The sequence below is a fragment of the Heloderma suspectum genome, chromosome 2 (assembly GCF_057233095.1).
Source record: "Heloderma suspectum isolate Gila_16-S chromosome 2, 16-S_ref, whole genome shotgun sequence".
NCBI lineage: Eukaryota > Metazoa > Chordata > Lepidosauria > Squamata > Helodermatidae > Heloderma > Heloderma suspectum.
The window spans coordinates 102,521,253-102,657,761 of record NC_139459.1 but is presented as its reverse complement, the minus strand read 5'-3'; the positions used below and the strand labels follow the sequence as shown (position 1 = coordinate 102,657,761).

General features: G+C 42.7%; 2 protein-coding genes across 3 annotated transcripts; one reads left to right on the top strand and one right to left on the bottom strand.

Moving 5' to 3' along the window:
• The first annotated feature begins 18,351 nt into the window (after window positions 1-18,351).
• On the top strand, window positions 18,352-92,659 carry PGM5 (phosphoglucomutase 5). 2 transcript variants are annotated; one of them, XR_014787767.1, is made up of 12 exons: window positions 18,359-18,714; window positions 29,535-29,697; window positions 31,799-31,945; window positions 33,364-33,489; window positions 35,249-35,439; window positions 37,259-37,413; window positions 55,837-55,952; window positions 64,838-64,973; window positions 68,110-68,293; window positions 69,279-69,413; window positions 89,249-91,241; window positions 91,890-92,659. XR_014787767.1 is itself a non-coding variant. In XM_084834378.1 (11 exons), exons 1-11 carry the CDS (start codon window positions 18,454-18,456, stop codon window positions 89,336-89,338), a joined length of 1,704 nt encoding a protein of 567 aa, XP_084690504.1. In that variant the 5' UTR covers window positions 18,352-18,453; the 3' UTR covers window positions 89,339-92,659. The 2 variants fall into 2 exon arrangements, 1 of the variants encoding a protein (XP_084690504.1); XM_084834378.1 differs by having other exon boundaries at window positions 18,352-18,714; window positions 89,249-92,659.
• An 814-nt stretch (window positions 92,660-93,473) lies between these two features.
• Window positions 93,474-98,669, bottom strand: TMEM252 (transmembrane protein 252). The gene is made up of 2 exons (XM_084832123.1): window positions 98,349-98,669; window positions 93,474-95,623 (listed from the first exon to the last, which is right to left on the bottom strand). Exons 1-2 carry the CDS (start codon window positions 98,624-98,626, stop codon window positions 95,353-95,355), a joined length of 549 nt encoding a protein of 182 aa, XP_084688249.1. The 5' UTR covers window positions 98,627-98,669; the 3' UTR covers window positions 93,474-95,352.
• Between the last annotated feature and the right edge of the window lie 37,840 nt (window positions 98,670-136,509).

The following is a 136,509-nucleotide window of genomic DNA, read 5'->3' as shown; positions in this document are numbered from 1 at the left end:
CTTTGTTTTCCCGAAGCCCAGGGATGACTCATATATTACTTTCCCAGGAATAGTTTCCATAAATGGCTAATATGAGAAGGGAGGTGGATGTTTGTTATGTTAAACTTAAGAAACTGATTCACATATGGGTTCTGTGCCTCTCCAGAGCAATGTTTGGAATCCTCTAGAGCTAGGCAGTGACCCAGTTTGCACATAACAGCAAATCATGGGTTAATTAACCCACAAATTGTCCAGCATGAGTAGGAACAAGTGTGCTGCTTCTGGTGCGCTCCTCACTTCAGCTTTCATTTTACAACCTACAATAATCATAGGTTAATTTTGGGCTGTTTAACCCCTAAACAAACGAGTGTGCCTGGGCACGGATATCACAAGAGCAAGCAACCTACAATAAGGGCAATCATAGGTTAAAAAATTAAAGCAAAAGTGAGGAGCACACCGGAGGCAGCGTGCTTGCTTGCTCAATCCTGCTCATGCCCAGGAAATCGTTAATGGTTAATTAATCCATGATTTGCCATTAGATGCAAAGCCCAATTAAACCATTTTGATGGGGAGCCCATCCCCAGCCCTACTGGGGATACTCAAATGGATGAGGCCCTCACCTTCCTCCTCGGTTACTTCTTGACTGCTACAGCGGTTGCATCTTCAAAACATTAGGCAACATAATAGGAGCAGGCACTCTTGACTGCAGACCCTGAGGCTCCAGACCCTGAGCTACATGAGCACTAGCTACACAACTGTGCTCAGTCTCAACTCCATCACTTTCATTGCTGTTGACTAAGTCTGCTTATTACAGACCCCTCTGCTGAAGCAAACACAAGTGGTCATCTGGTTACCGCCTACCTTGAGCACCAGCCCACCTGCTCAACAACTGCTTAATCTGGTGTGGCCTTATCCACCTTGGTGTCAACACTGGCTTTTGTACCAGATTTCATCATGGAGGCAGCTCCTTCAACTTGGAGGCAGTGCCCAAACTCTACTTGGCAGAAAGACAATGGGGATAGACCCGTGGCTCAAGAGCCTCCAGATCTAGAAATGGAGATGGCACCTATCCAGCCTGCTGCTCCTGCCACCTAAGCCATGATCTCCCCACAACATTTATTTATTTTATTGATTTAATATATCAGTTACCTTTTAAGTCTTTTCAATGCAACTTGCAATATAAAAACAGTACAGTTCCGTATCAATTTATAAAAGCATCTTATATATGGTAGTGCAAGGCTTATTATTCGAGATCTACTAGACCAATTTTGCTCATTTTTATTTTAAACTGAAGCTTGAGCAGTGTAGACCTGCAGAAAATTTCAAAACTTTGAAAAAGTTCAAAGTTTGAGCTTTGGGCAGCTCAAGAAAGGAGAAGAGAGAGGGATGAGACAAAGAGGAGGTGAATGCATATGCCCCACACTGTGCATGTAATGTAATGTAATGTAATGTAATGTAATGTAATGTGACACAGTGTGTGTATGCACATGTAATAATGCTTACTCCTGTGAGCTCTTAGAGTGCTGGGCCAATGAAAGGACAGACACAGAATGTTGGGAAAGGGGCTGAAGAAAAGTCAGTTGGTGAGAGAGTAGTAGGAAGAGAAGGTGAGGAGAAAGGGCTGAAAGGACACCGGAAGAAGAAGAGAGAGAAAAATCTTACATCACATGTTTATCACCATCAAACTTCAAGAAATGATAAACAATCTTTTTAAAAAGAACATTGTTTTGTTTTGTTTTCACCTTTGTCGGTTTATTTATTTCCTATTTGGAACTCCTTCAAACTTTTGATCAAATTCCAACCAAGTACTGTTGCCCGTTTTTTTCTTTCTAATACACACATACTGTCAGGAGTGCCCTAGTGGCCTCTTTCAGTACACTCCAATAGCCAACTCAAGACACAGACAAAAGGATTCTTTTCAAGGCTTTAATCCTTTTACAACTTAATGACTCTTTCAGATGCTAATCACCAGTGACTAAGCAAGGAACAGCAGAGTGGCCTATGCTCCGAGTAGGCAGTTGATCCCCGTTTGAAGGAGAGTCACTTGCAGACGCTGAACTTATGGGCTAGGGAGAGATCCTCCCTCTTTCCCTTGGGTCCACGGGAGGCGTCCGTTGCTTGCGCGCCAAACGGGCACTACGCCTCCTTTCTGCGCCCTCCATCTCTCGTCGCTCCTTGCGTCTGTGTCGAGCATCTAGCAAGTCCCCCTCCTGCACTTTCTCACTGCCAGGGTCACTATCTATCTCAGGAATGCTGGCAGGATGAATCTCTGCCAGCTGCTGTGCCTGTGAGGGATGAACTGGCTCCTCTCCCACGGATTGCTGATCCTCCTCAGAATCCGAACTAGTTGTCGGAGAAAGATTGGATAAAAAGATGTTCGCCCATTTCCCTTGCAACTGGAACAACTTTACTCTTTTAAAATAAATGTACTACAAATAAACCAACAAAGGTGGGAAAAAAGATGTTCTTTTTAAAAAGAACATTTACCATTTCTTGATGTTTGAGGTTGAAAACACATGATGTCAGATGAAGTGCTGTTTGGGGCAGAGCAAATAAACCAGCTCATTGCTGCTGGCCAGCATGGACAGTTCAGCATAGCTCTGAACTGTTGAGGAAAAGGTTCCATCTTTGGCACAGAGCCAAGAAACATACTGTTTTGCTATTAAAGCTCAAGCTTTGAACTTTTCCAAAGTTTCAAAATCTGAATTTTTTTTTTAATAATAACAATTAACCTCCCCCCCCGCCCCCCCATGTTTCTTCCAGTCTATTGATTCTATTGCTTCATGCCAACTTTTTTTTTCTTCTTTCTGGTATCTTGTCTATCTGTTTTCATCTCTTGTTTTTCTCTTTCTTCTCCCTCTGGTGTCCTTTCAGCTCTTTCTCCTCATCTTCTCTTCCTTCTCCTCTAACTAACACTGACTTTTCTTCAGCCCCTTTCCCAACATTCTGTGCCTGTCCTTTCATTGGCCCAGCACTCTAAGAGCTCACAGGAATAAGCATTATTACATGTGCATACACACACTGTGTCACATGTTACATTACAAGCACAGTGTGAGGCATATGAATTCACCTACACGTTGCCTCATCCCTCTCCCTTCTCCTTCCCCGGATTGCCCAGAGCTTGAGCTTTGAACTTTCTCACTGCTGCTGTTGCTGCTGTTAACACCATTGTGTCAAGGGCTCCTTGGAGGGCTCTCTCAGTCTAATCCAGTAGCCAAGTCCAAACACAGACAAAGGGATTCTTTTCAAAGCTTTATTCTTCTTTTATAACTTAACAACTTTATAGGTAGCAACTAGATCTGAGCAGCAGCATCCCTATGCCCTAAGTTGGAACAGTTGGTCCCTGTTTGAAAGGCAATTACTGGCAGACCCCTGAATATAAGGACTAGGGAGAATCCCTCCCCTTTTCCCTTGGATCCTCTGGGCGCAACCGTTCTTTGAGCGCCAACCGGGCGCTACGCCTCCTTTCTGCGCCCTCCATTTGGCGCCGCTCTCTGCATCTGCACCGCGCATCTACCCAGTTTGCTATCTGTGCTGGGTCACTCCCTGGACTGCTTTCTAAACTAGGAATGTGGGTGGGAGAAATCTCCATCAGCTGTTGGTCCTGGGAAAGAGGAGCGCACTCCTCTCCCAGGAGCGACTGCTCTTCCTCAGCATCAGAACTACTCTGGGATTCTATGGGCTCAGTGTCCACCCTGACACATTGTTGGTTTTATTGTTGTTTCTATTGTTGGCTTTTATTGTTTTTATGTTTTTAGCATTTTTAATATTTTAACTGTTTTCATGTATTTATTGTTGTAAGCCGCCTTGGGAAGGCTTCTGCCCTGAAAGGCAGCCAAGAAATATTATAAATAAACAAACAAACAAATAAATATTTCTGCATGTCTACACTGCTCAAGCTTCAGTTTAAAACAATAATGAGCAAAATCAGTCTGGTAGATCTCAAGTAATAAGCCTTACACTACCATATTTTTATATAAGATTCTGGGCACCATATTTTAAGAAGCACATTGACAAACTGGAGTATGTCCAGAGAAGAGTGATCAGGATGGGGAGGGGTGCTGAAAACCAAGTCCTAAGAAAAACTGTTGAAATTGCTGGTTATGTTTAGCCTGGAGAAGAGGAGATTAAGGGAAGGCATGATAGTGGACTTCAAATATCTGAAAGGGTGTTATGCAAAAGATGGAGCAGAGTTGTTCTCTGTTGCTCCAGAGGGCAGAACTAGAACCAATTGGTGAAAGTTGAAGGAAATTTCTGCTAAATGTTAGGAGAAATTTTCGAACAGTGTGGGCTCTTCAGTAATGGCATAAATTGCTTTGAGAGGTGGTGAGTTCTCTTTAATTTGGAGGTATTTAAGCAGAGAGGCTGGATCACCATCTGTTAGGGATGCTATAGCTGCATTCTGTATTACAGAGTCTGCATTGAGCAGGGAGCTGGACTAGGTGATCTCCAAGGTTTCTTCCAGTTCTATGATTCAGATAACCTCAGCCCAAACCATTTATGGTTTTAAAGTTAATAATCAGTGCTTTTGAGTTATGTTCATAAATAGAGTAGAATCTGCCAGTCAAGCAGCCTGGATTGTGGGAAATTGATCAAGTTATTCCCACTGTGCTGTTTATTAGGGGTAGAGGGTGAGGATATTGTATTCTAGCATTTTAACTGATGAATTCTCATATCTTCAATTGTTAGAAGTAAATCCTACTATGTTAAGTGGACATAAAAGATGTCTCACAAAAACAAGAAGGAAAAAATGCACCTGAATTTAGGTCAGCAGTTATTAACACATTTTAGGCAGGTTTATCACAAGTCAAAGTATGAGATCATACCACTCTGTTCCAGTGTGCCCTGTTCATAGTGTAGCTTGGGCCTTACAGCAGAATGGAATAGCGTGAAGCATTCTCACTCTAGGTGGTGCTATTCAACCACTTTCAGGAATGTAAATAGAATTAATTTTTTAAAAACACTTTTAAGAACAGACCTCAAGGATTAGACTGCCCTGAATTTTTATTATCACATGAGACACTTTTAAAAATATTATTTTCCAAAAGTGCTCCACTGGTGTAAGTGGCCATGATGAGATGCTTATAAAGGAGAGAGGATGATGCAATGCCAAGGTTGTGAGATTGAGCCTCACCTAGAACATTTGCTTTAATTTTTGCAGGCTTCCTTAGAAAAGAAACAGCATAGGTTGTTTGATGGGTATGGGTATGAAACAAATAGAAGCAAGGAATACCAACTGCAGAAAAGCAGACCATTCCCCAGGTCAGAAGTTCTCAAACTGGATCACTACTGTTCTGCAAGCTCCATTTAGGGGGGCTGTGGGAAAAGTTGCAGAAACAATCAAGGTGGTGGTGGTGGTGGTGGTGGGGAATCAGTCAACTCCAGGGCCAAGGACAGATATTCTTGGCTGTTCCTGGCCCTGGAGCTGACTTGTTTTTTCCCCTGATAATGGAGATCAACTTCACAGAACTTTGGTGGCAAAAACAGACACATCTGTTGCATTAGAAAGGCAAGACTACAGTTATCAAAATACCATTTGTGCATGTACTTTGATTTGTAGAACAAACTTTAAAAATTATTATTAAAATTGCTGTCAAGATGCCAGTCATTTTCGAGTGATCCTAGGTGATTGTACAGTATTGTTTCTGAAGATGCTCCAGTAGTGCAATCAGCCAGTGTGTGGTACTTCTAAACAGTATGAGAGGATTAAATGCCAAGTTCAAGTTTCACCTGGAGCATTTCCTTTAATTCTCACAGATTTCATCAAACAATATGCCATGCAAGTAATTTATGTCCGCCTTTTGGTAGCTGAGAAATTTTCCCATCAAGACAGCCCCTCATATAAATTAGGAGTTCTTTCTCACTTAAAAAGGGAAGCATACTAAACTGGGAGTAGCATCCACAGGTCTTAAAGCAGGTGCTCCAAAACACATGTTCTAGATGGACATTAATTGGCAATAACTTTGTTTTGCAGTTGAGGAAATCATGTAATGTCTCTGTCATGACCAATGCCATATTGGCTGGGAGGTACCTGTGAGGTGAAGTAAGGGAGAGTTTAAAAACAGATGAGCATGCCTTGTGTGGCTATACAGCAGCGGTGGGGACCTTCAGGCCCAGGGGTAAAATCGAGCCTTCCCGAGGTTCCAGTCTGGGCCTCCAGGGTTCCCCAGATGTCTATGGGCCTCCAGGGTTCCCCAGATGTCTATGGGCCTCCAGGGTTCCCCAGATGTCTATGGGCCTCCAGGGTTCCCCAGATGTCTATGGGCCTCCAGGGTTCCCCAGATGTCTATGGGCCTCCAGGGTTCCCCAGATGTCTATGGGCCTCCAGGGTTCCCCAGATGTCTATGGGCCTCCAGGGTTCCCCAGATGTCTATGGGCCTCCAGGGTTCCCCAGATGTCTATGGGCCTCCAGGGTTCCCCAGATGTCTATGGGCCTCCAGGGTTCCCCAGATGTCTATGGGCCTCCAGGGTTCCCCAGATGTCTATGGGCCTCCAGGGTTCCCCAGATGTCTATGGGCCTCCAGGGTTCCCCAGATGTCTATGGGCCTCCAGGGTTCCCCAGATGTCTATGGGCCTCCAGGGTTCCCCAGATGTCTATGGGCCTCCAGGGTTCCCCAGATGTCTATGGGCCTCCAGGGTTCCCCAGATGTCTATGGGCCTCCAGGGTTCCCCAGATGTCTATGGGCCTCCAGGGTTCCCCAGATGTCTATGGGCCTCCAGGGTTCCCCAGATGTCTATGGGCCTCCAGGGTTCCCCAGATGTCTATGCCCCTTTCGCCCCGCTCCAGTCCTTTCCCCCAACAATCAATCGTCCAGTGGTTTCCTTGCTTTTGCACTGTTTTTTCCTCTATTCTAAAAGGCTGAAATGCTTCTCCTAAGGCTTAGTTACTGGCAGAAAAAGTGTAAAGACACAATATGCTGGAATTTTTTTTTGTATTTTTGGCTCCACCCTCTTTGCCTGGAATGCAACCCTTGAGAGCTTCTCCAAAATTTAATTGGGCCGTTAGGCTGAAAGAGATTCCCCAGCCCTGTTGTACACTACAAGCAATGGTATGCTACAAGCAATACAGCAGGCAAGTTGTGTTTTATTCCATTCAAATAACATTTCAGTAAACAGTACTTTCCTGCTGAGAGAATGTAAACTGAGAATCTAATTAAGATGATTCTATGACCTTTGTTTAAAGTAAATGCCCTTCTTTGCTAGAACAGCAACCTCTCTGACGAGATCAATGACTAAGCTGGGGCAGAGCCTTTCTTTGGTATGCATTCATTAGTGTTCCCCTTCATGGATCACTGCCTTGTTGTGGCGAAGGGGCTTGTGTAACTCAGTGAAGCCATAAGCTACGCCGTGCAGGGCCACCCAAGACGGACAGGTCATGGCAGAGAGTTCTGACAAAATGTGGTCCGCTGGAGAAGGAAATGGCAACCCACTCCAGTATTCTTGCCAAGAAAACCCCATGGAACGTATCACAAGGCTAAAAGATATGACGCCGGAAGATGAGCCCCTCAGGTCGGAAGGTGTCCAATATACTACTGGGGAAGAGCAGAGGGTATTTCCAAGTAGCGCCAGAAAGAGTGAAGCGGCTGGGCCAAACCCGAAAGGACACTCAGCTGTGGATGTGTGTGGTGGTGAAAAGAAAATCCGATGCTGTAAAGAACAATATTGTTTAGGAACCTGGAATGTTAGATCAATGAATCAAGGTAAGCTGGAGGTGGTCAAACATGAGATGGCAAGATTGAACATCGACATCTTGGGAATCAGCGAACTAAACTGGACAAGCATGGGCAAATTTAATTCAGGTGACCATCATATCTACTATTGTGGCCAAGAATCCCTTAGAAGAAATGGAGTAGCACTCATAGTCAACAAAAGGGTGGGAAAAGCAGTACTGGGGTACAATCTTAAAAATGATAGAATGATCTCAGTACGAATCCAAGGCAAACCATTCAACATCACAGTAATTCAAGTCTATGCCCCAACCACTGATGCTGAAGAAGCTGAGGTTGATCGGTTCTATGAAGACCTCCAACACCTTCTAGAACTAACACCAAAAAAAGATGTCCTCTTCATCATAGGGGACTGGAATGCTAAAGTAGGAAGTCAAGAAATCACCGGGATAACAGGCAGGCATGGCCTTGGTGTACAAAATGAAGCAGGGCAAAAGCTAATAGAGTTTTGCCAAGACAACACGCTGATCATAGCAAACACTCTTTTCCAACAGCACAAGAGACGACTCTACACATGGACATCACCAGATGGTCAATATCGAAATCAGATTGATTATGTCCTTTGCAGCCAAAGATGGAGAAGCTCCATACAGTCAGTAAAAACAAGACCTGGAGCTGACTGTGGCTCAGATCATAAGCTGCTTCTTGCAAAATTTCGGCTGAAATTGAAGAACGTAGGGAAAACCACTAAACCATTCAGGTATGACCTAAATCATATCCCTGATGAATATACAGTGGAGGTGAGGAATACATTTCAGGGATTAGACCTGATAGACAGAGTGCCTGAGGAACTATGGACGGAGGTCCGTAACATTGTTCAGGAGGCAGCAACGAAATCCATCCCAAAGAAAAAGAAATGCAAGAAAGCCAAGTGGCTGTCTGATGAGGCTTTACAAGTAGCTGAGGAAAGAAGGGAAGCGAAAAGCAAGGGAGAAAGGGGAAGATATATCCAACTGAATGGAGAGTTCCAGAGAATAGCAAGGAGAGACAAGAAGGCCTTCTTAAATGAACAATGCAAGGAAATCGAGGAAAACAACAGAATGGGAAAGACTAGAGATCTCTTCAAGAAAATCAGAGATCTCAAGGGAACGTTTTGTGCAAAGACGGGCATGATAAAGGACAAAGAAGGCAGGGACCTCACAGAAGCAGATGAGATTAAGAAGAGGTGGAAAGAATACACAGAAGAACTATACAGGAAAGATCTGAATGTCCTTGATAGCCATGATAGTAATGTCCTTGATAGCCATGATAGTGCAGTCACTGAACTTGAGCCAGACATCCTCGAGAGTGAAGTCAAGTGGGCCTTAGGAAGCATTAGTAACAACAAAGCTAGCGGAGATGACAGTCTTCCAGCTGAGCTATTTAAAATCCTAAAAGATGATGCTGTTAAAGTGCTGCATTCAATATGCCAACACATTTGGAACACTCAGCAATGGCCGCAAGACTGGAAAAGGTCAGTTTACATTCCAATTCCAAAGAAGGGCAACGCCAAAGAGTGTTCAAACTACTGCACAATTGCGCTCATTTCACATGCCAGCAAGGTGATGCTCAAAATGCTACAAGCTAGGCTTCAGCAGTATGCGAACCGAGAACTACCGGAAGTACAAGCTGGGTTTCGAAGAGGCAGAGGAACTAGAGATCAAATCGCCAACGTTCGCTGGATCATGGAAAAAGCAAGAGAATTCCAGAAAAACATCTATTTCTGCTTCATTGACTACGCTAAAGCCTTTGATTGTGTGGATCACAACAAACTGTGGCAAATTCTTAAAGTGATGGGAGTACCAGACCACCTTACCTGTCTCCTGAGAAACCTGTATGAGGGTCAAGAAGCAACAGTAAGAACCGGACATGGAACAACCGAGTGGTTCAAAATTGGGAAAGGAGGACGACAAGGCTGCATATTGTCACCCTGCTTATTTAACTTATATGCAGAGGACATCATGAGAAATGCCAGGTTGGATGAATCAGAGGTCGGAATTAAGATTGCTGGGAGAATTATCAACAACCTCCGATATGCAGACGATACCACCCTAATGGCAGAAAGTGAAGAGGATCTAAAGAGCCCCTTGTTGAGGGTGAAAGAGGAGAGTGCAAAAGCTGGTTTGAAACTCAACATTAAAAAAACGAAGATCATGGCATCTGGCCCTATCACTTCTTGCCATATAGAAGGGGAAGAAATGGAAGCAGTGACAGATTTTACTTTCTTGGGCTCCAAGATCACCGCAGACGGTGACTGTAGCCATGAAATTAAAAGACGCTTGCTCCTTGGGAGGAAAGCTATGGCAAACCTAGACAGCATAGTAAGAAGCAGAGACGTCACCTTGCCAACAAAGGTCCGTCTAATCAAAGCTATGGTTTTCCCAGTAGTAATGTATGGCTGTGAGAGCTGGACTATAAGGAAGGCCAAAGAATTGATGCTTTCGAACTGTGGTGCTGGAGAAGACTCTTACGAGTCCCCTGGACTGCAAGGAGGTCAAATCAGTCCATCCTAAAGGAAATCAACCCTGAGTGCTCATTGGAAGGACAGATACTTAAGCTGAAGCTCAAATATTTTGGCCACCTAATGCGAAGAGAAAACTCTCTGGAAAAGACCCTGATGCTGGGAAAGACTGAAGGCAAAAGGAGAAGGGGACGGCAGAGGATGAGATGGCTAGATAGCATCACCGATGCAATGAATATGAACCTGAGCACACTCCGGGAGAGTGCGCAGGACAGGAAGGCCTGGCGTGCTATGGTCCATGGGGTCACGAAGAGTCAGACATGACTGAACGACTGAACAACAACAAATTTCTTGACTGGTCGAATTGCTGCTACCTCGACTGCACCCATGCTGCCTTCTTGGATAAGGCATATATAATCTTTTCTATGCCTGAAATGCTGAATTAGTTCACTATGGATTTGTACGTTTACAGAGTAATCCTACATTTATTCAGAAATATATCACAGTGAGTTCAATGAGATTTACACTGTGGTAAACATTTGGATCCTTAAAACATGATAATTTAACCCACGTGCCTCAAACGTTATTGGAGGAGTCTGTGTTGGTTTTGTACAGTTCCTTTAAAAATGTTTTAACAGTCAGTGAGTGGCTATATTTAAATACAGAACAAGCAAAGGTTACAAAATTCATTTTATACACCACCAAAAGCAGCTGTAGCTTTACAAACTCTGTTGTCAAGTCTAGCTATTAGGATATGAAAATGTATTGCTGCCCAGCCTGTAGTCTGAATCCCAATTTGGATGCATGTGCACCTGAAAGAATTAGTGCACATGGCTGTGTTTCAAGTAATTAGAAGCATACAGCTGCAGTGGAAAAAATATTTTTTTGGTGATCAACGAATAACTTATAGAAAACAATTTTACACAACTGCAATTCCCAGCAGATTATGTCACTTTTCACAAAGAACTGTTGGCAGTAATTCAGCCCTAACCTTTTTATCCATGAAGTTCATCTAGCTGAATATTACAGCCATCCAATGCAGCATGAAACAGGAGGGGCTATAGCTCCATGGCAGAGCACATGCTTTGCATGCAGAAGATCCCAGGTTTCACCTCTGGCCATCTCCAGGTAGGACTAGGAAAAATGGTCTGACTTGGTGTAAGGCAGCTTCCTATGTTCCAGAAAATGTCCATGTGCAGTGTAACATAATCAAATCAATCATTATTGTCAATATTGTATTTTTATGGCACTTTTCTATGATAAACAATCCTCAAAGCTCCTTACAACAATATTGTAGAAGTTTATAATATGTTTATTTGTTTTTATTTATTATACTTTTAAATCACCCAATAACCCAAGTTCTCTGGGTAGTGTACAATGAATTATAAAATACAAACAATAAAATATAGCAACATAATTGGTGAAAAATTCCCCTTGGAATGAAAAGCTTGCACTTTATGCTTTTGATACCCTGAAAAATAAACTCTGAGATGTCTCCTGATGTTGCCTTACTGTAGTGGATAACATATAGCCCCAAGCCCCTGTCAGCCCTGCTACAGCCTCCTCTGCCCTGAAAATGTACCTTAATTTGATTTTTTTGTTTGCATTTTTTGCCTCTATTAGCACTTTGTAGCTGCTATGGTTGCCATTTTTAATTTTTAATTTTATTTATTGTCACCTGTAGTGAGGGATGTGTGTGCACCCCGCAAGGGAACCATTGGAGGGGAGAATGCCCTTCAGACCTCCCAAGGTTGCCCACCCCTGCCTTACTAACAACAAATTTATTCTTATCCTCTGCATTTTTCAGTATCATTTTGAGTCTTCCCTCTTTGCTCTTTTCCACATTTGCATTACACTATAGCTACAGTGTGGAACACTATAGCTAAGCTGCTCCAGATCCCAACTCCTACTTGCAGCATCTTTTGAACACTTCAATATTCAGCGGGTAGGGCTTTTTTTTTTTTTTTTAACCTGTTAGGCTTACACTTGCAAGGAAGCTAAACAACCTATCAAGAATATCTTTTTTGGTTTTCACCTGCTCTCCAACAAACTCTGGGGCCTTCCAGAAACAGGTGTATTTAATCTGAGATCACGTGACATTTGAATTGCACACAGGTGGACTCCATTCAACTAATTATGTGACTTCTGAAGGCATTTGGTTGCACCAAAGCTTATTTAGTGGTGTCACAGCAAGGGTGTGAATACTTATGCAATCCAGACTTTTCAGTTTTTTATATAGAAATCATTTTGTAAAATATGTAGATGTATTTTTCCCCACTTTGACATTATGGACTATTTTGTGTAGATCAGTGACAAGAAATACTAATTAAATCCATTTTAATTCCAGGCTGTAACACAACAAAATGTGCAAAACTCAAAGGGGTGCGTGTGTATACTTATGCAAGGCATTTTTGAAACACATTTTTGATGTACTATGATCAGTCCAGAGCTCCACCCGAACTGACTGTACATCCTAGAACTTGCCTCAGAATTTTAAAATTTTAAAATATGCAGGGAGTTCCTTGGTAGGGAAGTCAATGTGGAAGAGATCCCTTGAAGGTAGAGAGTCTGAAAACCATTGCTTTAGGACTGTATGACTAGTGCAGCTTATCTTTTCCCAAAATACTTTAAGCAGTCAAAGACCTGAAAACATTTCAACAGGGCAGAACTGGACATTTTATCAAGATGTTAATTCAGCTTTTTCTACATTTATGAAATTCTAATGAGTGCATGTAATATAAGCAGCACATAAGGGGATATTAATAGCTCCTGTGTACTGAGGCATGGAATGTACATTTAAGTACGTTATCTCTGCCAAACTATTATGCCCAGCCCAGAAAAGACCAAACAGTTCTGAATTTTAAAAAGTAAACATTTTCTCAAATGGGTTCTCAAGTGCCTATCAGTTTGGAAGCGAAACATGGCCATCCAAAAAAAGGCTTTTAACTACTCTGGGGACTCCCTATCCAAGAATATGTTAGTTTGAAAATTAAAATAAAAAACCGCACCCCAAGATAAGGAAACAAGGACCTGGGAATTTCCAGGACTGATGAAATGCTGAGACCAGTTGAACCGTGGAATACTGACAGCTTTTCTATCAGCTGTTATTCCACTGTATCTACTTTTGGCTTTGTGGCAGAACTGAGATCCAAGCACTACACAAAAGCATTTCCTTCCCTGCTTTTCTGCTACATAACTTCTAGATGATACTGAGGTATAGCAGAATAGTGCAAATAAATACATAAAGAGGAATTGCTTTCTTTTGTATTCACAATTAAATGCCGCATTTTCGCTCTAAAAAAAGCTCACCGAAAGTGCTGGTTAGACACAGAAGCAAAACTGGAGGGTCACAACATTGTCTAAAGAATCTGTTAATAACCATGAGTAGAGAATGATGAGCACAAGATAAATGTCTATTGTAGAAAAGCCCCAGGTATTTCAGTTGTGGGAGGTGGTGAGGAAAATAGAGGAGAGGAGACGGGGAATTGGCCTGTTCAAGTCCCTATAATCAGAATCCTGGAGATGAGTTTAGTGTTGGGGTGGCTATATGCATAAGAAAAGAGGTACAAACTCTTTCTACACATACTGCTATAAATAGGAAGAAGACTAAAGAAACACCATCCTTAAATGTGGACAACTATTAAATAAAACAATTGAACCATAACTGGAAATATTAGACTGGGCAATAATTTATTATTTATTTATTTATTACATTTATATCCCACCTTTTTTTCCTCTTGCAAGGAACCCAAGGTGGCTTACATTCTCCTCCTCTCCATTTCATCCTCACAACAACAACCCTGTGAGGTAGGTTGGGCTGAGAGTCAGTGACTGGCCCAAAGTCACCCAGTGAGCTTCCATGGCCAAGTGGGGACTAGAACCCGGATCTCCTGGCTCCCAGTCCAACACTCTAGCCACTACACCACACTGGCTCTCAATAACAGTTTTCCTCATTGGTTGTGTGTAGCCTGCCTCTCTCTCTCTCTCTCCTTCTCTCTCACGCACAGAGGTAAATAGGAAAAGACCCATGTGGCTGTCTCATTCACATTCAGCCCCATAGAATCAGGTCAAAGGAAAGCAATTCCCACATAGCTGTGTGACTGTCTGAAGAGCACCTGTATGAAGCCACAAAGAAAGACAACATGAGATGGGTGATTAGGAGTGATATTTCCCTAAGCTGCTTGAGGCAAACTGAAGGGGGAAAATGGTGGACTTATTTCATTTTCCATAAAGAGCATGTGCTACTGAAGCTAAATGGCACACACAAACTCCCCTGGGGAAATTTCAGAAGTGAGAAAAGGAAAATGGCCAATGTTTCTTCTTGCTATCCAGATGCTTCTCCATATATCACAATCCTGAACTGGGATTATAGTTGGGGAGATATGTACCAAATATTCAGGTTAATACATACTCCCCATGCTATTTGGGAAGGTTTCAGGAAGGAGGGGAGGGGGAAAGGAAGGTATTCCTTTTTTCCATTCTCAGTTCCCCTATCCCCGACACACAATCTATCACACACAGACACAGACACACACACGCTCAAATTTGGAGGTGGTAGCCAGTACTGAATGTGGATTTCAGGAGGGAAAGAAAAGGAGATACCCAGCTCTCTTTTCACCTCCTGAAACCTGCCTACCCTTTGCAAGCCGAAAGCAACACTACAAGGCTTCTGTTCCAAGCTGGGTAGAGCCCTGAACAATAACACTACTCTTAGGAGCTGTGGATACACCACAACATCTTATTGTGGGTCCCCATTTGTTGTTTTGTTTATTCTAAAATTTGCAAGCCTCTTCCTAAATTCTTCACAGGATTATCATGTATTGATAGAGAAAAAGGATACCATTGGCACTTTCTATAACACACTTAAATTGAAGCACAGTCCTATTAAGGCAGAGGTCCTGTTGGGTGGTTTATCTGTACAGGTTAATGATGTTCAACCTGCTCTAGATAGGGCTGCACATACTCTCCCTCAAGAAACAAGCTTACATTTTCGTAGTGGTCCTAGTTCAAAGTCTGCCACTGGAGGAGCAAATGGCTTCCATCATGGCATGGAGCATCTTTTACCTTCAGCTGGTGCACCTATTGTCACCCTTCCTGGACAAAGACAGACTAGCCTGTCTACCATACCAGTTATCCATACCAGGTAACCTCATGCTGGACTATGGTAATATGTTATACTTGGGGTTGCCTTTGAAAGTTCAGAATTTGCAGTTAGTGCAAAATACAGCTGTGAGAGTGTTAACTGGGACATGGAGCTAGGAACACTTCTAGATAGACAGACAGACAGACAGACATCTCTCCATCCTGCCTTTGTGAACAACTCCTTACAAGCAATGGCTAACTATCTTTAAAGGCTTTCCTGGCTTGGTACTGGGGTGTTTGATGAACAATTTTATGTGTCAGCACTAAAGATATTGATTCAAATCTGTGCATATTTAGACAGAAAAAGGTCCTATAACATCCAGCATTTCCCAGCCAGCATGGGATATGGGCTGCCCGTAAATGGTTAATCAAGTTTGGTTCCAGGATAGTTCTATGTCTGGAACTGATTCTAAGTCCCAACTTTAAGAACATATTCTAAGTGCTAAGAGGTCCATAGTTACCCAGATTCCTGGATCCAATGGTCCAGCAAAGATTAGAAGCAAAGACCTGCAGGCAAAGCTGAAGATACAAGACAGGAAAGGTAGCTGTCAGGTCACGTGTCTGTCAGCCTTGCTGCATGGACTTTTATACCCTTGTTCTGGTCAGACTAAATAAATGGGATCAAATTAACAAAGGCTGGCTGCAGGGTTTTGTGGGCACTTAGAAACCACATTGTCATTAGCATCCCTTCTCCTACTTTTAATGGACCCCTTCCTACAACCCCCTCATTGTGGCTTCATTAGGAGTGAGTCTGATGAACTCCCCCTTCCCTCGTCATGTCTACAGTCAGCAGGTGCCTGATAATTCTGGCCATCCATGCTTGGCCTGCTAGACCTCATTCAGAATATGCCTGTCCCATTTAATCATGTATGAAGAACACATTGTGATGATGGTGGTCAACCAGTCTAGCACCAGCCTTCCAGGGTAGCTCACTGGACTCTGCTTCTCATTCTCTCTCTTCTCTGTGACCACCGCTCCTAGTTAACCTAAACTGAGGTGAGGAGGTTTCCTCTGACTCTCGGCATATTTACAGTTTGGGACACCCAGCTACTGTCCCTTCCTCTGCTGGCAACCATCCTGTCTTCCCTCCTTCCATGACTTGCTAAAGCACCATAACCCAATTGATATAGGGAGTGTGGTCCATGGGGGAAGCAAACCGGCACATGAAGGTGTAAATAAGAATCTAATCTAGCCCAAAAGTCCAATTAAGTAAAGTTTATTAAAGTAAAGATTAAATTCAGGATAATGAAGGAAAGCAGTGAGTATGCACAATAAAAAGGAGAAAACAGAATATAAATACTAAAGTACTGGCCTACCTTCATTCATATACTGTATAATCAAGGAGAGCACCTGATTTATATAAGGGTCTTTGTGGCAATCAACAGAATGTCTCGTATTGGTCAAAGATGGAAAACTAAAAAATGGGCATTGTGCTATGTTTTATGCTGTTTGATCAGGGTGATCTTCATTGATAGCAGTAACTCCACCAACCAATGAAGAAAGGTTTCACATATGCATGATGGGCCCAAGGAAAAGGGTAATCAGTGCCAGTGATTATCTTTGGAAAGTGAGAATGGGCAAGGAAGGGGCTAACCCTTTCCTGTCAGATTGCTTTGTGTATGGAGGACTGTAGGATGGAACATGACTGCAAGGATGACTCCATATGGGGGCTGCTATTCCAACCACTATCTGGAAAGTTAAAAAGTCATAATGGGAGGCTCAGGCTTCTTGACACACATATCCTCAAACTGAAACAAGGGTTTATTTCTCCCATTTTTCTTCCTCAGCAGGAATACAACAGGAGTAGGAATAACATTGTTCTTATGTCACCCTGATCTTATTGTCATGCACTCATACTTCCATTTCCTCTTCTGTTCTGTCATGATGATAATTCCAGGGTACCCTTATCCTTAGCCACCCCTGGTATCATCAGCTAGGAAGGGAACCCCCCCCTCTTGTCGGCTCCCCACAATGGCACAACAGGGAGGGTGGTTTTAGGAGGGTAGAAAGGTGTGTGAGTATGTGTGGGGCAGGGATGTCTCCTTTTTAATGTTCTTTCTCCTGGGAAGGGCTCTATTGTCCTGGGAAGATTTCTGTTTTGAAACTTATTTTAAAACACGCACCCTACCAAACCTCTACAGATGATTTTCAATTCAAAAATAAATCCATATGTTTTTAAATAGCGAATTGGGAGCCAAGCTGTCAGCCAAGGCTAAATGGAGGTAGCCAGCCAAGATGAACTGAACAAGTGCTCAAATGTGGAATACAACTGCACCACTGGTGTGGCATGTGTACTGCTTTTGGAAACATATAGTCCCTTTTTCTTCCTTTGTTTTCCCCTGGTGCTGTAAACAGAAGCAGAGGTCGTGCGAGTTAAGGTTTTCAGCCCCAGAATAGCTGGGTGGTGGCGATACTTCTTATGTGCGGCTGTGATTCCAGCATGGAGCCCTCTTTTAGCTTGTCCAAAGGGCAATTCCAGCGACCAAGACGAAGCTGTTCTATAAAGGGTTGGGCAGCTTTAGAAAGCTGGAGGGCTGACTGACAGTCAGTATGTGATTCCCTGGAACAAATGTGTTTCACACACAGAGAGACACCCCAGCCTCTAGTTACATCTCTGGCAGCGGACAACAATTCTCCGCTTCTTTTTCCAGGGTTATTATTGGCCGAGGCTGCTGCGGCCGCTGTTGCTGCTTGCAAAGAAGGCTTTGGCAGCCCCCCTTGCGTCCTTGTTCCAAAAGGGCAGTTGGTTTGTTCAGCAGGACATTGTCGAGAGAGGAGAAAGAGCGGGGAGAGCAGCTGCGAGGTTCCCAAGCACAAGAAACCCGCCTTCTTCTCCCCTTGGCTTCGTGAGGCGAAATTTCATCTGCGAGTGATAAAAAACACACCCCACGCCAGTTATAGGACGCCTGTCGGATTAGGCGGGAAAGAGGCGCTGTGGGGCTAGAACTCCCGAGCATCCGGCGCTGCGGTTTCTGTGAGGAGGAGGAGGAGGAGGGCGGGGCGGGGCTGGGCTGGGCTGGGCTGGGCTGGGCTCGGGTCTCGCCCCCTTTCCCATGTGAGACGCCCAGAACAGAAAGTTCACAGCGAGGGGAAGGGAAGGTGAAGCCGGGGGCTGCAGGCGGCAGAGAGCCCTGGCCCGGGAGAGGTCGCCGCAGCCGCAGCGCCATGGAGGGGAGCCCCATCCCGGTGCTCACCGTGCAGACGGTCCCGTACGAGGACCAGAAGCCGACCGGCGGCGGGGGGCTGAGGAGACCCACGGCCGTCTTCGAGAGCCAGCGCAACTACCTGCCCAACTTTGTGCAGAGCGTGCTCTCGTCCATTGACCTGCGCGACCGCCAGGGCTGCACCATGGTGGTGGGCAGCGACGGCAGGTACTTCAGTCGGACGGCCATCGAGGTGGTGGTGCAGATGGCGGCGGCGAACGGGGTAAGGGCGGCACCTCCCTGCGCGCCTCTCCGCTCGCGCGCCCTTAACTGCGCCCTGGTGGCTTCCTCACAGGCTGGGTGGGTCGGCGGGTCATTTGGCCACCCTCCTAATGCGTGTTTATGGAGGAGGAAGAGGAGTACTTTAGGAATCGCGAGTACGGAACCCGAGGAAAGTAGTTACCGTGGATTAAGGCACACAGAAGTCATGTGAGCTCGTGTGTACACGTATGTGGCTCTTGTTGCTTCCAGGCTGACTTTGTGCAGCTCTGTGCACCTCACGCTTGTTCCTTACGCACTCCTTAAGCACCATGTACTACACATCCTGCACGGCTGTTATCTATTGCTCCCCTTCACTAGACTCCTATATTCCCCCACCGCCCTGCCATCCATTATCTACTGTGATTTTTCACCAGGTGGATCAAACGCTTTGATATCCTGTCTACTCACCTTCAGTTGAATGAAGTGAATATTTCATTCAAGTGAATAAGGTGGGATATAAATGCAATAAATAAATAAATAAACAAACAAATATTTGTCCGATGACCCGGTTGTTGGGGAGGATGCTGCTGCACTCATTTCCTACTTGTAGGTTTCCCATAGGCAGCTGGTTAGCCACGGTGTGAACAGAATGCTGGCTGAGATAGACCTTTATTTGATCCAGCATGGCTCTTCTTACATTCTTATGAAAGTAGTGGCACTTATTTTATGTAAATGTCAGAGAGCAGCTCCTAGTAGTGGGATAGAGAGCAAACAGTGTGAACTAATTGATTCCACAGTGTCTGCTGGTTGGCATGTTCCACTGACTTTTGTTTTGGGGGGAAGCTCTAATTTCAAAATGTAGTTTTTCCCTGCCACCTAAACACCATGTTAAAATAACATTTAGATACCATAAATTTGTATATATTTCACTGAGTCATGCTTACCCAATTTGCAAGGGAAGTTGCCAGTTCCAGAATTGAAGCACAGAAGCTGGAGTTCTTCTTGCAGAATATAGATGCAGCTGAATGTTATTTTCCAATATTAGGTACAAAACCAGTGCACTGCAAAAGTGTACATTTTACATACGGGGAGGAGGCAGTTAATACTTATTCCCAAATATTTATCCCATGCTGTACTATTGTTTTCCTCACGTCCACCCTTCCTTTGGCCACTAAATCCCTGTACCATTTATTGCTGTTATCTTACCCATCCATCTACTGTATAATCCTTTACCTTCACATGCTGAACCCTTTATATCCTATCCACTGCACCCATGCAGGGTATACCCACCCCCATTTTTCCACCCATTTGGCCACTATAATCCAGCTCACTAATTTTCTCTGTATGTCACATCACCATGTCTTGATCCCCCTGGATAGTTTATACAAACATACACCTACCTTATGTAAAAGGTGCAGTACCTATTTCCTCATTTTGCTTCTGTGTTTCACCCTGCCATCTACTGCATCTTCCATACATACCTATCTACCCAAGGTGTTGATCCACTTTGCCCACTTTATCCTACTGTACCACCTTATTCATTACACCCAGTAACCAAATCCCACCGTTCTGTCACACAGATCGCACAATTGCCTGCCTTGAGCCCTGATGACTCTTACTCGCACTGACTGCCCATGTATCCTACCTGTTAACTTTCTGGATATCTTTATGCCCCTGATTTCTTAGAGGAAAAGGGCATTTGTGGGATGTTTCCTAGGTGAAAGGTTGCAGGTTCCCAAAACACAGTTACTTTTGCTTTTCTCCAAGCTGTCTAATGGTACCTGCCTCCATGACAGAAAGTCTATTCAGAATGAAAATGTAGTCAGTGAAATATATTCACAAATGTGTGGGCTGTTATTACTGAAGATTGTCAGTAATGAAGTATGAAGTATTAAGGCAAGTATGATGTATTAAAGCAAGATTACAGGTTTAAGTGGCATAGCAAGTTTCATATGCCGTGGACGTATTTATCATAATTATTTTTAATGCCCAAGACTAGAGTCCTCATCTCATCTTTTTTTGTTTTTTTTAGAGAATCATATTTGTGTTTAAAGGTGCAATCCTATACACATTTAGACAGGAAAAGTCCTACAACACCCAGCATCTCCCAACCAGCACGGTTGCCTTGGGCACGCTGGGAGTTGTAGGACTTTTTTTCTGTCTAAATGTACATAAGATTGCACCCTAAAACTATCAAATCTGCCTGATCCTGTGCTTGGCTTCCGAAGATCAATAAAACTGAAGAGAGGACAGTAGAATTACTATGAGAGGGTGACAGAGATAGACCTGCCTTGGAATGGAAATATTGCACTGGGCCAAATATTGTTCCATTCACATGGTGTCTTACAACTTTTACGTGCAGTCTAGTAGTTTGCCTGGTTCTTTATAATGCTGTGGACAGAGAAAGAATAGAGAACCTAAAGGGGAGTGCCCAACATATGTACTTGCTACTGATAATGAGAAACTGGATTTGGTGGTACATATTTGAGGAATGGGAAGCTTAAGGGAAGAGCGAGATCCTCTTTTTATGACAGTGTGTTCCGTGGTTTTTGTTTGGCACACACTATTTTAGGACTTTTATATTGGCTAGCTTCTCAAAATAAAGCTTGATGGTTGTTTGTTGCTGTAAAAGAATGTAAGATTGCTATAAAGCCAGCCCCATCTACAGTGCAGTTAGGCCTGGTTTGAGGCACTTTGACATCCACAGCAAAATATTACAATTTTCCCTTTTGCCCTGAATGGTGTTCTGAATGATTGGGCACCATTTGTTGACCTTCTGCCAAAGTCTCCTCCCCTCTCCCAATGATCTCAGCTGATTGCTCACTGCCAGAGTTCCAAGTCCCCCTTCTCCTTTGTGCTTCTGTCAGAAAGTAGCCACCTGGACTAGACATTGGCAGCTCTGTCTGATTCATAAGATCCCAAGTTGGACTACCTTTATTAAGTGGGCATAAGCTGTTAGTATCGGAGGTGGTCCATTGCAGAGGGCAAGGTGCAGGTAGGGCACAGGATAAACAAGATCAAACAGGCACAGATAGCTAGCAGAATGTCCAGGACTGGGCTGACCTACCCCAGGAAGTGTTTTTAATAGAACTCTCAGCTTATCAGAAGAGTTGGGAACTAACTGCATTTTGAGAGGTCTTTGGAGAAACAGGGAAAGGTGGGAAATTTATACTGCTTCCCGAGCCTTCTGTTTGGAACAGTACCTGACTTTCCACTAGGATATGATGCTTGCCCACACCATGTACTTCACCTAACAGATTCCTTCTCTGCCCCTTTCTGTAGCTTAAACTTGCCTTGTTCTTTACAACATCATATTCGTGGCCTTTTCTTTGTTACGACATTTTTGACCACCAGACATAAGTGCTACAAGTTGGTAACTGGAACAGAACTCCCTCTGATCTGGTACTACAACTGCTGCTCCTCTATCTGCTCAGGGCTGCATAAATAGTAAAGCCACTCTGCCTATAGATTAACTTTTGTGGTATCTCATGGCTAATAATAATGACTCCTGGATACTAGTTCCTCACACCTAGAAGTTACTATGCCATAATAATTTTATTAACATTATAGTGACTTAACTTGGCAAGCACTTGCTTGCCTGATGCCATCATAATTTTAGAGTTGATTTGTTTCAGCAATTAAATGCTCATTGTATATATGTGCCTATCTTGTCGTGTACCAAAAGCTTTCTTCCTCCAGTCTGATCTTGTAGCTGATCTTCCTTCAGTCTGATCTTGTTATTCTTAACTGATATAACCGAACACCCGCTAGTGTGACGGGTCTTTTTCCCTCTCTCCTCCCTCCTGCAGTCCTCTGTGCCACTTGAAAATCTGCTCCAGAGGGTTTTGGAGGGCTGCAGGGGGGGAGAGGGGGAATCACCCCCTCCTACTTCTGCTGAAGGAACTGCTTCCATCAGCAGAATTACATTGTTGGATACAACCCATTATGTGCAATGAAAAATAAACCCTGCCCTGCCCATCTCTAGCATATTCTTATATGGGGAAGGGCTGAAGCTCACTGGTTGAATACATGTTTTGCATGCAAAAGGTTCCAGGCTCAATCCCAGATGGGGCTGGGAAATAGCCACTGCTAGTCATTGTAGACAGTTCTGAGCTAGATGGACAATTATCTGACTTGGTATAAGGCAGCTGCCTAACTATTACTCATTATTCAGTGCACTATACCACTCAGTTATAATGAGGAAAACTTATGAAGGCCATAGTAAAGGATAAGAAAGCAAAGACTCGGCAGTGTCCAAGATGTAATCTGCTTGTCTACATGTGTTATCAAGTTTAATTGATTCAAACATGTGAGAGATTACCAAGCAGAATTTCTTTTAAATGACTCTAGATAATCATTTGAAACTGCACAGCTGCCTATACTTGAAAGCGTCCTAGCAAAATATTTATTGGAGGTAGCTGTTTTTTGAGCTTTGCTCAAAGTCATGGACTTTGTCTAAGAGAGATGTGAAATACAACATGACTTGTGGGAGGTAATAAAGCAGGCAATCTTAAGTGATTGCAATGTGTTATAATTTTGAGTTCTTCACAATAATTGATAATCAGAAATGTGATGTTAGAAATCTGTTTGTGGTGCTTTAATTGTGAACTGATAGTAAGTGGGAGGTAATTTTATTTTCTAATGAAGATTTAATAAATGTTGAGAATTTTAGGAGTCAGTTATATTTCTAGGAAACATAGGTCAGTTTGTTTTTAAGACAAAATATGCCGCATCTAAAACAACAAGTGATCTGTATTTGTGTGGGTTGTGACTTTAAAAGTCCTCAACGGTGTGGCCTGGCATGCCTGAGAGACTGGCTCTACTCCTATGTCCATTGCGATATCTACAAGCCAGTTTATATGTTCATAATGTTCAGAATACAGCTCTCCTGGGAGTCTTCTGCTCCAGAATGCAATGTAGGATTACATCAGCCTTTCCCAAACTGGTGCTTTTCAGAGGTTTTGGGATGCAACTCCCATCAGCCACAGCCAGCACGGTTGATCAGGGATGATGGGGGTTGTAGTCTAAACATCTGGAGGGCATGAGGATGGGGAAAGCTGGATTACATCATTAAATACTCCTCCATGTGAAGGCAACTCATAGCAATAGACGCCACTTAACCAAAAACTAGTGACACTTAACATACATGTTTTAGTTATGGCTTAAGATAATCATGTGTAGCAAAAAGTGTTGGAGGCAACATTTAATGGCAGGCTGGATGTGCCCCATAACACTCTTTGGGTCAAATCCAACATCCTGCTAGTGGGTGACTGTTAGTGCAATGGAACTTTCTACTTCTCTCCTCCTCCCTGCAGCCATCTGTGTCACCTGAAAATCTGCTCCAGACGGGTTTCCTAGCCTGAAACCCTGGAGAACTGCTGCCAGTCGGTGTCAACAATACTGGGCTAGCTGGACCAATGGTCTGACTCAGTATAAGGCAGCTTCCTATGTTTGTATGTTGATCCTGCTTCTCTCAGTGGCCAGCCAGATGCTTCCAAGGAATCCCACCAGCAGGGTGTGAAGGCAACAGCCACCTTGAGTCCTGCACAGCTGCCCCCCAGAAACTGGTATTTTGTTATTTATTATAGACTTTACCTTGCCCTTCTACCAAGATCCCAGGGCAACATACTCCCTCTGAACCTGGAGGTTCCATGTTGTTGGTTGTTTATTTAAAACATTTTTATGCTGCTCTTTAGTTTAACAAAAACTGGCAGCTCACGAAAGTCAAAAAAAAAATTAAATAAAAGCATATAAATTAACATAGCAGAACACCTAAAGAGAATAATAGAAAATCAGCACCATCGATCAAGTTAAAACCTTAGATGGCATACTGTAAGCCCTGGGAAATAAAAACTTATTCACCTGACACCAGCAACACATCAAATTCAGTGCCAAGTAAGCGTCATCCCCCACGCCATTATTATGCCCATCTCATTTTCTCTTGAGCTTGACTACCGTATCTTGCTCAGTGTCCTTGCTGTTGTCTTTATGCACAAATACTTCGTTGCTCAACAACAGAACCTTCTTCACTCATCCTTCTCCAAACATTTCTCATTGTTTTTGCTACGCTGAAACACATCCAGGCACATGGACCAACAACAGGAATACAAGGATACAATCTTGTTGTTTTCATTAACTTTATTTGTTTTCATTTTATTCAAAATATTTCTTAGCCGCCTTTCAGGGCAGAAGCCCTCCCAACGCGGCTTACAGCAAAACTTGATAAAGCATGGCTGGCTTGGGAATGCTGGGAGCTGTAGGATTTTTTTCAGTCTAAACATACATGGGATTGCATCTTTACTTGCCCGTTTGTTGCTTAAATGCTGTTCCACAGATGGGATCAAAACTTGAGTTGTTGCTGTGGATGGTAGCCTTATTCATGCTTTTCTCTTGTTTTTATGGGAAAGATAGATAGACGCTGTAAATATGTGATTCTGCTAAAAGAAATGCACTGTGTGCACAAATGCAAACAATTGGCAAAACTAACAGAGAGCTTGTGGCAATATGTCAAAAAATTCAGTATATTTCCTCCACCCTTTTAGTACAATTTGGCAGAAAGGATTGAGTGAAGACAACACTATAATAATCTAGAGGCAAGTGGCATGCTTTCAAAAGCAGCTTCACAGACAGAAAAGAAGCCATAAAAGGATAAAAACTACTCCAAAACAATTCAAGGTATAATTTTAATTTTTAAAAAATCAGATGTAGGTTCTTGGAAAAAAAATTAGAGATGCCTGCAAAGTTCTCCAAGCTTGGGCTTAGTACAAACTTCTGGTACAAACTCATAAAAACCTGTCTCAAAGGAGAGGTGAGCTTTACAAGCCCCTAAATTCTTTTCTGGCTCAGATTAAAATCTGAGCCTGAAAAGAATTCCCAGTTTACTCAGCCAGCCATTCCAAACCCCTTCCCTTTAAATTACCTGGCAGCAAAGCTGGAGCAGCAGCAGTGATGATGGCACTCCAGCCACAAAAAGAGAAGGAAAGAGATCAGATATCTTCCTCCTTTTCATCTCATACATTGCTTTCTTAGCTGGTACAAAGGCCCCAATGGTCCTTGGGACTTGTAGTTTTTCCAATTGCTCCTGCTACCCCCTTGGGAAAAACAAGAGCTCCCAAGAGCCATTGGGATCTCCCCCTTCCCTCCCTGCCATGTTAGGAGCATGTCAGAGAGGGATGAATGGGGTGAGTTGATCTCCTTCCCTTATTCATGGCCACTTAGAGATAGATATCTTTTGATATGGTAAGCTGTATATAAACTGATTAAACAAATGAAATCAAATAAATAAATAAAATAAAATAAATAAATGGCTGAAGTGCTGCCACTGCTGCTCTTTCCATTGCACCACCTGCTAAGTTTAATTTAAAGGGAGGGGTTTGGAGGATCAGGGTGACTGACTGGGAGGGCAATTTCTGAAGTCAGATTGGCTTGGAAACAAGCTGAGCTCTTTCCCCCAAAAGTCAGAAATAGTTCAGCAATTGTGCTAGGATGAGCTCATCTGTCACTAAAAATAATAGAGTCATTACTATAGCACTTAAAACCCTTTTTAAAATGGAAAGTGATTCTTTGAAACTGCTCTGAACATATCTAATTCCCAGATAGAAGGATGGCTGGTTTTTGTTTTACCTATGTCCATTTAACAAGGGATGGGAATTAACTTATCAACTGTCACGTTTCAGTAACTGGAATCTGGAATTGGACTTGCTCCATATTATATTTCAAAGCTTGCTTACATAGTCTCTCATCCTGTTATGACACCTCATCTCACTCCAGCTTTGGATTTGTTTATACAATTAAGGGTAAGTTGATGGTCAGATTTAATCAAAAGCAAATATTTTCTCATACTTCCTATTTCTCTGCCTGGTAAGTTAGGTTTTTGTTGTTTAGGGAAGAAAGTCAGCTTGATAGGTCTTTTTCCTGAATGAGCTCTGAAGTCAGAGTATCAATTAGATTTGTGCATGGGCACCAAAACAAAAAAGAGGAGTAAGACAGACTGGTTCACACAATCACGCTGTGGCTTATTTCCCCTCCCAGTGTGTGCCATTATAATCCCCTCCCTGTTCTTGGAGGATTAGCATAAGTAGCCCCTGCTGCACAGCTTGTGTCGTGCTAATGCGGACAGGGTGGCTTGTTGCCGTGGGTAACAAGCCACCCAAAACTGTACATCAGACCATGAGTTCTGGGTGGCTTGTTACCCACTGTAACAAGCCACCCGGCCTGGGTTTGTACAGCATGACAAGTCGTTCTGCCAAATGTAATTTTGCTAATCCCCCTGGCACGCGACCAGCATGTGCAGGGAGGGGAAATAAGCCACCATGGTTTATTTCCCCTCCATGATCATGCGAATCTGGCTACCTTTTAGGAGCTTCAGTCTATTGACCACCTTGCTGTTCCTCCTATCTTCCCTCTTGTCTTCCTAACTTTATTTATTTTAATCCTCATCTTCATCCAAGAATATCAGGGTGGCATACATGGTTCTTTCCTTGCCTGATTTTGAACATCACAGCAACCCTGTCAGGTAGGTTAGGCTTAGAGTAAATGGCCCAAGATTACCCAGTGTACTTTGTGGCTGAGTGAGGATTTGAACCCTGGTCTCTATGGTTCTGTCACAGTTCATGGATATGTTGGCCATGGTTAATGATAACGAGGGTTTCCATTTAACCAGCATTTGAAACCAACATTAAAACTGTAAATCTCACACTCCTCAAATTCGATTGACTACTAAACACTATTGCTTCTTCCTGTATAACACTGATAAAATTGGTTCCATTCAAACCATACCCACTGCTAAGTCCTTGGTCTGTGCTCTATTTATTTCCTGCCTGGGTTACTGCAGCCTTCTTCTCACGGAGGCTGAATCTACACATAGCAGTTATACCATTATCATATCGTATCATAACTATTGGTACACATGGCACCAATAGTTATGATAACAGTATGATAATGATATAAGTGCTATGTGTAGATTCAGCCAGGCTGTCCTTGTTCCTTCTGTTGGCCTCATGTTCCATTGTTTGTCTTTACTTTTAAACTTCTCATGGTCTTGCCCCTGCTTTCTGCTTTCCCAAATTTTCTAGTATGCTCCTTCTGCGACTTTTGGTCCTCTTCTTTGCTTTATGCTTTTGTATGGTCAGGAGTTGTTGAAAATAGTTGGGAGAAAGTTTCAGGCTCATCTTACTCACCAGAGCCTGGCTAACCCCTCACCATGGCTCTCCATGGGACAAGTAAGATTATCAAACCATAATGTATGATGAAGTTGTTGGCTTATCTACCAGTACAAAGACTGGGATTATAACAGAATTGTTGTTGTCTCTGAAGGCCTCATTGCATACCAGCTACTGATAAGAGGAATCCCCTGGGGTGACTGCATACTTCAGAAGAGAGAGGGAGTTAAAAATGGAATTCTTATGATCCCTTGACATTCAACACCATCGTTTACTTTTAAGTGACACTGGCATTTTACATGGGGGGGGAATCAACTTTACAGAGACTGTTTTAATGGACTCTGTACGTATGTCCCATTCTTCAATATTTCCTCCAGCAATTTTTAAATGCCTCCCTTAAATTTAAGATTTAATAATAAATAAACTAATAGTGCAGTTGACTCTGAAGTTATTTCTATATTAAGCAAAAATGATAGTTGAGCAAAGCTGTGAAATTATAGTACTCTTCGTGGCGTTCTCCTTAATGCCAAACACATTGAGTCAATGGTTAGGAACAGTACCCTGAAATTTTGTCATGTTGTAAGAATGGGGTGGGACTTCCTGTGTTTGAACAGTCTTGATTCACACTACTTTTGGCAAGTGCAACCTAGCAGGCCAACGTGTTCTGAAATGCACTGTACTCCTGGCCTTTATTTTTAACACAGAAATTTGACTCGAGGAAAGCTACAGGTCCTAGCAATCCGTCATCTCTTTGATCCAGCTGAAAGGCCACTGTGAAAGGCAGTTGCTGTCTGTTCTCTCTCATGCCAGTTAAAGATCTAAGCTTACAGTTGAATTCACATGTTTCAGATTCTTGCATCTTCATGGGGACTGGCTGATTTCCACTCAGTACTACCTATGCATCTGAAATAGTTACAGGGCCTAACCATGGCTCTTAACTGGTGACAGGTTGTTAGTATGGCCACACCAAGTATGATTGCACATGGATTTCTGTGTATGCAAAGGTTCTTTCTCACTTTACTTGACTGACCTGCTTAGCTGACATATTTCTTAATAAGTTCAGGTTCTTAGTCATATATCTGCATTTTAGAGCACTACATAAAGTTAAATAGTTTCTCTGAAATGCCTACTTTAAATAACGACTTGATGGAGTTTATGTTGAAATTTCTTTTTCTCTTAGTTTTTTAGTTGTATTCTACTAGACTTTCATTTAAGAAACCATTTACGATTCATAGCCCATTTGATGACACACATAGTTTCATACCATAGGCCATGATCCAACTCTAGTTTTGCGCAACAAGTCGTGGTTTGGGGGTTGCAGGTGAGCAATGTGATGTGAATACAAATGTACATCTACATGCATATTTGCACACATCAGCTATGTATTCGTAAAACCCACTTTTGCGTGTTTTATGCAAAATCCCTTGCCAAATCAGACTGATTGACTTTAAACCATTGTCCCCTTAACTATATCATGCCTAATGGGTTGATTTTCTAAAATTTTGAATTATACTTTAAATATTGGCTGTATATCAAGCAATATAGTCACGTTTGGAACCAAGCTGTCTTTTTGTAAAAAAATAAAAAATAAAATTAGTATGATTGAGCAAATTTACATCACTGAGTAAATCAGCCCCATATAAACCAAATGTGGTTTTCTTTTTTTGCCTTGCTTGTGTAGATTGGAAGACTGGTTATTGGTCAGAATGGCATCTTATCCACCCCTGCTGTGTCATGCATTATCAGAAAGGTCAAAGCAGCTGGAGGGATTATTCTGACAGCTAGTCACTGTCCTGGAGGACCTGGAGGAGAATTTGGAGTTAAGTTTAATGTTGCCAATGGAGGTTAGTATTTTTATTATATGTCTTATCACAAACTCAGAATTGTGTTTTTTAAAGATAAATTGAAAGGACAAGGAGCTTGCCTGTAAGCATAGACTTTCTATAGTTGCCTAAAATTTCAATATGATGTTTCAACATTTTCCTAAGAATTCTAAGATTTTAATCAATAGTAGGCAGTATCTAAGCCTGCCTGTGTGCCACCAGAACCCATCACTCACACAATGGGGAACTAGTGGTTCTAAAATCAACCTGAAATGAGCTGAAATGCTCATTTCTGGAAGGGGGCAGGTCAGCAGAGCTTGCAGAAGGTAGCTCCACTATCTGTCCTGATCTGGAAACAAGCATTTCCGCTTGCTTCTGGGGTTGAATTTTAGAACTACTAGCTCTTTGTTGCATGAGCAGTGGGTCCCACTTGCTCAACAGATCAAGCGGGAGCACAGTGGCAGTATGAGATAGTGGTTACAGTATTTTATAGTCAGGTTCTCATTGTTCAAAAGGCCTGGAGTCTTTACCAGCATCTTCTCAGGTATTTATAAAACATATAAATATGTATATTTATTTAGGGCGCAAATAAATAAATATGTATATTTATTTAGGGATAGGCGGTCTCCTCCAAACTCAGGGGCCAATTGCCTATCCAACGCAGAGCAGGAGAAGCACGGAGGCGGAGCGAGGGAGGAGGCTGCCAGACAACACATAGGGTGTGCCGTACTGGCATTTCTGCCTTCCCCTCCCTGGAATGCCCCCTGGAACACCCCATTTTGGCCGCTCCCTGCTCCTCTTTGGAGCGCAGGGCTGTTCCGTGCTGCCTGCAAGGCAGCGCGGAAGGTGGGGAGGGTCGGTTCTCCGGGAACCAACCTCGGAGCGCGGTACCCGGAAAACCACATATCCTATGGCTGTCTAGCTGCTGACTAACGGCCATAGGATTGCTCCCTTAATGATTTTTGTACATATTATGGAACTTATTATTATGAGGCCCCATTTTCACCCATATGGAGGCCCTATGGACAGCCACACAGAGGATTGCTTTGCCATATAGGATATTGTGGAAGCCTGATACAAAATTTTGGAAACCTAAGTTTCAGCTGTAGTTTATGTATTTAATTAACTTATATTCTGCCTTCTGTAGCAGCTCAATTTCATTCAGGTCATTTCATGCATAACAGCTGATGATCCCAGATATGGATGCCTATTCTTATTCACAGCAATAGGCACATCCAGCTAGCTCAGTAGGGTTCAGATAAACATTGTGATGCCAGTGGAGACGTGCATCCATGTCACAGTAAAGTGTGTATGTGGCTTTGTCTTGCTGGATCATGTATTACTTTTTCAATTACAGTTTCTTTGAATAGATGTGTTTTCTTCTCTCTTAGTTCCATGCACTGGACTAGGAAAGCCAACTGTTATTTGCTGAGACGTTAAAACCAGAAGGCTTAATTTGTCTTCTCAGGAGATTGAAGTTCAGAGCAATGCCAAAACAGACATTACTTTAAAGACATAGGTAGCAGCTACGTCTTCCTTTGTTTTCATTTTTACTCTAGGGTCGGCACAGGACCCCCAATCCAGATCAGGACCCTAACATGGTAGTAGGGTTTTTTAGCCTTCCCCCCACCAATGTTATGGGCCCAGTCCAGATGGGGGGCCCACACCTATAATTTATATTGCAAAATTGTTATCCATTACTATTTTGCAATAGAAACTGCTGGTGTGCCCCCCACCCCATTCAGACTGGGTCCATATTAAGGGGAAAGGGTTGAAGTCCGGGGTCTTGCACCTACTCTAGAGTAAAAATGAAAAAAGATGTAGCTGCTAGCTATGTCTATAAGGTAATGTTGGTTTTGGCCTTCAGGATGTTTACCCAGTAGAATTCAGGACCATTCAAATTGGAAGCATTCCAGAGGCCACAAATTTCTATGATAGAACTTTCATGTACTGCTGATGTGTTTATGTTACTTTAAGTCCACACTGTGTTCCACTGTAGTAAATATACCAAATCTATACGCTTCTCAGGAGAAAAGCCCTCATATTTACTCTAGCAGTTTTTCTGGGCTTGTTCAAGTTAACATTACTTCAATTATTTATATGTATATATGTATATCTTCAGGACCAGCTCCAGATGCTGTTTCTGATAAAATCTACCAGATCAGCAAAACTCTTGAAGAATATGCCATTTGTTCTGACCTGAGAATTGACTTATCTCGACTAGGAAGACAAGAATTTGATCTGGAGAACAAATTCAAGCCTTTTCGGGGTATTGTATTATTTTTCATAGTGTGGGTCTCAAAGCTATTATAACAAAAATTATTAAGGCTTCAATCCTATACGCACTTACCTAGGAGTAAGCCCTGTAGAACTTTATGGGTCTTACTCCTGAGTCAACATGTATAGGATTGTACTGCAAAAACAATTACTGGCTGGATTTGTAGTGTTTTGGAGTTGAAATTGGAAATTGTCAGTGGAAATTGTGATCTTTCCACATTGTGAATTGCTGTCTCCCAGCTGTTTGGGTCTTGCATTAACAGAGTTAGAATCTAGGCCCTCCATATCCTTAAGAATATTTTTCTCCCATGATAAGTTGAGAGATTCAGGGAATGTTTAATACAACCTGAACCATTTTGGAGCTGACCTTACACTGTGACTTACACCCAGGCCAGCCTTCGAATTGGTTATGTTACCCAGCCTGGTGCTTTCCAGATGTGTAGGCTTACAAGTCCCATCATTATCAGGTGATGATGGGTTTTGTAGTCCAACACATCTGGACAGTACCAGGTTGGAGAATGCTGCCCTATATTGTTTTGTTAGTTCATGTTAGCCTTGCACTCCAGTGCAATAACTTTTTCTCCAGGCATTTTAGTTTTTAGCTTTAGCTTGTTGAGCTTTAAGCTTTAGTTTTACAGGCTGCAACCTTTGTTTTACTCTACTGAATTTTGTTGATGGTGGGTTCTTTTGTTGTTGTGTTACTGTAGGCAGCTGACTACATTGTCTGGGTTTTTTACTGCTGCCATTTTGATTTACTGTTGCTATTATAGTAGGCATTTCCATATTCTTGTTTTATTTGTTTGTTGTGTACCAACTTGGGCAACATACTTTGAAAGGCATTGAAAGTAATTTTTAAAAGATATAAATATGATCCAGCCAAAATTAAGCACTATGTCTAATTGAATATGATGGAAGAGATGTAAGCATGTGCTTAACTTTTCCACAGAAATCAACAGGACTTTGTTAGTAATGTTGGCTGGCTTGTGCCTCTTATAAATTCTGCCTGGAACCCAAATGCCATTTCAGCTCTCTTGACTATCTTGGAAGCTCTTTTTCTGTTTAACACTATCCTGCATTACCCTGCTGCTCCAAGCTACTTTTGTCTGTGTCCCTATCTCTCTTACATATGATCTTCCTTGATTATGAAACCTTCCATGGCCTTAGGTTCTCATATATGACATTCACTTACTCCCAGAATATCTGGAAAGTTGACAATAGCAGAGATCTAACAGTACCTGACAGTATTAGGAATGTATTTGTGGGCATTTGGCTGCTCGGTTTGATGGGTGATCCTTGCCTGAGGCACTGTGTAGTCCTTAGTTCCCATAGTGTCTGTGAAATAGATTTTCATTTATTCAAAGACAAAATATATTGACTGATGAGACATTTCTTTGACCTTTATATGCACAGTTGAAATAATAGACTCTGTGGAAGTCTACCTCAATCTTCTGCGGACTGTCTTTGACTTCAGCTCCATCAGAGGCTTGCTAACAGGGCCAAATCAACTTAAGATCAGAATTGATGCTATGAATGGAGGTAAGAAGAGCCATTTTTGATGCAACGTGTAAAATACAAATATAATTAGAATAAAATGTTACCTTAAAACAAGAGTATAATGATTAGGTAGTTACTACACAATAATAATTTAGACTGCAATCCTAAATGCACTTACTAGAGAGTAAGCCCCACTAAGTGTAGTTGGACTTAGTTCCAAGTAAACATGCATATGTTTGCACTGTTAGTGTTTATAAGTAAAATGTTCAAACTGTTTTACATATATTTTTCAAGTAATCTTTCTAACAACCTCTTAAAGAGATGCAGTGTTATTATCCACATGGTGAGGGTGGAGTCAGAGACTGAGAGGTAGTGGTGTGTCTAATATCTTCTAGTGAGCTCATGGCAGTGGCATAATTTGTGGGACTTGAACTTTACTCAACAATCGTATATTTCTTCAGTTGAAAATTAAAGCATTGTATTTATTTATTGCATTTCTATACCACTCAATAGCCAAAGCTCTCTGGGCGGTTCACAAAAGTTAAAATCATAAAATACAGCAACATGATACAATACAATATAAAACTTTTAAAAGCTTACAACTACAATATAAAACCAAAGTAAAAGCCAGCAGCTGTATAAACATATAAAAATGCAACAACACATTTAAAACAACAAAAACTAAAGTAATAAAATACCTGGGAGAATAAAAAGGTCTTCACTTGCCACCAAAAACACTACAGTGTAAGTGCCAGGTGAGCCTTTCTGGGGAGGGCATTCCACAGCTGGGGTGCCATGAATGAAAGACCCTCTCCTTAGTAACCAACCACCTTACTTCATTTGGCATGTCCCCACCAAAGGAGGGCCTCTGCAGATGATCTTCTGTTCCAGGCACTATATATGGCAGAAGACAATCCTTCAGATAACCTGGCTGAAAATAGACTGTAAGCCAATGCATATCACAAAGTACTGATGTAATATATTCATGTCGATCAATCCCTGTTAACATTTTCACTGGCCTGTTTTGAACTAATTGAAGTTTCTGGACCATTTTCAAAGGCAACCCCATGTATAACGCATTGCAGTAATCCAGATGAGAGATTACCAGAGCATGGATAACTGTAGCTCGGCTATTTCTGTCCTGATAGGATCATACTTGGTATACCAGCCTAAGTTGATAAAAGTTGTCCCATTCAGGCCACTTGTGCTTCCGGTCACAATGCTGGGTCCAAAAGCACCTCCAAACTACAAACCTGCTCCTTTAGGAGGCCTATAACCCTCTCCAGAACACATTGAACTGCACTTAGCTGAGCTAATTTATATTGAGTTGGCCCTGATAAAGAGCAGTCCTCAAAATGCACAGGGCACTTACTGTTTGAATAAACTCTTTAAGAGTATCCATAGCTTTGTTCTCAGTATATAATAAGTATTTATGGGACTCTAACATTCTGGAGTAAGGGCAGTCCTGAAAATAAGGAGTTTCTGGCAAGCCTAGATAGATGCAGGCCTGTAATCCCCCTTCAATGAGTGTAGAGTCATTAGGTGGAATCTACTAGAAAAATTCAGCACAGTTGTGGATTCCTGTGCTTTCTGGTATATTCTCAGTCTGAAAGGGCCACTACATCATTCACTAGAGACCTGCCCTCTTTGTTTTGAATCCTCTTTGATAAATTGTAGTGGTGGGCATGATATCCTATTTAATATAAGTTGATTCCATTTCTCTTATATAAATGGAGAGTGTTTATTATGGACATGAATTCAAAGATACTTTCTAAACTGGAAGGTAAAATCCATTTTGCAGTGATGGGTCCCTATGTCCGGAGAATCCTGTGTGATGAATTAGGGTCACCTGCTAATTCTGCAGTTGACTGTGTTCCTCTGGAGGATTTTGGTGGCCAGTATCCTGATCCGAATCTGACATATGCAACTTCTTTGCTGGAAGCGATGAAAGGCGGAGAGTATGGATTTGGAGCTGCTTTTGATGCTGACGGAGTAAGTATTTGGGGAAGACTAGATTTGGTGGCTAAAGACTTGTCTTAATTGGTTCAGCTACATTCAGGGAGGGGCTTTCAAATGAATACCCAACTTTCATTTAAGCTCAGAAGAAATTTAAAGTTTAGCTTCCCATTGTGTCCTTCAAAATCTCTCTGGATTTTGACTCAATCTGTCAGACATTATTCAATGCTGAAATATTTAAAGTTTCAAATGGTGCCATTTGGCTACCTATACAGGGCCAGCCTTAGAACTCCCAGTTTACAGATGAAAGCTGTGAACTAGACTTCTTGCTGTTATAAGTGAAAAACGATAATTCACAAAATGGTATTTTCTACACAGTGGTTGATTTCAGTGTGGCTTACACATGGAATCCCACATGTAATTCATCAGGTGTGACACATGCATCTGTTTTGTTAACATCCAAATACGAGCTTGAGGGATGGAATCATGAGTTAGGAATAGGAGATGGGCCTGTTCTCACAAAATGGTGGCAAATTGTGGGTTAATTACGAATGCCTGGTATGTGCCACCACCATATGCCGTTCCAATTGGCCCAATCAGATGTTGCTCTGTAATATCTGAACCTGGACACTACGGGTTAATCATGGGTTAAACAACCCAAAGTTAACCTAACCAGTAATTGTATGTTAACTTTGGGTGGTTTATCAGTGGCACAGGTACGGTACATGCCATTACATGAGACCCGGGTCATAGCATCAGATTGATAAGCAAACAGTTTGGGCATACAAACCTAGCTGTAGAAGTCTCAACCAAAACCTACTTTGGTTTCCTTTTCATCTTACATTCTTCATAGTCATTGCCTATACCATTTCAAACATTTTCTGCAACCTTGAGGACTAGAAGCCTTTTTAAACAAAACTAACCAAAGAAAGCAGGAAGAAATAAAGAAAGACTAAAAGCTGTATAAATGTTACTTTTTTCCTTTTTAAGAAAAGCATATGTGGAAATTTTACTTTTGTGGGGACATTTTAAACTTTTTTGCAGTAGATGCAGATCTTTTCACTTGAGGTTTCACCTCCATTTCAGAGAACCCAGTACTGAATTTGGTATTGTTAATTAAATGCAGTTCTTACCCTTTCCCTACCCGAACTAGCTTCTGTTCCTTTCCTTCCTGAATAGATCTTCAGGGCAACAATTATTGCCTAGTGCATGGAAGATTTCCGGGGCATGATCTGACAGGCCCAAAGTTCTCTTTTACTAAAGGACCCAAAATGGAGAGAAAAGGAGCAGTTGATAACCTCACTCATTGCTAGCAGGTCTAAATGAGGGTCTCTGCAGTTCAAAATTTATCTCTCAGACCTTAATAAAAACACTGATAAAAGGTATTTATTTACTGGCGTGAAGGCTCTTTTTTTCCAGTCTAGCATGGTACTACCACTCTGTTAACCAAGCTCCATGTAAAGGCTAGATCACTATCCTTCAAAAAAGGATATGTCTTGGAGAGGGATATGGAGGTGGCATAAGGCTAGGAATGCAAAATCTATTATAAATAATATTTGCTCTGATTTAAGTCCTTCCCAAATCTATTCAAGCCAGTTATAATTCTCCTTGAGCCTAATTACTGAAAAGATTGTGCAGGAAATACACACATGCATCTCAGTGCCACGAGACAGACTGGAGCCATGGAAGAATTCTGGGCCTCCCTCTTGCTGGATTGAACAGGGGGTGTGGGGAGGAAGAGAGAGCTCAACTGGAAGATGACATATTTTGCAGGAGTGTTGAAGGTGAGCTCTTCTACTTAATTTTTCTCTCTCCCACCCCCTTCCTCTCCAATGTACTTCCTTTTCTCTTCCAGGACCGCTACATGATCCTAGGTCAAAATGGATTTTTTGTGAACCCTTCTGATTCGCTGGCCATTATTGCTGCCAATCTCTCCTGCATTCCATATTTCCATCAGATGGCTGTGCGAGGGTTTGGTAGGAGTATGCCTACCAGCACTGCATTGGACAGGTAAGGGGACAAGATTCACTAGTATGATAACACATCAAAACCCATGAGTGAAGTTTGGTCATTTATCACCAGAGTGTCAACAACAGCACAAGGAGCAAATTAGAGGAATAGCTCCCAGAACAGGGACTGAAATAGTCAGATGGGGTCCTGAACAAGAGTTGGCATGCCCCCTTATTTAAAACCTGAAACTGTGGTTTCATTGGATTAAGTATTGAGACTTGCCATGGATGTTTTCTGCCTGCAATTTATGGGCAGGACTAGTAATTCTTGATCGAAACATTTGGCCAGCATCTTTCAGGTGAACTGAGCTAACTAACTGGGAATCTGGCAGGATTAAAAAGGAAGCTAAAAATAACTTTAATACCTTCCATTTTGCAGCTGTACCCAAATCAGTCTCTTATTCACTGCTTTGGATTTATTACATATATGTGTGTATGCAGAGTTTTAACCTCTGCAAGGTTATTATTATTAACCTCAGCAAGATTTCTATTCACATTGCCTTCTTCCTTCTGCTAAAAAATGTTGGGAATGATGCAAGGACAGTATGTCTCATAATATTTCAGAAAACTGCTTTTGAACAATATTTTAATCAACATTTCCCCTATGGTATTTTGGTGGCTTCATTTTAAAAAAAAAAGAGGAACCAAACCAAAGGCCTAGATAGACAAAATGATGTTTTTATGTTCAAAACCCGGACTGTATTCAGTGGTGTCATTCCACTGATGGCAGCAGCTCTGTCAGCAGAACTGAGAGGGGAGTGATTTCTCCTCCCCGCTGCAACCCGCCATGCTGAAAAACCCTCTAGAGCAGATTTTCAGGCAGTGCTGAATGCTGCAGCGGGGAGGAGAGAGGGAGAAAGTCCTGTCATGCTAGTGGACACCTGCTAGTGCAGAGTGGGGAACCTCAGGTCCTGGAGCCAAATCATGCCCTCTTGGGGTCCCAATCCAGCCCTCTGAGGTTCCTCAGATGGCTCCCCTCCCTTCCTCTGGCCTCAACCCCTGTGCCACAACCACCGATCAGTTGGTGATTCTTGCCTTTTGTGCAGTTTTTCCCATTCTAAAAGGTTGAATGCCTCTCCTAAGGCTTAGTTACTGGCAGTAAGAACGTTAAGCCGCAATATTCTGGTATTTTTGGTATGTTTGGTCCTGCCCCTTTTGTCTTTGGTCCTTCCCCTTTGCCCCCACCCACCACTGGGATGTGGACCCTGAGAGCTTTTCTGAAATTGAATTTGGCCCTGAAAGAGGTTCCCCACCCCTGTGCTAGGGTGACATTGGAGTTAACCCCCTAGGTTTTAATTGCTTCTTATCTTAGGTTGAAAGTGGATTATATCAACCAGTTTGTCCACCCCAAGTTAATTTAGCATACTATACCTACATGAAGAACTTTCCATTGTGGATTGTACTGTTCCTTATTAGGGAATGGTAATATCATCCCAGGAGTAATGGTGGATTGATGGTAGCCTTTTTCAAAGTTAATAAGCATTTACTCTTAATTCTGGCCATAAATATTTCAGCCCTTTTTATAACTGATAAGGATTCTTAATGGCATTATTTTCATTCCAACAGTGGTGGCTGTTTTCAAAGAATTTTTTAGAACTTTTTAATGAATACATTGACACAATAAAACCTGCATACAAATTTTGTATACATCAGTCTCTGAGAATATTCTGTGGCTAAAACAGAATTTCTCTATTGTGTAAGATAATATGACTTCAGTTGTGGTTAGGATATAAAAAGAGAAATCTTCATATGTGATGCGAATGTGCAAGGCAGTGCTTGTCTATCCCAAACAAGGTTTATGGGATAATAGACTTTAAAATGTTCCAATTTTTTATTTAATATGGTGGCTCTTCCAAATGAACTACTGCAGTTAGTTTAATAATCTTGCTTCTCATCAGAGTGAAGCACCAGACACAACGGTGTGCATGTGATTGAACAAGTGTGTTAGTCAACATCTTGTCATATTCATTTTAAAAAGGAAAGATAAGCCTTTGTCCCTCTTAGGGTTTTTTTAATCCAAGGTGGCGTTGCTACAAATTCTGAAGGTATCATTCTCCAGTTAGTTCATTGTGTGAACAATTCCTCTCATGGAAATGTTGCAACCAGTACTTTAGTTCACCAAAGGGACAACCTGGAAGCACTTCAGTACATTTCAACACCTTCAGTTAATATTGTCTAGTCATAAAAGCTCAGTGTTTGTGTGTGCCAGTTTTAGCTACAGCATTGCCATCCTGCTTTCTGTTCAAGTGTTCAGTGGAGCTGAATGAAAAATGGCTAGTTAAGGAAAATGTTCTGTATAAACCAATTCTAGATTCTGCCTTATCAGTCCTTTTGTTTTGTTACAAAACCTGTTTATCCAAGGTGATTTGAAGAAGGAAATTATCTACCTTTCATTTGATTTGAAGAGTATTTCTCCTTTATACATTCCGGATACGCTGGAAGAGCTAACTTGCATTTCAGTGTTATGCACTGTAATGCTTACAATTTCCTCACTTGTTAAGCTTTCATTGGTGCATGTATTCTGGACGTTAAGCTAGCGTGCTAATGACTGCTTTCTGCTGCCTTTGGTTCTGGATATTGGTGACTTGGTGTTTCCTGTAACATTTACTTAGATGTTTCACTGGATAAGCCAACTGTGCTTTTGGCGGCCTGTCTACAGTCTCATTATCACAGCTTGTGATGACGAGTGCATTCCTTCATGCCACGGTCACAACAGTCCATATTTCTTATGTGTACAGGATTTTCTTCTCTTCTTTAGGAGATTAGTTTTCTGCCAAGCATATTAATGGCTGTACTATTTCAGCCAAGAACTCTCTGTAGATAGCAGCTGCGAATGAATAACCTGTCAGAATGAAGGGATAATATTTGGAGGTTGGAGCTACTCTTGAATAGTGGAACAGGCACTGTTTTGTAGATTTCTTCTCAATGTTGGTTCTCATATTAATTGATAACAGCCAAAAATTATCTGTAGAGTACATCGTCTCCCCAGATTTTTTCAGAGGTGGCTAGACTGTGGCAGGCTAGATTCTTTTAAGTCATCTTTTTTTCTTAACTTATCATGAATTTGCTGTAAAAACCACTGAACTGATTGCCCCAAAGTGGTTCATTTTCAATGGTATTGTCCCAGATAAATGACATAATAGAAAATGTTAAGGGTGAGGACAGTCCCTTTTTTGGTTAATACACATATGGTAATAGAATAGCACTTAAAGGTATTTCTTCAGTTGAGTTATTAGAACTCTGCCTAATATGTTAAATTAAAGCTACAGCCATTACCAGCATTTATCAGATGCACTACTTATATAATATAATTTTTCACAGGAGTTAATACTAGTAATGAAATCACATCAATGATAATTTAAAACTCCTGATTGTGAGCGTGATGCGATTTTCATTATGGGTGTATATGAACACCTTTGATCTTGCAAACATTCATTACATGCCACTATACTGCTAATATCGACTGCAGTGCTTACTGATGGAAACAATCCTGGCAGGAATAAAATACCTGGTATATCAGTAGTATTATAATTATTGTGGGTAGGAAGCCATCCATATGCTCAGTAAGGAGATGTTTTCTCATTTGGTTTGGTCAAACATCATATCATCTCCTCCTCTTCTTTTGTAATGTGTGATGAGTTCCTCTTCCAGTTCATGCTTCTATTGATGCACCAACTCTCCCTCCCAAAAGTTTTTTCAAGAGAAGGAGGGGAAACTCTCACCTTCTTGTTCTTGTACACTCCTTTGCTGATCTTCATAAGTCTTCAATCTACACATTCAAAAAGCATTATAGGAGTTAAAACACAACCCTACCTACTGTTTAAAGCACAGACCATTTCTTACAAGCCACAGCCCTGTGGTCTAGTCTCTTTCAGTCTGAAGGAAAATAACTTTGGAGTGAAGTTGACGGCACCTGAAGCTGCTTGCAAGTTCTTGAGAAGATCCACTGATAGGGATAGCGTCACATAGCTTGCTGCTCAAACCAGCAGGTTTAGGCACCTAGTGTGACACCGATCCATATTTTACAAAGGAAGTTGCACAGAAGTGACTATTTTTAAAATTAGGTATTCATTTATTCCACTTCTCCTAGCAACAAATCTTGGAAACAGAGCTCTCATCAACACAAGTATTTTGACACTGTAGACCTTGGACTTGGTAGACTGGGAATGGTTAGGTCATGACAGAAAATAATTGTTCACTTGCAGTATGTATTTACATTATTCATCTTGCTGTGCATATTTATTTATCACCAGACTACAAGTCGAAAGTAGGACTTGCCCATGCTGATCTGGATCTTGTGTTTACTTATGTTTTGGACAGTAATGCAACACCTGTAGTGCTATCTCTTGCATTGCCTCATCATTTGGGCTTACATTGTTAAAATTATTTTTCTTCTTTCTGAACTCGGTATAGGAAGTGACTATATCATGTGTCTAACCAAGCGGACTCTGCCCCATGAAGCTTATGCCACAATATAATTGTCAGTCTTTAAGGTGCAGCAAGACTCTTCAATATTTTCGTGACATGGTTCAGAAAAAATAGCTGGTGCAGATATACCTTAACCAGCCCATAAACAAAAAATGTATATATTGCTGACAAATAAGAGAAGGTGCAACAGGATATGTGTTTGACAGTAGGCAGTGATGGAATGCCAAACTCCACATGTTTCAGCTGCTCAGAAGAGGATCAAATACCTCTTAGCACAGGGTGTAACAGCCTCTGTGCTGCAGATCATAAGGGACTTGTCAACACTATATTGTCTTGGACCAGGCCCAGTATATTTCATGGGTTTGCTTTACAATGAGTGATTGTGAAATACATCAGAAATGGTGGAATTGATGAGTCATAACCACCACTTCAATGTTGTTCCTGGCACTGATGGGTTAAAAATATTATGTTTTCAGTTAAGTGCTGAGAAAATGAATATGTTCCAAATCAATTGACCTGGAAGGAACAGGATAACCTTTAAAAAAGGTTAACTTATGTAGTGCACAGTCCTCTTCCTCACTTTCCACAGGAACCCTGCAAAGTCAGGCACCAGAACTATTGTTGATGTGCAGTGCATGTGTGTGCAGTTCCACACAATAGGAAGTAGGAGCTATGAGCCAAGTGCTTTTGTTTTGGGGAAGCTGCTGCCAGTCACAAACCTTTGTTGAAAATGCTTGAATTTTCTAGCTGTTTTCCCCACACCAACATTCTCTTTCTGTCTGTCCTTGATTTGAGGAACCCATGTGCATGATGTTTCAAAGGCTGACAACTGCTTACGCTGGTTTTATTAAAGGCTTTTGATATGGTTTTTTGGGAGTGGGGATAACATAGGGGCAGAAGCTCTGTAGAAAGATCTCTTTTGAAGGATTTAGTAGAGCATTTTTTGAGGGAAAAGTTACACACCCTGGTACTGAAATTCACACCAGGAGATAGAAGGGAATAATCTTCATCTATGCTTTCTTGAGCTTCTTAGAGCATCTCTACACCAGCCTAAAATCCTGCATTTAAAATGAGGCTTTCTACTTCGGTTTTAAATGCAGGATCAGAATGGACTCCCTTTACACAGGCTTTCTTTTCCACCTCCTTCTCCCCCTTATCCGAGTCTTCCATATGTTTCATTGATCTAGCTCTTCTTGGGGCTTTTCCTTTTTCATGGAAGGAACTCAAGTGGAACACAAGCAGGGTAATTTGATACCTCATTATTGGCGATCTATTTAAAAACAGAATAAAGGTCATTTAGTGCAGGAGATGCCCTGGAGGTTAACAACGTCATTTAAAGGGCCCGCTAACTTCTGTGAGTGAGCAATCTCAATAGCCAGATAAAAGCTCCGTGTGAAGAAGCTGTTAGAAGGGAGGCTAAGATATAAATGGGATAGATAACAAATACAATCATAATAGTAGCAATCATAATGGTAGCAGTGGATCAGAGGTGATCCTGCATATGTGAAATTATAGACAGCCTATTGCTCTTGTAGCAACAAAACTTTAAGACTGCTGTCACACAGCGTATGTATGTATTTAGCACTTCAATCCAACTTTTCCTCAGGAGAGTGCAAAGCGGTTGACAACAAGAATAAAAACACAAATTAACAAATTTTAAAATATCAATTAAAATCTAACACTTGAACACCAAAATACTAAACAAACAGCAGGAAATAACACAATACAGCAGTAATGAAAAATATTTAAAATCCAGAGAGAGTTCAAACCAGTTCAATAAAACAGCCATTTACAACCCAAACATCTTCTTAGGAAGGATTTCCTGTTTAGCAGAGTTAGAAGAATGGCTGGAACCACTTGAAGAGGAAAAGTCTGACAGCCTTCCTAGAACCTTGTTGTTTTAAAACTGAGCACAGGTTAGATGTGCAGAGAAGCAGCAGTATTCTGCTTGCTGTCCAGACCCTACCATTTAAGAGGGAGGCTCTGGCCGTAGGTTTCTGGCAGGTTTAAGTTTAGAAACTACTATAATCTGAGTGGGTGCAGTTGTTATATCCAGTCTGACCAGGTATGAAAGCGGTCTGTCCTGAGAAGTTGCTTTCTGGGATAACAACTTCCATTGACCCAGCTCTTAAAAAAAAACAGCCTAGCTTAGCTGTGATGCATGTGCACACGTGCCTACACGCACAAACACACACATGCACACACCCACACCTCTGCTCTACTGTCATGATTTGGTGTCAGAGATTAATTCTGAAGGGTCCTCTGCTCCCTGTGGCCTGTCTTCTAGCTTTCATGCAACGCCAAACTCATGTCCGACTCTAGGGGATGGTGCTCATCTCCATTTCTAAGCCAAAGAGCCAGTGCTGTCCGAAGACACTTCCGTGGGCATGTAGTCGGCATGACTGAACACTGAGGTGCACGGAACGCTGTCACCTTTCCCGCCGAAGCGGTACCTATTTATCTACTTGCAATTTCTTGCTTTCGAACTGCTGGGTTGGCAGGAGCTGGAACTGAAGACAGGAGCTCACTCCGTCACGCAGCACTCGGGTCTCGAACTGCTGTCCTGCCGACCTTCCGGTTTGCAGTTCAGCGTCTTAACCACTAAGCCACCGCGGTCCCCTTTATGTACTTACTACTTCACAAATGTTCTGCAGATATGAATAGGTATTATAGCCATCACATAAAACCTACTGGCTGTTTGCGCGTAACAGTGGCATTTGGCAACAAATTGTGGGTTAATTAACTCATGATTTGCTGGGGACACGCAGAGTGCTTAAGCCGCTTCTGGGTTGCAAAACAACCTACAAATACCCCATTCGTAGGTTGTTAGTGTGACGTCTGAACCAGGACAATTTGGAATATTTGTTAAACAACCCAAAGTTAATCTAAGAACAAATTGCAGGTTAACTTATGGTTGTTTACCCCACAAGCAACCCAAAGTGTCCAGGTTGGACATCACACTAATAACCTAAGAATGAGTCTATTAAAAGTGGAAGTGGAAGTGGTGGGTGTGTGGGAGGCAGACTGAGAACCTGGTCCTAGTGTATCTGTTCCTGTTCTCATGGTTATATGGTAAATATTTAAAAATAATGTAACTGAGAATTCTGTTGAATCAGACTTGGAAGGCTCTCAGTAGATTTAGATAACTCACAGCTATTGTATTTTTTTAAAATTTTCTTCTGTGCCGTTTCTTTTCAGTAAAGCCTCTGTCCTCTTATCAAAATGAAACTTTCCAAGTTATCTTTATTTACACAGACCTGCATAACTTGGCACTAATCTTTATCTTCCTCCAGTATGTGAGACTGTTTCTGTTTAGATATGATGAAGCACTGCAGTGAAACAAATTATTTTTCCTCATTTATTTTTCTTAATTAAAAAAAAAGGATAGGAAGATCCTGTGTATGGCAAAACATAGGATTGGGCTCTGAGATATTAGAGCTTTGAGTCTGGAGATGTTTGTACTGATTGCACTTTTATAGCATTTTGCAGGGTATCGGTGATTCATTCACACAATGGCTGTATGTAGCAACAATTAATGTATACATTTCCAACCCAAATTTAGATGTAGTTAGGGATCGTGTTGTTGCCAAGGAGTTTTAAAGTGATCTGCCTAAGGTGAGGCTTTTTAGCTTTGTCATTAAAAGAGAAAGAAGGGAGAGTGGGGTACACTAAAAAAAAGATCCAAGGAGGTAAACATTTAATTTTGTTCAGGTATGTGTGAGGGGTAGCCCCAGAGGCAAGGTTGGGGTGGGTGGGGAGGATGCTAGCCAAGTTGTCAGGCAACAGAAATATGTTTCCTTGTCCTGTGAGAGATAGCAGTCATAACAGAGTTGGGGAGGAAACAGGAAATGGATGTTAACTGGGAGGCAGCATTTAAGGTCTAGAGGCCAGCTGGCCAGTAAGGGAAATTGGAGCTTGGCTGAAAATTAAGCCATTGAAGGGGGGGAAATGAAAACTGGGTTCTATTCAATCTCCTTCCCCCTGATTGGGCCTGGCTAGGGAGCTCTGGTCCAAATATCTCACATTCTCTGCTGAAGACCCCTTACAACATGGGCGAGAATACAAATGCTTGCTGACTAATTTTCTCAACTAGAGATGCTGCAAGAACATGTTCCCAACTGAAAGCTGTACTGAGAATGAATGCTGTGTACCTTGTATTTCTTTAAATAATTGAGCTAGAATCCAGAGAGGCACATCCCAAAATAAAAGGCAGGTTATTTATTTATTTGAAATATTTCTATTTCGCCATATCCTGTTCAGTTCAATGCAGCTAGGTGTAGGTGTGAGAGCTTTTCAAAGTGGAAATCAGGGGAAATGACAGTCATATAAATTGACTCAGTGGAGTATAAGAGTTAAAGAGCCTCTTGCCAGTTCAGAAAATGCCTTTTGTAAAGATAGATGTGGGAAAAAAATGTATGCTGATACACACCTTTGGATCCTAGCTGTGGTTTCCTTCTGTTAGGTGTAGAGTATGTTGTTTCTTTCTCCTACTCTTTTTTAATAAGGAAGGTGGAACATTTTTATATGGTTTTGCTTAATTCCTTGGGAGTGCTTTGATTTTATTTTGATTTTATTTTTTTGCTATTTGAATCTTTAATATACAAGAACAGCCTGTTTTGAAACTGGGAGGGAGGAGACACTGTTTGAATGCTCTTCTGGCACAGTGGTCATTTTCCATGACTTCAGGGGTTCCACTGAAGGAAAGTAAGTTTTAAAGTATTCCAGGAACTAATCTAACAAAATGACATAGTTTTAAAGTACATTATTAGCAAGCAGTGAATATTTCATGACATCCCAGGGCTCAGCTAGATGCAACGGTAGCTGTGTATGTACACATGAACTATCCCAATTCTGTAGGGAAAAACGAGATGACAAATCCAATTTTAAAAGCAAAGTGGTGGTGCAGATGAAGGGAGCTGAATCCGTCCATGGATTGCTTCCCTGCAACCTCTTTTCCCCAACTACGTTTCTTTCAGCCTGGTCACTTCCAGCACCTGAGCCACAGCAGGGAAAAAAGTACCTGGAGAAGAACGACTGAGGGGCAATTAGTTGCAGTCAGGGGGTCAATTCTACATCCCTAACCTGCGTGCCTCTTTTCCCTCCAGGCTTGCCCATTGTTTAACATGGTTTGGGCAGTTCAGTGTTTAAATATGCAGAACTGTTGTCATCTTATCTAGTTTGGCCCTTAATCTCTCTACTGATCCAGGCTCTAACCAGAGTTGATTCCATCTTCTTGGCTATTAGAAGGCCAGCTTTCAATTAAAGCCAAGATGTGTGAAGCAGGTGGTTGGCTTCCTGTGAAATACATCTACACTGGAGAGAAACCAAGGACAAAGCTTACTCAGTTGCCTAGAGGCAGACTTGACTTTAAGGTGACGATCCTGAACACATTCACTAGGAAGTAAGCTCCATTGAACATAATGAAAATTATGTCCGAGTAAACTTGCATAGAATTTTGCTATAAGTCAAGGTTTCTTTCGGAATATTTTAACTTAATGAATGGAATGGTTCATACCAGCCTTCCCCAAACTGATGCCCTCCAGATGTGTTGGACTACACATCCAGAGGGCACCAGGTTGGAGAAGGCTGGTTTATATAATGCCATCAATGCATAGGCATTTTTCAGTTTATAAACCAATGCATTTGGAATCCAAGGGTTGGCATCTGCATTAAGGGAATACACCAGGACAAGGGTATGCTTTAGCAGGCAAAGAGTTCCACATGCTGTAGGATTGGGTTCTCATTCCCAGCGCTGGTCACCTCCTCCTCATAATTTTCCACTGTTGCTGCTAGTCCGCATGGTCCTGTACAACATGATCTTCCAGAAGTCCTTAGTCATCTTTGTCTATGCTGTCAATTATTTTCTGATATCCTTTGTCTGAGCTAAGTCGCACCTCTTGGGCTTAGAGCTCCTGTTGGATGTTTTAGTCAAAATCCAATTTTTCGTAAGTTTGACTGCAGAGTTTCTCCAAGTGGAGTTTCTATGGAAATGTAGGTAATGGACACACAATATCATGCCGAGATTCCACAAGTTAGCATGTGGCTTGGCTTGTTTGCTTGAGCCATTTGCTCTATAGTCACCTGTGATGTGGCAAGAGGGCGGGATTAGGTGACCTTGGCTCCATCCAGTTCTTTGATATTTTCTACATTCTCGTGTTTCAACGATTTGGCACTTGTGTTTCTTATGTCTCTGAAATGCCCTGGTTATCTGTTCTTTGTGTTAAGGTCTGCTATCCCAGTGCTTTTTCAGTTCATAAATTAAAGATGATGGGAGTAACAACTGTAACACTTGACCATATATGGGGGATTGGCAGTTGCTTGGTTCTACTCCTGGTATATACACTTGATGCCTTTTAAGGGAATGCAGTACATGCAAAGTGAAACTATCCAGAAGCCAAGCATCCATTTCACAGACCTGCCACTGTTATAGTGTTAACAGGGTCAGATGAAAAGTACAGGCACCAGAGTTCAGCATTTAAAGAAGAAAAATAAATCAGCATGTTATCTTTTTAATTCACAAATCTCAACAAAGATCTGAGGAAGCGCAGAGGAGAATGTTGCCTGAACGTTTGCATATATTATGGTATTCTCATGTGGTTCATCTTTAAATTGCTCACAAATTCCTGATGCTTCAAGACACTGTAAAGGAGTCTTGGGATGGAGAGAGGAAAATGCTTATGATGATTGTCTCTCCTGAAGGATTCTACTCAGACTAGGACTGCTATCCTGTGCACATACATTCGAGAGTAAGCCCCATTGCATTTGGGAGTAGCCCCTGCTAAATTTTGGACTTATTCACATGAAAACACGTCTAGCCTCCAAAAATTGCCTGATACCTTATGGTCAACCACATATTATTGTCCGATGCTGCTACCACATACATTTTTGGTTACATTATGAATATAAACAGATAATATAACACATGGATATTCCATGTTGTAGAGCCCTTCTGACCAAGGCTGAAGCTCTCATATCTGTGGCCTAAGTAGATTTGTACATAGAGAGAAGCTTCCTTCCTCAAGATATCATTGTCAAAAGAGCTCAGATGTGAAGAATATTGGGTAGAATAATGAACCTTTTAATATTTAAAAAAAAGTCTGCTTTTCTTTTAAGTATCTTTTTCTTTTAGTTTGTATCATGTACTGGAAGCTGGCAGGTGGCGCATTCCCAGAGAGAAGTTGGGAAAGACTGGGACTGATAAAGCCCCATGGGGATTTAAAGAGGAAGAGTAGAGCAGGAGGAGAAGGCAGACAGAAGGAGAACGAGGAAGCTCATGAGAAAGACACTGTCCTGCAGAGGAGACAGTAGAAACAACGGAGGTTTAAAGATGGAGGAAGTTCATGAGAGCAGTAAGGAGAGAATCTCATTTGCTGAAAAAGAAGAGGAGAGGCAGACTGGGAGGAGGAGCAGCAGCAGCAGAGCTGTCTAGTGAAACATGCAAGCAGTTCCTATCACTTCCCCTCAAACCCAAGAAACAGCAGTTTTACAATCAACCAGGACTCTCCTGCCGAAGAGATCTCAGGTCTGTATGGTCAGGGCTTGGGAGAGGCTATTCTACTCCAAACTAGAGGCAAGGGGTATCTCTATATAAGTGATTTATTGCATGCTCATGATTGATCACTCACGGAAGTTTGCCGGTCCTATACACAGCGGCATCAACCTCCAGGACATCTCCCACACATTTCCTCCTTTATCCTGCTTTCAAAACGATCAGACGTAAGCTAGTAATAAAAGTTAATGGTGCCATATCGGCAGTGTGTACTGCCGGTGTAGCGCTATGAACTTGCTGAGAATTGACTTTCCTCAGTTCAAACGACGTGTCTGCCATGTAAGTGTTTGGGCACATTTTTCATTTGCAGGCCAAACAGAGGGAGAAGAGGGTAAAATGCCTCCCTGCAATGAAGGGAGACAGATCTGATCTCCCACCCCACCAAGCTCAGAATCAATGTCCTCTGTTGATTCAGAGCACCCCATTAAGTTCAGTGGGGCTTACTTCCAAGTAAGTGTGCCTAAGATTGCAGACTTACAGCACAATCTTATGTCTGCTAAGAAGTAAGTCATAGCTTTCCTGGGGGCTGTGAGGAAACAGTACAGCACAAGTTAAGCGACAAAAAGAAGACCACCACCCCCGCTCCTTTGCATACTTTGCCAGGGAGGGAGGGAGGCACTCCCTTGATTCAAACCATGTGTCTGTCGTGTAAAGGAGCACCTCCTAATCCCGCAAAGAAGCAGAAAGCCCTGATAAGGATGTGGGGGGTTATGCTTAATGTAGAGCTACCCAAGAAGAGCAACAGGGATTGTATCTCATCCTGGGCCTGCTTGATAGCATCTGTTAGTGAAAACATCATGTGGTGAAAGTTTTATCTGTTGGATGCTTACCTGTTGGGAAGAGATCTTCCTTACCCTAGTGAAGGTGTACAATTTAAGGGCAAAGATCCGCAAAAATTATTCCTTATGTCTATAAATAACAAGGGTACTTACCTTGTTGTGGAAATGGGTGAGTGTGCTTTGTCATGAAGGAGATGGGCCTGGGTGTCTTGAGGTGCCCTTTTCCCCAGAACAGGTCACAGTTCCACAGAACGTAAGAGAGGGTGCATTCTTATACAACAATTCAGCTTGTTTTTCCTGCTGTAAGAAGTGATAACATTGATGTCTAGCTGTTGTTATTGTCAGTTTTTTAATCTCACAGCCTATTTATTAGGATGTATTGGAATACTGAAATTTCATATATTGCTACTATTCAAATAACAATACATGTGTTTGGACTCCCATTCAAAGGGATAATAGGCTGTGGCTAGGATCCAAAGATAATGCTGGAGGGCAATACTTCAGTTTGCAGTCAACCTCCTACTTTAAAAAAATAATTTAAACAAATCTTAAGAAATAAAATAAAAATCAGGAGGGGGCAGGGAGCCTGGCAGGTGCCAAGAGAGGTGTCTGCAGGTACATTGGTACCCATGGGCATCACATTGGAGACTCCAGGTCTATTCTGTGGGCTTCTACAGTGTGGGAACATTTTTCATCATCTGTTGCAAAGCTATGGAGACACTGCGGGCATCTGTACACCTGCAATTTATCGCACATTCATGATTGGCCACTCACGGAAGTTTGTGGGTCCATTACACTGCGTCGTAATCCTCCAGCGATTTTCCCGCCATTTTCCCCTGCCTATCCCCTGTTATCCCCAAACATTAAAAAATGCAGTATTTTTTCAGCCCGCGCAACAGAAGCACCATGACCTTCCCCTGTATTTCTCCCATAGAGCAAAGAAACCACTGTGTGTGCAGCTGTGGGCAGTTGTTCTGGTTTGTTGGGGACACAGTCATGATGACAATATCAGAGATATTGATGTGGATTTTTCCGCCCATGTGATGGTTAGCCCTGACCAGTAAATCAAACCCTGAGAGTAAATCAAACAATTTGTTCTATTCAGCATAGAAAGGTTAGAACATACCCTGCTGAAAACTCTTGAGTGAATCTTTGTATACATAAGTAATATAAACTTTTGAAGTCACTTCAAAGTAGGACATCCTGGTTTCCTCTCTTATACAAAAATATGTACCAAAATTAATTAGTTATGTTGTGCCTGAAATAAATGGCAGTGTTTTTATTTATTTCAAACATTTGTACACATTCTGTTTAGAATTCCTGGTCAGTGTACAGTCCATGTTAAGTGTTGGAAATTTTTGTGGATATGTTTTATATAGTACCTTGGTGTACATAGAGTAATTATTTAGATTTTTCTCTTGTATGTAACAGGAAAAGACATGGGGCTAGTTAACAAATCAGTTAGCCCAGACTTGCAAAGAAAGAGTATGAGTTCAATTTAATTGTGCTTAACTTACTCTTGTGGGAAGGTTACTAACTCCTGCCCTACATAATCACCTTGAAATACCATGTGTTTGTGGCTTCAAGAGCATACTACTGGAATTTTTGCATTTGGGATAGACTTCTTAGCTTTGCTTCCAGGATCTTTTTGACTATCCATGAAGGTTACTAGCTTTAAAAAATTAAAACTGGAAATTCTAAGGATATTGGATTAACTCATTCTAAATATTTTGTTCTTCTTACTATAACAGTATTCTCACAGTGCAGGTGAACAGCTTGCATAACTGTATTTGAGGTTGATGCCTCTTACATGTCCCATTTTGCTTTGGATGTTTGCTGGGGAACATAGGTGGGTGGGTGCTGTTGTGCTTGTGTCCTGCTTGTGGGTTCCTGGTCAACAGCTGGTTGGCCACTGTGTGAACAGAATGCTGGACTAGATGGACCCCTGGCCTGATCCAAGATGGCCCCTTTTATGTTCTTATGTCCTTAATTTTTAGGAGTTTTAGAATTAGATCTGTTCTGAGTAAACTGTGTTATGTTCAGGGAGAACAGTGCTGATGCTTGCTTACATCGCTTCAAGTCCAAGGTACTCTGCATCCTGTAGCATCAAGTCCATAGCTGTCTACAAACCACATAACCAATTGTGGAGTGCCTTCCATCCCCAAGGGCCCCAGGCGTGAAATATGTATCATTGAAGTGCTGGCGTAGATTGTGCAAAAGTTTCTGGCTGTTCTCTCCCATGTTGACATCAGTATTGTTTAAAATGTGCAGCTGACACCTGGAAGATGGGAAAGCCAAGGGAAACAGAGATGTGCTGTCAATACCTTCCTAGTTATTATTTTTTTAAAACCTCTCTTGTTATATCTTAGTCCAGAAAAGATCAACATCAAATTTATTTTGATCCATTCTGAAAATAAAACTTCTGATTTATCAGATTTGGAGAAAATTTTTTCAGGAAGCATATTTCTGCATATATCTTGTGTTGCAGGGGTAGGTGGGGAAATAGATATTTAGACTTTCATAACTCCTGGCTAACTCTTGAGAACTTCCCCCATCCAAGGGTGTATAGCTTTTTATGTAAAACTCTGAAAATTGTGTCTAATGGGAAGGAAAAAAATGTAGGAAAAGTGAGAAGAAAATGGAGAGGGAACATGATCCAACCAAAGCTTATTTCAATGGGAGACTTAAGGAGCAGTATGTGATTAACTCTTTTTTGGGTGAAAATCATTGGGATTTAAAAGTGTTCAACTTTGGCTGGATCATTCCTGGGATATATTCAACTCTTATAAAGAAACTGTGTAACCTTTTTTCCCCCTTAGGCCATCTTTCAACCTCTTTTAAATAATCATTCTAACCTCCAGTGGATGTAGACTGATATAATTCGAAGGTTAATCTGGTCTTTAGACTCCGTCTTCGCTTGGAAATCTCTGGATTTATTTGTCCATTTATATTCAGTATCATATGCTTCAGAAATATATGAATCTAAATGGACACAAAATACCTTGGGCTATTCACATGTTCAGTTCAGTACACCAAGCTTAAAGAATAGTTGCTGGCCATGATCCAACAATCATCCAAGGTCCTGGACAAGCACCATGTCCGCATATGCTCCATTCCCCCACACTGTGCACTGCTTTGGTGTGGCAATCAGTGGTGTAATGGGAAATTTTGAAGTGCAGGTGGTCATCATGACAGTCCCCATAGCCATGCCCCCAAGAAGAGTCCAAAAATTCAGGCAGCTGTGTTGATCCATATCAAGAAACCAGTTCTAGCAGTTTTCATCTCCACCAGAAGCAGGTCTTTCGTAAAGCTAATGAGTTTTAATCGCCCATTCAAGAGCAGGCCAAAATACTTTGCGTTAAAACAGGGATAGCTCACAACAATATATTGATGCTGGGAAAATCCATGTGAGACTTGCAGTAAAGCTCAGAGAGAACAGGGAAGTCTGAGGAGTAGTGGTGGCAGATGACTTCAGTGTCCCTGCTAATAAAAAAAAAAAAATGCTGGCGCTGCATCCCTGTGTACCCTGGCTCTGCTACAGCATTGGTGACAATCCTGGCTTGCATTAAGCCAGAGTTCTCTCTTATATCTGTCTGAACCAGGGAACTCTGGCTTAATGCAAGCCAGGATTTTCACAATGAAGCCGGGACACAACAGGAGGAGAGGAGGGGCACGACACAAGCATGCAGTCACAGCAAGTTGCTGCAGCTTCATAAACTGATTTGTGTAGCCTTGGATGATCCTCAGAACGTGGCCAGTTTACCATGCCCCTGCAAGTATAGTTTGAACAGATTTCCTTGTGCCCATCTTGGTTACCGTTACTTGTACCAATAGTTAATAAAACAACCAAAGTTGTTAATAAGATTATAACTAGAGCTATGTTGGATTTAAGCCAATATTCTGCCCCATTCAACATTACCCATTCAACATTAGTTTCTTGGATAAAGGCTGGTCAGTTGTTCTCGGTACTGCCATTCTTAACTTAAATTCACAGTTGTGCAATACCTTCATCATTACCAGCCAGAATGCCACAAAAGGGTGTGCAAGCTTTTGAGTTCTCCAGAATTCTTCATCAGGCTAGGTCAGTTGAGGAGAACTTCTGGCCCTCCAGGTATTTTGGCCTGCTGTTCTTGTCATCCCTCGCCATTGGCTATGCTGGCTAGGGCTGATGGTAGTTGTAGGCCAAAACATCTGGAGGGCCACAAGTTGCCCACCCCTGGGCTAAGTGGTATGAAAAGTATTGGATGGCGGAAGAAACATAAAAGTTGAGATGTTGTGGCCATGAGGTCTGCAATTCTGACTCAGACTCAAGATGGAGGTTGCAGACTGGGCTCCTTCACACAGCTTTTATCCTGCCATTGAGATTGCTCTTTCAAGGAAGTTTGCAGGCTCATTACATGACCCCGTGACCCTCCAGGGTGTCTCCTGCACTAAATGCCCTTTGTTCCATTTTTAAATAGGCCACAGATAATGAGCTATCAAATTACCCCATTGCTTTCCACTTCAGTTTCCTCCATGAAAAGCTAAAAGCAGCAAGAAGAGGAGCGAGATCAATGAAAGATAATGGAAGACTCAGATACAGGGGGAAGGAGGGGGGAGGGGGAAAGTGGTTGGGGGAAAGGAAGCACGTGAAAAAGGGTTGTGATCCTGCATTTAAAACGGAAGTAGAAAGCCCCGTTTTAAATGCAGGATTTTAAGGCTGGTGTAGAGATGCTCACTGAATGAATTAGTCACTGATAGTTGTTGCAGGTTTCAGATTACACTTAGCATTTCTGAAGGCTGGCTGTCACACTCTTTTGTGGTGTTTTAGTTGATTCTAATAAAAGTATTTGTCCGAGTGTGAATTTTGGAATTTTTTCCCCTCATGGGCCAGCATGGCTATCTTTGTTTTGTATATTCTTAACTTAGATTTCCGTTTCTGCTAATGTGAGATGACCAAAGGAAATGAGAGAATTTATAATGAGGGATTTGAGGCTACACATTGGATCCTGAAGGTGTGTAATGTATTTCTGTGGTCAACAGCTGAAAAAGAATTTCAAAGGCAAAATTCTGTGATTCTATATAGCTATTTATGGTCACCATACAACCAAGCAGCTGTTGGCCCAGGTGTTGTGAACAGCTTCATCTGTGTGTCACTAACAAAACTGTAATCCATAGTAAGGGATGGTATTCATGAGTAGACCAAAACACTCACCTTATTTATTTATTTATTTAGAACATTTTTACCCCATTCCTCATCCAAAAAAGGGCTTGCGGAGCAGCTCACAAAGATTAAGACAGTCCCTGCTCTCAGGCTTACAATCAAAAAGACACAACACAAAAGGAAAAGGGATTGGGAGGGAGGAGGAAAAAAGCAAAACTCAGGCACCGGTTCTTAGTTTCAAAGTTCTTATCGGTGTTCCTTTTGGCAGGAAGGCTGAAACATGATCCTTGCAGCTGTTCCTTCTCTGGCCAAAGTATGGGCCAGGTTGGTCTCCCCCTTGGCCATGAAGATTTTCCTCAGAGGCAGGGGATGCAGCCTCCCAGTGGCCTTGGTTCTCTGGCTGATGGACAAGTCCAACATCTGCAGTCTCGGGAAACTGTCCTTGATATAATAAATCTTCATCTATCTGTGGTAGTTAACTGAACCGACTTAACTGTGTGGTGTGGTGTGTGGTCTTTTTTTTAGGGTGGCAAAATCCATGAAAGTCCCTGTGTATGAAACACCAGCAGGCTGGAGGTTCTTCTCAAATCTGATGGATTCTGGCCGATGCTCGCTTTGTGGAGAAGAAAGCTTTGGGACTGGTAAGACACTATATACTCTATGAAGCAAAAATATATCAAATGCAATCCTATCTTGGTTTATGGAGGATTGGACACTTTAATCCAGGCCTGCATTGTGACCAGGGTTGTCGTTAGGAAATGTCAGTTGCCGTTATCCAGCAATAGGAAGGGCCGTAGCTCAGTGGTTGAGCACATGCTTGGCATGCAGAAGGTCCCTGGCTCAATCCCCAGCATCTCCAGGTAGGGCTAGGAAAGAATCCTGCCTAGAACCCTGGAGAACCGCTGCCGCCAGTCAGTGTCGACAATACCAGACTAGATGGGCCCAGGTCTGACTCAGTATAAGGCAGCTTCCTATGTTCCTATGAACAGAAAGCTTTAATAAAAACAGGAGTTTTTGGTTTGTTTTTTAAGTGGAGGGGAGATAAATATTGTGAATTTATGCAAACCTATGTATGCCTACTGAGAAGTCCCATTATGTTTAATGTGGCTTACCCTCAGGAAAGTGTGCATAGGATTCCAGCACAAGTTATTTTTACAGGGAGGTTTGCACCTTGATGTTCTGCATGTTTACTCAGAAATAAGTCCTGAGTTGTGAGCATGGTACTGCAAGCTTAATACAGTGCCTACCCAATTCCACCTAATGAATTGTCTACCCTTTCACCTCAGTCAAATGCATGTTCTGTCATTTGTGGGTTTGGGGGGTTTTTTGTTTTTGTTTTTTGCATGAACTCTAGCTTCAGTGGTGAAGGAAAGGCACTTAGTACATGCTCAGAGTTTCTCCAGCTTAGCCTTAGTTTTGAAAACAGACTCATTGGCTGAATCCTGTTGAAGTCTTGGCACAAATAAAGTTATGGGGAGGAAGATACAACGAGAGCTTGTGCATAACAAGGAGGAGGTAGAGAGGCGTTCCAAGACATCTGTTTTTATGAAGTGTTGCTTGTCAGGAGCGCCCTGGTGGCCTCTTTCAGTAGACTCCAATAGCCAACTCAAGACACAGACGAAAGGATTCTTTTCAAAGCTTTAATCCTTTTACAACTTAATGACTCTTTCAGATGCTAATCACCAGCGATTAAAGCAAGGAACACTAGAGTGGCCTAAGCTTCAAGTAGGCAGTTGATCCCATTTGAAAGAGAGTCACTTGAAGACCCAGAACTTATGGGCTAGGGAGAGATCCTCCCTCTTTCCCTTGGGTCCATGGGAGGCGGCCATTGCTTGCGTGCCAAACGGGCACTACGCCTCCTTTCCATGCCCTCCATCACTCGTCGCTCTCTGCGTCAAGCATCTAGCAAGCCTCGCTCCCGCACTTTCTCACTGCTAGGATCACTATCTATCTCAGGAATGCCAGCAGGAGGAATCTCTGCCAGCTGTTGTGCCTGTGAGGGATGAGCTGGCTCCTCTCCCACGGATTGCTGTTCCTCCTCAGAATCAGAACTGCTCTGGGGCTCTATGGGCTCAGTTTCCATCCTGACATTGCTGGAGGATGGTAGGATGAGGAGGGATGGTTGCATGGAGGGAAATAGAATTGGTAGAGGGAGAATCTAAGTGCCCAGTGGTGAAAGCAAAGCAATCTGCACATGCTCAGAAGCACTCTATATTTAAGAACATAAGAAGAGCCATGCTGCATCAGACCAAGGTCCATCTAGTCCAGCATTCTATTCACATAGTGGCCAACCATATGCCCGTAGGAAACCCACAAGCAGGACGTGAGTGCAATAGCACCTTCCCACCCATCTCCCCATGCAGCTAACACTGGTGAAATGTAAATAAATTCTAGTAATTCCAAATTAGAATGCATGTATATCCTTCAGAAACTTTGCAGGTTTCTTGCTTGGGGGACACCTCTAATGACCTGTGCGTTTTCATACAAATTGATCCAACAACTATTGGGGAAGTGGTGAATGGAAGGGAAAGCAAATCACTCCCTCCCCAACATTGGAGAACTCCCCTTCCACATGAACTGCTGCACCTATCCTTCTGAAACTTTGCTGGTTTCTTATTTAGGGATAACTAGGCTTTCTGTAATTTTCAGAACAATGGTCTGCAAGGAAAATAGGGAGATAAGTATGTCCTCTTTTGGAGACCTCAAAATGTCAAGGCCACCCTTGCACAAAAACCCTTGTGGCTATCATTCTGAAATTTGGCAGACATGATCTCCTCTGATGGGGCAATGAATCCTGAATTTTTTATCCAATTATTCCAAGTAATAAAAATGTTATTGGCACTTCCCTTTAAAAGAAAATCAAAATATAAACCCTGCACCTCTTTTTCTGACATTGGGCAGGTGTAATCCCCTTCTAGGGGGCTACTATGCCTGAAATTATCATCCAGTTCTGATCAAGAGAAAAAAGTTACCGTTTTTTTCTAATTTCCCATGGTAGTCAACAGGAAGCATCAAGACTCATTTTTCCAAACCTTGACTAAAGTTGGTGCTGAGCTGAAGTGGTCCAACTACAAATTGGCCAGAGCAGAAGTGGGATGTTTTCCAAAATGCTGAATCAGGGTCTCAGTTGAAGTGGGGTGGGCACTGCACACTTCTTGTGTATGTATGTAATCTATACACACATGCAAGCACACCACATACACACACACACATGCATATTAGACGTGTACTTACACTCTGTGTGTGTGTGCAAATTTGTGTTATGGGCCTGTGCCCTGGATCTTTTAAGAACCTAGCGATGCCCCTGATTGTGACCAACCAAGTAAATGCAGCTTAGCAGCCATGTATATTGGGCCTTAGTAAACATTCTAGTTATGCGGAGTGCCTTGCACAAATATGTGGTTTATAAGCTGCCTTCATCTTGGTGGCCACAAGATGTGCTGACTAAAGTCCACAAATCCATTCCATTAAATCAACTGGCCAGAAATCTGTCAAATGCTGGAGCCCATGAAAACCTCAAGCTACCTGATATTTTCAGAAGTACACACTGTAAGCTGTGGTCCATATCAGTCCTCTGACCTGCTGTCCTAACCAAATTGGTGACCAGCTTGTCATCCCCATCCTGTAACAGCAGAAAAGCCTCAGCTCTCCTGGTCTTCCAATCATGTATTTAAAAAAAAATTTTGTAACAAGAATTTATTTACATGCACTAATAAGGAGAAAATCAGTATTTTCAGCATAGGAATTTAATACCAAGGGGTTTTTCCCTACCAGATGTGCCTATACTTCAGTGAAAATAATGCGTGTATATGTTGGTGTACAAAAAGCGTTCTGTTACTTCAGACTGGGAGCTGTATGAGCTCTGTTTGTAAGTCCACTGGATTGAAGCTGCTGCAGATGTTCCTATGACAATATTTGGCTTTTCATTCATCATAGTGGCAAGATGAGTGTTAAAACCTCGAACTGATGTTATTGTGATAAGCTATAGGGCTAATGCATTTCAACTAGTTGCTTCCTTTGAGTAGTATCCAATAGGGGCAGTGCGCACATGGCCAGCCCTGGATCCTGTGTGCCCAACCCCACCGGCCCAGGTCACACCCCTTCCAGAAACCAGCGTTTTCACATGCACTGGGGCTTGCCCCCAGAAGCTCTATATTGTGGCTGTGTGTGGACCCAGGTGTCAGGGTGGAAACTGAGCCAACAGAGCCCCAGAGCAGTTCTGATTCTGAGGAGGAACAGCAATCCATGGGAGAGGAGCTCGCTCATCTCTCACAAGCACAGCAGCTGGCAGAGATTCCTCCTGCCAGCATTCCTGGGATAGATAGTGACCCTGGCAGTGAGAGAGCGCTGGGGGGGGGCTTGCTGGACGCTCGGCGCAGACGCAGGGAGCGACGACAGATGGAGGGCGAAGAAAGGGGGCGTACTACTCGTTTGGCGCGCAAACAACGGTCGCGTCCCGAAGACCAAGGGAAAGAGGGAGGATCTCTCCCTAGCCCATAAGTTCAGGGTCTTCCCGTGGTTCTCCTTCAAACGGGGACCAACAGCCTTACCCGGAGCTTAGGCTACTCTGCTATCTTTCCCCAGTGCTGTTCCTTGCTTTGTCGCTAGTGGTTAATATCTGAAAGAGTCATAAAGGAATAAAGTCTCAGAAAGAATTCCTCGTCGTCTGTATCCTGAGTTGGCTATTGGAGGGGACTGCAAGAGGCAGCTAGGGTGCTCCTGACACCAGACCCGGTGGGGCTGGCCACGCGTGCACTGCCCGTATTGGATACCACCCTTTATGACCAAGAACATTTTACACACTGCTATTCTTACAGCAGCAGTTCACTTACAGTGCAGTCTTACGCAGTGCAGTCTAAAGTCTTTATTTAGAAGAAAGTCCTCTTCAGTGGTGCCTTCTCCCAAATGAGTGTGCATAGTATTTCAGCCTTCAACCACTTTATGTCCATGCTCTAAGCAAATTGCTGGTATAAGACAATGAAAGAAGATCATGAAATATTTTCTTGCCTCTTAAGAAGACAACTAGTAAAAATGCATTGTGGGAAGAGGACTGAGTAATGAATATCCTATGTTTACTTTACCTCCCATAAAGCATTGTTCAGGAGTGTATCCTACAGCATGTCTTAATTAATTTGGGATGTTCACTGGCATTTGTGTATTGTTTATAGCACAGCGGAATATTTAGAATAGGCACAAATGATAACAAGTATAATTCTGTTTGGAAACTGGACATTTCTCCACTAGCTGGCAAGATTTTTTCTTAAGGGGCAAAAGTTCAAATATACAAGTGAGATCACGCCAAGAAAAAAATCTAATACTTCTATATCATTGGGGTCAGTTCGGGGGGTGGGGGGGGAGTTCTTAAATACGACAGCAGCATATTTACTGGTGTCTCCGCCACCTTTCTGGCCAACTCTTTATAAGGCAACTCTATGGGTCAAATCAGCCGACAGACAGACAGACAGGAAGATGTGTGTCTCTCCTTGCATAGTGCCAAGATCGTGAAACCAAACACCTGATATTTAGCTTGCATGCTAAAGGGGATCCTACAAATGTGCACCTTGGTGTTTTTTAAGACACATTAATTCATTCTAATTAATGTTTATGTGTCCATGTGGTTGAAGCCTGCATTAACATCTTCAGCCACTAGGGGCTGACTTCCCTTACCAGCACATAGTTTGCTGTCCATACAGTTTGAAGTCAGGGGAGATTAGTACTCCTGCCCCCCTTCATGGGGATGGAGTGGACTGACTCCCCCCTGAAGGGCTTTAGGGGTGCACCATAGCAGGGCCCATGCCTAGGGGTGTCAGCGAGCATGGCTTCACTCAAGTTGGGCATAATCTGTGCAGCTCTGACAGCTGTGTAAATTTGCTTGAAGCCTTCATTGTATCAAACTAATGGCAATTCCAATCTGTTCAAACCTGGGTCCGTTCATGTACGTGCGAGCGTGTGTGTGTTTGTGTGTGTATCTGCATAACCTCCAAAGAAGTCTGGAAAATATGGGTGAGAAATGTTGGAGAGAAAAGCTGCAATTTGATTCTAGGACAAAAACTTCTCTGGCTTCTAGTTTCATTTTCTTCAGTTGGCTGAATACAGAACTTTGGAACAATTTAACTTTTGAGTAGGCTAGTTAATTTTTTGTAAGTATTCTAAGAAACCTTTGCTACTTGGAATGATATTTCTGTTACAGTGTTTCCTGGTAAAGCAAATAGCAGGAAGGATTCATTATAATTAACCTGACGAGGAATATATTGAACTCAGGACTGGGTCTCATGCAGATGGAGTCCCTCTCTCAAGTTGATCCGTGATGATCCTGCATTTCCTGTTCTGCACCTGGGAGGCATTTCTTATATTCAGTAGACCAGTTCATACTCAGGCGAACAGACAAGAGAGGGGTTCCCATCTATCTGAGTGTTTATGTCACATGGAAGTTGTAGAGTCTACAGTGTAGTCCCTTTTCTCTCTACTAACGATCACATGAAAGAAAACAAACCTCAGATCTACATACGTAACACAGGCTGGCTAGTATGTTTTCTCACTGCAATGGAAACAGAATTGCTTTTATCCTGTATAAGGAGGTGCCAATACTATACAAGCATGTATACTGAACTATAAACACATGCTAGATTACATAGCGAGTATTTTGGAAGTTGAGAAGAACAGTAATGCATACATGCATGATGTTTTTTTCACTCAGTGATTACTTGTTTAAGAGTATGAGCTTTTCTCTTTTATGTTAGCATTTGTTTTCTCTGTATTTTCCACATACTTGGTGACTGAGCCAATATCAAGAATAATTCTTTACCTACACTTTACAACAAGAGAGGCAGACTTCAGCAATTTTATGGTTTTGTTCCTGAGAACATTCTAATTGGCTAAAAAGTTGATTTCCTTACTCTTGATTAAAACAAGATGGGTTTTACAAATCTGAACCTAAACAGCTATGTCAGCTTGACACCATTTAAGGTGCTATTTTCCATAGTAATAATATCTGAGCTGTAATGTTTCACTAAAGTAAAAACCTGGATTTATAATAAAAGGGGAGGGGGCTTCTCTCTGGTCAGTGAAACTATCCTTTGTGCTATAAAAGGACAAAGTGGCTTTGGAAATATCCCATTGGACTTTTGTGTTGTCAGGTTTGTTCTCTGGCAGCTGATCTGGGAGCTCAACTAATGCTGTTGTACCTTCTTTCATTTTTGTAGCAGTACAAGCAAATTTGTCAGATGAAGTCAGTAATGAACGATGACACAGGCTTTTAAAAAGAAGATGGCAGCAACAGCCATCACTTGCCAAGTTTCATCAGCAAACTGTTAATCAATTTTAAGAAAGCTATACACATGATGTATATGTTTGATCTGGCAGCAGTGGGAATAAATGTTTTATTCCACTCCAAACTTAAATGAACAACAGTCACATCCTTCTGCTGTAAACTGAACGAGAAGAAGTTCTGAGCAAGGAGACAGAAATGGAGCTGTGGTTTTATAAACTAGCAATAATCCAACCACTCCCAAGCAAGGATTTGCCCAGGCATCTAGACTGATGGAGGCAGATGAATGGGTGAGCAGGCTACCCCAGCTATGAAGACGGTTGTGTCAAAATGAACTTGAATGGAATGGAAGAGTCTGTGGATGTGGCAGGGCAGCATAGTATTTTTATGATAAGGGTAGCCTTCTATATGCTTGGGGGCGACTTAATCCCCTAAACAGGAAACAGGGTGCCAGGAATTAATTTTGCCATACAAATGGATATTCCCCCTCCAGCAAGAGGGTGAGGGGGAAATAAAGTTGGTGCCATCTAGCCACCCTGAAAAAGTTTTTTTTAATTGGCAGGGTATAAATTCTTAAAGTAAATATTAAGCACTATATAGTTACAGGCCACACGTGCTCATACAAAAAGACATGTTTACATAGTACATACACAATCCAAAGGCGAAATAATGTTCTATTTCCCACTCAAAGTTTTATTTTCCTTATGAAGGAAACTGTGTGCAAACTTTTTACTTCCTTACTTCTTTCTTGGTGAATTATGATAATCCCAGACAAAATGTTGGTGAACATTGAGATTCACACGTAAAATGACTTTCATGAATGTCCGAAAACAATACCCATATTCCCACTTCTTGAACATACACTAGTGAGTGCTGACAATCACATTTCAGGTAACTGTTAACAGTTGCTGATTGTGTTCAAACACACACAGAATTTGTCAGGGATTGTTAACATTCACCAAATGTCATGCATTTACTTTAAAATAGATGTATATAAAAATAAAAAATGGGCTCAGGCTTGGCATAGCATGATTTTGCATGGCCTTGCCATGAAAACTCAATTACTTCCTGTTAAGAAGAAACAAGGTTAGTTTCCCACCACCAAGATCTGCTCCCTTTCTGAGCTTGACTAAACAGGATAGCTGAATGGTTTCTCTCCCTCTCTCTCTCTTTTGTGTATATGTGTGTGGTTAAAATAGGCATAAAATTAGCAACTATTTAGCATAATGTGAAAATGGTGCTATAATGTATGCTTTCTATTTGAAGATCTACTGACGTGTAGGTGCGTTTTGATTAACTAAACATATGGGTGTGCTTCATTGAATCACAGTAGTTCAGTGAAATGCAGTTAGTGAAAATGTGACAATGGTCTTTGTATATTCCAAATATTGTGTTAGCATGATCTGTAGAGGCACCTTGATGCTTATATCTCATCCTTCTGCTACATTTAGCAGCTTTGCCATATGTTTTTATTTTAAATGTCCTACATAAAAATAATGTATAGGATAAAGAAATGGAGCAAAGTAAAGGGAAGACTGAAGGTCTGGATGGAGAAATTGAAATCTACCATATTTTATTTAATAGAAAATGACAAATTTGTCCGAATGTCAGCCTAGTCTTAATATAGTAAAAAGTAATCCATATGATTAGGGAGAACAGTTTCCTCTTACATTACAAAGCACACCTTTTAACCTATCATTTTTCTTATTTCTTCAAATCTGTACCAGCTGGTGTGTATGTCAAGAGGTAGTGGAGGTGATTCAATGTGTACTGGTCAGGCTGCAGCATGTTTAGATCCACCTCAGGCTGGCTACAGTCTGCTTGGATGTTAGTGTGAATAGAAGATGGATTCAGATCCAATCTAAACATGGGAAGATGATATGAAAATTGGGCTAGTTACACACAAAATAAACATGACAATTTTCCATACCATCTTCTTTAGGATGGGCTTACAAACATAAAGGTTTTCTACCTCTTTACCAAACAGCTTTAGATCATGTTTTTCAAAATATACTCTAAACATAAGCATAATTTGTAAATAACAGAGGCAATACAGATGTGCCATTTCAATTGTATTTCTTAGACCGGGGTATGCTAAACAGCAATAATCTGGACGTTTTTATATTCTCCTGGGAACAGAGCCAGAACTGTAATCCCCTCTTATAATGAGAATTAAATGTCACTATATTCCAGTATATCAGTTTTCCATCTTCAGGATAATTTTTAGCATGTAATATATGTTTAATATTTTTCTCTTAGGATCTGACCACATCCGAGAGAAGGATGGCCTTTGGGCTGTCCTAATTTGGCTCTCAATAATGGCAGCTCGAAAGCAGAGTGTGGAAGAGATTGTCAGAGAACACTGGACAAAATTTGGCCGTCACTACTATTGCAGGTGAGAATGGCTGCTTTATAGAAGAGGCAATTGCAGCATAATAAGAGGAATTGTATTTGTGGGGCAGGGGCGTTGTGTGCAGTGCCTAGTAGATTGTATGCACTTCAGAAATAATACTTATAAAACTAAAAATAATAAGTGCATGTGGGCTGTGATCTTGCCAAACCACAAACCTGCTGCAGATATAGAAAATGCTGGTTTGTGGTTTGGCAAGGAAAAATGGTGACTGCTTTATAAAGAGAACTCCTGCATGGAAACATTCTGCCATAATTATGATGTTAATGGCTGTGGCAGGACAAAATATGGTTTGTGCCATCACAGTTGCAGTAGCAGCATGCTGTCCTTGACTAAAGGAGCAGAACACTTTAGCCTCTATTTTGTGAAAGGATTATGGCTAGCACCAGCCCTTCCCAGCCACTAACAGTGTGTTGTCCTGCAAGTTTGCTAGATCTCCCCTTGGGCCTCCAGTTCTCCTCAAAACTCTAGTTGGCCAGTAGCTCCCTCCCCTGGCAAGCTAAACTTGTCTTCTCCAAGTCAGATGTCTTTTTCCAATTAACCAAGTTGTGTGAGAACATAACATGTAAAGAAAGGAATGCATCCATTTGTCTAAGCCAGCCTTCCCCAAGCTGCTGCGCACCAGATGTGGTGCACTACAATTCCCATCATTCCCAGCCAGCATGGCCAATGGATACTATATCTGGTTAATGGACCTTAATGTCACTTCCCTGTCAAGAAAAGATGGATGGAAAAATTCGGCAGCATTCAGCCTTCTTGTGGGGATGAATGGAAATTGAGACCATAGCAGGGTAGACTCAACTATGGACCTCTCATTGATAAATCCAGTGCTCAGAGGTCTCAAGTCTGTCTTTAGCCTCTTGTACAGAAGCTTCTTTGCTGGGCAGGGTATGGAAGGTGTCAAAGAACCTTACCTTATCTAAGTTAGTATGTCAAGAAGTGACCTTATTCCTCAAGCAATATTTTAATTTACCTGTATTGTGTTTATTCCATTTCCCCCTTAATCTTATTCTCAGTTAAACTTTACAAAAGGGACCACCAACAAAATGTTGCATTGTGAAGTGCTTCTGTTCAGAATGCCAGCCATGCCCTCTTCCGGGATACTCCATTCCACATGTAGGAAACCTGCACCGCACGTGGGTCTCTGCCGCTGTCCATGTGGCCTGTGAAGCGAAGGGAGCCACATCCACTTCCCCCCACATTCCAGCTGATCAGGCATTAGCTGGGCTACAGTGAAGAGACACTGTTCCACCACTGCTATCAGCAATGCTGGAGCAGTGATAATGGTGGGGATTGATGAGGGGGTGGGAGAAGCTTCCACTTTCCTCTCCCTCCAGCAATCTCCAGACAGCTGAAATCACTATTGTGATCTTGGCAATAACCGGATTCCCGCTTTCCATCCCCACAGTTTTTTCTAAATATGTTTTGTACTTCTGCAAACCTTGGGGTTCCCATAAGCCTGCTGATACTTCCTGTTGTGCAGGGGAGGACAGCCTGCAGCATTGGCCAAGCCAGCCAGCCAGTTCAATACCATCTATATGCCCATCCCCAAGCCCTGCTCCCTGGCCTGGGGAGAGGAATCCCCATGTTATCTCGGATCTCAGAGATAACATGGGAATTTCCCTGCACATGGCATGCCCTCCGGGAGGCGGGGAGTGGCATGAAGGGGAATCACTTTCTTATCCCTCTTCAGAGATAACATGAGGATTCCCTCATTTAGCCGGGACTTGCAGGACCCTGTCATACCACTTGCACCTTGACTGGCATGCATATGGGGCAGGAAGGCAGTGGCCAATTCACCAGGCCAAGCATTGGCCAAACCCCCTTCCGCCCCATTCATGCCCCAATCTGGACACAAGCAACGTGGGAAGGAAGCGCTCTATGTGGCTGGTGCTTGCAGGAGCCAGCTTCTGCAAGTGCTGGCTGAGTTGGTTCCTTTGTGCAGGATGAGGCACAGAGCTCTGTGCCTTCTTTTCCTGCACAGAGAGAGAGAGAAGAAAGTGAGCGGGGCACAATGATGTCATAGGAGGGGCTTTGGAGAGGGGCCTCAACCCACGACATCATCCGGCCTGCCAGCTTGATCTGGAGGTGCAATCCAGCCCTGAACAAAAATAGGATGCATGCCCCTGCTCTTGTGCATGGATGGTGCTGTTTTGGCTACATAAGGATCCATGTTTGGAGAAATATGTTTGCTGTTAGTATATAGGATTTTATATACTTTAAATTCGCTTGAAGTTTGGTAGTTAAGGGTTGAGGAACTGAGGTGGATTAACTGATCAAGGGATGTCTCACACTCTACACAGGTAACATTTCTATTCTAATTCTTCTCTTTCGCTCTGGTTAGCTCTGGGCACATGTCTTTCATTAATCAACAGTTTGCTGTTGGAAACAGCGTCTACAGTGTGCAAAATGCAGTCATTGCTGTGGTTCCCCAGAAAGTAAAGGCCAGGCTCTTAGTTCGTGTTGTGGGGAAACTGGCGTCAGAGGGGTCTGACATCCAGAGCAAAACAAGTGGAAGCTGCTTTGTCCAAATTTGGGGCGGCAGCAAGGTTCACTTAGACCCACGTTGTCCTCTGTGTGATGCTGCATGCCTGAAGTTTCCTTTGTACAGGTGCAGTGGTGCCAGTGACTGCTGATGTCCTGGCGTGGCTGCTGCCTGGAGTCGAGGCCACAGTGCTGCTCATACCAGGACTTGGGATCAGACCACTGAGCAGTGCCAGCTTTAGGTTAGGCAAGACCCACCCTCAGTGGACCCCCTCCTGTCACCACTGTCCCTACTGCCTTTCATTTCTCCCTCCAGTCCCCAACCACTTCACTGCTCGGAAGGTGAGGGCAAGGCGAATGAGGGCTGCTGATCCTTTCCTTTGTTCTTGTCATGGTTTCCATGCTCAGGGAAGGCAGTAAGAAGAACAGAAGTCAGGGCCAGAGGGCTGGACATGGATCCCCTGCTGGGGCGAGGGGCAGGTGTCCAGTGATGCTGACTCCTGGTGCCAGCCCTGCCATTCAGAGCCAGGCATTTTAATACATTTAAAACCCACACTGCCTTTTTCATATTTAAATTATATTGCTCGCATTGACATTTCACATCTTTCTTCTCTTCTTTTAATTCCTGTAATGCAAGATTTGATTATGAAGCGCTGGATCCTAGAACAGCTTATTTCATCATGAGAGATCTGGAGGCTTTGATAACTGACAAGTCTTTCAGTAACCAACAGTTTGCTGTTGGAAATAATGTCTACAGTGTGCAAAAAGCAACCAGCTTTGAATATGTGGATCCCGTAGATGGCACTGTGACCAAAAGACAGGTATGAAGAACAAATAAAGATTTTTTTTCCTGCCCATATAAGATACAACTGGAGCTGGGGGGAGACTTTGCTCAAAGTGCACAGTTTTCTAGCTTTTGCTATTATAAAAAGGGATATTTTTTATTTGTAAAAATAACAGCAGCAACAAAAATATTATCAGTAGCACCTGAAACTGTAACTAACACATGGAGACTTCCTACTTTATGTGTTTTATTTATTAGCAAATGGATCCAGCTTCACACCAGTTGGAGTAACCCTTGTTCAGTGCAGAGAAGCCTACTGGCAGCCCTAGGCATGGTGCACTCCTATAGCTCCCTCTGGGAAGGATCTGCCCATTCCATTTCCATGAGGGGGGCTGCCCAACAGGAGGATGGAGGGGGCAACTGTATAACTCAGTCTCTCGAACTATTCCCTCCTGTCTTCAAACTGTATTGGCTGCAAAGCTCCGTGCTGGTTAGGGACATCTGCCATGTAGTGACTGAAAGTGATACTGCAGGGTTCAAACACATGGACTCATTTAAACAAATTAAAATTAATTATTGCATTAAAAAAAAATAACCCTGAGGTGCAGACTCCTAACATCCTCTTAGTATCAATGCCAAGTTTCAGTTGTCTAGTTTTCATGATCTTGGTGGTATGATGCAGATAGACAGCTTTTTTATTATGACAGATTAGGGAATTTATAAACCGCCCTTCAGCAAAAGATAGCAGGGCAGTGAACAAAAAAATATTTTCTTTAAATTATCATATAATAACAAAATGTAAGAAAACCAATATAATACTTTGATCAGCAGGACCGTGAAAGCAATTGCATTAGTTGCAAACCAGTGTAAAGCTATATCGATATACAGAATAATGCTAAATGAGTAATTATAAGAAAGTATGAGTTCTTGCAAAACAGCTGTTGATAGAATATTACAAAATTATATTAGGAAATTATCATTCTCAAGAATGCTCTTTCCACCACTGTGATTTCTCTTTACAGGGGCTGCGGATAATTTTCTCTGATGCATCCAGACTCATCTTCAGATTAAGTGCTTCTAGTCATGTGCGTGCCACCATCAGGATCTATGCAGAAAGCTATGAGAAGGACCCCAGCAAACATGAGAAGGAACCACAAGTAAGTGCAGATGGAAACAACTTTCGGCTTTGTAAGAAATAAATGTCCTGTATGTGGGATGAGGTCTGCAGGAAAACAAGATAGGAGGCAGACAACAAGATAGGAGGCAGACAACAAGATAGGAGGCAGACAACAAGATAGGAAGCAGACCTTTCTACTGCATGGCCTGCTACACCTGTATGCAGTGTCAGTTTCTGTCTGCTGTGAAAGGTGGGCAAGGGATCAGGGTAAGTTGTGCCTGGAGATCAGGTGTCTCACAGGTCATGCATTAACTGAATGAGCATACTTGAAACTTTAAAAAACTCCTGAATATTTGCATTAGTACATGCAAATACTAGCATAATTGCTGCTTAAAACATAACCATGATGAATTATCAAAGTGAATAATGCATCCTGTACATAAAGTATTGTTAAGCTACTTGATTGCTGTTAGAGTGCTTCCAGATGGAGGCTTTCCAGATGGAGGCTCCTAGTGCTACAAATCAAAAGACATTGTGCATCCATTCTGTCTTTTCCTCCTTAATGGATTTTTCTGGTAAGAAAACAGACAAAAGAAGTGGTGAGAAAATACAGGAGCATTACAAATGGGAGATGATGACATCTGGACCCCCCATTAAATCTGTGAATGAGGCAGGGTGATTGCAGGATAAAAGCCTTGTCTAGAAGCACATGTAGTCAAGGGAAATTGGTTGATATTCTCTGAATGAGAGCAAATGACTTGGAAGCTCTCTTCCCTGACTTTTGGAGTCCAAGCAGTTGATTTCCTTGGGAATCTGACACAGTATCATGTAATTTGTTGTCTCCATGCATGTATATTTGAAAATAAAATAAATATGCCAAAGACATATTGCCTCACCCTGTGGGAGTAAGAGGTCTAATGCTGCTGGTATTACCAGCCTGCTGCCACCAGTTGAGGAATTTCTTTCAGCTACCCTGTTCCCTCAAATATACAGAAGATAAAAGCTGTTGCTGTGGAAGCTGCTAAGTTTAATTATTATGGAACTGTATTTACCTAAGACACATTGGATAGGCAATAATGTCTTGTATATAACAGTAACAACTTTATATAATTCTGCACAAAGTCAATCAAACAAAGTAGGTAATCAAACAATTAGTAGAGGCTGGTGGCTCTGATTTTGGTGGGGCTGTGAATCCATTCTGAGTTTCAGCCAGAACTCTAAAGGAGCTATCCGAAGAGCTGAACCTATTTTGGGGGTAGGGTTCAGCACCTTGGAAAGCTCGTCTAGAGTTCTGGCTGCTTCTGACTGAAACCCAGAGTGGATTCAGAGACCCACCGAAATTGGAGCCACCAACCTTCACAGGACAAAATGCTGTCCTCTGATTTATGGTAGTTAACTTCCTCATCTTACTTTCCCCTCTAAATTATAAGACACAGACCTTACAGTCTGTACATGCGTGTGTATATTTACACACACATCTGCACATCCACTTACACGCATGCGCACAATGGACAGATAGATGGGAGTTCTCCTTTCCTCACTTTCCTATGACTTCTTCCTTTCCCTTCTCCCCCAGCTTCCAACTGCCCATACTGAATCTTCTAACTTCCATCTACTCTTAGATCCCCACTATTGAATCCCATCTCAGGAAAGAAACCCAATTGAAGTTCTATAATTTCCATAGCCAATCAAAACAGTATACATTTACTCCCTTCTTCTTTTCCAATAACCAAGAAAAATATTTGGGTTAAATCCAACATTGCACAAGCAAAGTTGGGCTCATGCAGTGGGACTTCACCTTGCTATCTTCCCTCCTGCAGACCCCTCAAATCTGCTCCAGAGCGTCACTCAGTCCCCCAGAGCAGATCTGGGGGAAGGAAGCTGCAGGGGGTGGTGGAAGGGAGCAGCATTTGATATAACCCATTATTTTCTATCTCTTCATCTATAAGCTTTATCTAAATACATATATATCATATATTCTAATAGTGAAATCATTATCTGAGTGCAGATCCTTATGTAGCCAAAATGGCACTATTGATGTACAAGAGGGAAATATCAGCAAACTTGGGGGACCCCAAGATTGCAGACATACAAACAAACCTTTAGTGGGGTGGGGGGAACCTTAGCAGGGGAAATTCCCCCCCCCCAAAGCCCAATGAGGACTGGACATGTTCAACCTGGAATGTTGATTGACTATTTCAGGGGAGGGGATGGGGGGACAGAGATGGGGAGGGATGGGAAAGAGGGGGAATGGAATATTGTGGAGGATGTCATGGTTGGCTAGCTAGAACCCTGAACAGGAGCAGTCCACACTGCAACATTTTGTTGCAGGTCCCACTTGTATAGACATATTTTTAATCTGTTGATATGTACTATAACTCAGCGATCCCCAGTTTCACCACAACCACATCTCAGTGCTATCTCATCCAAAGAAAGCTAAACTCTGTCACATTGCCCCATAATTTCTAATTGCTTGAGGAATTGGGAAGCGTTTAATGATACACACAGAGATTATGTAATATAAGAAAGACCTTTGTCAAGGCCTCATTTGAATCTTCACATGCTCAGAGGCACTACCTTTTTTTATTATGTCTTATGGTTCAAAGATAAGTCTTGGCAAAGGGGAAAAGTTTCCAGGGCTGAACTCCGATGATCCATGCCCTCTTTACATCACCTGAATAAGTCTGTACACCTAAGCATACTTACTTGGAAGTGAATGCCATTTGAATCAATGGGCCTTATTTCCAAGTAAATATGGTTAAGATCAAACTGGCTAATGAGAGGGGATTCCTTCTTGTTCTTTTCCTGTTCTCTATAATGGAAACTAGAATGCTTGTTCTGATACGTTTTAAAAGATTTTAGGCTTAAAGGCAAGATCAAACTTGTCATGGGTGTAGATCTTTTATTATTGCCTGTACAATTTGTGTCATGACCAGGTGCTCTTTGGGTTGAAGTTTCTGTAAAACTAATTCTGTATGCACAGTATACATAGTTACTTTCTTCGTATGTGACATTTTCCCATGAGGGAAAGAAGGAAATGTAAGTCTATCAAGATTTATGTACCAAAGAGAAACCTAGATATGTTCCTTTTCTTTTCTTATTTGCTAGCACACAAATCTAAATTAAAATTCAACATTTTTAAAATAACTTGCTGTCAAGCCAATTTGTCTGCAGGATTACTTAGCTAATGCATCCCAGTGACTTGCCACAATAATATTACAGTTGGGAAACACAAATGCCAAAGTCCAAGCAAGTTTTGGATTCCTTGTAAGGAAGAAATGTGAAGCTGCTTGAGAGTCCTCTTGTATTTATAAACAAAATCTGTTCTGTACTAAAGAGGAGTTAAAGGCCGAGGGAGCATTTCAGCAGAGTGCAGCCAACATCTGCAAGTTCATACTTGCTTTACAGATTTGCCTGATTGGTGGGAACCTTTACAAGAAAGCCCTTCCCAGGGGATGAGAGTACAGGGCAGTATCTGAAAGTTTTAGAGTGATGAAAGCTACACTAAAAAAGTTGGGCTGAACCTTAGCTGCAGAATAGCTGCCATGACTAAGTGATTATGTTTGCTCTTATATGTAGAACAGTTATGTGGGATTATGTTGTCAAAATTATCAGACGTCCAGAGAACCTATATAAATTATTCTAGGTGGAAGTATTTGGCCCAGTTGGGGGGGGGGGGCATTTTGTGGGGATGGTGCAAGAATGTGTCTGGAAGACTGAGTCTTCAGGGGCAGATGAAATTCAAAGACCTTTCACTGGTGAGTCTTACCTTTAAGGACAAGGTGCTGACATTTTTTTCCCTTTTCTTTAAAATGTTTAAAGCCTTTTTGCCACTTTAATCAGCAGACCGTTCTGCATTCTGCCCTGGACATTCTATTCAGGAATACTTCTGGGCTGCTGTATGGTCCGTTGAGCTGCCACTTGAAGCAGCAGTAAGACTTTTTTTTTTAAGTTACAGAAAGAAAAAAAGGAAGCAAAAGAAAATTTGGCACCTCATATTTAAAGTTAAGATACCCACCCACCGACCCTGGTGAAAGATATTAGAATGTCATGCTCCCCACCACCAAATAGTCACCAAATATCCACCCCCCCTTTCACGAGGATGATCCTGCAAATGTGGGGGACATATTTGGTCAAGCCTAAATGTTAGTTTACAGTGAATACTGATGACTTGAAGGAGTTGGGGAATCAAGTAACAATTTTCCATTACTTTCAATGTAAGTGATAAAACTAAAAGTTTTCACATTGTCCAGCACAAAAATTATTTCCATTTTTAGAGTACTCAAAAGTTTATTTGAAAAGTGCAATACTTACATATTTTCTTTTAGGGCATTTCTTTTTTCAATTCAGCCAGTTTAGAAGCTCAGTCCTGTAAAGACTTAACATAAATTCATTGGACCCAGCCCATGCCATTTCTCTTGGGTTGAAGGATTTTTTTTTTTAAAGTCTTTGCAGGATGGTGTTTGTGGCTAGTCGTGTTTCTCTCTGAATAAGCTTGCATGGAATAAAGATCTTTGAAAAAGAGTTATCAACCACACCACAACAAGATATGGTGTGATATCTGGTTGGAATCAGGGTTGCCAGTTCCTGATCTGGAGAAAGTACCTGTTGCTCTAACAGCTTCTGGCAAACATTATTCAGGAACAGGACTCCCAAGCTGCTGTGGTCCCATCTCCCACATTTGGCCCACATGTACTAGCAAAAAGGTGGTCAGGCGAATGGACCTTGATAGCAACCAGATATGAGTCACCAGTCCCAAATAATGTTTCTTTGCCCTGGGACTGCTAGAGCAAGGATGGGGAACATGTGGCCCTCCAGTTGTTCTTGGACTGCATCTCTATCATCGCTCATCAGTGGCTATGCTGGCTAGGGCTGATGGGAGTTGCAGCCCAACAACATCTGGAGGGCCACACATGCCCCACCCCTATGCTAGAGCAACAAGTACTTTCTCCATGGCCGGAGATGGCTACCTTTTGATTATAACATTATGTGTGCTACCAGTGCAGATATGGAATTCTGCTCTATAGGAGAAATCTAGTCCCCCATTTACACATGGTCCATACAGGTTCATATAATGCAGAGGGACCATGTATGCAGGTAACATCACGGGCTATGTTACTGCTGTACCCCGCTGGCTTGGACAATGCTTGAGCCAAGGTTATTCTATAATAATAAATTGCCACAGCTTGTGTTTAAACACGTTGGTGTTAAACAAAATTGTCTTCAGTGTAGGCAGAGCCTAAGTCAAACGGAATTGTGTCATGGGAAAAGACAGGACTAACTAGTGATTTCCACTCCGGACACATCTGAAGCAGGGACCTGCAGTGCATTTCTAATAGCTTTGCAGTCTGTAAACTCCATATACAAATATGGACCTATTTCCTGTCCAACAAACCTCTGGCAATAGAGATGATGCTTTTTTAGCAGATTTGCTTTCTAGAGCATTGAAAGACTAACTGGAAAACAATAGAGAATGTTCTGCCAATGTGAAACACTGAATTATTTAAGACATTTTGTCCCATCTAATTAAGAATAGGGGAAGCACCCTTGTATAAAGGCCAGGCCCAAACAAAGGGCTTTTATATGTGAATTGACCAAAGCAAGATAAATTGAGGCTAGGAGGTGAAAAGAGGGTGAGTAAGATGGGTTTGTTTTACTGTACCCTGTTTAACACACTCAACAACTAGAATTGCTAAGCTTGTTAAATGACCTTGCTCCTGTACCTTTAGGAGCAGCTCGATATGCAGAATTTAAAGCAGTAACAATTTCCTGATCTCTTTATCTCCATGACAGTAAAAATTTCATCTACCAAACTTCTATGTAGACTACTGTTAAAAGCAGAGGAGCAGAGCCAGGTTTTGGGTTTTTTTTTAAATGCTAACCCCGGCTTAAGTTCAATATTGCATGCGCAGACCTCCCCTTGCTTCCTTCCCCCCTGCAGCCGGTGCCTTCCAAATCTACTCCAGAAGGCCCCATAACCCTTTGGAGCAGATTTGGGGGCTGTGCAAGGACTGCGCAGGGGAAGGGAAAACCATTCCACGAGCAGGTTCAACACTACTGGCAAACAGTCAGGGTTGGACACAATCCCCAGTCTACAACCTACAATCCATGACTGGTGAGCCAGACTCATAATGTCTTCAAGTCTTGTTCTTTTAAAGGGCTAATCAGTTGAGGTGTTTCCCTAAAATGTCTTGGATGCTTCCATTTCCTTGACTGCCAAGTAGGGATGTCAGAGAAATCTGCTGCGGATCCAAATGAGGAATCAGGAATCCGCAGCGGATCGGGACCACTTACCTCTGCTCCAGGAAGACTGGAGGCGGAACCGCACTCGGCTGCTTCTTTCGGCCAGAGCCGTTTGCCTCCTCCCTGTCCCTGCGGATTGCCTTTAAGAAAAAGTCTTTTTAAAAAAAGGTGATCGGGAGGATGTGCCCATAGACTTATACGCAAATAGAGTCATGGATCTTGCATCTATGTGTCCATAGGCTTATACGCAAGATTCACGGCTCTATTTTGCGTATAAGTCTGTGAGCACATGCGATCAGCAGGATGCACCCATAGACTTATACGCAAAATAGAGCCGTGAATCTTGCGTATAAGCCTATGGACACATAGACTTATACGCAAGATTCATGACTCGATTGCATATTAGTCTATGGGCACATCCTCCCGCTCGCCTTTTTTTTTTTTTAAGACTTTTTTTTAAAGGTAATTGGTGGGGACAGGGAGGAGGCGAACAGCTCTGGCTGGCAGGAGGGAAGGTAAGCGCCCCCAAGCCAGTTCCCCCCCGCCCCAGAATCCAAGCAGAGTGGAACCACTCTGGAGGATTCTGGGGGGGAACGAATGGATCGCCTCCCCCCCCCCACAGATTCCCCACCAGAACAGGCAGTGGGGAATCCGTACACTCCTACTGCAAACACTGCAAAAAGCTTACCTGTCCTTTTCAAATCTTTACAGAGACCATCAGAAGACTTCATATATCACATGGATGTATATATTGCTGCAGTCTTAACTTGATTTAAATAAAGGGTTAAATCTAATGTTACACTAACAGATATCCACAAGTGCAATGGGAATTTCTCCAGCTCTGCTCCCCCCAGCCCTCCATTCCGAGCCCTCCAGAGTAGATTTTGAGGACATGCAGGTGGGAGGGGAGGTTGGGGGGGGAGAGAATCTCAACCCCCTCCCAATTCCACTGATGGAAGCAGTTCCATCAGCAAAATGACACCATTGAATTAAACCCAAAGGTAATAATAATGCTTTTGCGAGTTAAGTGTCATATTCATACACTTATTCAAAAACACAGAAATATGCAACACAGTGGCATTTGGAAACATCCAGATACTGTGTAATAATTAGAATTCTGGATTCATTTCCTTTCATTCTAAAGTATATCTATCTTGCATCGCCTCTTTTTTCCATTGCCCTCTTGCTTGCTTAAGCAGCAATTTAAAAAGGAAGACAAACTATACTGGTTTATCAGTGACAGCAAGAACTCTGATCCATTCTAGTACATTATGAAGTTTCTCGTTACATGATTTTATCACTATATTGTGCACAAGTTCACTTCTATCAAAAGTGGGGAAATAATCATTCTCTGAGATAAACAAAACGTGGTCAAAATGCAAAGGTAATCTGTGATATCTCTGTAGGAAACAAATCTTTCTAAAATTAGTCCTGAAACTCATACAAGATGGAACGTAGTCCAGGAGAGAAGGCCGCATACACCTATTAAATCAGAACCATGAATGCATCATGATTTTAATTAGTGCTGTGCCAAAAATTTATCCCACATATCTTTCTACCATTCTCATTCAATTAGATAAAAAAGATACTGCTTTCAAATAGAAATTCAAAGCAGAAGACGTTTCGGAGAAATTCTCATGGGTTGAGTTCAGAATTCTTGTGCTTGCTTTACTAATGAGGTGGCTGAGAAATGTGCACAAATGTCCTGTCTTTCATTGTACAGTCATCTCTCTGGCAGCCTGTAGCCTCCTTGGCATCCCACACTTCCCACCCAGGGTATGAGGTAATTCCTCCCATAGGGCTTTTTCAGATCAGGAAGTGCAGGCAGCCTGGGAGGCTGCAGAGCAATGGGGAGATATGTAATAGAAAGAAAACTGCACAGACAGTACCATGGGCCACCTCGGTGATTAGGAAAGGTCGAAAACACCATAAAAAGAAATTCAAAATAAATTAAAGAACACCCTAAAAATGAGGCAGAAAAATGGAAGCCTCTTTCATGGGAGAAGAAAACTTTCAGGAAATTGAAAGTCAGATTTTGGCACAGTACTAGCTTAGCCTCTTCCCTGGAGCTGAACACAACACTGCCCCACCCCTCACTACAGGGCTTGCAAGGATGAAGTGGTGTTGTTAGCAGCTGTGTTGGAGACAGGATGTATCCACAATCACCCTTCAGAAATTTAACATTTGGAAGACACTGGGGAAGGTGCTGAACCCTGAAGAATGACAACTAGAGCTCGGACAAAATTTCTCAGAAGACATTTTTTCAGAAATGTCTTGAGATTTTTCTTTTCTTACCCCCCCCCCCAGAAATAAAAGGCAAAGTTCAAGAATTTTCTCCAAATTTTCTTCACCATTATTTTTTGTGATGTCTGCATTCCCTCTCCCAACCCCACCCCCATGTCCTGGAATTATGCTAGGTATGGGGTATTGTGGAGGATGCATAATGGGGGCCAGGCTGCCAACACAGTTGACTCTGTTCCCACTTTTAGTGGCACTGCAAAAACACACACACAAAAACTTTAGGAAAAAATGAAGGAAGCTGCTTATAACCCTTGCCACAGGTGAGCCCTACCTGTGAGAAATTGTTGGAGAATTTATCCTGCCCCTGGAGAAATGTGGTGAAATTGTCCCCCCAATTTCTCTGTCCACAAATAGGGTGAAGAATTTTGAGAGGCCATTTGCGCACAGCTCTTAATTTTAATAAATAAAACTTTTGATGTCTCTTTTTGAATTATTTGGCCACTGCAAGATAAACCTGAAGATTCCATTTAGGCATCCTGATGAACAAATGTTTCTAATCCCCTTTTAAAGCCATTGTCAGGGTGGAAACTGAGCCCATAGAGCCCCAGAGCAGTTCTGATTCTGAGGAGGAACAGCAATCCGCAGGAGAGGAGCGTGCTCATCTCTCACAAGCACAGCAGCTGGCAGAGATTCCTCCTGCCAGCATTCCTGGGATATATAGTGACCCTGGCAGTGAGAGAGCGTGGGAGGGTGGCTTGCTGGACGCTAGGCGCAGATGCAGGGAGCGACGACAGGGGGTGCCGAAAGGAGGCGCTCTGCTCGTTTGGCGCTCAAACAACAGTCGCGTCCCGAGAACCCAAGGGAAAGAGGGAGGATCTCTCCCTAGCTCATAAGTTCAGGGTCTTCCCGTGGTTCTCCTTCAAACGGGGACCAACTGCCTTACCTGGAGCTTAGGTTACTCTGCTATCTTTCCCCAGTGCAGTTCCTTGCTTAGTCGCTAGTGATTGGTATCTGAAAGAGTCATAAAGGAATAAAGTCTCGGAAAGAATCCTCATTGTCTGTATCCTGAGTTGGCTATTGGAGGGGACTGCAAGAGGCAGCTAGGGCGCTCCTGACAGCCATCTAAGCTACTGGCACACACCAAATACTGTGCAAGCCAATTTCATAAATTATATATTTTTGCATTTCTTTTTATTTAAACAATTTATACCTCACCTTACCTGTAGTCTAAGGTAATTAACAATATCACTATTAAAACAATAAAACATTAAACATTCAATTAACAAAGCAAATCTTAAGCAATATAGGACAGCAAATGAAATGCATAAAAACAGAATCTATAAATGTCGCAGACGAAAACAAAAGAAGAACTACAACTAGCACTTCATCACAATAGCAGAAAACCACCTGAGTCAGCTATAAACATCAGCTATAGGCCAAAGGAACTTCTCAAATAAAAGTCTTTGCTATGCCAGAATATCATAAAGGAGGAGGCAAGATGGGGAAGTTCCAGAGCACATTGGCATGACTACGGAAAAGGCCCCCTCTTTGGTCATAGCCAGTTGGACATCAGGGATAATTGAAACACGCAAGAGAGCTTCTGATGGCTACCTTATGTGAGCAGATTCATACAGGAGAAGCAGTCCTTACGATATCCTGGCCCTAAACCATAAACAATTTTAAAGCCATCACCACCACTTTGAATTGAGCCCAGAAACAGATCAGAAGCCAGCAGAGCTGTTTCAACAAGGAAGTCACATGCTCCTGAGAAGTAGTACCATTTAACAATCCGGGTGCTGGACACATTTCAGAAGTAGCATCATGTATCCTTAGCCTGTACTAATAATAAAACAAAGCAACATCAGTCACATCTTTTACACTTGTTTTTCACTACAAGAGTTACAGTGCAATCCTACCTGCCTACTCAGTACCTGAGTACCTGTCTACTCAGAAGATCCACTGTGTTCAATGGAGTTTAATTAACCCCATTAAATTGTGGGGATGCATGCTATGCCCAAGCCACTTCCAGTTTACTGCAACAATCTACGAATGAGATATTCATACATTGCTACCATGACTTCCAAACCTGGGCACTTGGGGTGGTTCATGGGTTAAACTACCCCAAGTTAACCCATGGTTTGTTCCTGGGTTAACTTTGGGTTGTTTTAAAAATATGGGACATGCCTTTAATTGTAATGATCCTCAATCCTAAACTACACAACTTACTTTTAAGAAGCTTGTACTAAATTTGATTAGCATTTCTATGCATAATTAATTGCTTGATATATTAAAAAGGCAACTGTATTGCCATTTAAAAGGCTACAATATAAAACAGAACAATGAAATGTCCTAATACTAGGGCTGTGCACCGCTTCGGCCCGAGGCCCGAACCCCGAGTCGAACCGGGCTGCTTTGGGTCACTTTGAGCCCCTTCCGAAGCAAAGCAGAAGGGCCACGAAGCAACCCAGAGTGGGTCGGTCCTTCTGAACTGTTCGGTGCACTTCGGAGCTTCGACACCCCTGACCCAGGCACACCGGTGCCTCCAGGTCCTTACCTGAGCTGCCCAACTCTGCTGCCACCTCTGCCACTGCCGCCGCTGCCTCCTCCTCCTCCACCGTCATCGCCGTTGCCACCTCCTCCACCACTGTTGCCGCTGCCATCACCACCGCCTTCTCCACTGCCGCCAGGTTCTGAGGCCTGGACACACCAACTCTTATTGCAGGGAATTGCCATTTTAAAAATGGCAACTTCCAGGAGGTTTCCATTTTTAAAATGGTGACTCCCTGCAATAAGAGTCGGCGCATGTCCAAGCCTTAGGACCTGGCAGCAGCGGTGACAAGAAGGCAGCAAAGGCGGTGGCAGAGAAGGCGGTGGCAGAGAAGGCAATGGTGGAGGCGGCAGTGGAGGAGGAGAAGGCAGCAAGGTAAGGAGCTGGGGGGGGGGTGTGTGGGGGCGTTGGGGGGGACACGAAGCAGGGTTCGGCATCCGAATCCCGCTTCGGGTTCAGGGCTGAGTCAGTTCAGGGACCCCCCCGAATCAGCCCAAGCCAAATCAGGCCCACCTCCGAAGCTGTGAAGCCGTTTCCGAGTCAGATCGGGGGTCCCTGCACAGCCCTAGCTAATACATAAAACCTAGTTCAAGCTTTTAGATGGAACTGTAGGTAGTTAGTGACCCCATGATAAATGTCCATAGATTGCTACTTCAGGTGTCATTTAAGGCATTTCATGTGAAATGCTCCCCTCTTCATAACTTAAAAAAAGAAAATAATCTCAGATCCTCACCCCTTTTGCAGTGAATCTAAATATCTAGACCACAGTCTGACATAGTTAAGTATACTTAATCCCATTGAACTCAGTGGTTTTTAAATTCATCTAATTATCTGCTGGAATGCAGACATTTAGATCCTGTATGCAAGTCTAAAAGGTTGCTTTATGGCTGAGAAGTTGTAAGCAAGTATAGGTCTAGAAGCCCGTCCTGTGGTTCCTGAAAATGAGCCCCTCCTCGATGTCATAGGATGAATCCATAGTCACAGCCTTTGCATGCATTTTATTAGATAATTATTAGAAACAGAACCTTGGACTTTTATGCCCTGTTTAGCTCACCTTTCCATTATAGTTTTTTATCAGATGAAACCATGACTATGCTAAATTTAATTGTATCAGGCTGTACCCAATTTGATCTAGATGAAAAGCAGAACAGAATAATAAAACAATTACCATGTATTTTGAATCAATATCTGAACTATTTTTAGCTGTATTTTATTGTACCTCATTAGAGTATATATTTATAAACTGTACAATATATATCTGATCTTTTACCACCTGTTAAGACTGTAATAAAGGAATTTAATAATGACTTAGAGGAATGTGTCCACAAAGGTTGTTTTCACAGAAGTAGCTATTTTATTATGGAGAAGTTGGTAACTTATTAAAAATTAGGCCCCTGTTTGGTCTATTATTTGTCCAACCCCAATTGTGTAGTGGATTTTTTAAAAAAGAAATATTTTACAAAAACTTAAAACTGTGATAGTAGTGTTATTTTAGAACAAAAATAACAAGAGAACAAGGAAGAAGGAACTCCTTAATGACATTCCTCCTTCTTTCCTTCATAGGAGCCAAGATGGGGCCTCCTGCAATACAGGCTTATGTGCATACTCAAACAAAGAAAGTATGCCCTTTTCTTTGCCACTGTTATTTTAAACAGTGCTGAGAGGGCATACTTCATATGTTTTCAGCTTATTTAATTAGAAAGATGTGGCATGGGTTGGCTAGCAAAGAAAGAAAAAGGGGGGGAGTTGCTGACAGAGAGAGGTGGGGGCTGAGTTGACTGCCAGAGGGTTGTTCTAGGGTTATCTCAGGGTTGTTTAACCCTCAAATAGCCCACAGTGCCTAGGTCACATGACAACCGCAGCATGCCCCTGCTCCGGCTTGCATATTCAAAATGCAGTTGGCATGTATCTCTGAGCTCCTCGGGTTAATTAACCCATAATGGCTTATTGTGATGTGTTAACTGGCCTAGAGAGAGATTGGGTGGTGAGTTCACTGGCAGAGAGAAGTACTGGATGTAGGGGGTTGGCTGACAGAGCAGAAATGAGTGGATTAAGAGTTAATTGAACAGGAATTGATTTGAGGCAGAATCTATGTGGGTGATGAGTTCGGGGGAAAATTGATGTGGGATGTGATCTTTCTATTAATTTGGGGAAATTAATTGATGTTAGAAGGAAATGAATTGCTTTGACTTCCATGAAATGGGTATTCTGTTGGAGGAGAAATCTCTGGCTTCAAATGAATAGTTTTGGGTTTGGGGAGCCTACCTCTGTCTTGTACTCAGGCTCTTGGGCAAGTTACTTGTCTTTTAGCCTCACCAGTTTGTCTTTTGTTAAATGGGTGTTTTATGACTGGCCACACTCTTCCATGGCAACCACATTATGATGGCACCCATGGCCTCTTCTCAAAATTCGAAATGGGCCCAGAAGAGTTGGGGTCCCCTGTTTTATATGTTTCAAACAACTTCTCACTGTGATTTTATCTAAGCCTGTAAGCCTAAGACTATGTTCTTGATGTTTTGGGACAAAATACCTACTGGATCCCTTGTAGCGAGGCCATCCAGGGGCTGCCTGAAGCGCAGTTTAGGAGCGAGTGTTCTTAGCAATCATGTTAGAAGGACAACAATGCCTAAATACGCAAGTTAAGAACAAAAGACAAAGATGCATTTCTTTTCAGCTCACCATATATCAAGATTTTTCAAAAACCTATTCAAGGTTGTGTAATTGAAAGTGATGATAATCATTTCAGAGTAAGAGTGACATATATGGATTAAAACAACATACCCCCCCACACCTTTAATATGGTATCAGCCCATGTTTATGAAATTGATACTTGAATCACCTAAATCGTGTATAAGTAAAATCTCCATTTACTGCAGTGGTTCCCAATTTCATGGTATATTTCACAGTTGCACTTGGGCCTGTACAAGCTGCCCTGTCCTGATCTAGGACAAGCTAATGTACCTCTAGCCAACATTATACAGCTGCAGTGGTGGAGCTTTTTTCTAAACTGAGAGAAACCTTTCTATGGCTAATTATGGGTTAATGTTCAAGTATATACAAAGTTCAGCTGGTTGGCAATAGATTTCGGCTATATAGGGTGGGATTGAAACCATATAATTCTGACATTTAATTATTAGAATTGTTATGTTGGGTGTATTACAGTTGATCTTTTGTGTGAGAGGAAGATCAAAGGAGATGAGACAAATGCTAACGGCTTGCAGATGGCACTAAGAATAAACACAACTGGCTTCCCCTATAAGATCTTCCCATCATCAGTAGAGCTTGCAAATTATAAATCCAAATGTTGGCAAGGACAATGCTTGGAGATCTTCTTTCTTTCATTAAATCATCTCTAGAGACCATATAGTTGGTGTGTTTCCATGAGAGACAGCACAGAGAATTCCCACAGTTTGTACTTATTATTTAAAAGTTTTTGAAACATTTTTTTCCTGGAGGGCAGAATTAGATTAGTTTATCCAAAGAAACAAAATTGTTTTTTGAGCCTGTGTTTTGTGTATTGTCTTGATAGATCATAAAACACTTGGCAAGTAAAGTGGTATGTACATAAGTAGACGGACAGGTCATGGCAGAGAGTTCTGACAAAATGTGGTCCACTGGAGAAGGAAATGGCAACCCACTCCAGTATTCTTGCCAAGAAAACCCCATGGAACGTATCACAAGGCTAAAAGAGATGATGCCGGAAGATGAGCCCCTCAGGTCGGAAGGTGTCCAATATACTACTGGGGAAGAGCAGAGGGTGTTTCCAAGTAGCGCCAGAAAGAGTGAAGCGGCTGGGCCAAAGCCAAAAGGACACTCAGCTGTGGATGTGTCTGGTGGTGAAAAGAAAATCCGATGCTGTAAAGAACAAGATTGTTTAGGAACCTGGAATGTCAGATCAATGAATCAAGGTAAGCTAGAGGTGGTCAAACATGAGATGGCAAGATTGAACATCAACATCTTGGGAATCAGCGAACTAAAATGGACAGACATGGGCGAATTTAATTCAGGTGACCATCATATCTACTACTGTGGGCAAGAATCCCTGAGAAGAAATGGAGTAGCACTCATAGTCAACAAAAGGGTGGGAAAAGCAGTACTGGGGTACAATCTCAAAAATGATAGGATGCTCTCAGTACGAATCCAAGGCAAACCATTCAACATCACAGTAATTCAAGTCTATGCCCCAACCACTGATGCCGAAGAAGCTGAGGTTGATTGGTTCTATGAAGACCTACAACACCTTCTAGAACTAAGACCAAAAAAAGATGTCCTCTTCATCATAGGGGATTGGAATGCTAAAGTAGGAAGTCAAGAAATCACCGGGATAACAGGCAGGCATGGCCTTGGTGCACAAAATGAAGCAGGACAAAAGCTAATAGAGTTTTACAGTCAGTAAAAACAAGACCTGGAGCTGACTGGCTCAGATCATGAGCTTCTTGTTGCAAAATTTCAGCTTAAATTGAAGAACGTAGGGAAAACCACTAAACCATTCAGGTATGACCTAAATCATATCCCTTATGAATATACAGTGGAGGTGAGGAATAGATTTCAGGGATTAGACCTGATAGACAGAGTGCCTGAGGAACTATGGACGGAGGTCCGTAACATTGTTCAGGAGGCAGCAACTCAATCCATCCCAAAGAAAAAGAAATGCAAGAAAGCCAAGTGGCTGTCTGATGAGGCTTTACAAGTAGCTGAAGAAAGAAGGGAAGCGATAAGCAAGGGAGAAAGGGGAAGATATATCCAATGGAATGCAGAGTTCCAGAGAATAGCAAGGAGAGACAAGAAGGCCTTCTTAAATGAACAATGCAAAGAAATCGAGGAAAACAACAGAATGGGAAAGACTAGAGATCTCTTCAAGAAAATTGGAGATCTCAAGGGAACGTTTTGTGCAAAGACGGGCATGATAAAGGACAAAGAAGGCAGGGACCTAACAGAAGCAGATGAGATTAAGAAGAGGTGGCACGAATACACAGAAGAACTATACAGGAAAGATCTGAATGTCCCTGATAGCTATGATAATGCGGCCACTGAACTTGAGCTGGACATCCTCGAGAGTGAAGTCAAGTGGGCCTTAGGAAGCATTACTAACAACAAAGCTAGCAAAGATGACAGTCTTCCAGCTGAGCTATTTAAAATCCTAAAAGATGATGCTGTTAAAGTGCTGCATTCAATATGCCAACAAATTTGGAACACTCAACAATGGCCACAAGACTTGAAAAGGTCAGTTTACATTCCAATTCCAAAGAAGGGCAACGCCAAAGAGTGTTCAGACTACCGCACAATTGCACTCATTTCACATGCCAGCAAGGTGATGCTCAAAATCCTACAAGCTAGGCTTCAGCAGTATGTGAACCGAGAACTACCGGAAGTACAAGCTGGGTTTCGAAGAGGCAGAGGAACTAGAGATCAAATCGCCAACGTTCGCTGGATCATGGAGAAAGCAAGAGAATTCCAGAAAAACGTCTATTTCTGCTTCATTGACTACGCTAAAGCCTTTGATTGTGTGGATCACAACAAACTGTGGCAAATTCTTAAAGTGATGGGAGTACCAGACCACCTTACCTGTCTCCTGAGAAACCTGTACGAGGGTCAAGAAGCAACAGTAAGAATCAGACATGGAACAACCGAGTGGTTCAAAATTGGGAAAGGAGTACGACAAGGCTGCATATTGTCGCCCTGCTTATTTAACTTATATGCAGAGTACATCATGAGAAACGCCGGGTTGGATGAATCACAGGTCGGAATTAAGATTGCCGGGAAAATTATCAACAACCTCCGATATGCAGACGATACCACCCTAATGGCAGAAAGCGAAGAGGATCTCAAGAGCCTCTTGTTGAGGGTGAAAGAGGAGAGTGCAAAAGCTGGTTTGAAACTCAACATTAAAAAAACGAAGATCATGGCCTCTGGCCCCATCACTTCTTGGCATATAGAAGGGGAAGAAATGGAAGTAGTGACAGATTTTACTTTCTTGGGCTCCAAGATCACCGCAGATGGTGACTGTAGCCATGAAATTAAAAGACGCTTGCTCCTTGGGAGGAAAGCTATGGCAAACCTAGACAGCATAGTAAGAAGCAGAGACCAACAAAGGTCCGTCTAATCAAAGCTATGGTTTTCCCAGTAGTAATGTATAGCTGTGAGAGCTGGACTATAAGGAAGGCTGAGCGCCGAAGAATTGATGCTTTCGAACTGTGGTGCTGGAGAAGACTCTCCCCTGGACTGCAAGGAGGTCAAATCAGTCGGTCCTAAAGGAAATCAACCCTGAGTGCTCATTGGAAGGACAGATACTGAAGCTGAAGCTGAAATATTTTGGCCACCTAATGCGAAGAGAAAACTCACCGGAAAAGACCCTGATGCTGGGAAAGACTGAAGGCAAAAGGAGAAGGGGACGACAGAGGATGAGATGGCTAGATAGCATCACCGATGCAATGAATATGAACTTGAGCACACTCCGGGAGAAAGCGCAGGACAGGAAGGCCTGGCGTGCTATGGTCCATGGGGTCACGAAGAGTCGGACACGACTGAACGACTGAACAACAACATAAGTAGCAGAGAGAGATTGCTTCTTTGCACAAAACCTTTGGCAAGGAAACAATGAAGAAATGGCCTAAACCCAGGGACTCCAACACGGTGCCCATGGGCACCAATGTACCTGCAGATACTTCTTTTGGTTCCCACTAGGCTCCCTGCTCAAATTTTACTTTATTTCTTAAAATGATGATGATGATGATGATGATGATGATGATGATGATGATGATGATTTTAACTGAGAGGCTGGCATGCTGCAAAGCAAAGGAGTTCCCAACAGTGCATTTTTATTTAGGTTCGAAAGAGTGGTTTTGTGTTTTGGAGCTTAGACCTCTACCTCTGCTTTGTACTTATGTTCATGGGCAAGTTACTTTTCTTTTAGTTTGTCTTCTGGAAAATGAGTATTTTATGACCAATTACCATGGCAACTATTTTATAAATGGGCAGGCCACACCCCCATGGCAGCTATTTTGTGAAAGGGCCCATAACACTCCCCAAATTTGAAGTGTTCCCATCAACCCAAAGGGGTGGGGACCCTGGCCTAAACTATAATGTGTTTGTCCCTTTTAAAAACTTGTGTCCCTGCCCAAAGGCTTCCTTCTCCATTATAGAGAAGCAGGCAAGGCACAGATTTCTTATCCTTTTCCCTGAATCCACAGAAAGAGGCTTTTGGTGCTAAATTGATCTAGTCCTGGCAGGTGGGAAATGGCATCCCAATGCTTCCCTCGTTCAGCCTTTACTGGAAGTGATAATCACCCTTAATCGCCCATCTTGTAGGTGGCTCCGCATACAGGATGTTTACACCAAATTTGTCAATTCCTGATTGATGGGATTCACTCTGCCTATCAATCATCCCCTCTTGGCTACCCAGGATAAAGAAGGGGCGATTTTACTTTGTCTTTGTCTTCAGTCATCTTCACCTGAACCTCCTGGAGGGGGGACCCATGCCGATTAGCATGCAAATTTACCTGGCTTTATAGTGAGTCAATGTACACTACATAAAAATCTATTTTGTCCATTTGTTTCATTGTACCTTACATGATTTCTCTCTCTGGTCCCTTTTGCCCATAATAAAAACTTTCTAAATTTAATACTGGGGTTGGCTGCCTACCATCATGACTCAAAGAGTAACCTCCCACTTGCCTAGACGCTTCAGTTATGCTGAAACACATATGGGCAACCCATGGTCCATGGGCTGCATGCAACCCTAGGCCAACTTTCCTATGGCCCACAGGACCCCTCCATGCTCCTCAGCTGATTTGGCTCCCCAACTGACTGGTGCTGAAAACAGCTGAGGAGTGCACCAATCAGTGTGCTCCTCACCTGTTCCCAACGCCAGTCGGGTGGGGGAGGTGAGTGATGGGACTGCTGGCGTGTGTGTGTGTGTGTGTGTGTGAGAGAGAGAGAGAGAGAGAGAGAAGGCACATGATGGTATCTCAATACTCCAGGAGGAGAAGTTCCTCTCCTCCTAGAGCATTGAGTGTGTGTGAGTGGGGTGGAAGGCTCTGTGTGTGTGACTGACTTACTGATTGACTGACAGAGGATGGAATCCTCCCAGAGGCATCTGGAGCTGGCCATTCTCTTGTCCCAAGTTAGAAGTCCCAAAGGGTGAGCCTGGCATTTTGAAATGATATCCGAGGCTAAGGTATATTACATCCAAAGGCTGTGTTTCTGGCAGTCAGGTAGCAGGACAAAACATGCAGGGCATTCTAGGTCATCAATGGAATTTGAACTAATAATGTGGCTGGCTGATTTCTAGTTCATGTTATACATTTGATGCCATACACATGCTATTCTTGGCTGTTGTGCTACTGAAAATCTTTTCCTGGTTTTAAAGTTAATTACACAAGCCATGGTAACTCGTATCCACCTCCACTCTTTGTGCACTATCCAGAAGAGAGTGAAATACTTTAGATTTCTGGATTATATGGATTGGAAATGGTGAAACTCTCTAACAATGCAATCCTATGTATATATATACTTGGAAGTAAGACCCACTGTGTTCAGTGATGCTCATTTCCAGATAAATGTGCATACTACACAGGATTGCATTCTAAGTAACTTGTAAATGTGATAGAGTGAATGAACTTGTTTCCTGGCAGGGGAAATTTGTACTATTCTGTTATAGTCATGTTTGCCCTCATGGATTAATTAATTTTATGTATATATCTATCTCAATCACCTGTGTGTCAATTAACTTCTGGTTCTTTTAGTATATCAGCCACAACTGATTTTTTTGCTTTTGTTTTTAATTAATTACAAGTTTATTATCATTTGTTTTCCTTAAAGCCATTTATTTTCCTTTCTTCTAGGCTGTACTGAGTCCTCTCATAGCAATTGCACTGAAAATATCTCAGATTCATGAGAGGACAGGTCGAAAGGGTCCTACCGTCATCACCTGAACCAAGGAAGGATCGCTAACCCAGGGCCAAATTTGAGAGGGCAAGGGAGAAAGAAGACCTTGCCCAAACACATCAGCTGTTTGTGCCTTATATTACTCTAAGGGTTTGAGGGCAATGGGTGGGAGGGGGGGAACAAAATCCAGTGCGTTTCATAATTCAGTTTCATTGATCTACTAAGACAGCAGTGCACTTACTTCTGTACTATGGCTTTAGTATCTTCTTATACACAAAAATAACCAAAGAGAAAGCTCCCTTTATGTCAAGATTGAGTAATTACAAAATACCAGCATGACAAAAAAAAATTATCATGTTCTGCATTTTCAAAGCAAGAATGGGTTACATACTCCCTTGGTTAGATTTTGTTGCAATGCACAAGTTCTTGGTATTAGTGTCTTGAGAATCCTTAGTTTTAATTTAAAAAGGAAATGCTGTTACGGGTAGGTCTGAAAGGCTAAAGCAATGTTTTCCAAAAGCTCAAAAACAGAAGAAATTCTCAGTTCCCCATGTTTTCCAAACCCATCTTTTGATGCTGAGCTGATCCATTATTTTGATCAGTGTTGAGCTGATCCATTATTTTGAACTAGAATATAATAGGGCTCTTGGTCACTCCAGCGGTCTGAAAGACTCAGCTGCTGAGAGGGGACTTATACAACCCAAGATGCCAGGATTTTTTCCCTTGATACAAAATGCCACACAAGGCACAGAGTCAAGGGAATCCAGCTCATGTACAGAATCTGCAGGTGTGGGTGTTCTAACCCCTTCTAGATGTTTAGCCTGATCTGCATGTTTACTTGGGTGTAAGTCCCACTGAGTTCAATAGGATATACTCCCACATAAGTGTGTATACTATTGCAGCTTTACACTGAGATTTCATTTAACTAATTATCATTTCCAAAGCATACTGGCAACTGCCATTCCCAATCTCCCAGCCGTAGTTCCGTGAATAACAAGTACTGTTTTATGCACCAGCTGAAGCCTGGCATCTATTACATTCATGCACATTTTATGTAGGTAAAAAGTTTGAATGTAAAAGTTGGAGAAAGACAATTATTATGCAGCCAGCTCTTTGGCAATCAGCTTTCATTTTCTGCTGTTCTCTGCTGTATTATTCACAAATGCCCACCCACCAGCACAAATGCTGTTCACATGTGGTTTACATGCTTGCAATGAAAAAGTACAATGGCCCTTTCCCACCTAGCTCCTTTCTAAACCTTCCTGTATTCAAATGTGACTCTGTGAAGTTTTAATTTGAAGGAGGTACCTGTTTTACTATTACTAAACAATGCTGGAGGAGATACCCTCCTTTTAGTATTTAGCTACTACAGCTGCCTCAGCAGAAATCCATGTTCTTCGTTATATTGTACTGATTTTGGAAAGGAAACAATGGGATTACCTTCCCCCCTCCATATTTTTAAATAAATGAGCTATCATGAATTAGATCCTAAATCTTTAGAAACTTTCTCTCAAGATGAACTTAGGTTCCCCTTCTTTAGGGATGAGTGGCCATGGCAGTCAGCCGGGTCACGTGACCCCTTTACAAAACCAAACGGTCACTTCAAAAGAATATGTCAAAATGCCTCTGTACACAGATTTAATCAGAGTACAGAAACTAAATTGGCATTGCTCTCTGGTTACATAAGTGTATGATAACTAAACGTTCCACTTAGTGACATTTCCAGCATGCTGTTTAGAACTCTTAATAGTTGGAAATATAATTCTTCTGAAGTGTTAGTCCTCTGAGATGAGTCCAAATATAGGAGTCAACAAAATGAGGATTCTGTTCATGGATCCTCCAGGAAATGTTTGAAGTCTCCACACAATATCTCCATGTTTCATGCTTTCCTTTAAAAGCCAGCACAGAATGATACATTGGACGTAAGTTTTCTTACTTGTACATACTCCTGTAACCCTGAAACATTACATCAGAAGCAGCCCTTAAAAAACCACCACTGCCTTAGAGAAGATGACTTCCAGCTCTGCTCAGTGGAACACATACTCTTATAAATGGAACTTTGATTTGGCTCCTCTCAGACTAATAGTACACTGAGGGCCAAACTACACATTCTTCAAATCATGCATTCGTGGTTGAATTAATTACCTCAGTGTAAGCCCATGTGGCTCCAGTTTGGATCAGAACCACAGTGCTCTGGGAGGGTGGGATTTAAGTTCCCCTATCCCATTTTCATCCCAAAATTCCACCCCCACAGGGGGAGGGTTTTAAAAAGAAAAAACATTTGCATTGGAATCAATGCTATGTATGATTTGAAGAATATGTCATTTGGCCCTGAGAACTGTAGTGGCCATTTTAAGCCCCTGAACCTTTTCCAGAGCCATTTAGAACATAGCAGTAGTCAGGGTCTTTTCTTTAACACCTTAAAGGAGGAAGGCGGTTGGGAAAAGGCAAGCAGAAAGGCTGTAAAATTAAGAGCGCTTCATTTTGAATGCATTAGAGTTAATTAAACAACACTAAAGTGCATTGCACTTGTCATTTTTACATAACTCTGGTTAAACTACTTGGGAAACAGTGTTGACATTCCTTTAACCATTTAAGGAATGTCAACCCTGTTTTTCAAGTAGTTTCTTTTAACCAGAGTGCAGTGTAGTGTGCTGGAGTGTTATGGTTGTGAGTGTGTTTTGAGTGGAGTGGAGCTCAAGAGGGAGACTCTCCCAAATAAAACATCTATATTGCCTGTGGAACTATAATAAATTGAATGAAGTTTCAGAAGTACTTCTCTAATTCATTTAGCTCTCTGAAAGCCTACGAAATGCTTTATCAGAAGGTCATAGGATGAGTCATCAGAGAACAGATGGAGGAGAGGAGAAAGGATTGCTCAGTGAATGCTTGGGTACAGCAAATGGTTTGTGTGCCTGTGAAAGAATAACATGGCTCCAACTGTGGCACACGACACTGAAATGATAAGAACTCCTTGTGCATGTGACTCATTTGAATGTTTTTCTTGGGAACAGAGGTGTGGCTGCTTGTCATTTGTTGAAATGGCTTTTGTGCAATCTGATACTTTTGTAGCCTAGTCATGTTCATCACAGTGGTGAAATGTGCCTTTTTAGTGCAATCTTGAGTGCTCCTGTGCTTTAAGATATTGATTTGGTTTTCTTTGATATTTGTCTGAACTTGCTATGACATATAATACAGTGCAATGCCATATTTCTGCCTTGCATGGAATTGCTGATGAAAGGACAAGGCTTGCCCGAATACAACAGACTTTTTTTTAGCTGCGTCTAAGTAAATGAGGCACTGTTTCCTCACTTCTAAAAGCACAGTGTTTTAATTGCAGTATTATTAAACATCTTTTTTTGTAAATCAAAAGAAGTGTTATGGTTCCTTTTTATGTAGCACTAGTACAACCACACACCCCACGCTGTAAATATTATCCAGCAGCAAGTGGCTGACTTGCTGTGATGCCACAGCGGTCCTTCACTGTGTAGCTTTGCTACTCTGATGGTAAGAGGGACAGGGCTGTCATGGCCTAAACAGCTGGGTGCTGAGCAAAACCTTGGAGACGTTTAGACATGGAATATAACTTTTGTTTAATTAAACTGCGCAAGCATTGCTAATTTGCCATGGGCTTTTGGACACGACCTTGTTGGTATCTTACTGGAACCCATTCAGTGAGAGATACTGTGAGCTTATTACTTTCTTTTAACAGTTGCACTGCTTCTCACACAGGCTTATGCATAAAGGCACCAAACCAGGGATGCAGTAACTTCCTATAGGGGCTTACCCTTAGGAATAACTCTTCTCTGGATCGCTAAGGAATAGTTCCAAACCTATTAATTTTGTCACTATGGGAATAACTCATGGTTCCCTTCACATGAAAATGCTCAGCACAACGGATCATCCATGCAAGTTCGTCCAGATCAGTCTGTGTGAATCATAGCTAGCTTCATAGGGAGTTGTAGTTTTCAGGATCTACATGTAAATTGAGTGGACTGTTCATTCATGCATCTGTCTGCAAGAATCACTAGGAATCCTCCTTGCCATAGTCAAAAGGTTGTTAGGTTTTGGCCATGGAATTTTAGTGTACAAACTATTCTCAGCCATAGCATTCACTGGGGAAATTGCTGGCTCTTAATCAAACCTAATTTAATCAAACACAGTACTGTCATTAGGATAAATGAGATATGAACTGAACTTTATTTTACAAACCACTATAAAAATAAATAAGATGATGGATCTGGAGGAATATTCTCCAAACTAAAAAATATTGCCTTCATTATTCGTCTTGAGAAAGCTGAGAAACACTGTCAAGTCATGGGTTCTGTAAACATTTGGCCTTGAAACATGTGGCACTGGAAGGTAATTGGTTGGGTTGGCTCTCTTGCATGGTGATGAGATGAGAGAAGATATACATTCCAGGGTATGCCTATAAAACTGCTACTAAAAGTCTCCTGTGGGATTTCTTTATTCAGCCATGAAGCAACTTGTTAAAATCTTTCAGAAGCTCTGCTAAAAGGTTTATTGCATTCTACTTTGAATTGTGTTTGTTGTCTAATATGGAAGCACACGTTCCTCACTTTCATCAAGTAAATGCCACTTTTCCCTGAAAATGTTTTTCAATACAAAACTTTATTGTATGAAAAAGAAAGTGCAATGCAACATTAAACTGTGTAAACCAGTTAGCCCCTGAACACAGAACAAACATGTTGTTACAAAATAAATGCCAACTGTTCATCAGGAGATTTCCTCTCCCAAAGTTAGCCAATGCTAACAAAATAAAGGAAGTTGACATCAAAGCTCCACAGGAGATACAAAAAAAGTAAGGTATTACATATTACATATGGGCATACGGCGCACTAATGCTAATGATCTTACAGTGTAAGTGTCCATGGCCTCCATACGTGGGTTGGCCATTTTTATCAAGATACGAGTCAATTGTATCAGATTCCCCTCTCCCCTCCAGATCTGAGAGGCAGCTGTAGTGAGTTATTAGGAGTACATAATGGAAAACCACTAGTTGCATTACTGATACAAATAGCCATTTTCAAAAGTAGAATGCCTGCACAAAGAACATGTTCTTAACAGCATATTTCATCTAGAGAATGTGTTGTCTTCATGCCTTTGTGGCTGGGGGGTCCTCTGTAACCTATTCCCTATGTCCCATATATATATGTGTGTGTGTATATATATTGCACAAACATACCACAATAATTAAAAAAAAACAAAGAAAATAACAGACTACAACCCAGATAAACAGTTTAAATCCAAACTCTTCAGTTTAACTCATATACACGTCAGTGTAACTACTTGAGATTAAATTGAAGTCTTTGTTTACTTGGGCTGTAGAGTTGGACTATCCAGCACAATCAAGACTTAATCTCGTTCTCTCACCACAGCTAGCTCTCTGTTACAAGATCTGTTCATCCTTTTATACAGAGGAATGCCTGGAAAGTAATTAAGGCAGCTCAAGAGTTTAACTTTGGAAAAATGTCTCTCATCATCCTTGTAAATGCCAAGGACAGAATAAAACATTTCCCCACAGCAAATAGCATAGCTGAGCTAGCTCAGTATATATGTATGCCTCCCACATTCATCATTAGATGCTTTGCTTTTAATTTCTCCTTTCACTCTTTCAAAAATGTCCCTGCCTCTGGCACTCCATGCTATTGTTCTTTACAAGATAGCAGTGGTTCTTGCAGCCATTTTTTTAAACACAGGCAGAATAAAACCACAATAATGTAAACAAACAGATCTAATTGTTGCAACCAGCTAGCAATACCGGTTTGAACTCAGCAACATCATCCACAACCCATGCCACACCAGGTTTTATTCCTGGTTGGAAGTATGTTATTTCTGACATAACCTTTCTAATGCCACATGGCCAGCCACTGAGTGCTACCACAAGGCTATCTTCGCACCTGGCGCTGACTGATGGAATAACACTGTCCTCTGTTCACCTTAACAGAGCTTTGGACATGGCCTAACCACTGCCTTGCCTATGTCCCAGAATAGCAGACATGGCTTATCTGCTCCTCAAGTCCTTTGGCAGGCCGTTTCATTAGCGGTTGGTCTCTGGCACAGGTGCAGTAGAAGTCTCTTCAAGTGTTGAGTCACCCTCTGTAGCTTGCTGCTGCACAGATATTTCATACGATGGTGGCCGTTGTGCCTGAGGGTTAGCTTCCTCAATGAATTCAAGGCTACTCTCTGTGTACAGAGGTGGAGGTATGTTGTAAGTATCCTTCTTTTGTTGCAGTGGGCAGACCGGCAGCGGAAAGGTCTGCTTTTCAGGGTCAGTACTGTCTTCGTAAGATGGAGGGTAAAAGTCAGGCCTGCAAAAATCACAGCCAAGACAAAAAAACACTGCTTAAAAGAGAGTTCTGTTTTAAAATTACAACAGTCTATAGTGTGTTGCTAAATAGTTTGCACCAACCCTGGTGTTCAGATCCCACATCTGCTCACCACATTGCCCTTTCTCCTCACATTTCAGAGGTAGACCCTCACAACCATTTTCATTACCTCCGGAACCAAAAGTGCCTACATTTAGGTGAAGCTATGAGGAGAAGAATGGGGGCACGGGGGGTGGGGGCATTTGTGTGACAGTTTGGCATTATAGGCCTTGTCTCTGACAATCTACTTTCAGGAGTACGGTTGTAACTTCTAGTGACAATGTGCTAAGGCTTGGGCAAGGAAGAGTGAACCTTATTTTTGTCCAAGTTACATCCATTACTTCTATTAGAGCCTCTGTATTTGAACAGGAAATGCATATTTTATCTGAGCTTATTTATACTCTGAGATTTATTTTGCAATGCAGGCTGCAAGCTCTTTCAAAGTGTTAAATCTTCCTGGTTATCTAGCTAGGGTATGTGCTGTGTTGTATTTATAGAGCTGCTGCTTTGCCGATTGTGAATGTTTATGGTGCCGTTACCACAACAGAACAGGAAGTGACATTTGTATCCATGACCCATTAACAAACTTTGCCAGGCTGGAGGCCAGCTTGATTTAAGGAAATGCTCCTTGTGAGAGCATCAGTCTTCACTCTAGGACTGGTAGAGACATTTACACAGATAACAGTGAACAGCCATATGTGTTTATGGGTTTGAGTCATGCCTTCACATTTAAAAGACCCAGATTCAATTTTGGGATGTACAGTATTCTGGAACTATTTTAAAGTAATCTATTTTGTTTCTCCTGGACTCAGAGTATACTGTATGTTCACTAGCAGGCATGGACCAAAACTTTTTTGTCATTCAGTTATTTGTTTCTTCCATTTTGTTTGCTACCCTTCTAGAGAAGGGTTTCTCATAACAACTTTGTGAGGCAGGCTAGTCTGAGAGTTACTGACTCACCCAGTGCCACCTAGTGAGCTCTGGGACATTACTCTGCAGTAATGGAAGAGACAGAAGAAAAGCTACACTGCAGAACATATCAGGTTCGATCCAGATTAGGCTAGCTGCACTCAGATCCCATTAAAATCAAAGGGGGTTAGGTTATTTTTATGACTAACTCTTCATATTAGTTTCATTGGGCCTAAATCCAACTTGGGTTGGATACAATAGAGGTTCCTGCTAGAGGAAGTAGGGCTGAGGCAATTTTCACATATTCCCCCTCTAGCCCCCTAGCACCACTTCCAACACTGTTCCAGAGGATCCCCTGATCCTTCAGAGCAGCTTTTTCAGGGTAACAGAGTTGCAAGGGAAAGGGAAATTTGCAAAAAAAATCACTTCTCCCCCTGTCCTCCAGCATGGGTAGTCTGGATCCAACCCATTAAATTAAAAAAATAAGTTTTTCAGAATAATATAAAAATGTGAGAATAAAATAAACATTTTAATGTGAAGTAGAAAACCATCAGGTGCAATATGTATTATGTGTGTATTATATATAGCAACAGGAAACATAATGAACAAATATTTTTAAGAATTAAGTAACCAGGAAGCAAGATAACAGACTAGAATGAAAGATCTAGAGTAGAATTAAAACCAGAATACAAATGGCATGACATTTTATAAAAATAAATGTCTGCTGTCAGGAGGAGTAAATCTACCTCTTAAAAATGAACTTCTATAAAAAAAAAATACATATTGAGTACAGCTCAGTATGGATATGCAACATGGATGACAGGTAAAAAAAAATAGAAAAATGAATCAAAATGTGGCCCTAGAAATACTGTGTAAAGAGACCTGGACAGCAAGGAAAACTAATTAACAAATATTGGATAGAATTGCAGGGAGGGACAAGGACTCTGCAAAGTGTGAAAAAGAGAAAATCAAGTCTGATAAGAACAGTCATGGTGGATCAGACCAAGGGTCCATCTAGTACAGCATTCTGTTCACACAGTGGCCAAACAGCTCTCCATGGGAAACCCACAAGCAGTATATGAGGGTAACAGCACCCTCCCACCCATATTCCCAAGCAACTGGTGTACACACATGAGAGCCAGTGTGGTGTAATGGTGAGAGTGTTGGACTGGGAGCCAGGAGAACCAGGTTCTAATCCCCACTCGGCCATGGAAGCTCACTGGGTGACTTTGGGCCAGTCACAGACTCTCAGCCCAACCTACCTCACAGGGCTGTTGTTGTGAGGATAAAATGGAGGAGGAGGAGGATAATGTAAGCCACCTTGGGTTCCTTGCAAGAGGAAAAAAGGTGGGATAAAAATGCAAGCAAGCAAGCAATAAATAAATAAATAAATAAATGGTGTAATGCCTCTGATACTGGAGGTCGCATATAGCCATCAGGACTAATAGCCACTGATAGCCTTCTCCTCCAGGAATTTGTCTAGCCCCCTTTAAAAGCCATCCAAATTGGTGGTCTTCACTATGTCTTATGGCAGTGAATTCCATAGTTTAACTATGTGCTGTGTGAAGAAGTGATGGGGCACATCCCAAGAAATAGTGGACTAGTCAAAGATGTAATTGAAGAGAACATGAAAGAAAGAAGAGCAAAGACTAGGTACATTAAATAAAGCAAGTTTAAGGAGGAAAAAGTGAGGGAAACATGCAGATTGAAAAGGGTTTCACAACGTCAAAGAACAATCTATGGACATGATGACACATACCTGTCTATGGTATTGATGTGACTATCTCGCAGTCTGGGATTTCCTTGAATAATGCTGTGGAATAGGCTCTTGTGCTTGCTGGCCTCATGATAAGTGCTCCAGAAGATTCCAGAGATGAGAAGTAAGAACCCCAAGGGTAACAGAAAATATGCAATAGGCAAGCTATTGCATGTGCATGCAGAGGCATTTGTAGAGATGCAAAAGGCTCCCAAGCAAATAATGGCAAAGCCAACCAAGAGCACAAACAAACGGAGGAATGAGAGGAAGTTCTTCGACATCTTTGCAGTTCACCCCAGACTCCACTTTGGGTATCTCTTAAGTGCTCCTTCCAGCCTAAGTCCACGGTTTTATACGTTCAGAACCAATTGGCCTTTGCACATGTGTTAAGATACTCATTAACTATTTGAAGCAGCCATAAGATCTCAAGAGATTAATTTATAATCAAAACACTGCTCAAGAAGAGACAACAAATGCTTCCTGTATTGTTTCTCTGCCAGCATAAACTCCGCAAACTTTTGCTGCCTGTGGTGCTCATTGGGTAATCAGTCACGCAAGTGTCATTTTTATTTGAAATAAGAAAATTCCATTGATCTTAATGTTCTCTTAAAAAGTGAGCAGGGGAAAAATCACTGTTAATTGGGCTGTTCTTTGCTACATTTTTGGACTTCTTCTTGGCTATTTAACCCATTTAATGACCTTGATGATCTCTGTAGATTTTAGATTATCTGTATAATTTTAGATTATCTGTATGCTAACTAATATCATTAGTCAGATACTAAGGAATTACTCAAAGCCAGTTTAGGAGACTAGAGCAGTGATGCTAAACAAACACACACTTCAGTGCAATCATTGTAAGTCAGATTGCAACCTAAGGGCCCAGCCCTGTGAGGTGCTGTGATGAGGCAGCAGTTCCTAGGATCTGGTCATACTAGAAGCCAAGTGACAGCATGGTGGCTGAACTTGTGCCTTCCTCAGCACTGAGATCTATCTTCACTTTCACTGTCAGAGAAGACAAATCCTGTTGTTCTTGTGCTAGTGACTATGTGCTAAACTTTTTGCAGGGCCTGGGAGGTAGCAGAGGAGCAGCTTCCCATTAGCTCCCATGCACAGCATATTTCAAGCTGTACTAGTGGTAGTATTTGTAAAATGACTGGCACATGTGAGTGTTGGCTGAAGGTAATAGCAGGGAACAGAGGAAGGAGAAAAAACAGAGTTGCTTGACTACCAGGAAAGCACTGTCATCGTTGCTAGCAGTTGGGTTACATTTTAGCTACAGCAACTCTGCAGCCAAAGCCAGACTATCAATAGATTCCCAGCAAAACTTCCTCCTAAGGCTGTCAACACATATTGGTTTAGTTGGGATATTGTTCTTGGTAGGTGGTTACACAATGTAGCCTTCATTACATACGCTACCTGGAAAGTGTACGCTTCCATCTGGTTTATGAGAAATGTACAAAGGAATCAAGGCCACTGAGTGAAAAGAAGAGATACCACCCAACACACCATAAAAGCTGTTATAAATCAGCATCATCCTGGTTCTGCCTGTGCTGATCTCACTCTTGTAATTTCTCTATCCACTTGGAAATGACGCAGAGTGCCTCCCTATAAAATTGTCAAGGACATGGGAATGTGCTAAGATGCCCAACAAAAACAGTAACCTCCATGAGGGAGCCATGCTGTCAGTGACGTCAGCAGAGAAAAATCCTGCTAAAATCTGCAGAGTCAAGGTTTAAATGCAGAAACTCCCTTGCAACGTGGAAGTCAGTTAAAACAAACTATGATGTGACAAAAAATATGATAACTTCATTTGTTAAAGAGCTGCAGCTGACAAAGGTAAAGTGAAAGTGCTATTGTTTTTTGTGTGTTTTCAGCTTTAATATTCGCTCATTAAACATTTAAGTTATTTCATTATGGATCCTATTAAGGAAGGAACTACGCATTACAAGGCAAACATGGAGTTCTCATCTGGGTGTTTGTCTTGTGATGCTTATGTAGGGGTGGAAAGCCAATTGTTGTTCAGTCGTTAAGTCGTGTCCAACTCTTTGTGACCCCATGGACCATAGCACGCCAGGCCTTCCTGTCCTGCGCTCTCTCCCGGAGCGTGCTCAAGTTCATATTCATTGCATCGGTGATGCTATCTAGCCATCTCATCCTCTGCCATCCCCTTCACCTTTTGCCGTCAGTCTTTCCCAGCATCAGGGTCTTTTCCAGGGAGTTTTCTCTTCGCATTAGGTGGCCAAAATATTTGAGCTTCAGTTTCAGTATCTGTCCTTCCAATGAGCAGTCAGGGTTGACTTCCTTTAGGATGGACTGATTTGACCTCCTTGCAGTCCAGGGGAGAGTCTTCTCCAGCACCACAGTTCGAAAGCATCAATTCTTCGGTGCTCAGCCTTCCTTATAGTCCTGCTCTCACAGCCATACATTACTACTGGGAAAACCAAAGCTTTGATTATACAGACCTTTGTCGGCAAGGTGATGTCTGTGCTTCTTACTATGCTGTCTAGGTTTGCCATAGCTTTCCTCCCAAGGAGCAAGCGTCTTTTAATTTCATGGCTACAGTCACCGTCTGCAGTGATCTTGGAGCCCAAGAAAATAAAATCCGTCACTGCTTCCATTTCTCCCCCTTCTATATGCCAGGAAGTGATAGGGCCAGATGCCATGATCTTTTTTTTAACGTTGAGTTTCAAACCAGCTTTTGCACTCTCCTCTTTCACCCTCAACAAGAGGCTCTTGAGATCCTCTTCGCTTTCTGCCATTAGGGTGGCATCGTCTGCATATCTGAAGTTGTTGATAATTCTCCCAGCAATCTTAATTCCAACCTGTGATTCATCCAACCTGGCATTTCTCATGATGTACTCTGCATATAAGTTAAATAAGCAGGGCGACAATATGCAGCCTTGTCGTACTCCTTTCCCAATTTTGAACCACTCGGTTGTTCCATGTCTGGTTCTTACTGTTGCTTCTTGACCCTCATACAGGTTTCTCAGAAGACAGGTAAGGTGGTCTGGTACTCCCATCTCTTTCAGAATTTGCCAGAGTTTGTTGTGATCCACACAATCAAAGGCTTTAGCGTAGTCAATGAAGCAGAAATAGACGTTTTTCTGGAATTCTCTTGCTTTCTCCATGATATAGCGAATGTTGGCGATTTGATCCCTAGTTCTTCTGCCTCTTCGAAACCCTGCTTGTACTTCCAGTCGTTCTCGGTTCACATGCTGCTGAAGCCTAGCTTGTAGGATTTTGAGCATAACCTTGCTGGCATGTGAAATGAGCGCAATTGTACAGTAGTTTGAACACTCTTTGGCATTGCCCTTCTTTGGAATTGGAATGTAAACTGACCTTTTCCAGTCTTGTGGCCACTGTTGAGTGTTCCAAATGTGTTGGCATATTGAGTGCAGCACTTTAACAGCATCATCTTTTAGGATTTTAAATAGCTCAGCTGGAATACTGTCATCTCTGCTAGATTTGTTGTTAGTAATGCTTCCTAAGGCCCACTTGACTTCACTCTCTAGGATGTCCAGCTCAAGTTCAGTGACTGCACTATCATGGCTATCAGGGACATTAAGATCTTTCCTGTATAGTTCTTCTGTGTATTCTTTCCACCTCTTCTTAATCTCATCTGCTTCTGTGAGGTCCCTGCCTTCTTTGTCCTTCATCATGCCCATCTTTGCACAAAACGTTCCCTTGAGATCTCCAATTTTCTTGAAAAGATCTCTATTCTTTTCCATTCTATTGTTTTCTTCGATTTCTTTGCATTGTTCACTTAAGAAGACCTTCTTGTCTCTCCTTGCTATTCTCTGGAACTCTGCATTCAGTTGGATATATCTTCCCCTTTCTCCCTTGCTTTTCACTTCCCTTCTTTCCTCAGCTACTTGTAAAGCCACATCAGACAGCCACTTGGCGTTCTTGCATTTCTTTTTCTTTGGGATGGATTGAGTTGCTGCCTCCTGAACAATGTTACAGACCTCTGTCCATAGTTCCTCAGGCACTCTGTCTATCAGGGCTAATCCCTTAAATCTATTCCTCACCTCCACTGTATATTCATAAGGGATATGATTTAGGTCATACCTGAATGGTTTAGTGGTTTTCCCTACATTCTTCAATTTAAGCCGAAATTTTGCAAGAAGCAGCTCATGATCTGAGCCACGGTCAGCTCCAGGTCTTGTTTTTACTGACTGTATAGAGCTTCTCCATCTTTGGCTGCAAAGTACATAATCAATCTGATTTCAATATTGACCATCTGGTGATGTCCATGTGTAGAGTCGCCTCTTGTGCTGTTGGAAAAGAGTGTTTGCTATGATCAGCGTGTTGTCTTGGCAAAACTCTATTAGCCTTTGTCTTGCTTCATTTTGTGCACCAAGGCCATGCCTGCCTGTTATCCCGGTGATTTCTTGACTTCCTACTTTAGCATTCCAATCTCCTGTGATGAAGAGGACATCTTTTTTTGGTGTTAGTTCTAGAAGGTGTTGGAGGTCTTCATAGAACCGATCAACCTCAGCTTCTTCAGCATCAGTGGTTGGGGAATAGACTTGAATTACTGTGATGTTGAATGGTTTGCCTTGGATTCGTACTGAGAGCATCCTATCGTTTTTGAGATTGTACCCCAGTACTGCTTTTCCCACCCTTTTGTTGACTACGAGTGCTACTCCATTTCTTCTAAGGGATTCTTGCCCACAGTAGTAGATATAATGGTCACCTGAATTAAATTCGCCCATGCTTGTCCATTTTAGTTTGCTAATTCCCAAGATGTTGATGTTCAATCGTGCCATCTCATGTTTGACCACCTCCAGCTTACCTTGAGTCATTGATCTTACATTCCAGGTTCCTAAACAATCTTGTTCTTTACAGCATCGGATTTTCTTTTCACCACCAGACACATCCACAGCTGAGTGTCCTTTTGGCTTTGGCCCAGCCGCTTCACTCTTTCTGGCGCTACTTGGAAATACCCTCTGCTCTTCCCCAGTAGTATATTGGACACCATCCGACTTGAGGGGCTCATCTTATGGGGTTTTCTTGGCAAGAATACTGGAGTGGGTTGCCATTTCCTTCTCCAGTGGACCACATTTTGTCAGAACTCTCCACCATTACCTGTCCGTCTTGGGTGGCCCTGCACGGCATAGCTTATGGCTTCACTGAGTTACGCAAGCCCCTTCGCCACAACAAGGCAGTGATCCATGAAGGGGGGAAAGCCAATTACAGGGGACAAGTGACAGGCAAGAGATGCTTAATCCTTCCCCTGCCTACTGATTTCCCCTCCAAGCCCTCCCCACAAACCACCTCTGAAACTGGCACTGTCTATATTGTATCTCAGTAAAATTGAAATAGGTATATAAATATATATGCCTGAAAAAATGAAGGCCCTCATTAAACAATCTTTACTACAATTTACTACACTAAGTAAATTTCATTGTGGACATCTCATGTCTGGGACTTTTAAAATTACCATTTACAAGTTACATGATGGAAGGATGACTCAGAAGCTCACTGAGTTCAATCTTATGAGGAACCTAGAAAAAAAAAATCACGCCCTTCTGATAAACCAGATTCCCAGTTCAAATCTCAAGGTAATCTTTTTTTCTTCTTTTTTGAAAAAAGTTTCATGCAAAATATTTATTGGTGAAAGAAAGGATGGACTAGATTCTGACAATATAGTGCGAAACATAATTTAGGCACTGCACTTTGGGCAAAGTAACATTTCATTTCAGATTACGTAAAAGCATCCCCTGCCAGTTTCTTGCAATGGGGGGAGGGAGGAACGGCTGGGGTAGCTAACAGTGAGAAGATATGTGGTTTCTGCTGCAAGATTGTATGCACCTCCCATTCACCCTGAACAAGGCATCAAGCTCTTCAGATGATCCAACTGAACACTCAAAGTAGCCCCTATCGTCTGCCGCAGCCTGTATCTCCTCCCCCGGTCCAAGCATCCCTGAAAAGTATCCTTGGGCAGGCAGAGGCAGTGGAGAGAGCTGCAGGAGGCACTCCTAGACCCTGGCAGAGCATAGTTTCTGGACTATGACCACAAGTCCCAGTATCCCCAGCAGGAAACTGACATTCCGTCCAATTGGCTTGCATCCAGGATACCTAAGGGATTGTCTCTTCCCATATGAACCTGCCTGATCACTAGGTTCTGTGGGTGAGGCTCTTGTTTTTAGGACTATTTTATCTGTTGTGACCTGTCTCTGATTTTATATGCTTTTATTTTATGATGCATTGTTGTTGTTGTTTAATATGTTGCAAGTATGTCTGTATAATATAGTCTTTGGAGGGGCTGAAGGCAAAAGGGGGCAGGACCAAAGGCCCCCAAACACCAGTATATTTTAGTTTAAAGTTCTTAATGCCAGTTACTAAGCCTTAGTAGAGACATTTCAATCTTTTAGCATGGAATGGGGTGGGGGGCAGGGATTGAACAAAAGCTGGGAAACCACTGAATGGTTGGTGGTTGAGAGAAGGGCCTGGGGAAGGGGGCCTGGCCATCTGGGGAACCCCGGAGGGCCACCTTGGGACCCCAGGTGTGCCATATTTGTTCCCTGGGCCTGAGGTTCTACACCCCTGATATAATGGAAGGGTGGAATATAAGGATTTTAAATAAATAAATAAATAAATAAATAAATAAATAAATTTCTGCCAGAGAGAATCCTCTCTGGGGGAAATGACACATGGAGTGCCCGTTTTCTCATATAGTTCTAGTCCCTCCTGAAAAAGATGCTCACAGCAGGCTGCATCTGCCTCGAAAGAATTTGAACCAGGATATTTGCCTATGCAAAGACCCCTGTTCAAATTCTCATTGCACCCATGGCTGTAGTAGATGGCTGATGTGGTGTAGTCCAGGGTATAGACCTGGGCTGGCCATTGTCCTTCTGGCCACCTGGACCCACAGCCAGCTCCCTCTGGAGCCTGGCCCTTTCAAAGGCCTGACCCAAGACATTGGTGAGGAAAGAGGGAAATCCTTTTCTAGAACTCCATGTTTAGGGAAGCTCACTTTGCATTTGTCTTCTAACACCTGGCAAAGACCTTTCTTTTCTGCCAAGATTTTGGCCTGCTGAGTTGAAATTATTAGCTTCCCTGGAGAGTGAAATTATACCTGATGTGTGCTTGTTTTACCTGCCTGTGTCGTTTGATATTATATTGTATTGTTTATTGATAAATTGTTTTGAAGAGATGTTTGTGAACTGCCTTGAGCATTTCTAAAAGGAAATGTGAGACATAAATACTTTAAATAACTACTTAGGGCACAATCTTATGCATGTAGGACAGAAAGAAGCCCTACAACTCCCAGCATTCCTCAGTCAGCCAAGCAGCTTTGGCTCTGTCTTCCAAATGTCACCTGGCAGCAGCCATTCCATCAGGCTTATGAGAGGGAGAGAAGGGAAGCGGGGTCTCTCCATCAGCTGAACTGTGAGACCAGCAACTTTTGACTCTTCCCTCTTTGAACTGCTTCTATTCCAGCTATTTGTTATAAGAAATTTGTAACGAAAAACTAGTGCCTGAGTTTGCTTCTTTCCTCTTTCCCCCCAATTGCTTTTCCTTTTGTGTTGTGTCTTTTTGTGCTGTGGAAAGCGGCACAGCTTTGGCCTCCAGCTGCCCTGCCCTCTTCCTTTCCTTTCTGAAGAATGCTGGACCCTGGTCAATACAGGGGCATGCTAGACAAAGGAAAGGAGGCGGGCAGGGTAACTGGAAGCCAGAGCTCTGCTGCTTTACAGCTGTCCAAGATAAACATTAAAAAAACAAAACAAATTAATTTAAAAAAACAACAGAGGGCTTAGGTGGTGCCAAGGGAAGTATGGGGGGGGGGGGTGTACCATAGCACATCTTGCCAACTCCAGGCCAAGACTATGGGCTCTGCCCATTAAGCAACAGTTGAATTCAGTCCAGTGTCAATTAAACTTGTATAAGTGATAGAGTGTGTTCATTTCAGTCAGTCATATATTTGTACAGTTTTAGCAGGGAAATCAAGGCATTTAACTGTGATCCCGACTCCACCAAGTTCAGATCAAGGTCCATAGGTACAAACTTAGCATAAACTTGCCATGATCTTGGGTGGATTCTGAATCCACCCAAACAAAATCTATGCATTCCCTTCTGTGCATAGTGGGGTGCGTGTGTGTGTGTGTGTGTGTGTGTGCGCGTCCAAGCGTGTAACTTAGTGGGCAGTGGTTGATTAACAAATGTATAGCTTGATGTAGCACTGAACATGAAGAAGAATGGTGCTTTAAAAAAAAAAAAAAGCATGAAGAGAAATAGTGGTTTTAATATTTCTTTATGATCAAAGAGGTAGTGATCACACTCCCCCTGTTTACCTGCATTATTCACAACGAAATTCTGCTGCAGTGATCACCATAAAATGTTGCAATATACTACCTCCGAGAAATGTAAGTCCTGCCTTAATTGTGTGCTTTTTTGTTGATTGCACAAGAAAGATACTGATAAGATAACCTGCAATGGCTTGCCATGATAGCTAAATGGGACTTCGATGTGCAGTGGCAATATACCTCTGAGTACCAGGTGCTGGAAACAAATGATAAGGGGTGGTCGTCATCTTCATGCACCATTTATTTATTTACATCCCACTATTCCTCCAAGATGTTCAAGGCATCATATATCATTCCCTTCCCAATCTTATCCTCACGACAACCTTGTGAGTTAGGTTAGACTGAGAAACCGTGTCTGGCTGACTCATTGTGACTGACCTGGCCACCCACTGAACTTCATGGCTGAGTGGGGATTTGAACCTGGGTCTCCCCAGTCCAACATGCGAACCATGACATGACACTGGATCTGATACTTATGAAGGCCAGGCAGCTGGCGTCTCTGTTCTTGGAACAGAATGCTGGACTAGATTACCGTGGTCTGATCTGACGAGTCTGTTCTCATGTGGCCGAAGGAGACAGAGCTTTCCATGCCCACAGATCAAATAAGTGCTGCTGGTGCTTCAGCCAGTATTCCTGAAAAGTCACAGATGCGTCTTACAACTATACAAGCCTTTTCCAAATGAACAAGGAGGTTCTCTTAGTAAATACTCCGTCACTCTTCTGTCGTTTCATAGACTATTATGGGTGGGATGGTGTCCCCTCAGGGCTCACAGGGGGACTTTTCCATTATATGCTTCCAAGAGACATTTAAAGTACTTGGGTAACTTGTTTATTGTTGTGTTTCCCCCAGTCTCTAGGGCTCCAAGTTGCAGTACCCCCTTAGACATTGAGCCATTTGTCCCCTTATGTTCTGGGATAATGGCTCAGCTTGCACCTCAGCCTCCCACTGGATCTGGCACTGTTTGATAAAGTGCTGCTCCCTCTACCTTTGACAACAGCCCGGACTGGCCTCCGTTGATGATACCAGGTGAGCCTCTGAGGCTCTGTGCATTCCTGCAACTCCTCATGTCTCCACACCTTCCATCTCCACTAACTCCTCTCCTCAGGTGCTGCCCTCCCTCCAGAAATCCTCCACCCACCATCTCCACCTTGCACAGGAACAGCCCTCCTTAGTTAATTCTTGCTATCCCAGTCCTTCAAGTCTTCCCCTTGGGAATCTCCACAGGTGACCAGATGGGAAGCAAGGGTAGCGTGGTCTTCCAGATGATGTTGGATCACAACTCCCACCATCCCCAATCATTGGCTGTGTTGGCTGGGCTGATGGGAGCTGGAGTCCAACAACATCTGGAGGGCCACACAATCCCTGACCCTGCACTAAGGTACGGAGAGCTCCTGTACTTTGAACAGGTGTGTGGAAGAAGGAATTCCAGCAGTTGCAGCTTGTCATATGGTAATGAGAAAAGCTGTACCTGTTAAAAGAAAAGGGGGGAAGAGCCCTGCTCTTGTTCTTGCCCCAGCTGTGATGGGCTGGTTCAAGATAGATTGGTTCCCTCACAGGAAGAGTCACTTGCCCAATTCACTACTGCCTTTAAAAAAACTTGGAAAAAAGAAAAGCATTCTTTTCAGGGCGGCCTTTGGTGCGTTATTGCAATATTGGAGGCTGCTGGCTTTATTCTGCTGGATGTTTCACTGCCACTGTCCATAACACCGTGAACAAGAATGTATTTAAGCTTTTTTACAGTAGACAGAACAACTGAGCTAATTTCTCTTTCTGAGAGTCGTATTAAGCAGCTAATGTAGGAACTAGGTTTCCTAATAAGGGATCGTGATGGCCATTGGATTGCTGCCAGGGACTGGGTGTTGTTCTCCCATCAGACTATGACAACTCCTGGGGAATGTCAGTGTTTATGTGTGCTGATCAGCCAATGGGAGAATATTGGAGGTGCAATTCCCCCTTATCATTCAGCAGCAGACAGGTGACTCTACGTTGTAGCTGTTATTGTTGAAATGTGTTTATATATATATATATAAATTTTAAAGAAAGTTCCTGAGAAACATACCTGGGGAAACCACCTTGTACTAGAAGCAGGAAAGACATCCTTAGTATAATCATGGTCCACTAGATATCCAGCATTCCATGAGGTAAGGTGTGTGGCAACCAAACAGAGAGCATCTCTACACCAGGTTAAAACCCCACATTTAAAACGGGGCTTTCTGCTTCCCTTTTAAATGCAGGATCACTATGGACTCCCTTTACACACGCTTCCTCCCCCCCCTTCCCCCCTTATATGGGGGAAAGGGGGAAAGTCTTAAAAAAAAGAAGAAGCCTTTTTTATAAAAGCCTTATATGGGGGAAAGTCTTCCATATGTTTCATTATACAGCCACTAGATGGCGGTGTGGTCTAGCTCCTCAAGCAATGTAATTTGATAGCTCATTATCTCCTATCTTTTAAAAAATGGAATAAAGGTCATTTAGTGTGGGAGACACCCTGGAAGTTGACGATGTCATCTAAAGGACCGGCAAACGTCCGTGAGCAACCAGTCTCAATAGCAGGATAAAAGCTCCGTGTGAAGAAGCCCAAAGAGAGCCACCTCAGTTGTGGCACCCCCTTTTGTAGAATTCCCTCTCCAGGGAGGTTTGCCCACCTTCACACACTTGTTTCATCTGAAATGAGCCTGTAGGTGTATATTTGTGTGGGAGGTAGCAGTATTGCAACCGAAACTCTCCCCACGACCTGAGTTTGATCCCAGCGGAAGCTGGGTCCCAGGTAGCTGGCTCAGGTCGACTCAGCCTTCCATCCTACTGAGGTCGGTAAAATGAGTACACAGCTTGCTGGGGGAAAGGTAGTCACGACTGGGGAAGGCAATGGCAAACCACCCCGCTACAGTCTGCCATAAAAACGGCAGCGAAAGCGGCGTCCCTCTAGGAGTCAGCAGTGACTCGGTGCTCGCACAGGAGGAACCTTTCCCTTTTCCTTAGGCACCTGATCATGTGGTGAGGTGCCTACACATGTACAAGCACTTACACTTAGTCTTTTTTCAGATGCTGAAACGAACAAGTGTAGGCCATGGCAGAGCTTGCTGCTTACAATGCTGCTCCCCCGGCCAGAGCTGGCATCAAGAGTGGGCATGGTTGGCCACCTGCCAAAGGCACACACCTCAGCAGGGTCCACTGACAGGAGCCCCCTAGAGCTCCTCTTTTTCATCATTGCAACCTGCTTGTTTACCTGCCTGTCGGTCTAGCCCAGGCAATGGCAGTGGTGAAAAAGAAGCAGTAGATTCTGTTCGGTGCTTCTCTGCCTATCAAGCAAGCAAGTGGTAGCAGTGATGAGAGGGAGGATGAGAAGTAATAGCACCTGGTGGACTTCTGGTTGGAACCAATGTTGCTCTGGTAGCATCCCACGGTAGCGCTCTGTGGGAGCGTTCTCAAACAGCTTTTTAAAAGGTTGAAAAACCTTTTCATTCCCCCCTGGAATTAAAAGGGGGGCAAGGCAACATCTGGATAATATCTTGGAGAATAGTACCCCCCTCGAGATAGTGGGGGGGCTGGATTCCAGAATTATCTCTCCAGAGCTTTACCAATGCTAAAAGCTGTATTGGGACTCCTATTTCATAGGAGAAAAGAAGGCTGACGTGTTCCACAATAATATATGCTTTAAGAAATATCAACAACTTCTGAGGGATGATTTAAGAAATGTTAACAATATTTGAAAACATCTAAGGACCTGCAAGATCTGTTTGAGAGAAACATGTCTGCGCCGAGGAGAAGAAAGGAGCCAGCATCAACTCCCCCCGCACCCCCTGTGTCAAAAGTTTCAAGAACAGAAGATATAGGGGAATTATTTACTCTGATAAAGACTTTATCTTCGCAATTTACAGAGCAAGCCAAAAGGTTGGATTTAATCCCAAATTCCATCACCGCCTTGCAAGGAGCTGTAGATTTAATTAATGCATCATAGCAAAAAATGAAGACGAAAATTAATGAGCTAGAAGACCGAGTGGCAGGAAATGAAACTACGACACAAATATGTTTTACAAATAAATCTGATAGTATTTCTCAACTGGAGACCTTCATGAGGAGATCCAATGGACGTATTATTGGGATTAAAAATCTGTCTAATGATGTAAAATTGCCTATATTTGTGGATAAACTTTTGCATGAGATACTCCCTATCCCATCTGATTATTTACTTGATATTGAGCAGACATTTCATGTCCCAAATGCTAAAGGGACTGATTACACGATCATAGTCCAATTTGCAAACGTCTCCACAAAGAATTATATCCTGTGTTTGGCAAGACAGGGTGGAAGGCTTTCCTGGAAACAAGATAAAGTTATGTTATTTCCAGACTACATCAAAGAGGTGGCGAATAAAAGAAGGCAATTTATCAAAGCAAAAAATATGGCAAAACAAATGAACTTACAATATTACTTAAAATATTCTGCTACACTTTGTATTGTGTCTGAAGGTCAGATTAAAAAGTTTCTAAATCATGAAATGGCAGAGGCATGGCTGAACGTAAAAATGCGTGAGAATTCTGTTACAACCCCATGAACTGGAATCTTTAAACAAGCTTTGTTAACTGCTCGTGTTTAGTCTACATGATCCAGGCTAGGTCAGAAGATAAATGATTATACACATATTCATTTAATCTCTTTCATCTTTCTTTTTTTCTTGCTTTTCTTTATATTTTTTATTTCAAAATAGATATGCCATATTTAAATTTATTGTTTGAGGGTAATTGTGCACATGCATTTATATATAAAATATATTATTGATTGCTGAAGGTTTAAAGTTTATTATTATATAACACTATATTTTTTATTATTATTATTATCATCATCATCATCATCATTAATATAGGCTACTGGGAATGAAGTGTAGACCTGTTTCTTTGATATAAGACTGATGATATTGAAATGTAAGGTTGTTTATTAAATTGTAAGATTGTTAAGGTTATAGATACAATTTTTAAAATAGAATGGCATCGGAGGCCGGGGGGTGTTGGAGTTTAAACTCAATTCTTTAAGGGAGAGGGAGAGGGGGAGGGAAGGGAAAAGAATCTTCTTTTTTCTTCACTCCCTTTCCTCCTCCCTTTTCCTTTTCCTTTTGTTTTTCTTTTTCCTTCTCTTTTTGTTATTGTGGTGTCCTCATTAGAATATTGTATTGTTGGGAAATTGTAGTATTGATCGGGTTGTTGGTAATTTTGGTATTGTTTATTTCATTTATAAATATAAAATAAATAAAAATATATTTTTTAAAAAAGAAAGAAGTAATAGCACCTTGGTGACAATGGTGGTGAGAAGGGAGACTCACTGAGGGAGGGGGCCCATTGAGGGTGTCTTCCACAAGGGCCCTCAAAATCCTGGGGCCGGCATTGCCCCTGGCATACACCTGTTCTTTTCTACACAGAATAACACCCAGAAAGGACTAGTGTTCAGTCTGGTTCCACACTTCAGTCTCCAGTGACATCATTTTATAAAGTTTGCAACAGCAAACTGGACTCTGCCCCAGATTTGCTGATAACTTCTGGGCTAGCCTCCACAACTGAACTCACTCTAAGCTCTACCCCTCAACAGAGAGGGCTACACCCCTAGGCCCTATGCATGTTGCAAGTATTAGAACGTATTTATTCCAGCAGCTGGCAACCCTGGTTGCACACAGAGGCAGCTATAGCACTCCTCCCTGCAATAACTGAGCACCCAGTCCTATGCATGTTTAGGACTTTTTTTTTCTGTCTAAACATGCATAGGATTGTGTCTTTAGGGCACAATCCTATTGGGATAGGTGGCCACCTCCAAACTCAGAGGCGACCATCTATCCAAAGCAGGGCAGGAGAAGCATGGAGCGGATCGTTCCCTCCGCGCTCCTCCTGCCCTGCGTTTTTGGCTAGACAAAAATGTCTAGCCACAGGAGCACAGAGCAGGGAAGGAGGCTGCATAGGATGTGTCGTACTTGCAGTTCCACCCTCCCCACCCTGGAATGCCCCAGCCACACCCCCTTTTGGCCGTTCCGCACTCCTCTTGTGAGCACAGAGGACGGGGCTGTTCCATGCTGCCTCTGAGGCAGCGTGGAAGTGAGGAGAGGTCAGTTCTCCGGGAAACAACATATCCTATGGCTGTCTAGCGGCCATAGGATTGCTCCCTTAATCAATTTTATTAATATGATATTTTCACCCATGCTGCCAATCCTAAAAAATCCCTTTTCCGTGTTTTCTTCTTCTGTTTTCAGTTACTTTTTGCCCTGCTCAGCCTTTTACACCTTGCATATTTGCTGATAAGGACTCATGGGTGAATGCAGACATTAAAAGAGTCCATAGCCTCTACTGAACAATGAGATTACTGTAATAAAGATTACTGTAAGATTATCTGCAGTGCCTGTTGACCTCCACACACAAGACATGTAGCAATAATTAAGATGCTGAGCACACACTGCACTCACTGACTTAAGAAAATATTGCTGTTGCACTTCATGACTTATTTTATTTGCCAGCAATATGATCATGCAGAAATGACACCCAAATGGTCCATTTGGAGATTAGATATAAAAATGGTCTGGTGATGTTTGTTAAATGATGTGTTATCATTGTAAGAGGCATTCAGTGTTGCATGGCAATCTGTTACATTACTTGAGAGTGTGATTTTCTGGGATAACGTATGATTCTTTAAAATAAACGTTGATCCTTAATCTTATAGAAGAAACAAGGGTAGCCATGTTGACTATAAGAAAAAAAAATCTACAATACATATTAGTGTTGTACTTTTATTAGGCAAACCATACAATCACAAAAAATGTGCAAGGTTTTGAGATCTCTAGATCTCTTCGTTAGGCAAGATGTTTATAATGCAGGAGGGGCTTGGGGTGGGGGGGGGGAGAATGGGAGAAAAAAACCTGACTTGATGCTGAAGACAGAGACCTGGTTTGCATGATCACAGGGTGGTGAACAAGCCACAGTGGCTTGTTCACCACCCTGTACATGCTGGTTGCGTGCCGGCCAGATTTACATAATTACCCTCGCTGGCATGGCTTGTTGTGATGTCCAGACTTGGTGAGGGTGTATGGTTGGGGTGGTTAACAAATCACCCAGTGGCCATGGCCTATTTTAGGGTTGCTTATTAACCACCCTGGGTTATTAACCACCCTGAGATTGTGCGAACTGACCCAGTGTCTGCATGTTCAGAGTCCCAAGATGAAGTTAGGGAGGAGGGGTCTACTGACATTTAAATAAGGCTCTATAGTCATGTGAAGGTTACACAGTTGGACCTGCAGCTGCCTCCAAGGTTGCTGAGAATAGAAAGAGAAAAATGTCAGTTCCCCCATTTTGGAAAAATAAGATCCAGCTGTTACTCAGACATGTTTCCTTCCTGGGTGAATCACACAGGCCCCTTGTACCAATGGATCACAGATAGAAACCAAGCAGTCTTTCTATTAACCAATCTGGAGATTTTTTTAACCTAGTATAGTATCTTAGAATGAGTCAACTGAAGGTAAATTGAGTAGCTTTACGTAGTAGTTGGAGGGGATGAACCCTCAGTAAAGTGCCAGCTTTGGGTGATGTAAGATCCTCTTCCTCCAGTGTAGAGCCCTGCTGTAGAATGACTAAATTCAGTATTCATCAAGTTAAACAAAAAACAAAAAACAAAGGCAGCCCGGTTGGCCATAAGCAAAATTCCAAAATCCATATTAGTGTCATACCTTCATTAGGCCAACCAAAATATCACCCAAAATGTTCAAGATTTTGAGATCTCCAGATCATCTTAATCATGATGTTTCAAAAAGTAGGTTTTGGGGGGTGGGGTGGGGAAGAATGGGGAGAAAAAAAACCTGTCAAGGTCCAACTTTATAGCCATCACGTGGCCTTCAGAGCCTAAATGGAATGTCTGCAGACACCTCCTCCTTCACTTCATCTTAGGACTCTGAACATGCAGACACTGTGACTTCATCCTCAAGATGTCTTTTGGAAACATCTTGTCTGATGGAGAGATCTAGAGATTTCTTGTACATTTTTGTGATCTTTTGGTTGGCCTAATAAAGATATTACACTAATATGGATTTATAATTAACTGTCTGGCTAAATAGATGCCAAATAAACAGGAGGATGAGATCTGCTTCTGCACTAGGGCTCTTTCATAACATCAGTGGCGTATGCCAATTGGTAGTCAGTGTTTAAACCAGCCCAAGTTTTAAAAGCAACTTGCAGTATAATGTGAGGGAGCTGCTTTCCCAACCAAACATGCAAATGAAACCCCCATTGAACACTTTGCAGTCACTTACCTTTACATGTGTGTAAAGGAGATTGCTGGACTAGGGATAGCGTTGCAACACCTTTTCATACCATCAGTAGATTCAACCAGTTGTTATTAGTGCTAAACTACATATGACAGAGAGATCTACACATAGAGGGAGGGGGCAATTTGGATCGGGTCAATAATGCCCCAATTATTGATGGCGGCAGTGGGGTGATCCTATTCTCTGTATAGTTTCCCCAGTCAATATTGTCTTCCCAAGATGACTGTTGTCTCAGGGCTGGCCCTCCCATGAGGTGGGTTGAATCTGACTGGCATGGCTCTTGGGAGAGCTGACTGGGCTGTAATGCCATCTGACTGACCTGCCATTGTGAGAGGGGTGTCCCAGGAGATTGCCTGTACAGGCGATCTCCTGGGACACCCCTCCCATGCCTCGCTCTGAGGAAGGACACCCTCAGAGCTAGGCTTTTCATCTGGTTCTCTGTGGCAGTAGGGGGTGGGGAGCACAATGCAATGGTGGGAGTAAGCAGGTGGGGGTGTGACACAGCAGTGGGTGTGATGGAGGCGGTGGCAGAGCTTGCGCTGGGGCTGTTTTAGCTACAGAGGGGAAAATATACAGGTACCCTATGTTTCCCCTCCGCAGCTGATAACAGCTGCTGGGGTGTGTGTGTGACCTCTATTAGGAAGCAGAGCAGGGATAAAGCATTAACTGCCCTTTCCCCAATGCCCTAGTCCAAATCCTCCTAAGATGTTGAGAGATCTGATCTCATAAGGCAATATCCAATGTTGCTGCTTTATTGACATAGCACTAGCATAAGCGACCTCTAGCAGAACACCAATAGCGTATGCTGGCGCAACAGGTTTCCCCCGAAAACCCATTGCACCAGCACGCTCTATTGGTGTTGTGCTAGAGGTCGCTTATGCTAGCGTTGCGTAAGTGGAGCAGCAGCGTTGGATACTGCTCATATATTATGTCTACTCATACATTATATCTAGTGCAGTCTAACCATCATTTCAGATTTTGATCCCTTTCAGTGTTCTCGGAAGAGGCTGGGAAGGGTTAAAAGGGTATGTGCCAGTGGGCAAGGAGGGGAGGGAACAGAGAGGACCAATGGCATGCACAAGTAGAAACATGGCATGCACAAGCCTCTCTGTCTCTAGGCCACACCCCCAGGTGAGTGAGTAAGCTGGGTGGGCTCAGAGCCCTGTCTGTCTCTAAAAAACAAAACGGAGCAATGGAAATCGAAAGGTCTCTCCTGCTCCTCCCACTCTGCCTAGCTCTGGCTGGCAGAGGATAGGAGAGATGGAGGGCTCCAATCTTGTCTATAGAGCATCAATCCCTTAGGTTTGCACTCTAAAGGAAACATGAGAAGAAACTAGCCTGGTATATCTCCGTCCATTAAGGCCCTTTAAAAACATGCAGACAGTATTGTTTTCTACTACCGGGTAGGAAGCAGAAAGGAGATGGTTTTATTTAAAACCTTTGACTGTCAGTTGTTCAGTCCACATTATGCAAACACATTTCTCACATTGACTGAACTGACGGCATTCTCATGTTGCTAACCAGGAAGTGAATTACCTCTAATGAGGATCCGGTGGAGGAAATGGGTTAACTAACAATGTGTAAAGGTTGCAGGGTGGTGCTGGCCAAAGAGGAACAGCAGCATGAAGAATGCTTGAGAAAGCATTTCTGTTTAGGAAGCCCAATTGGAATAAACCTAACAGGTTGTTCTGCTCCATTGGGTTTGATGTTTGCAATCATGGAGCAATTTGTGACATTCTCTAGGTTCACTGGGTGTGATGTTCCCATTAAAGCTCTGCCTGATCCTTTGGACAAACAATCCTGTTTAATCAAAAAGTTTATCTAACTGCCATTTCTGACTAGGGTTGCTAACTGCCATTTCTAAAACTATAGGTCAGGTGGTAGGGAAGCTATGGCCCCCCAGATGTTGTTGGGATTCAAATCTCATTACCCTCGGCCATCATGGCCAATGGTCAGGGATGGTGGAAGTCATAGTCTAACAAAATCTGGAGGGCCACATCACAGATACCCCACTCCTGTTTTACATGCTGGATCTCTAGCCTGCCTAGAAATAACATTCTTCAATCTGGTAGGCTATCCCCCTAATCCAGGTTGTGGAAAGATAGCAGTCAGGGAAAGGTACTTTGCCCTTGCTTAAGGATACTCTCTCTTGAGTATTGCTTTACATACCTGGCTGAACACTGAAGACAGGTTCAGTGGTTAAGCCCCTACCATCAATGAGTATTTAAAGCAGTTAAATACAAACAACTAAAATATCAGATAAAGGTAGGTTAGAACATAAAAGTCTTCAGAGCCCATTTAAAAGTCATCAATGTAGGGGCCATACACAGCTGCCTAGGGAGAGGGTTCCATAAACATGGGCTCAACACCAAAAAGGCCCTGTCTCTAGTGCAGGGATGTGGAACTTTCTTTCTGTTGAGGGCTGCATTCCCTTGGGGGTAATCTGTCAGGAGCCACATACTGGCAGTAGGCATGGTCTTTAGAGAGTACCACTAAACCCATTCTCACTGGAATCATCAAGGTGGCTCAGAACAGCTTGGAACAGCTTGTTGTTGTTGTTTTTTAATGTGGATGGCCATTTCTCCATGATTTTAATTGTCCATCCCTGTGAAGTCAGAGCATCAGGAAGAAAGCAGTACTCCAAATATATTTCTGTCTCTCCTTCCCCAAGGCATCCTCAGTATGCTGCCAGGAACTAGGGATGTCAGAGAATTCCGCAATGGATCTTGGTGAGGCCGAATGTCAGTGCATTTGGCCCCCCGAAATCCGTTATGGAACGAAGCCCCCGCCCCCCAACCCACGAAAGGCATGCGGGACGAAGTCCCCGCTGCCCCCAACCCACAAAAGGCGTGCGAAATGGAGCACTTACCTGCTCCCATCCGCGCTGCTTTGCGAATGGCGGCCATCCTGCGGCCGCCATTCGCTACCTCTTCTCTTCATAGACGTGATAGGCTACGTAAATAGTTACGTAGCCTATAATGGCAGGGAGAAAAAAACCCAGTGTACGCAAATGGCAGCGGCTACTGCCATTTGCGTACGCTGGGTTCCCCCCCCCCCGCTGTGATAGGCTACGTAAATATTTACGTAGTCTATCACAGCTAAATACAGGGATGCAAATGGCGGCGGCTACGACAGCCGCCATTTGCATCCCTGCAGGGCTGCCCAGCGGCCGGATGTCCGGCTGCGGGTGGCTGGAGCCAGCCGGCGGCTCCGTAGCTTGGCTGCGGAGCGGAGCCGGCCGGGCGGGATTCCTGTGGGGAGGACTGGATCGCCTCCCCTTCTGTCGAGGATTCCGGGGGGAGGGACGGAGCGCCTCCCCCCATGTCGAGGATTCCGGGGGGGCGAGACCGGATCGCCTCCCCCCTCAAGGATTCCAGGTGGAGGGACGGAGCGCCTCCCCCTCACTGCGGAAACAGAACGGAACGGAAGGTAAGTGTTCCGTCCATCTCTACTAGGAACACAGGAAACTGCCTTATACTGAGTCAGAGCATTGGTCCATCTTGCCCAGCATTGTCAACACTGACTGGGGGTGGCTCTCCAGGGTTTCAGGAAGGAGTTTTTCCTACCCTACCTGGAGATGCCAGGGATTGAACCTGGGACCCTCTGCATGCAAAGCAGGTGCTCCACTACTGAGCTATGGGCCTTTTCTGTTGATTCCAGTTGGTATCAAGCTTTGCTTGGCCAGGATCGGACACCAGGTTCTGCCCTATATCTCACTTAGTAAAAGATACCAGGTAGCACAAACAGTTCCCATGAACTTCAGGAACTTCTTGTTAAATATTACAGCATGGCTGACCTATTAAACTAGCCATGTGTTTGTCTTCATTCTAAGGAGTCAGCTCAGTCTTCACCACTGAACACAGCTGATTACTTGGGACAGGAAAACACTGGTTGATAGATTTTACACCTGAAGAGAGGCCCCATCAATAACTAGCAAGGAAGCGTCCAGACAATTATTGCAATTATCTGTCACAACAAAGCTGCCAGGTGGTAAATGAAAATCAAAGCCACTGACTCTCCCAGTTTGAATATTGCAATGTGATGTTTTCTCAAGCAGCCTTCCCCAACCTGGTGTCCTCTATATGTGTTGGACTGCAACTCCCATGATTCTCAGCCAGTATGGGAGTTGCAGCCAATGGCCGTGCTGGCTGAGAATCATGGGAATCATGGGAGTTGCAGCCCAACACATATGGAGGGCTTCCCTAGGCTGGGGAAGGCTTCTGTAGTGTATTATGCAGGAGCTTAGAGTTCAACTTGTACGGAAAGCTTAAGAATTGCCCTCTAATCCCAAAGGTGTGGAAGCTATCCAGTGTTAAAGGAGATGCACCCTTTAGGCAGAATCAAATGGGGCGCTTATGCCTCTGCCAATTCTCTCCCAGACCGCCAATTCCATTGTGCAAGCAGCCCTCACTGCTTGCACAACAGCAATTAAGTGCTTCTGGAGCAACCGGAAACGCTCATTTCTGGAAGGAAGCAGTTTAGCGGAGCTCACATAAGAGAACTCTGCCAACCTGCCTCCTTCCAGAAATTCATGTTTCTGCTAATTTATTGTTTTTCCCTAGGAAATGCTAAATCTCCCTTGCATAAGAGGTGGGTCCTGCTTGCCCAGTGGAATTGGTGGGACCCACCACTTGTGGAAGGGAATTGGCAGGGCGGAAAAGAACCTGTGGGGGCATAAGCACCCCGTTGGATTCTGCCCTTTATATGCACAGAGTCATCCTTCTTGATTATTGCTTGGCACATTCTGCATCTGAACTGTGACATTCATTCAAATAGGCTCAATAGCGGAGCCCTGGGACCCATCTACACGGAGACACTTCCCAACATGATCCCATTTAAAAGCAGATTTTCAAGAAATTGAATTAGCTCCTTCCATAGCACACACTTCCGTAGCTTGCTAAGCAGTGTATGCATTGACAAAACCCCACTTTCATGGGGCAAATGGCACCTGAAACCGGCCGCATTAGTTCGGGGTTGGGTGGGAGGAGTCCCGTGAGTAGAACGGAATGTCATCAACTACATAGGTGCGGTGCAGCGAATGAGCGGAGGCCTGCTCCCGGACCCTCTCTCTGCTCTGGTGCTCAGTAAAGTGCAATTGAAGGCAATGAGTTTCTGAGTAGACATATTTAGCCCACTCATCTCATATCCAACCTTTTTCAGCAGAAGCAAGGGTCACTTGGGGGCGATCATCTTTTAAACACATTGAACTTCTGCGTACCTCCAGATGAGCAAAGATTTAAACCAACAGGCAAAGGAAATTTCCTGACCCCTCTCTCCACTCTATACTCGGTAAAGTGCAATTTAAGGCAATAAGTTACTTCTGAGTATGCATGTTTAACCATTGCCTCTCCTCGTTTCCACCCTTTTATGACACAACTTTCCCTTCCATCTATCAGCCCTGCTCCCCCAGCCTTCATCAAAGCCAACTGAAGTCATACAGACTCCCAAACTGCACTGAAGCCACCGAGAGGGGAAAATCCAGTGCAATATTACTTTGCAAAAAAGTGGTTTTTCAGGCAGGAAAAAACACAATTGATGCAGAGCGGGGCTAACATCATCTGCCACACAATCATCTGTGAGGCACAGTAGAACCAGAGTAAATTCCCCATATAGATGGGGCCCTGGTGACTTTGGCCGCAAATTAAGTCCAACTTCTGGCTGCCTGAAATTCTTGTCAGAGAAGATCACACTGCCTTCTCATACAAGGATAGCCTAAAGATCACAGTACAAACTACCTGAATGATTCTACTTTATTTGAATTTCTGTCTCCAGAGTTGACACATATACTTTCTGATTTAGCAGTGTGGCAGGTATTAGGAAGTACCTAAATCTTATTTCAAGCTATTGCTGGAGATGACCAAATTATGCTCCTTGTATTGAGAAATCATGAAGAAGAAGCAGTTCTTGATTTGCACTACTGTTTCTTGTTCTGTGATTTTCAGTGTTCTAGATAAAAGGAACAGATACCAAATATACACAGGAATGTATAGTGCACCTTGTTTAGCCAGTTTAGCCAGTAAACATTTGAGGCTTCTCAAATAAATGATGTGGAGCAGCAGTCATGTTCCTGTATCTTTAAAGTAACCTCCATTGCAATAATAACTTTTTTTGGTTTTAAATCAATTTTTTATTATGAGTTTTAACAAAACAAAACAAACAAAAAAGTAACAAAACCAAAAAATTAAAAATATAACAACATATTCTAAAATCCTCAGTTTCAAATATTACAATATTATAGGGGGGAAAAAAGAGAAAAAGTATAGATTACACATAAACTTCAGTAAAAGCAGACCAGATATCCAAATATAAGTCAATTTGCAAGTTACGCCTATATACCACTCTTTCAAATGTTGCTAACATTGTTAAGTCTTCAATCCATTGCATTATAAGCGGTGAGCTTTTATCCTTCCAGTATCGTAAAGGCCGTGAAAGATCCTTTTATGCTGACCATGTGTTACATTCCAAGAAGCAGGTAAGTAATTTAAGAGAACATGTACATCAGTGAATATTAAACAGCTTTCCAATACAGAATGTATCCCTATAATAACTTCCTCCCCAAACCAGGCAACTATTGGGCATTTCCAAAACATGTGAATAAAAGAAGCATTAACTGCATTACACCTCCAACAATTAGCTGAGCTCGACAAACCTTTATTAAAGAGATGTTGTGGTGTCCAATAGACCCGAAACAAAAGTTTTTGCTGAACAAGGCATAACCAGAAGTCTATAGAAATATCCGATACAGATGCCAAAACAGCGGTCCATTGATTAGACAAAATAGGACATTCCAATTCCCTGTTCCATTCCTGCTGTAGACCCTGTGTATCATATTTATTCATTGATAATAAGTATTTATAAACATGAATCGTGGGTTGATATATCCGGTCAGCTTCAATAAGTGTTTCCAGTAGCAAAAGAGACTCTGAGACAGTAAAAGCAGCAGGACCAAATCTTGATACTAACAAATGTTTCAGTTGCAAATACTGTCATTCTGCTGTAGCAGGCAAATCAAATGTATCTTGCAAAGTTGAACATAGAAAAAAAACAATAATTGATCTAAGGTAAAGATCATTTTATTTGTCCAGGTCCACCACAGAAGCATTTTCTTTTGAATTCTTAAATCTGGAATTCCTTATAAAGTCAATTTAGCATGGGAAAATGGGTCAAACTGTAATTGGTGTAACATTATATGCCACACATCTCTAACTGCAAGATTGTGGGAGGAGCTCTGTCTCCCTTAATATGCTGAGAACCTAATACCATCCATTTGAAGAGAGGCTCCAAGACAAGAAGATTCCAACACTGACCAAGGTGGAAAATCAAATCTGGGTGGAAAAGACCAACATTTGACCCGGTCAGCAAATAAGCCTGATGGTATGTAGAAAGATCCGGAAAACCGAACCAACCTTCATTATTTGGAAGTTGCATCCTTTTCAAATATATTCTTGGTGGAAAGGAACCCCACAACATTTATGACCAAGGCATTAAGTTTTGGGAAATATTTGCCAGGTATAAGTAAGAGGATCCCACGTATACCTTAAACAATTCAAGGTTTGTTGTTGTTCAGTCGTTCAGTCATGTCCGACTCTTCGTGACCCCATGGATCATAGCACGCCAGGCCTTCCTGTCCTGTGCTCTCTCCCGGAGCGTGCTCAAGTCCATATTAATTGCATCAGTGATGCTATCTAGCCATCTCATCCTCTGCCATCCCCTTCTCCTTTTGCCTTCAGTCTTTCCCAGCATCAGGGTCTTTTCCAGAGAGTTTTCTCTTCGCATTAGGTGGCCAAAATATTTGAGCTTCAGCTTTAGTATCTGTCCTTCCAATGAGCACTCAAATTCAAGGTTTAGTATTCATCTTAAGTGTATTAACCTTACTCCATAAACTCAACTTTAAAGATGCCCATCTATCTATATCTCATGAAATATCATTAATCAACTTATTTAAATTTAACGTAATCATTTGAAGTATATCTCTAGAAATAATTATTCCCAAATAGGTAATAGATTCTGGGTGCTGTTGAAATTGCCAATTGGCTAATACACTAGATTATACCCTATCTCCAATTGGCATTATTTCCAACTTTGAATAGCCAGACAATTCACCAAAAGTATTAATCAGTTTCATCAGAGTGGGAACCGATGACTGGAGTTTCAAAATAAAGAACAAAAGATCATCAGAATGAAAGCTAATTTTAAATTCTAAGCCAAAATGGACAAATCCATGAATACTACTATTTTGTCTAATAGGACACGCCAGGGGTTCCAAGCATATCAATGGGGAAAGTGGACAACTTTGTCTAGTGCCCCACCCAATTAAAAAAAAAGACAAAAATAAACCATCAGTTATTACTCTTGCTCTTGGGGCCAAAAATAAAATTCTAACCCATTTCAAAAATTCTATAGGAAAACCAAAATTAGGCAAGCTGTATCATTTTTAAATCTGTTAGGAAGACTTCATCATTGATTTTTTTTCTCCAGTGATATGGAAAGTTACAGCAACAGCACCATCTAATGGTGGTTGTGAGCTATGAGAATGTGCTGTCATTTCTGTATTGGCTCCAGACCTTTTGGGTGAGTAATTCCAAAACTTTGTTAGTAAAGTGTACTAGTGTGCAACAGGAGAACCACTAGAGCAGCCTTCCTTGACCTGGTGCCCTCCAGATGTGTGGATGTCAACTCCCATCATCCCCAGCCATCATGGCCATTGGCCGCCAACACATCTGGAGGGCACCAGGCTGGGGAAGGCTACACTAATGCACCTGAAAATTTAACTAATTAATTAAATTAGAAGCTTCCTTTTGTCTTGTTGCCTCCAGAATGGCAAACGCAAATATTAAAGGAAATTATCACCGCATTTCCTTAAACTGAAGCGTGCAGACACCCCATGCTCCCAGGAAAGGGAGATTGCATGTGAACCAGCTTGGCTGCTAGCACAGCTGTCTTCATGGCAGGGGTGCAGAACCTCAGGCCTGGGGTCCCAGTCCTGCCCTCTGGGTTTCCCTAGATGATCATTCCCCCTTCCCTGGCCCCAGTACCTTTCCTCTAACCACCAATCGTTTGGTGGTTCCTCTGCTTTTGTGAGGTTTGTTCTCCATTCTAAAGTGCCCCTCCTAAGGCTTAGTTAGTGACAATAAGAGCTTTAGGTTAAAATGTGCTGGTATTTTTGGCCCCACCCCTTTTGTCTTCAGTCCCACCCACCACTGGAATGCAGGCCCCCCCCCCAGCTTCTCTGAAATGGAATCCAGCCATTAGGCTGAAAGAGGTTCAACAGCCCTGCTGTATGGCATCACAGCCTCTGCTTCATGGACCCTAATCCTGCTCAGGATGGGCCGGCCCTGATCTTATCATTCCCTGAATTGTTTGCCATACATTGATCCTCTTCAGACCAAGAACCATCATACTGTGCTGTATGTGTTGTTCCTTTCGCAGAGCCCTGTATCCAGCCTCTGGGACACAGACACTTATTCTGGATTGGTCCACATCAATCAATGATCAATTGATTCAATGACAATGATCCACTGTCAGGGGGTTCATCTCTTATCTGTCACCATTTACAGCACCTTTGACCTGCTTATAGTGGGGTACTCTGTCCACAGGCGTTTCTCCACGAGCAATTTACTGTAAGGTTGTTGCTTTCCAAGGTTGTTCAGAGCACATGACATCCTAGCCATCTTGCAACCACCCCGGAGTTTCATGCTGAAAAAACAGTTCTTCTGAGACAACTTTTAGTCCAATTGTTTTCCTTAATTTGGCTTGTCTGAACTTCTGTTGTGATGTGCGCCTCCCTCTGCATTTACTCCAGCATGGTCATAGAATCATAGAATAGTAGGATTGGAAGGGGCCTACAAGGCCACCGAGTCCAACCCCCTGCTCAATGCAGGAATCCAAGTCAGAGCATCCCTGACAGGTGGCTGTCCAGCCTCGTCTTGAACGCCTCCAGTGTGGGAGAGCCCACCACCTCCCCAGGTAATTGGTTCCATTGTCGTATTGCTCTAACAGTCAGGACGTTTTTCCTGATGTTCAGCTGGAATCTGGCTTCCTGTCACTTGAGCCCATGATTCCGTGTCCTGCACTCTGGGATGATCAAGAAGAGATCTTGGCCTTCCTCTCTGTGACAATCTTTCAAGTACTTGAAGAGCGCTATCATATCTCCCCTCAGTCTTCTCTTCTCAAGGCTAAACATGCCCAGTTTAGCCTTGAGACATGATTTCCCTGCCCAGGGGTGTGTCTTCCATCTGGCCATGACCTCACTGACCCAGTCAAGGGGTGTTTCCTCAGTGTTTTCCCCACCTGTGTTTCCTCAATGTTTCTGCCATTTCCTGGCTGGCCATCAGAGTTTTCAGCTACCTCATGATATTTACTTCACCTTGCCTACCACTAAACTCTGGTGGCCATCCCTGCAAAGTATAGGTGTGCTCCAGGCAACCTCTAACTTTTTTAAAAAAACTAAAGCATTAAAGTGAAATAGTACTTTTGTTGTGAGTACCTACAACCCCTATCTCACTATCTCATAATAGCGCTATAGCGAGATACTGAGAAAGTGGGTTAGGGGCTGTAGGAATTACTGGCAAATGCAAGATAGTGAGATGTGGGTAGTGCTTGCTAATGCAGTTTTAAATGGAAAGGAATAAAAAATGGCAGAATTGTGCATAGGTTGGGGAAGCAGGTGTCTCTTCAGAAGTAACTTCCATTGTGGTCAAAGAGGCTTGTTCCCTAAATATCGATGCTGCGTTTCTTTACTATTTGCTTTGTTGCTGTAAAGTAATTAATGTGAAGCTTCGCTCCTTCACATTATGGGAGCTTCACGGGAAGCAGAAAGGGGGGTAGAGTCTGGACAGGGGGGATGAGCCTCTCTTATTGGTTGAGCGGCCCCTGCTAGTCTGATGATGTTCACCCCAATCCTCCCACCCCACTCAGAAGTATGTTCCTGTGAAGTGACTTAGAATGGTGTGGTGCACTCATCTGTGGTGCCCTGCGCGGACCAATGCCGCTTCCTTGAAAAATCCGGGTAAGCCACCATTCGCTTCTCTTTCCATTGTTGTGGCGATGCCCCCCAGGTGACTGGGACTGGTAATGTCGAGCTGACTATGTTGTCCATTTTCCTGGCAGATAGGTCTACACAGGTCTGCATGCTGTCTACAACTGTGCATGTGGATCTACGGATCTCAGCCAATGTGATTTGCCTTGTGCCTTTTTCATACAGCTGCTTGGGAAAACAGAGCACCTTGTTAATTAGAGCCATTAAATTAATTGCTTAATGTCTATACAGGCAATTGAGCATGTCAAACCTCTATAAATGTGTAAATTAGACATTTTCTTTTCGTGAACTCTAACTGAATAAAGGGAGGTGTATTGAATTTCAGGTCAGATACAGAAAACAGTTATTGGATTATCCAGACATTGTGCTTCAGGCTGTCTTCATCAGGAAGAAGGAAACAGGAAACTGGGCTGCAGAGTCCAGCTAAGAAAGAACACACAGCTACTGTGGGGCCGAGTCTGAGCCCACCAGTATCCTTAGCTAGTAGTATCCCATTGCTTCCAGGTAGAAAGAGCCTACCAGGGAGAAGAAGACAGTGGAGGCTGGTGGCTCCGAGGTCAGTGGGGTGGTAAATCTGCTCCGGGTTTCAGTCAGAACCAGTCAGAACTCTAAAAAAGCTATCCAAGGTGCTTTCTAACTGGATCCTACCAGGGAGAAGAAACCAGTGGAAGCTGGTGGCTCCAAGGTCAGTGAGGCAGTGAATCTGCTCCAGGTTTCATTCAGAACCAAGTCTGACTGAAGCTTCTATAAAGAAGCTATAGCTTATTTAGAGTTCTGACTGGTTCTGACTGAAACCTGAAGTGGATTCACTGCCCCTCTGACCTTGGAACCACCAGCCTCCACTGGAAGAAGCACACACCTCCTGGAACAGTAGAGTGGTTCAAAGTCCCGGGGTGGAAAAACTTCAGGGGCCCACAAGGTAAGCAAGGCAGGTTTGCAGGTTTGAATTTGTCTTTTTACTAGAATCCCAAGTTCCACCAACCAGAGCCTGGTGCAAAAGACATACATTTTGAAAGTAGTGGTGGGGAACCTGGAGGGGCCATAGCTCAGTGTAGAGCACAGGCAGAAGATCCCAGGTTCAATTCCTAGTATCTCCAGAGAGGGCTAGGAAAAACTCCTGCCTGAAACCCTGGAGAGCTGCTGCCAGTCAGTCTCCACAATACTGGGCTAGATGGACCAATGGTCTAACTCAGTATAAGGCAGCTTCCTATGTTCAAGATGTTGCTGAACTACAACTTCCATCAGCTTTGGCCAGCATAGCCAATGGTGAGTGATTATGGGAGGTGCAATCCAATTACGTCTGGAGGGCCACACATTCCCCTGAATTAAAGAATTCTGAGACCAGGAATTTCTTTTGAATACCAGAATTGAATGGAGGTCACAGCTCTTCCACACAAAAATACACTACTAATTACCTCAAGCGTTCTTTTTATTTCAGTAGCATAATTTAGGGGTGGGCTGCCACTTTGTTGTTGCTATTGTTAAACAACTGGGAGTCAAAAATCCTTGCTGAACTACTGTATATCATCTGGAGATCTACCATTTGACCTGGAACTACCTTCTACCCAACTCTTACCCTTGGATTTGAATTTTTTGTCTTAGATTTTCCTCTTCTGGTTTGAAGGAGCAACAACAAATAGAAGTTATTTTCTAGGTTTCCACAAGGACTTCTTTGGTAGAAGAGTGTGGGTAGTTAAGTTCTTCCACAGCCAACCAACCCCATATTGTAAAATCCTTATCAGAAATGACAGTTTTACCAGTTAAAGGCAGAGCAAACTGGAATGCTCGATTGTTTTGTTTATTTTCTTATCTGCCTGAGCCTATGCCTGTTTTTCTCAAATAAATCTTTGTCTTGTTTAACCGGTTCTTAATTTTGAAGCAGGTTATTAAGAGCCTTGGCTCCCACAAAAGCCTGCACCTGCTTGGAAACATATTGCTCTTGATATAACACAGAGCATAGGCAGCAGATGTTAGATCAGGAGTTCCTGGTAGAACTCCTGGTGATCTGCAGTAGATCAGCAAGGATCCCCAAGTACCAATGGTTTAAAAATAGTGACAATGAAAAGCCTTTCCTCCCCACTCCTAAATTAGGCAAGAAAGCGTGGGGCTGGGGAAACAGGAGTTGCTTTGTATGTGAAAGGATTTGTGTGTGAGCAAGCTCAAGTACTGGTACCAAAAACAAACTCCTGGGCTGAGCATGTGCTTAGACTGAGGTAGCTTGTTGTGCACATCCATGTCCTCCTTCTTGAGGAGGACATACGCATACGCAACCAACACATTTCCAAAAAAGAGGACATGTATCACCAAAAAAAAGAGGACAAAAGGGGACATCAGTTTGCATAAAATGTGTATATGCTATATACAGATGCACATTTAGAAAGAATTACTAGAACTGAAATAGAAATATGACAGAATGGGAAAGATTGTGACCTCAGTGCCTGCCTGATCAGTTGGCTGTTTAGGTGCTCAGTGTTGATGGCCAGCTTCAAGGCCCCCGCTTTCCTGGCTTTTTAGGATTCTTTATCTTTATGCCAGACTTGGACCAGACAGTCCTTCACATAAAGGACACCTTGAAAGAGAGGACTGGCCTCTATAAGTAGGACACATGGCTACCCAACCTGAGCCACTATTTTGCATCTGGCCTAGGCTTGCCCAAAGTTTCCGGTCCTCACCCTGAGTCTCCGGGTGGGATGGAAGTGGTGGAAATCTCGGGAGGAGGGCTCTCTGCTGGCTGTGTGTGCTCCCCCCCCGCCCCCGCCGAAAGCAGGAGAAGGGGGACAGAAGGGAATGGAGGGAGGGCTGTGCAAAGCGAGAAGTGCAGCGGCAGCTCCTCTCCTTCCCCCTCCGCCTCCTGTATGGTCCCCTCAGACAACATCCAGAGCATGCACCCTCATCTTGCCAGTCCAGTCTCGGTGGCGGGGAGGGCAACCCAGGATTGTTGGGCTGGCCTGGCGGGTATTGTGATGGGGCAAAGTGAGAAGGAAAGAGAGAGAGGAAGAGGAAAGAAAATGGAAGTAGGGAAGAGAGACAAAAAGGCAGGAGTGGGAGGAAGAAAAGGGGGAAGACACAACGGGAGAAAGAAAATGGCCAGGAGGAGGCCCAGGAAGGCCTCCAGAGATAATTTTGAGAGACAGCTAAACCCCAGCACTTGTTTTTTTCAGGGACAGAGCTGAACTGCTGCTGCCGCTGTTGCTGCTTCTTATTGTGATAGACTACACATTGGCATTATTTGCTTGTGTGTGCCAAGTGCTTTTAAACAATGGGATATATTCAGCAATCCTATGTAGGTCTACTTAGAAGTAACTCTCACTGAATTCAGTGGGACTTACTCCCATGTAAGCATGTGTATGTGAAATGGGTTTTTCCCATCTTTCCTCCCCCCCCCCCTTTTGCGTTCAATGTTGGGGAAGACAACTCTGCTAGAAATGGTTCTATCTGTGTTGTTACTCTGGATACATGTGCGGGTTGTTGGAGTTGGTGGGTTGAACTGTTTGTAAATGTGGGCCTGGAGTCATTTTGTTTTGCTATAAATAAAACAAATAAATAAAATAAAATTAGAATGCATCTGAGTCACATTTGGAACATGTGGTTGTAAAAATCCTTTGGTTCCTTTTGGTGGTGCAAGTTCATATGTTGTTGTTCAGTCGTTAAGTCGTGTCCGACTCTTCGTGACCCCATGGACCATAGCACGCCAGGCCTTTTTCTTCGTGAACCCATGGACCATAGCATGCCAGGATAGTTCCTCTGCCTCTTCGAAACCCAGCTTGTATTTCCAGTAGTTCTCAGTTCAAATACTGCTGAAGCCTAGCTTGTAGGATTTTGAGCATAACCTTGCTGGCATGTGAAATGAGTGCAATTGTACGGTAGTTTGAACACTCTTTGGCATTGCTCTTCTTTGGAATTGGAATGCAAACTGACCTTTTCCAATCTTGTGGCCACTGTTGAGTGTTCCAAATGTGTTGGCATATTGAGTGCAGCACTTTAACAGCATCATCTTTTAGGATTTTAAATAGCTCAGCTGGAAGACTGTCATCTCTGCTAGCTTTGTTGTTAGTAATGCTTCCTAAGGCCCACTTGACTTCACTCTCTAGAATGTCCGGCTCAAGTTCAGTGATGGCACTATCATGGCTATCAGGGACATTCAGATCTTTCCTGTATAGTTCTTCTGTGTATTCTTGCCACCTCTTCTTAATCTCATCTGCTTCTGTTAGGTCCCTGCCTTCTTTGTCCTTTATCATGCCCATCCTTGCACAAAATGTTCCCTTGAGATCTCCGATTTTCTTGAAAAGATCTCTAGTCTTTCCCATTCTGTTGTTTTCCTCTATTTCTTTGCATTGTTCATTTAAGAAGGCCTTCTTGTCTCTCCTTGCTATCCTCTGGAACTCTGAATTCCGTTGGATATATCTTCCCCTTTCTCCCTTGCTTTTCACTTCCCTTCTTTCCTCAGCTACTTGTAAAGCCACATCAGACAGCCACTTTGCTTTCTTGCATTTCTTTTTCTTTGGGATGGATTTCGTTGCTGCCTCCTGAACAATGTTACAGACCTCCGTCCATAGTTCCTCAGGCACTCTGTCTATCAGATCTAATCCCTTAAATTTATTCCTCACCTCCACTGTATATTCATAAGGGATATGATTTAGGTCATACCTGAATGGTTTAGTGGTTTTCCGTATGTTCTTCAATTTAAGCCAAAATTTTGCAAGAAGCAGCTCATGATCTGAGTCACAGTCAGCTCCAGGTCTTATTTTTACTGACTGTATAGAGCTTCTCCATCTTTGGCTGCAAAGTACATAATCAATCTGATTTCAATATTGACCATCTGGTGGTGTCCATGTGTAGAGTCACCTCTTGTGCTGTTGGGAAAGAGTGTTTGCTATGTTCAGCGTGTTGTTTTGGCAAAACTCTATTAGCCTTTGTCCTGCTTCATTTTGTACACCAAGGCCATGCTTGCCTGTTATCCCGGTGATTTCTTGACTTCCTACTTTAGTATTCCAATCCCCTATGATGAAGAAGGCATCTTTTTTTGGTGTTAGTTCTAGAAGGTGTTGTAGGTCTTCACAGAACCATCAACCTCAGCTTCTTCGGCCTCAGTGGTTGGGGCGTAGACTTGAATTACTGTGATGTTGAATGGTTTGCCTTGGATTCGTACTGAGATCATTCTATCGTTTTTGAGATTGTACCCCAGTACTGCTTTTCCCACCCTTTTATTGACTATGAGTGCTACTCCATTTCTTCTAAGGGATTCTTGTCCACAGTAGTAGATATGATGGTCACCTGAATTAAATTTGCCCATGCTTGTCCATTTTAGTTCGCTGATTCCCAAGATATCGATGTTCAATCTTGCCATCTCATGTTTGACCACCTCCAGCTTACCTTGAGTCATTGATCTTACATTCCAGGTTCCTAAACAATACTGTTCTTTACAGCATCGGACTTTCTTTTCACCACCAGACACATCCACAGCTGAGTGTCCTTTTGGCTTTGGCCCAGCCACTTCACTCTTTCTGGCACTACTTGGAAATACCCTCTACTCTTCCCCAGTAGTATATTGGACACCATCCAACCTGAGGGGCCCATCTTCCGGCGTCATCTCTTTTAGCCTTGTGATATGTTCCATGGGGTTTTCTTGGCAAGAATACTGGAGTGGGTTGCCATTTCCTTCTCCAGTGGACCCATTTTGTCAGAACTCTCTGCCATGACCTGTCCGACTTGAGTGACCCTGCACGACATAGCTTATGGCTTCACTGAGTTACGCAAGCCCCTTCACCACAACAAGGCAGTGATTCATGAAGGGGCAAGTTCATATACTCCTGGCTAAATTCCTCTTGTTTAATGTTTGCTGGGCCACACTTAAAAAAACCACCCTGTGATTATTTAACCCAATATTTCTCACTTAGTTATTGACTCTTAATTGCCTGTTGCCTCGGTTTGCCTGTGTGTGAAATGGTTTCCTGGTCTCCCATCTCCCTTTAATTTAAATCTTGGAGAAGTGGACTTGTCTACAAATGGCTTTCTCTGTGTTGTGACATACTCTGGATAAATGGGGGGGGGGTGTTTAGCCACTTTAAAAAGCCTGCTCTCTGTTGGTTCTGTGAATGTAGTATGCTGCAAGTATGTAATCCAAACGCACTCTCTTTCAGTCATTGACTTTAATTGCCTGCTGCCTTAGTTTGCCTGTGTGTGAAATAGGTTTCTCCCTCCCCCCATTGCTTTCATTAAGTGGGCTCTGCCACAAATTGCTTTCTCTGTGTTTTTATTCTGGATAAATGTCTGGGAGGTGGGGTGGGTTGAACTGTGTAGCAAAAGGCTTGTGTATAGCAAAATAAGTGCCCTTGGGTTCACCTCTGGTGACCCCCCCATGACATCACCAAGGCCCGCCCCATGACATCACCAGGGGCTGTCCTTAGGTCTCAGGTTTGGACCCTGAAATCTCAGGGCCTAGGATATTCTGGACCTGGCAACACTACCAGGCTCTGATTGGTGGACCTCAGATTTCAAGTGAAAAACAAAACAGATCATGCAAGCCAAAACTCTGCCTATTTCAGATGCATACTATACCCTCTGTTGAATCAAGTTCTACCTTTTCCATCAGAGAGAGAGAGAGATGGATGATGCCAATCACTTTTCCTTTCTTCTTGCATAAACTTCTTTTCATGGTCTTGCTTTTTGTTTTTGCTTTCCTTTTGTTTTGTCTGCCTTTTAATTGTAGGCCCTTTGCGGGCTGGGCCGTATTAATTGCTTAGCAGGCTTTGTTGACTGTAAAGAGCTGCAGTATGCACTCATGCTGATGTTGTATATGTAATTTCTTGTTCTGGCTTATGGTGGAGAAATTGCAATTATTAGAAAGGCTTAGTCATGCCTGGGGAAGTGATGCTAATTACAGTATCCACAATTCCCTTTGTATTGGTAAGTATCAGGAATTGCTTGGCAATCTTGTATGTGTTCAGGTTCTGCAAGCTGTGTCTGCAGCTTACTGCAGAGTGCCACCCACAAACCACTTGGACAGCAGGCTTGCATTTAATACAGCTCAATGAATCCCACAGGGCAACTAATAATTGCAAGTATATTCACTGCAGTGGTTTGAAGATTGTAGTCTCAGAAATTTTCTTTTTCCTTCTCTAGTATACAGAGTGGAATTATATGTGAAAGGGATCATGGAGTTTTCAGCCGAAACAGTAATCCCATACCAAATTCCCCCCTTTCAGTTCATTATGTTCCATAGGGGAAACACGTTAATGCGGGGTCCCCAATCTTTTGGGGCTGATGGGCGCATTTGGAAGTTTGAGAGAGTATCATAGATGCTTTGACAAAATGGCTGTGTTTAGGGGGCTTCCCCATTCATAAAAAGGCTGCTACGGCTGAAGTGGTCTTTCAAAAACACCCATTTCCCCAAGGAAAACTGGTTTGGCAAAGGGAAATGTAACTTGCCCAAGAACCTAAGTACAAAACAGAGGTGGCGTCTGAGCTCCAAAACACAAAATCACTCTTCTGAACCCACAGCTGTCTGCTCCAACACCCATTTCACAGAAGGCAAACTGTTGAGGCTCAGAGACAAGTAACTTGGCCAAGAATACAAGGCAGAGGTGGGGTCTCAGACCCAAATGCCAAACCACATATTTGCCCTCACGAAGCACAGGATACCCATTTTACACAAGACTAAACTGGTGATGTGCAGAGAAATGCGCACACACCAAAACCAGGCATAACACACACACACACAGTCAAATTCTCACTACACCAAAGCAAACACGCAAGCCCACACCAAAACAGAAGAAAACATGCAAAGAAAAGGCCCTGCATAGAGCACAGGCAAAACACCGTCCTCGCTCCCTGTCACCCCCCCCCCACACACACACATGCACACCTTAGCCCACCAGGCTGCTCCCCATCACCTCTAGTCTAGCTTTTTCTTTTTTTCTGGGCAGCTGAGCATGCTTCAGCCCAGCACCATTTTAATTTTCTTAGACTGTCTCTAGGCTGATATGAGCCTCCCAGTTTTTTTATTAATTATTTTTTTTTAATATGGGGCAGGAAGGTGTCCATGAGAACAGTGGTGCTCATGGGCACCATGCTGGGGACCCCAAATTTATGTGCCATCATTCCATTGTGCGTTTTCCTGCCCCCACTCCAGCAGAGGTCTGGTGGAGAAGTGCACAAATTGGTTATGGTATTGTCATGCATTTCCCTTTCTGAATATTAAGGGGGAAGAACAGGAAAATGGATGTGGGTTGTTTTTTTCAGCAATAGCCATGTAATCTGTAAACACTGAATTTAGTCTGCCATGGTGATCTACTGATTAGATTCTATTCTCTGAGGGTTCATCCCCTCCAACTACTAGGTAAAACTACCCAGTTTGACTTCTATTGACACTTTTTTTTGCCTAGCACAGCATCTAACTTTCTCTCCAGCTTTGTTAGTATAAAGACTGCCTTTGTTGTTCAGTTGTTCAGTTGCGTCCGACTCTTCATGACCCCATGGACCATAGCACGCCAGGCCTTCCCGTCCTGCGCTCTCTCCCGGAGTGTGCTCAAGTCCATATTCATTGCATTGGTGATGCTCTCTAGCCATCTCATCCTCTGCCATCTCCTTCTCCTTTTGCCTTCAGTCTTTCCCAGCATCAGGGTCTTTTCCAGGGAGTTTTCTCTTCACATTAGGTGGCCAAAATATTTGAGCTTCAGTTTCAGTATCTGTCCTTCCAATGAGCACTCAGGGTTGACTTCCTTTAGGATTGACTGATTTGACCTTCTTGCAGTCCAGGGGACTCGTAAGAGCCTTCTCCAGCACCACAGTTCGAAAGCATCAATTCTTCAGCGCTCAGCCTTATAGTCCAGCTCTCACAGCCATACGTTGCTACTGGGAAAACCATAGCTTTGATTATACGAACCTTTGTCGGCAAGGTGATGTCTCTGCTTCTTACTATGCTGTCTAAGTTTGCCATAGCTTTCCTCCCAAGGAGCAAGCATCTTTTAATTTCATGGCTACAGTCACCGTCTGCGGTGATCTTGGAGCCCAAGAAAATAAAATCTGTCACTGCTTCCATTTCTTCCCCTTCTATATGCCAGGAAGTGGTGGGGCCAGATGCCATGATGATTTTAGTTTTTTGAATGTTGAGTTTCAAACCAGCTTTTGCACTCTCCACTTTCACCCTCAACAAGAGGCTCTTTAGATCCTCTTTGCTTTCTGCCATTAGGGTGGTATCATCTGCGTATCTGAGGTTGTTGATAATTCTCCTGGCAATCTTAATTCCGACCTGTGATTCATCCAACCTGGCGTTTCTCATGATGTACTCTGCATATAAATTAAATAAGCAGGGCGACAATATACAGCCTTGTCGTACTCCTTTCCCAATTTTGAACCAATCGGTTGTTCTATGTCCTGTTCTTACTGTTGCTTCTTGACCCTCGTACAGGTTTCTCAGGAGACAGGTAAGGTGGTCTGGTACTCCCATCTCTTTCAGAATTTGCCAGAGTTTGTTGTGATCCACACAATCAAAGGCTTTAGCGTAGTCAATGAAGCAGAAATAGACGTTTTTCTGGAATTCTCTTGCTTTCTCCATGATCCAGCGAATGTTGGCATTTGATCTCTAGTTCCTCTGCCTCTTTGAAACCCAGCTTGTACTTCCGGTAGTTCTCGGTTCACATACTGCTGAAGCCTAGCTTGTAGAATTTTGAGCATAACCTTGCTGGCATGTGAAATGAGTGCAATTGTACGGTAGTTTGAACACTCTTTGGCATTGCCCTTCTTTGGAATTGGAATGTAAACTGACCTTTTCCAGTCTTGTCGCCATAAAGACTGCTTAGTTGTTCTCTATTTCTGTTTTCCACCAACCAAGGAACCTGTCTGGTTAACCCTGGATCGAGACAGTTTTGAATTAACAGCTGGATTTTATATTTCAAAAATGGAGGATCAACAATTGTCTGCTACTTTCTTGATCCTAGTGGTCCTAGAGGCACTGAAACCTGATAGCACCTGGTAGAGTCCAATCTGAATATGTGCAACCCCTCCTCCTCCATATTATAGCATCTTAAGACTCTGACCATGCCGACAGACATGCAACAACTAGTTAGCCTTTACCCCATCCCCCTTTGCTTTTTGTAACATCTTGCCTGATGAAGAGATCTGGAGATCTCATAAGCTTGCACATTTTTTGTGATTGTTGAGTTGGCCTAATAAAGGTATTACACAATATGGATCCTGATTAGAGAACACACACACACACACACACACACCCCGGAAATAAAATCCATGTTGTCTTGTCAGAGGCAGAAGACTGGAAAGGACTTGGCAGTTCTTATAAAACTCTTTAATTTCCAGGTGTGCATGGGCACTGGACTACAGGTGGGAAAACAGTCCTTTTACTTGTTGTTCATACCTCAAATAATCCCAATCCTATGCATATTTATTCAGAAGTAAATTGTGCTGAGTCCACTGGGGCTTACACCCAACAGGACTGCAGCCAGAGTTATTTTAGAACCTGTCTTTGAACAACTTATAGAATGCCTTTATTTCTTCATTAGTCTGCAGTT

What these genes read in the sequence shown, in the direction of transcription:
- PGM5 (XM_084834378.1), top strand. Translation starts at nt 18,454, where the DNA reads ATGGAGGGGAGCCCCATCCCGGTGCTCACCGTGCAGACGGTCCCGTAC. An exon ending in GGCCGTCACTACTATTGCAG is followed by an intron (nt 64,974 to 68,109) that starts GTGAGAATGGCT and finishes CTGTAATGCAAG; the next exon opens with ATTTGATTATGAAGCGCTGG. An exon ending in GCACTGTGACCAAAAGACAG is followed by an intron (nt 68,294 to 69,278) that starts GTATGAAGAACA and finishes TTCTCTTTACAG; the next exon opens with GGGCTGCGGATAATTTTCTC.
- TMEM252 (XM_084832123.1), bottom strand. Translation starts at nt 98,626, where the DNA reads ATGTCGAAGAACTTCCTCTCATTCCTCCGTTTGTTTGTGCTCTTGGTT. An exon ending in CACATCAATACCATAGACAG is followed by an intron (nt 95,624 to 98,348) that starts GTATGTGTCATC and finishes TGATTTTTGCAG; the next exon opens with GCCTGACTTTTACCCTCCAT.